The 143,127-nt window shown below is 44.1% G+C and overlaps 4 protein-coding genes across 15 annotated transcripts in view; 3 read left to right on the top strand and 1 right to left on the bottom strand.

Moving 5' to 3' along the window:
- Positions 1–23,243, top strand: part of LOC117777881 (supervillin-like) — a 35,713-nt gene extending 12,470 nt beyond the window's left edge. For 3 of the 9 annotated variants that reach the window (XM_034612948.1, XM_034612942.1, XM_034612941.1), the window contains exons 7-40: positions 747–2,087; positions 2,508–2,678; positions 2,853–2,890; positions 2,989–3,050; positions 3,144–3,280; positions 3,496–3,591; positions 4,630–4,915; positions 5,457–5,522; positions 6,762–7,473; positions 8,888–9,413; positions 10,439–10,577; positions 11,191–11,247; positions 12,061–12,138; positions 12,663–12,810; positions 13,088–13,183; positions 13,337–13,417; positions 13,640–13,817; positions 14,338–14,510; positions 14,833–14,988; positions 15,174–15,310; positions 15,715–15,862; positions 15,967–16,112; positions 16,811–16,986; positions 17,176–17,323; positions 17,632–17,911; positions 18,050–18,201; positions 18,326–18,431; positions 18,868–19,075; positions 19,162–19,295; positions 19,443–19,598; positions 19,756–19,899; positions 19,998–20,119; positions 20,215–20,370; positions 22,378–23,243. In XM_034612948.1, the coding sequence (XP_034468839.1) occupies positions 747–2,087; positions 2,508–2,678; positions 2,853–2,890; positions 2,989–3,050; positions 3,144–3,280; positions 3,496–3,591; positions 4,630–4,915; positions 5,457–5,522; positions 6,762–7,473; positions 8,888–9,413; positions 10,439–10,577; positions 11,191–11,247; positions 12,061–12,138; positions 12,663–12,810; positions 13,088–13,183; positions 13,337–13,417; positions 13,640–13,817; positions 14,338–14,510; positions 14,833–14,988; positions 15,174–15,310; positions 15,715–15,862; positions 15,967–16,112; positions 16,811–16,986; positions 17,176–17,323; positions 17,632–17,911; positions 18,050–18,201; positions 18,326–18,431; positions 18,868–19,075; positions 19,162–19,295; positions 19,443–19,598; positions 19,756–19,899; positions 19,998–20,119; positions 20,215–20,370; positions 22,378–22,464 (6,841 nt within the window). In that variant the 3' untranslated portion in view covers positions 22,465–23,243. Of the gene's footprint in view, positions 1–746; positions 2,088–2,507; positions 2,679–2,852; positions 2,891–2,988; positions 3,051–3,143; positions 3,281–3,495; positions 3,592–4,629; positions 4,916–5,456; positions 5,523–6,761; positions 7,474–8,887; positions 9,414–10,438; positions 10,578–11,190; positions 11,248–12,060; positions 12,139–12,662; positions 12,811–13,087; positions 13,184–13,336; positions 13,418–13,639; positions 13,818–14,337; positions 14,511–14,832; positions 14,989–15,173; positions 15,311–15,714; positions 15,863–15,966; positions 16,113–16,810; positions 16,987–17,175; positions 17,324–17,631; positions 17,912–18,049; positions 18,202–18,325; positions 18,432–18,867; positions 19,076–19,161; positions 19,296–19,442; positions 19,599–19,755; positions 19,900–19,997; positions 20,120–20,214; positions 20,371–20,763; positions 20,786–22,377 lie in introns of all 9 variants that reach the window. The other 6 variants (XR_004616693.1, XM_034612944.1, XM_034612945.1 and 3 more) reach the window with 6 other exon arrangements.
- LOC117777896 (acyl-coenzyme A thioesterase 1-like) lies at positions 15,476–27,787 on the top strand. Of its 3 annotated transcripts, XM_034612987.1 has the most exons (5): positions 23,811–23,875; positions 24,211–24,218; positions 24,547–25,026; positions 25,210–25,412; positions 25,560–27,787. In XM_034612987.1, the coding sequence occupies exons 3-5, from the start codon at positions 24,558–24,560 to the stop codon at positions 26,169–26,171; spliced, it is 1,284 nt and encodes a 427-aa protein (XP_034468878.1). In that variant the 5' UTR covers positions 23,811–23,875; positions 24,211–24,218; positions 24,547–24,557; the 3' UTR covers positions 26,172–27,787. The 3 variants fall into 3 exon arrangements, with proteins under 3 accessions (XP_034468879.1, XP_034468878.1, XP_034468877.1); XM_034612988.1 differs by lacking the exons at positions 23,811–23,875; positions 24,211–24,218 and adding an exon at positions 15,476–15,485; XM_034612986.1 differs by lacking the exon at positions 24,211–24,218 and having other exon boundaries at positions 23,817–23,875; positions 24,552–25,026.
- Positions 27,788–52,235: 24,448 nt separating this feature from the next.
- Positions 52,236–104,662, top strand: LOC117777885 (zinc finger E-box-binding homeobox 1-like). Of its 2 annotated transcripts, none has more exons than XM_034612954.1 (8): positions 52,236–52,548; positions 87,229–87,423; positions 94,407–94,562; positions 95,587–95,789; positions 96,338–96,455; positions 99,659–101,430; positions 101,714–101,888; positions 102,494–104,662. In XM_034612954.1, the coding sequence occupies exons 1-8, from the start codon at positions 52,491–52,493 to the stop codon at positions 103,204–103,206; spliced, it is 3,390 nt and encodes a 1,129-aa protein (XP_034468845.1). In that variant the 5' UTR covers positions 52,236–52,490; the 3' UTR covers positions 103,207–104,662. The 2 variants fall into 2 exon arrangements, with proteins under 2 accessions (XP_034468845.1, XP_034468847.1); XM_034612956.1 differs by lacking the exon at positions 52,236–52,548 and adding an exon at positions 54,668–54,959.
- Positions 104,663–121,835: 17,173 nt separating this feature from the next.
- Positions 121,836–143,127, bottom strand: part of LOC117777883 (contactin-associated protein-like 4) — a 62,054-nt gene continuing 40,762 nt past the window's right edge. The window contains exons 11-24 of the mRNA XM_034612951.1: positions 141,603–141,709; positions 140,279–140,398; positions 139,754–139,954; positions 138,119–138,281; positions 136,980–137,107; positions 136,681–136,851; positions 134,537–134,755; positions 130,285–130,524; positions 129,563–129,787; positions 128,000–128,133; positions 126,604–126,691; positions 124,125–124,343; positions 123,423–123,491; positions 121,836–122,226 (exon numbers count right to left, since the gene is read on the bottom strand). Of these exons, the coding sequence (XP_034468842.1) occupies positions 122,030–122,226; positions 123,423–123,491; positions 124,125–124,343; positions 126,604–126,691; positions 128,000–128,133; positions 129,563–129,787; positions 130,285–130,524; positions 134,537–134,755; positions 136,681–136,851; positions 136,980–137,107; positions 138,119–138,281; positions 139,754–139,954; positions 140,279–140,398; positions 141,603–141,709 (2,281 nt within the window). The 3' untranslated portion in view covers positions 121,836–122,029. The remainder of the gene's footprint in view (positions 122,227–123,422; positions 123,492–124,124; positions 124,344–126,603; positions 126,692–127,999; positions 128,134–129,562; positions 129,788–130,284; positions 130,525–134,536; positions 134,756–136,680; positions 136,852–136,979; positions 137,108–138,118; positions 138,282–139,753; positions 139,955–140,278; positions 140,399–141,602; positions 141,710–143,127) is intronic.

Below are 143,127 nucleotides of genomic sequence, written 5' to 3' on the forward strand. Positions count from 1 at the left end.
ATTTTATCTCAAATTAGGATATTCAGATTACACTTTTTTTCAAGTCTATTGTATTCCACTGGCACAGACTGCCTTTGTGACCTTATCAGCTGCTTATGCTAGCTAGTATTAGTGTGTACTTGTGTAGCACAAGCACAGTTTAAGTCCTTCATGCCATGTCAGATAAACCAGAGGCTCCTCAATTATGTCTGGCTTAGTGGTCTACAATGAGATTAGAGCAACCTTTGGCTACCAGAGGTCAGAAGGTTATAGATGAAAATAGTTTGGCTTACTTTTTGCCACAGAGACATTAGAGCGAGAGAGAGAGAGTGAGAGAGAGAGAGAGCGAGAGAGTTGTTTGAACTAAGTCTAAAATCTAAACCCAGAGCATGCTGCTTCTTGACCTTGTTGCAAAGCTATTGTAGGATTTGGAAGATCAAGTTGGTCTCATGATAGTCTCAGGTCATAAACTTTTATTTCACAAGAACACATCACAGATGAGATTTGTGTAATTCCAGAAAATTAAAATCAGTCAAATATTTAAAAATGTTAACCTTTTTTCATTGTCTGTCCTACCAGAATTTAAGGCACCTACTCAGTTATAATTAGATAAGATTATTAATTAAATTACTTGCCCTTGTATCCCAAGGAGGAAAATAACATTTGGCATATGTCTTTTAGATCACCTCTTGTTTGAGTTTGGAGAGTTTCATAGCTTTTTACTTGAGCTGGAATCTCAGTGTCCCTTATCCATTCCTTTCCCCAAGAATCCGAGCAAGGGAACGATTGTCCAGAGATGAAACTGCCCAGAGGCCCCCTGACTGGAGTCCAGACATGAATCAGGTTAACAGACACCGTACTCAAAGGACCACTGCTCAGTATACGCCACAGCACGCAGAATCCACCCAGCAAAGGACTGTTCACCAGCCTCAGCCCAGCCCTGGCCACCATCCTTCTCATGGGCAAACAGCCTACCCTTCCACTCCTCCGGAGTACCGACATTCTGCTCCTGCTGTGGATTCACAGCCCTATTTGGGTATGCCTGCCCCAGTGGCTACTGCCAAACTTCCTGTACCTCCTGAGGTACTACCACGAAGGAGAGTGAGTGCCGACCAAATCCATGCCGCTCACAAGGAGGCAAGATTAGAGGCCAGGCAGGCCCTGAAGGAAGAGGCCCAAACAGAGGGCCTGCTTAAGAGTAGGAAAGCTGTGCTGCCTTCAGAGATCCGCCGGAGAGAAAAGAGTGTGGATGATCCTCACAGAGGCCGGCATGAAGATATGGACTGGCAAAACTACAGCCCAGAACAGAGGAGGATGAATCAAGGCGAGGAAGACTGGGATTGGGACAAAACGAGGGAGAGGGGGAGAGAGAGAAATGTTGAGAGGATGAGGGAAAGGGGGAGACAGAATGTTGACAGCCAAGAGGAGAGAATATTTAAATCTTTGCAGCCATCCCACTCATCTGTACGGCAGCAGCCCAGGCAGCATCAATCCTCAGAGACTATGTTCCATCAAGAGCCCCAAATTCCGTATCAAGAGCCACCAATGCAACAACAGTATGAACCCAGTAAGAGGCAACATGTTGCTCAAATTCAGCAGCCAGACCCACAAAGGCAGCACCAGTATGACCAGTCGAGACAGCCGCAAGAGCCTCAAAGACAACAACCCTTTCAAATAAGGCAGGAGTACAAGCTCCAACAACAAGAACCTCCAAGTCAGCAACATGACCTTGAGAAAAGAACAGATCCACAACTAGACAAAGAGTTTGAGCCTCGGAGGGAGCAGCAGCAGGATCGTTCAGAGCAACAGAGGTTTGACTCGGCTGTCTACCTCCAGAAGGTATCTTCTTTGCCTCAGGTCAAAAGCAGAAGCATGGAGCTCGGCGGAGGGCCCAAACCCAAGACTCGAACACGCTCCATGTCAGATATAGGTATTAGCGAGCATTCTGCTATGTATCGTATGGAGAGGGCAGCAGCCAGCCGGGACGCATCCAGAGCCATTCCATCTGCAGGGGTGGCTAACGGGGATTTGGGCACCCTGGACACCAGGGTGTCGGTAGCACAGCTGCGACACTCCTATCTGGAAAATGCCAACCGGAAACCTGAGTTGTACGTCCAATAGCATGGGCACTGTGTGGCATTGCTGAATAACTCTCTAACTCTGCATTATTGAGCTGTTGCAGACAAATAATCCAATGGTGATTCAGGAAAATAATGCAGATAGAACATGAGGCATGAAATCTTAGGCTCAATTTAGCTTAACTTACTTGCGCAAGTTCGCATCAGGTCTTGCAAGTTATCCTTTGGCAGTTTTCTGCATGTTAACCTCGGGTCATGGCTGTTCACAGTTGAGTTGCAGTTACGTGTGTGTAGCTATATAAGTGTGTGAGGCCCTGTTCTTCTAATTCGAGTGGAGTTTCTGGTGCACTGTTAATCCACTAAAACAAAATCAAAACCAACCATTAGTAACATATTTTTGTCCCTTTTTTGTTGTCTTTGTCCGTCCTCATTGACCCACGACTCCAAAAGTGAGGCCACTAAAGTAGATCTGTCAGCAACGGAGATAGATCCAGCTAGTGGCAGTGATCGAGACAGGCCTGCTCGGAGGCCTCGTCGCTACATCACTCCAGGAGAGAGTCGCATGTCGGAGAGGTTTAGGACCCAGCCCATCACCTCTGCAGAGCGTTTGGAGTCTGATAGGTACAGGAGAAGCTCTCTGATCTGCAGGAGCTCTTCAGAATCCTTTTACAATGAACAAAACACTACATGGAGTGGCAGGGCATGGTTCAAGTGTGGCATGCAGATCACGATCATATCCAGTGGTTCCTGAAATCACTCAGTCTAAATACTGACACATACATTTGTTCTCTGCAGGTCACGTCTCAGCCCATCACAGCTACAGGATCCTGACGGTAAGTTCAGTGTACTGCACACATAACAGTATGTGTGTTTGTGTATGGATGTGATTTTCAGTACAGTACATGACACGTAACATAATTTCTTTCGGTAGATGAAGAGAAGCTTGACGACAGAGCCAAGATGAGCGTGGCTGCCAAGAGGTCTCTCTTCAGGGTACAACTCCTTTTAATGAATTATCTTTAATTATATATCCTCAACCTCAGCTGGACCAAACAGTCCTCATGTTTTCTTGACATCTTCCTTCAGGACTTGGAGAGGATATCAGATGGGAGCGTTCCCAAACCACGTTCCCGAAATGCTGCTGTCGAAAGACGTCTAAGAAGAGTTCAAGACCGATCACAAACGCAACCTGTCACCAACAGGGAGGTGGTCAATGCTTCAAGGTAGCTCCTATATATTGCTTATATGGCTGTAGTTTGTATCATATAATTGAAAATTTACCATGAACAGTATGTTCTGTTCCCTTTCCCGTCTTTTCAATCGTATGCCTTTTTGCTGACTCTTCAAAAAACCCTGTCAACTTGTTTCAAGGCTTTCACAGATTAAGTGATGTATATCTAACTCTTTCCACTTCTACCACCCTTTCTTCACTTTGAAGTGACGCTGCCACATTGCCGCAAACTGGGGACACTCACACGGCTGTAGCTTGCATTCCCAGCTCCACTGTCGTCAACACAAGTGTGACAAACAAGAGGTACAGTTGCACTGAGCTGCTTTGTATCTGTGTGTGTTTGCCAGTGTTGTCTACTTACTTAAATAACATGTGTGCTCTTTGTAACTATATATTTAATGAGCTTGAATCTAGTATTTATTCATTTTAATGAATCCAAATAATTTCTATGGACATAAGTTAGCCTTTTAAATCTTACAAACTTAATTTTTGACTTGTACTGATTCTGAACAATGTGCTATACAGATGCATTTTACTCTCCATCTCCCTCTCCTGGTTGCAGTGGAGATCTGTTCATCCAGTTCTCTCTACCTTGTTATTTCTGCCCCCTTTAATGTGCTGCTCCTGAGCTGGGTGCACCTTATACAGGAAGGAAACCAGTGTTTACACAATAACTCGTTCAATATTTTCCATGCACGGTTTCCATGCATTCCTCTTGCAGTGATTCCCACTTGCACTTCACACATGTCAGTGAAGAGATAGGTTCCAAAGGTCAGAGGTGGAGCCTGTTAAAGCCCTTTGCAAGTCAGGGGTTCACGTGTCCTGCGGTTTGTTTACCAACCCCAGGTTTAACTTAGCACACTGCGGGGAGATCATCATAACCCCCTGCAAACATATGAGTGCATTATATGATTATCTGGCATATGTGCGCTGAGCTACTTATGTCTTTGTTGCTGTGATTATAATCTGACACGCCTCTCAAGACTTATTTACCTGCCTGGTATCTGCATGCATGTTCATCTGTTTAATATTTAGGGGAGGAACACATGAGCTTATAAAACCTTAAGACAATACCTTTAGTAAAAACTTGTGTTTGTTTGAAGAGAGACAGGTTATAGTTTTATAAATAAAACGATTTTGATTAAATAATTCATAAAGAGTCTATCCTCCTATTTTAATGGATAGATGAGATCTTTTATTACTTGCAAAAATAATATTTTCACTACTCATTTATTGCTCTTTCTTATGATATTTAAACACGTGTCTGTCTAGAGGTGGACTTAGGGGTGAGTTTTTACATAAAGTGGCTATTTGAAGACTGACACCCTGTGACTCCCTCAGCATGCAGGCCTCCTCCCAGCTGGACTCAGCGGTGAAGGAGAAGGATGTGGAGGAGCACCAGAAACCAGCTCAAGCTCCTCGTGTCGGGGCGGAAGGCGATGGCCAGGAACTTGTCTCAAATGAGCCTGACCTGTCCAGCCTCACCCTGGCGGAGAAGATGGCCCTCTTCAACCGCCTTGCTCTGATTACAGACAAGCCCAGTGAAGGGGCCCATGGGGACACCCGCCAGCGCAGGGCCAATGCCCGCTTTCAGACCCAGCCTATCACTCAAGGAGAAGTGCAGCAGGTACACACATTTTACTCAAAGAAATTAAGAAAATGCTGAAAATCAAGGATGATATTAAATGCTGTATTTGTACATTTGTGGGGATTTATTTCTGTGAGTTATATTGACCACCTCTTGGAAAGATCTGTTCAGCCATCAAAAATGAAATCAATAACAGTGCATCTCAGCATTACTTATATTTAAGATCCTCTCATCAGCCCAGAAGCTACCGACAACTTCCAGGTCATTTACTCTGAGTCAGTGTTTTGCAGTGTTCCAGTTTCCCTTTGACGCTTTGTGGATGGATGACACGAGTCTCTGTGCTCTAGATATGATGAGATGAACAGAGGACACAGATTCTATATATATATATATATTGTTTCCATCTACATGGTTAAAACATCACTCGATATGTCACCGCTCCAGCCCATTGTCCTTAAATTGTCCTCACATTGTCCTTTAGACACAGTATCAGATACTGCAGAGTGGGTGGATCTCACCTCCACCATATTCTCAGCATAATCATGGTCAGAGACATAGTCAATCACTGGTGTCCACACAGGAAGCTGAGCGACCTGTCACCTCTGCAGCGGGTAACGACGACTTAAAGGCCGTGAAGAGAGTCCATGTAAGACGCCTGCTGCCCGTTCAGCTTCTGATTGGTTTCATTGATTGATTGTGTTAATGATCGATCGAATTGGTAGAACCAGACCGATTTTGGGGGTAAAACTTTTCTGATCTCGTTTAATCTGTAAAAATAAAAGTTATTATACCCTCAAGCATAAACGCTAATACTGACTGAATGTCTGTGAAAGTCTCTTAACGGCTGATTGTTTGTAAAATCAGCACACCAATAAATTGGTCAGACTCTACCAACTCTCTCCAGGCATCGGTCTTGGTTTGGCAGTGGATGCTTAAGTAGCTTTTAATGTTTAGTTCAAGTGTGTACATTAAGGCTGAAATTGAGTTTTTGACGTAGACGTAATTTGGCATTGATTTAAAGTTGCTTTGCTTATCTGCTGCTGCTTACTTTTCTGTGACATGCTTGTTTGTTGTATAACAAGCATGGGATATTCGAAGGCAAATGGTGCAGGCTACTTTATTCAGGCCTCCTCACAACCTGAATAGACTAGCAAAGAAAATGCTTATCCAGGGAATGAGTGTGGGTGGATCTGGCCTAGAACTGCAACCAAAAGATCAGTTGATATTTTGGTGTGGAGTTTGAGCATCGTACAAACGGCTGCGTTTTGCAAACCTTTTGGTTGATGCACTGAACAATGAGGAAAACTACCACTCTTTGCTGCGTAGAGTAACTACAGGAGAAGAGAAATATGGGTCACATTTCATTATGCAGTAAAATAATATGAAAGCTTATAGTGATGCAGCTTTAACGTTGCATGTTCTGCGCTTCAAGGCTGAATTACTGGTAAGTAATTCAATATTGTGAACAAACAGACATTACTGCTGTCTGTCTTTGTCTTAGAGATCTGATTATTAATCATACTTATTGAATATTGTCTGAAAGTGGCAAAAGTAACGTTTTCTGTCACTTTATCAGTGCAATAGTAATTTATTGTGTGATACCACACAGCTCCAGTTTAAATTTAGCTACTGTTCCTTGCACAGGGAAACAGCAACAGTATATGTTCATGTGACTGTTACTTATTTATTCATTTTATTAACTTACTTCATTCAGGCATTCCTGCTTTTGTGATTAAAATAGTTTATGAATGATATAGCTTACATATTTACAAGTGTCTGTGTGTCTTGCTGCCATTTTGTGAATGACAGAGTTGCTATAGAGACGCTCCTCGTTGTGATTCGATCCATCCTGACTTCTCTGACATGTCTCCTGCTGCTCCTACAGCTGAAGAACGGAGGCGAGATCAAAGTGGAGCCTTTGTCAGCGTCCCTGGTTCGATCGGTGGCAGCAGTCACCTCCCAAGCGGCTGTCGCCACGGTAACCATTAAGCCAGGCAGCAGCAGTGTTTGTGACGATGACGGCCTCCGTCCAGGGAAGTCCACCGCCATCCCCTACATCCCTGCCCAACAACAGGCTTCCAGCAACACCAGCAGCCACCAGGAGAGAGCGCTAAGGTATTTCTCCATGACCCAGAGCGGGGACCCCGGCCACCCTGAGCCTGAGCTCACCTCCTCCCCTCTCCTCCCTGAGAGCCAGGAGAGAGTGGGGGCTCCTCCTGCTCCCATCTCCACTGCTGGTCACAGGCAGCAGCGGGAGGCTGTGGAGGAGGGCTGGAGGGAGTATCAAGAGGAGGAGGTTAGGGGTAGACGGCAGGGAGGAGCTACAGAAGACAGCCAAGGCGGCAACATTAAGGAGAGGCTGCACTCCCCCGACAAGGACTGGGACGGCAGGCAGCATCAGCATCCCCAGCATCAGCACCCTGCCGAGCCCTCTTTGTGGAGGGCCGAGTCAGAGCCTCTGTCCAGCTGGAGAGCTGCAGACAGAGATCCAGAGGGAGGAGGAAGAGGAGGCTACCTGAGAGAGGCTGCAGCCGTGCACAGCTCCTCCACACGGGAGCAGGAGAGGAGCAGTGGCCGGAGCCAGGCAGGCGTCTCAGGTAAGAGGCTGCACTGATAACTTAGACAGACAAGGGATGGAGAGATGGAGAAAAGATAATGAAATGAAAGCTACAGCTGAGGCTACAAAGAGATGTGTGATGATTAAAAGAGAGAGGACAAAAAAGAAGAGAGAGAAAGGGAGTGTCAAAAAAGAGGAAGCAATGTCTAGGGAAGAGGCTGCTTTCATTATCCTCATTGTCTTATGCAGCCGGCTCCCACGCATGATTGCAGACTACACACACACACACACATATACACACACACACACACTTTTCCCAGCTGGGGGTATTTGATTTGGCTCACACAGTGGGAGAGGGTGTGTGTGTATAAAGGAGAGAGAGACGTCTCAGCCTGCATCTAATTAGCATATTTTTCCATGCATTTGCCTCGTGGCTCCCTTTGTCTGGAGGAAGCTCCAGGAAGCTGTTTCCTGACGTGCTGATGGTCAGTGAACACACAGCAAAGATCTCTCCATTGAACTGTGACTGTCGTGGCAGAAAGGAGGGATGCGGTCCCCTTGCACCAGATCACGCTCGTGCTCATAGTACAGTATAATGGGCCTGACCTGTTTTTATGTGCTAATGCAGAATGTGTCCAGGGGTGGTCTTTTCCCATGCATGCACACAAATAGTACACAGAGATGAGAGCACTCAGCGAGAGAGTCCAGAACAATTGGCCGGCACTTATATGAAGCAGGTAGAGGACAGAAAGGACACAATGGAAGCCTTGTCTGCAGGCTGTTCTCTTATTTACTTCTGCATGGGTAGATTTTAACCAAAGTTTAGTCCATTATACTATGAGGTTGGGAGGACTTGCACTGATTTACACAGATTCCCTGGCACTCGTCACTTCAGGCCTGACGTCAGCGAAAGACTTCCAACTTAGATGATGATGAAAAGGTTTTGACTTTTTCCAAATAGAAGAGTCCTCATGTCCATATGCACAGTGTAATTAATGTACACAGACACCTTAGCAGCAGGCATGGCTTTAATTACAGTTTTCCAAACAAACCTACTGCACATGTGTATGCATGTGTTTAAGGGATGAGTACTGGTTGCACAGGGGATGTCAGTAATCTGATATCGATCTGTGTACATTGGTAAATGTGCACATGTAAGTTAATGTCTCCAGACATCTATACTATATAATCACGGACATGATGGACTTGCCTTTGTCCGCATGTTTGGATCCAAAATGATCATATCAAAGGTTTTGCATATTTTTATTTATATAATACATAAAAACAACTGTTTCTGTCGTAATGTGTTTCTAATTTTTCCTTTTGATCCGTTAAAGATATTGCAACAGAAACGTGTCGGTCAAAAGTTTAAAATGGATGCGATCACAATGCTATGCTCAATCAAAATCAATGCTGTGTTTTAATTTTGACCATATTGCATCCTTTTCTTTCAGATCATTCTGCACCACTGAGGCCACTGGTAGCTAAAGTGTCCTCCAGGACAGTGTCTCACGTGTCCAGCAGCCAGCAGCAGCAGCAGCAGCAGCAAACTGTAAACCTGCCTCCTCAAACTCTTCCGAAACCCTTCACACAGCCGCCTCTTGCGTCCCAGCCCAAACCACTGTCCATCATCCAGCCCCAGCCGTACTCCCAGCACTCCCAGCCCCCACCAACATATCCGAAACCTTTCACCCAGTCCCCTCAAACTCAGCCCAAACCTCAGGGATTCGTCCAGCCTCTTCCTAAGCCTTACCCACAGACCGTCCCCCAGCCTCCGCCCAAACCTCAGGTGCCTCCACAGACACCACCCAAGCCCCAGTCCTTCCCCAAGGCCCTGGTCAAGTCCCAGTCCCTGCCCCTGGACAACAGTGAGGACTTCAGCAGGGACAGTATCCAGTCTGGAGATCTGCTGTCCCCCACAGACTCTGGAGATCTACTGTGTGACGGCATGTCCAGCAAACAGATGTCCATCCGGGAGAGGTGAGTGGTGACTGAAGCTTAGTTACTGTCCGTGTACTGTGGGATTCTCAAGTAAAATCTGGTGCTTCAACAGCAACTGTTATATATCCAGGATCCCTCCGGAGCTCGTCCTCCTACAAGGTGGAAACAGAGATTTCCTCAAAGATCAGAAACCAACAGATTTGTTTTGTTGGCTGAGTCAAATTTACACAGTTTGACAGAATCAGGCAGCAGTAACTGCCTGCTCTCCTTTACAGTAGCTTCATGTGGGTTTGTCCCACGCTTCCTTTTCTGGAGGTGAGAGAGATTCATTTTTAGCATCACTGCCGGAACAGACCTGTACAGACCGGAGAAATCCTCTGTGATTTAGTGGAAGCGTCTTAATGTCCTCATTTCTGCTCAGTCCACAGTCTCCACACTGAAGCAGCAGAGATGATGACATACTTTATTTTTACCCCTCAGCCATCAGTTCTCTTCGTGCTGTCTGGACTCCTCTCTTTAATGCAGAGCAGAAATCTGACCTGGTTTTTAACCCCTCAAGGATGTTTTTCTTTTGACCTTGATGGAAATAATGGAAATGTAAACGGCCTGGTGACCAAAGTCAGATTCAGCCATTTTTATTTGAAATTGGAAATAACAGACAAATTAAAACAAATATCACTGGGCCTGTCTGTGGTTTTCAAACCCAGTAAACGCTGTTGTGGCACAATAAACAATTTATTTTTCATTACAAATATCTTTCTTTTCATATATTACTAGTTACAAACATTGTGAAATAGATTTGACAGTTTGAACCTGACTTCACCAGAGACATTTACATTGTAAGAAATTATCTTTAAATAAAGGAATGATCTGATTGACCTGATTGTTCTTCATACCTTGAGTTCTCTCTAGATTTACATGGCTGTAATATAAGCTGAGCAAAGTGTTTATGGAGAAGAATAAATCTCCACCTTGAAAACAAAAGCATGATCAGGGTGCAGAAATTAAAACAATCAAATCAAGATTACAGGGATTGTAATAGGCTTCTTTTCGTCTTGTGTCAGAGTGGCGCTGCTGAAGAAGAGTGGTGAGGAGGACTGGAAGAACCGGATCAACAAGAAGCAGGAAGTGGTGAAGGTAGCGTCCGCTGAGCAGCCGGCTCCGGTGTGGGAGCCGGAGCCGGAGCCGACCTGCCATGAGAAGGTCAGTCTCCACACACTGCATCGGCAACAACCACAATAACCACAATAACCACAAGCTTATACAGTAACACACATACATTTTGTATTGTACATCCCTGAATAAAAGTGCCCTAAACACCACCTGGGCCACCTTTCATCCCCCATCCTCCACGTTTGCCATGCCAGCTCCGGTCCTACGCTCTTTTAGCTAACTGCTCCTTTCATCCCCCCCCTTTAGTCCAAGTGTGGTTTGATCCCAGTCCAGCCCCGACAGACTGTAAACACCAAAACATAAGAAACAGTTGACTTTGGGAATAAATTGATAAATTATCTTTTACATGAACTTCAGGAGGTAATAACTTTTTGAAAGCATATTTCACCGAGAGAAATTGTTCCAGGAAACCTGTATTTATATACATCAGTTTTAGTTTTGAGTGAAATGTATAAACTTGGTGAACCTTTGATTTTAGGATTTTGGTGTCTTTGTTTCCCGCAGCTCATTTACCTCACATTAGTATTCTGGATAGTAATCCTCCAGGCACTCTCACTCCTAAACCCATTAGAGCAACAATGGCGACCTCCCCCCCCCCCCTTCTCCCTCTGACTGAGTACTTCCCCTGTTTTTAACCCCTCAGGAGGAAGAGGTGGTCGTTCAGGACTACTCTGCTGTGTCTGTGTCCGAGCAGCTCTGGGTAAGAAATGTCGGCAGCCGAGCGCCGACCCCTAAACCAATCAGCTTCACGTGTGTTGTCCAATCACACTTCTGTTTGGATGCCATGTGACGCTGTTTGCTTCCTGTGAATCTTTACTTCCAAGTCTGTGATGCTGCTCTCTGGAGCCGGGGGAGTTGTTTGGTTTTGCTGATTCAGTCTTAAAGGGGCATTAAATAATATTTTTTTGCCTCTCAGAAAACAATCTAGACAAATGTTCTCATTCAGAATAAGTTGGCATTTCTTTGTATAAGGAGGTCCTATAACATCAGCAGTTTCTTAATTATTATCCTGTTGTAGCCATTTTCATATCATAAGAGAAAAATACAGTTTCATAAAAGAACAAACTCATAATTTTTAATCAAACTTTCTTTGATTTGAGAACAAAAAGTCTTCAAGTTTAAAAAGAGCAGTTTCCAGATGCACAGACGACTTAGTACATTTCTGAAAGCACTTTATTATCTAATATAGTGTAGATCTGAGGTGGCATGAAATAATTACTAACAGTTTGCACCTTAGTGGCCATTAACACTTTTTATGGCTCTTTGATTCCAGCTGGTATTTCTTTATCTTGAAAAGCTTTGTGACTTCTTAAAGATACAGTAACACATATATGAACTTAAATGATAAACCTTTAGAAGTACAGCGAGTTCCCAGATTCTAGCCTCAGACTTTTCACCTTTGCATCCAATCCCTTTTCTTCCATCAACTGCATGTTCATGTTTTCTTTCTTCCATTTCCCCCCTTTTTTACTTTCCTGTCTTCCACTTATCCGCCCACCTCTGCATCCTCCAGGAACCTGTCTTCTCCTCCACCTATTCTCCTCCTATCTCACTTGGCCAAAAGTGTCAGTATATTGAGCATCCCGGTCAGGTAAGGACGTGCGCCTGACACGCTCCAATGGGCTGCATGTGCTGGCGTTTTTATTTTTCCTGCTTGGTTTGCGGCCGCCCCCCGGATGAAGGGCGCTATCTGAGTTGTTGAGATTGATTCGATTTCCAAAGCATGAGTAGAGTTCAGCGTTCATCCATCACTTTTACCGTGGAGTAGTCAGGATTATGGAAGGACATGTACCCAGCACGCTTCGATGCATCGAATCATTTTATATCTGCTCGGTTTGATGCTATTACTACATGAATAATTGCTTCAGAGTGAACGGAGGAGTCACATGAAGTTATAGTGACGGTGTCAGAAGCGATGCACTTCTCTTAGTGTTGTAGAGTCGATGCTGTGCTGTTGGGAAGCTTCTCATTTGGCTCCATGATTTACTTTTAGGTTTTTAAACCTATCGAATGACTCCAACCGAGAGTTTTGCATGCAGCTGAACCTGCAGGCACTTCAACTTCATAAATCGCTGATGGTCTGATCATTTGTCTGATCTCCTCTCGTCCATGCAGAAGGTGGGAGAGGACATTGACGCTCAGATGACCATTGAGGAGAGGAAACTGATGATTTCCACTCGTGAGGATGCCTGGAGGACGAAGGGCAGAGGAGCAGCCAACGACTCCACCCAGTACACGGTGGCTGCACGGATGGTGAAGAAAGGTCAGTGCACGAACGCTAATGTGTGTAATGCTGCTTCAAAAGAGACCTAAACCTTTATTTCTGAGAGTTTAAGGAGCTTATTTTTCAAAAATAGTAGGTGAACAAATTATGATTTGGTTTGAGATGTAACAACATCACTAAAAACTGAAATATAAAATGTTAAGTGCATTAATTTATTCTTTATTTATTAATGTAGCACCTATTTGATGTAAAAATCTCTCAGATATTGTCGTAGCTTGTCGTATCTCTTGTGAATTTCTGTCCTTCGCGTCCTCAGGCCTTGCAGCCTCCTCCTCGGTTATCAGTCCCATCCTGTCACCAGTGTCCACCAAACTCAAGAGCAACATGCCGGCTGTCAGCAAACCACAAGAGGGTGAGAATGATCAGCTTGTCCGCTGAAGAAATCCCTGTCATTCAAGCTTTGAACTTGCACAATACTTATACAGATGTAGTTAAAGTCAAAAAAACATTTCACAGATAACTTAACAACCTTAAATGTCACTAAATTGAATTATTTCATCTCCAGAAATTGAGGCTCGGCCCGAAATGGAATCGGATAAGAAGCTTGACAAGTTGGAGAGTTTCTTGGGACGTCTCAATAGCAAAGGTTGGTCTTTCAATATCATATTTCTATTAAAAAACATTTTCTGTCATCTTCACCTGTTGTAGACATGTACAGAGTCTGTAAAGTTGTAATTTATTTATTCAATGAGGTTTTTACTGAGCATTAATTAATCTCATTCTCTGGCCTGTTTCCTTTGTGCGTATTGATTTTCTTATCGCATTAGAGTCTAATCTAGTTTCTCTCTTGTTTCTCTCTGTTGATCAGTGGCAGGTCTGCAGGAAACAACACTAACAGTGACTGAGAAGGCCGTGAAGGAGGTGATGAAGCTGGACGACGAAATCTTCTCCAAGTTCTACCGACGCGTTGCTGAGTTTCCACGCCTGCCCACCAGGATCGAGATCAGTGAGGACTTCGATAGCATCTTCGGCTGTCAGGGACCCAAGTAAGAAAACTGAAAAATCCTCTAATGACGGCTGCAGTGGAAGACTGCGTATGTCACATTATGACTATTTGTATTAGAAAGATGTGGGGCAGAAAAGTTTTAACTTGATCGTGACTGATATCAATACCAATATTGGGGGGGTAAAACATTTCTGATACAATTATTCCCAAGAGGTTTTTATCAAACCCTTATGACAGAGAAATGTAATTGATGGTGGATATTTTATAGGTTAACCATAAGCGTTATTTTATATATAACTATAAATAAAACTAAAATACAAATAGAACCAAAAATATAGAACTTGAATTAAGAAAATATGAATAAACATAAATATTATTAAATCTGCAAAAATCGAAATAATCTGTCGGATTCCAGAATAAACTAAGCGATCAATTAGTTGAGGTTAGCTTAGCAAGCGAGCAGACATCCTATCCTTGTACAGTATTTGCAAGATGTTCAATAATACAAGGACTTTGCATTATCCTCATCCATCTGCTCTGCCCCCCCCCCCCCCCACCAGGTTAACTTCAGCCATGGTGCAGCACAAGCGGTCGGTGCGTCCGTCCAGGAACGTGCAGTCGTCCAGAAACCCTCTGAAGAAGCTGGCAGCCCGAGAGGACATCAGACACGAGTACACTGAGCAGAGGCTCAACGTGGCTCAGCTGGAGAGCAAGAGGATGAAGGCTGAGAAGAGTGAGTGCAAGGACGACACTGTGTGTTTATGTGTGTGTGTGTGTGTGTGTGTGTCTGGGGGGGAGCCAGAAACACTCGGTGATGCACGATATTAAAAACACTGCTAGAATCGTTTGTTTCTAATAAAAACTCTCAGTGGTCTATTTGAAACAGGTTTTTTTTACAAGATAGTAACCATCAGTTTGATTGATATATACATAAACTCATACTGTAGCAGTGTTTACAGTAGGAATCTTATTACATTTATTTTATTCTTCTTGTTTTTTCTTTCTTCCCGATGCAGAACTGTGTTTTTGTAAAACCCTGTCCTCTCTCGTTGCAGTGACTAAAACCTCCGAGTACTCTGAAGCTGCTCTGGCAGGTCTGGCCAGTAAAGAGAACTTCAGCAGCGTGAGTCTCCGCAGCGTCAACATCTCGGAGCAGATGTCCAACAACAGCGCCGTGCCGTACAAGAACCTAATGCTGATGCAGGTTAAAGGTAAACACACAACCTCTGTTGATTGTGCTGAGCTGCAGTCGATTGTTGGGATGCGTTCATAGAACCCGCTGGAGGCTCCTTTCACTGCTAATATATCCACATGTGGGATACGACTAATAGCTGATAAGTAGACGGTGGATTTTTTGCCAGATGTTGCATAATTTATGAGGAAATTTGTTTCCCAGGTCGTCGTCACGTTCAGACCAGATTAGTGGAGCCGAGAGCGTCATCGCTGAACAGCGGAGACTGTTTCCTGCTGGTGACTCCGGAGCACTGCTTCGTCTGGATAGGAGAGTTCTCAAATGTGATCGAGAGGGCAAAGGTGAGCGCCGCACCGGTACTATGACAAACTGTGACAGATAAGATAGGAATCCTTTCTTTGTGTCTGTGAAGGACACTGCCGCAATATTTGAATTTGAACGAAGATGATTCATTCATGATTCCCTGCACACACACACAAACACAGGCTGGCACATATGCCCAGGAGTGATCTTCCCTCCTAGTCCACAGCTCTTCCATTTCCCCAAAGGAGGTTTTTACACCCACTCTACAATAAATATTTATTTGTCTACGCTGTCTGCTCGTTCAGAGACGATTGCAAATATAGTTTTTTCTCTTGACAGCAGCATTTTTTTGTCTCCAGGACTTTTCTCTGTCAGTTCACTGTTAATCAGGAAAAATCTAATTTCAGCTTCCCCTCTCTGCATCTCTGTTTCTCGTCCGTAGGCGATAGATTTGGCCACTTTCCTCCAAACCAAGAAGGACATGGGCTGCAGGGCGAACGAGGTGCAGACTGTGGAGGAGGGAGTGAACCCACAGGGTCCAGACCACCAGCACTTCTGGACCATCTTAGGAGGACAGTCGACTTATCAACGTAAGAACACAAGTTTGAAGCCTTTGCTCCATAGCCATTTTTTAATGGTCCTCCTGTTTTTCTGATAGTTGCTTCATGGCTTTTAATTTCTCGTTGTTCCACAGCTGCGGGTCCACCGGAGGAAGATGAGCAGTTTGAAAACGCCATCGTGGAAACCAACTGTATCTTCAGGCTGCTGGACGACAAACTGGTCCCTGATGATGAAGAGTGGGGGAAGGTCCCTCACAACTCGCTGCTGGCTTCCAAAGAGGTCTGTGGGAAAGCATCTTTTCTTTCTTGGTCACAAATTTCAGCAGAAAAGAGCTTTTAAAGTCTGATGGATTTTATTATTCCATTTTTATGAAGTGGCACATTTCATCTTTTCTATCACTCACATCTGGAGTCGCTCCTCTGTATTTCTATTTTTCTCTATCGCCACTAGAGCCAAATAAAATTGAGCATGATTCAAACAGTGCTATTCCCTCAAAGAGTCTAATAAGACTACGTGATGATGGATGTCATCTTTCAGGTGACAGCCTCTGATCATGAGAATATTTCCGAGGAGCTCTGTGCTTGGTTCAGGTTTTAATTTGTTGACGAGCGCCTCCTACATCCATCTGTGCACGGCTTCTGCTGAAAAATATTATAAGGGGCTGAGACCAGGGAATCCACTGCTGTCACAGTGTCTGCTCTGCATATACTGTAAATGCCGGACTATCACAGGCCTTCTGTGATACTCAATGTGCAGCTGAACGGCTGAATATTGTGATTTAGTTTTTCTTATTTAGAATCCTGCTAATTTGAATCATGTACTCATGTACTTGCGTGTAGTATAGATGAGTGTGTTGCTTAGAAGTTGAGAAGAAATCTGTGTTGTTTTTTAGCTCATGTAGCTCATGTGACCTTCCTGAAAACTAGAACGGCCGTACAGTGTTTGTTGATTGTTTCCCGTTGTGGTTGCGGCTGCAGGTGCTGGTGTTTGACTTTGGCAGCGAGGTGTACGTGTGGCATGGTAAGGAGGTGACTCTGGCCCAGAGGAAAGTCGCCTTCCAGCTCGCCAAACACCTCTGGAACGGTACGTTTGATTACACCTGCTGTGACGTCAACCCGCTGGACCCCGGCGGCTGCAACAAACTCATACCCAGGTGAGAATACACACACGTGCTTTTAACATGTTTGAGGACACTGTGTGTCTTATAGAATTACAACAATTCTCTTCCTTAACTAACTAAACCAAGTGCCCACACTTTGATTTAACACATCATCCGCTGGAGGAAAGTCAAATCATGCTTTCTCTTCTTCTCTGCGTCTGTTTTTTGTGTAACTCCCCACAGAAAGGGCCAGGGCCGTCCTGATTGGGCGATATTTGGCAGGCTGACAGAGCACAACGAGACAATCCTGTTCAAGGAGAAGTTCATGGACTGGACCGAAGCGAAGGCGGTGACACCAAAGGAAGGCGGCGAGCTGGTACCTGAGCAGAAGGTGCAGATCCAGCGCTTGTATCACAAGAATAATACATTTAATTACACAGAGTCACAGACATCACAGACCCATCTGCTTATTTATTAAACTGTGGCTCACAGTCAGTTTATGTGGCCAGGACAGTTTGTTTCATACTGGAACTGAAAACAGAATAAGAGAGCACATGTCTTTGTGTGAGTGCTGGACAAAGCTTCATAGAGAAACATGAATCTCCCTGATTCTGCCTGTTGTCTCTGGCTCACAGTTCTACTACCTCTTGATATTCATAATGTAATAAATCCTATCTGTGATCTGGCCGTATTTCCCAGGAGGCACCGGGGCGAGAGTGCCAGCCCTACGACGCCACCCTGATGCTTCCCTTCCTCCAGTCGTCCATTTCCACCATCTTGGACGGAGTAAACGTGGGCCGCGGTTACGGCCCGGTGGAGACTGAGGACCACATGAGGATCCAGGAGCTCAGCACGGTGTCGGTGGACGTCTGGCACATCCTGGAGTTCGACTACAGCCGCCTCCCACGCCAGAGCATTGGTCAGTTCCACGAGGGAGACGCCTACGTGGTCAAGTGGAAGCACATGGTCAGCACCTCAGGTTCGTGACAAAGTATTTACGCTGCACCTCTGATTCATAATGTGATGCTGCATTCAAATATCAAAACAAAGTCATTCTTAACATAGAAATATGTAATAAGTGCACATATCTTATATCTGTTGTGCTCGTGTGTCCCAGTTGGTCGCCGGCAGAACCCTGAGGCAAGGAGCACCGGACCGGGGAAAGAGAAATGCTGCTATTTCTTCTGGCAGGGCCGACACTCCACCGTCAGCGAGAAGGGGACGTCAGCCCTGATGACGGTGGAGCTGGATGAGGAGAGGGGAGCGCAGGTAAGATAGACGAGAAAACTAATCATCAGTCAATCAGGAAGCATTATGAGCTCACACCAACATTCAATGAGTATAAGAAACCCCCCCCTAACCCCGTTCATGATCCATGTTGTGTGTGTTGCAGGTTCAGGTGCAGCAGGGGAAGGAGCCTCCATGTTTCCTTCAGTGCTTCAACGGAGGGATGATCATCCATGCTGGCAAAAGGGAGGAGGAGGAGGAGAACACTCAGAGTAATTGTTTCAACTCTTGTTTCCTCACGTTATAAATTATTTACAAGTTTTGATTGGCAAGGGAGGCGACAGGGCAGAAGGGTTATTCAGTCCGTAAAATACACAGATTCATTATTTTTGAACCAGTTTAGTCATTTTCCCTTTAAGACACCAGTTAAAACAGAATAGAATCTAAAAAATGGTAATATATATATAAATATTAAAATATATCAGGTGTTCCTGTAAGCTAGAGAGACAAGAGGATTTAGGTCATTATAGTTTGAATAAAATGTATATTTTTAAAGAATATGGATCAGACAATCCTGCAGCAGTTGAAAGACAATTAAATAAAACACAGTAGAAATCCAGCCCATATGAAACAGCAGAGTCAGACGATGTGTATTTAAGTTGTGATACCAAGTGACTCCACTGATCATATTCACTGATCTGTGTTCAGGTGATTGGCGTCTGTACTGTGTCCGGGGCGAGGCGCCGGTAGAAGGCCACCTGCTGGAGGTGGCGTGCCACTGCAGCAGCCTGCGCTCCAGGGCCTCCATGATCCTGCTGAACATCAACAAGGCCATCATCTACCTTTGGCACGGCTGCAAGACGCAGCTTCACACTCGCGGCGTGGGAAACACGGCTGCGCTCAAAATCAAAGAACAGTGAGTTTCACAAGCAAGGGACGTTTTGGCCTCTGATCGCCACTGGGCTGCATGAGACCTCATGTTCTCCATCCTGTTCCTCTCAGGTGCCCCCTGGAAGCAGGTCTCCACAGCAGCAGTAAGGTGACCATCCATGAGTGTGATGAGGGGGTGGAGCCTCCAGGCTTCTGGGAGGCTCTGGGCAGAAAGGACAGGAAGGCGTACGACTGTATGCTGCAAGGTGCAGGAAACTGTTTCTTGAAGTTAACTCTCTACATAAACTGTAGAATACTGTACAAAAACATCCAAACTGATCATTAAGATCAGACAATACGTTTTGGAGGGCCGATGTATCTCGTTACATGTTGGTTTCTGATTTTCTTTTCAGATCCCGGTAAATTCAACTTCACCCCGCGACTCTTCCAGCTGAGCAGCACATCTGGAGAATTTGTGGCGACCGAGTTCTTCCACCTGTCCAGAGCTCCGGACCTGGTCAGCTCGCTGCCTTTCCTGCAGGAAGACCTGTACAACGCACCCCAACCTGGTGAGACTCAAATAGAGTTTATAACCTCACTTTCATGCTCTCACTTTGTGGATCATGTGGGGACAATTAAACTTGTGAATTGATGCATGTTCTGCACATTCTGCAATTTACAAGGAAAGAGTAAAATTCATTCCTTCATTCCTCCCTCCGATCACAGCGTTGTTCCTGGTGGATAACTTCCATGAAGTTTACCTGTGGCAGGGCTGGTGGCCTCAGGACAGTGAGAACACCGGCTCGGCTCGTATCCGCTGGGACTCGGACAGGAAGTGTGCAATGGAGACGGTGCTGCAGTACTGCAAAGGTACGGAAACGGAAAGTAGCTGCATGAATGTTTCTAATATGCTGTAAAAATGTTAAATCTGAGGTCAGAAATATTGATTTAGCTGATTTTTCCTTCAGAGAGAAACGAGAAGAAACCTCAGAAGTCGTATCTGATACACGCCGGTCTGGAGCCGCTCACCTTCACCAACATGTTTCCCAGCTGGGAGCACAGGGAGGACGTGGCTGAGATCACAGAGCGGGTCAGCAACACACACACACACACACAGATTTAATATGTACACGTGTCGTCTCACTTGTAGTCGGCTTCATGCGTGTTGTCGTCTTGTGGCTGCAGGAGGCAGAGGTGTGTCACCAGATCATCCTGGTGGAGGACGTGTTGGCCCGGCTCAGTCAGAACACCTTCCCTCTGGATCAGCTCCAGGCCCGGCCACTCCCCGAGGGAGTCGACCCCCTCCGTCTGGAGCTCTACCTGTCCGACCAGGACTTTCAGGTCAGTACTGAAACCAGATTGCTCCAATGATCCGGAAATGTTCCTGCTGACTTGTTACTTGAGCTCCCCTGGACATTCTCCACACAGTTTACTAGTGGTTGGAAAAGTTCTGGATATTGTCTGAACATTTACATTCTCATATACAATTTGAGTAAATTATCGACTCTTACCCACAGTATGCTGCTGTAAAAATACTTGATGTGTTGAAGCAGAGACACAGATGATCCGATGTAAAGCAAACATTTCAAACACAAGTAAACAGCATCAGTCATTCACATAATAGGTTAATTTAGGTTTATGTCAAACAAGTAGTTTGTATTCTAAGGTGTTTTCTAAATCTTCTCATCTCATTCATATCATCCATGCTAACTCCATTTAACTCTCACTTTTCAGACCAAGTTGTAGGTGGATTCAGGTAAGAGGAGCCACTCGTGTGATTTTATCAACCTCAGCGACCTGTTCTTCTTCTTTCCAGCATGTCAGCACTGTGTCTCTCTCCCTGGCGTGATTTAAAAAACTCTGATTCACCGTGCAACACTCCCGTCTCTGAAGTGTGGTGCTGGTTGTGGAGGGAGCGTTTTGTGCTCGACTGAACGGTCACGTCTGAAAACATCACCGTGATTAGTCTGAGGGACGTGACGAGTCCTTTACGTCGGCTGCTGCCACAGGAAGTTACCAACAGCAGATAGAATAAAGAAAAGGACTCACACGTAGATAACATTCCTGCTAGAAGAAAAAAATACATTAAACATAAAAATGAAATAAGATTATTTGCACAACACATAAATAAAATGTACAATTTGTTTTTAGTCACACAAAATGCTCACAACAACGTTATTTTAAATTCTCGAAATTTTTGTCAGAGCTGGAATAATAAGTTGATTATTTGTTTTGTAACTAGACAGCAAATTTACTCTAAAGTGGCAGAAATTAAGTTGTTAAATATGTTAAAAAAGAAAGTCAGTTGTTTTCACAGGTTGTTGCACAGGATTTATCTGACCAGGCCATTTATTCAAGAGGATCTCTTCAGTCACTTTGGGCTCTGGGAGGTTTATATTGAGGATTTTTACTATTTCATTTAATGGCCAAAACAAATCAGTGACTATTTATGGAAATAATTGAAACATTAGGTGATTTTCTTTTGCAGGAGTTATAAGAGATACTGTTATTTAATCAGCTCAGAGATCAGCTGTTTCTCACATGAAACACTGAGGCTGTAAATTAGACAAATTAAAAGACGTGAGTTACGATACAGTCACGATAACTAAGATGGTTTATTGTGCAGCCTTAGTTCCTATGTTCTCCTCGAGGTGTCTGCACTCAACACCTTCCACTACACCACCTTCATGTACCTGCACTTCTCTGCTGCTGCTGCTCTTCTCTCTTCACTCACACACACATCACCTTCCACCCAGTACTGTAAATAAAAGCACTTGTGATTCACCGTCACCTCAGACTGACTCACTCTGTCTGTGCAGCACAAAATGGAGGCATGAGACCATAACACTGTCACACAGAGGTTTACTGACCGTTCACTCTGACATCACACGCTTTGTGTATTAGTACTGAGACAAAAATATGTACCAGACATGTTAAAGTTCTCATTAAATCCCAAACGATTTAATTTAAATCTTCTCTTCGAACATGTCCTCTTAGTTTAATCTCTATGTTTTTAATTATCCTGGTAAGAATGCAAGAGTTTGTAATTTAAAGGTTTAAAATAATCTTATTACTGGTAATGATAATTTTTTGCATTCTGGACCTTTTGTCAGCAGTAAACAAATTTAAAAAAAGGAATAAAATCGAATGCCTCCAGAAGCTGATTAGGTTCGATTAGCTGGAAAACACTGATTGAAATTGTACAACTAACTGTTTTTACCACAGTATTCAGTCAAACACTCAAACACCTTCAATCGACATGTTTAAACTTCACCCAACAAGGTGTTGAGTTCCCTGCGTCATTTTTTCATTCATGAACTCTTTTGTCTCTTTTCTGTTCCGTCACAGAAAGCTTTGGAGATGAAGAGAGAGGAATACGAAGGTCTGCCAGGGTGGAAGCAAGTGAACCTAAAGAAAGCCAAAGGACTGTTTTAAGTTTGAACCGAAGATGGCGTGTGAGGAGTGGAACAGCACAGATGGAGAAACAGGAAGTGTCACATTAACCTTTAAACTTTTAGTGTTACCTCGTGAGGACGCCGGTGACAGAAGAAGTCACAGAGTCTCGAAGAAGGAACCGGAACCTGAGGAGAAACCTACACGAGCCCCGGAGACGCACTCGCCTTGCTTATAGTCACGTTTTACTTCTCAACTTTGTTATTAAGTAACAAAACTAAACTCAAGTGGTTTGACCGAAGGTACAAACAAACTGCACCTTGCTCTGGTTCATACATGGTGTGTCTTTGGAGTCTCCTCCGAACACTTAACGTCACCTCTCGTGGACGCTCGGTGTCAGAGTGCCATGCTATGATTGTGTACGTATGCGTGTGTGCGACTGTATATAATGTTTGTAAGTGTGCGTACTGTTCATTTGTGTAAATGTGTGTTTAGATGCGTTTGTATTTATGTAAAGAAAAAAAAAAAACAATCCTGTCATGTCAGGTGTTGTGTTTTATTTTGTCTACAGTGTCCGGATGCTGTCAGGCCGTGTAGGAAACTCGTGTCGCTCGACCGTGACGTGGCTCTGACTCAGCGAGAGCAGAGTTGTAACTGAACGGTTTGACTTTGACAAGAGGAGACGCAGCAGCTCGGTGAATCAGAATGTATAGTGCCTTGCTTTTTGTGTACAGTTTATATACAGAAAATTCTAGTCTGCATTTTTAAAGACTTTCTTTGTGATATAAGACATAGTGAAATAAATCACATTAAGGCTCAAATCAAGGACTCTGGGTTTTCTGTGTCTCTTCCTACATTCACTGCATTACAACTGTCCATTCGTCGTGGCACAGCGATAAAGCTGTGGGTTCGAATCCTGCACCACAGGTCAGCTCCCCTCACTCAGGAGGATGGTGTTACTCACCGAGGCCACTTGATGGCGATACAGGCTTTTATTCTGTGAGCACAGCTGCTCTGGAGTATCTTGGTCTATTGAATGTACACAGTCAACTAATTATACACATATACATTATTGCAATTTAATATTTAACACATACTCGGAGATCATTCGTATAAAAAGGAGGAAGTATTACTTTGATTTTTCAGGGACTGACACACAAACCAGAAACATGTTAGAAGTATCCAAATAATCTAATATATATATATTTTGAAATATGAATTAAAAACCTTTAGACATTTATACAACATGAACAGCTGCAGATGAATTATACTTAAAATAAAATACAAAATAAAGGTTTTCTGCAGATCAGACACTGAGACTTTTATTGTGAAGAGGCGGAAGCTTCTTGTTAGCACGGTGACGCTGTTAGCATGTAGCCTCCTTTACCCCGGAAGTGAACAGAAGTCAAGTATCAGCTGTTCGTGCAGGAGCCGTGTTTGTGTTCGTGTGAAGGTAAGTCACGTGTTTGATGAAAAGTAAAATGAAATAACTCATAAATAAGAAGCGTTTAGTTTCGGTCTGTGTCTCTGTGCTAATGCTAATGCTAATGCTAAGCTCGAGGTTTGCTTCGCGTGCAGCAGGTGCTGTGATCGAGTCACGAGAAGATGTTGAACTTTAACTTTTATGTTATTTAACTTTATATCAAACTCAAACCACAAGATTACAGATCGTCATTAGAGCCGCGTTAGCATCTCTGCTCCTCAAAGCTAAACGTTAGCTCAAAGCTAAACAAGCAGCTGACTCAATGTAGTTATTATAAAAACTTAATAAATAGTTTATACAGATAAATCTCCACAGAACAAACTACAAACTAGTCTGTTTGCTAATAACAAGTAAAAGAGAGAAAGTATCAGACAGTTGTAGAAACATAAATACAGTAAATCATTTCTTAACAGATGAACTGTGAACTTTGTACACACTGAATGTCCCCGGTGTGTGGATCAATAAAGTTTTATCTTAACAAGATGTGAGTGAGCAAACTCAATAACCTTGAAACACAAAATGCTTTGAACACGTCACCATCCAGTCAGAGCAAGAAACTTATTATACTAATACTTAAGAGTTCAAAAGTGTAACTTGTGAAAAGTTAAAAACACACATGCATGGTTTCTCTTTTGCCTCATTTCAGAGTAAGATGTCCTCCCAGGTCAGGCTGCGGCTGCTGCCCCGCGCCAGGTGTCTGTTCGACGAGCCGCTCCAGGTGACGGTGGCCGGCCTCAGGTCCCAGCAGGTGGTCGCCCTGAGGGCCAGGGCCACGGACGAGAAGGGGGTGGTGTTCAGCTCCTCGGCCACCTACAGGGCCGACGGGAGCGGGGAGGTCGACCTGGGCAGGGACCCCTCGCTCGGCGGCAGCTACGTCGGGGTGGAGCCCATGGGTCTGCTGCGGGCGATGAGGGCGGACGCCGTGCACAAAAGGTTTCAGAAAACAAATTCGCTGAACCCCCACGTGGTGAAGTTCTCTGTGCATGAGGTGGAGGTGGAGGTGGAGGGGGAGGGCAGGATGCTGGCAGAAGTGGCCAATGAGAGGCTTCTGATGGCGGACGGCGTCAGCAGGCGTCCTGTCAAAGAGGGGAACATTCGCGGAGTCCTGTTTACTCCACCTGGTTGGTCCAGTTGTTTGTTTGTGTGTTTCCTCTTTCTGTCAGCTTCTCATCTCTGGATGTTTGGTGCTTTTCTCCTACACGATAAAGATATTGAGCTGAAATCTGATTATGATTATGAAAAAACACACGTTCTCTCTTCATGGACCAAAATGTGTTGAAACCATGTGATGTGTGTTTCTCCAGGGGAAGGTCCGTTCCCCGCGGTGTTGGACCTGTACACGTTCGGCGGAGGTTTATCTGAGAAGAGAACGTCTCTGCTGGCCAGCCGGGGCTTCGTGGTTCTGACTGTGGCGCTGTACGGACATGACGACATGCCGAGGAACATTAAAGAGGTTCATCTGGATTATTTTGAAGAAGCAATTGAGGTTTTAAAAAAGCAAGATAAGGTGAGTTCTGTAGATCTTTTTCAGGCTGTGTTTTTTGGTGTTTGTGTGTTCGACCGTGTGTTCGGCTGCTGATGATGCTGCTCTCAAAGCCCTGCAGCTAAAAGCAGTTTCATTTCATTGCTTTACGTTCTTTATGTTTTCCCACAGGTGGGCAGTGGAGGAGTTGGTGTAATATCCCTTTCCAAAAGTGGAGATCTTGCTCTCTCCATCGCCTCGTACCTGCCGCACGTTGACGCCACAGTGTGGATCAACGGCTGCAGCGCCAACACAGCGTTACCCCTCTACTATAAGAAAAAACTCATCCTCCCTCCGTTGATGGTTGACTTCAAGAAGGTCGTTGTCACCGAGTCGGGCGCCTGCATCACCAAGGACGCCATGCACAGCCCCTGGGCGGAGGAGAACAAGGCCACCATCGTCCCCATTGAACGGGCGAAGGGACGCTTCCTGTTTGTAGCTGCGGAGGACGACCTGAACTGGGACAGCAAGGCGTACCTGGACCAGATGGTGGAGAGGCTGACGCGTCACGGGAAGCAGAACTTTGAAAGTGTTAGTTACCCCGAAGCAGGGCACTACTTGGAGCCCCCTTATGGGCCCTACTGCCCCTCCAGCTTTCACGGGCTTATGGGTAAACCGGTGGCGTGGGGGGGCGAGCCCAGGGCCCACGCGGCCGCTGAGGTTCACCTGTGGAAGAAGATCCAGGAGTTCTTCAGAACCCAGCTGAGCTGTGATGGGAGCACACAGAATAAAGCCAAGTTATAGATCGTGGAACAAACATCAAGTGCCTGATTGTGCTTTGATAGTTGATGCACTTACTTCCTGTTGTTTTATCACCTCGTCGTTGGCCAGAGACATTCTGTTTCCTGGTTGTCATCCATCCGTCCCACTCTTGTGAACACGATATCTCAAGAACGCCTCAAGATCATTTCTTCACCTTTGCCACAGATGTTAAGTTGGACTCAAAGATGAATTTAGATTTTGGTGGTGAGAGGTGAAGGCAGCTGTGACCTCAAAAAACACATTTCTGCCTTGTGATACCTCAGGAACAGCTCCAGAGAATCCTTTTAGAATGTGGTTCAACTTTCACTTGGACTCACAGATGAATTTAGACCTCACAGGATTCTGGGATAAAAGATGTCAGTAGACTGAAACTGCACCAGTTGGCGGACGCGTACGACCACAGGGCCGGAAATCTATTTGTTTGTCTTTAACATTGTTAGATAGTGCAAGAGAAATAATAATTTGAAAAATCAGGCATATTGAAGGCACTGATATTTAGGAGTGTGTATAATTTGGTGCAGCTTGACTGAATTGTAGGTTCCTGTTGTGCCTTGACCGATTGTGTTACCCTGTGTGTGTGTGTTACACTGAGTGTGTGTTACACTGAGTGTGAGCTACAGAACAAACCAGACTGACATTCTTGTATCATCGAACATATTTGTGCAACAACACCATCTGCACTGAATCGTTAAATGCAAGCGTCTCATTCGTCAGCAGAGATGAGCAGCGACAGCTACAACTCACCGTGTGACTCCGGCAGAAGATGTGAACGCTGATAAATCGTCTCTCTTCTACGCCCACGTGTGAACTTTTGAACCTTCACTTCTTTAACTCGCGTCTCTTTCATCCTCATCGCGTTGGTTAATTGCATCTTTTACCAAAGGAGAAGATCAAAGGAGGCTTAGAGAAGCCCAGTGTTCTGGATGTGCCTAAAATTATACACATCTGCATCGTGATGTCTGCAGCAGCAGAAACAAACATACCATCACCACACGGCTGTTTTCTGACTGAACTGCAGTCCACCTTTTGACAGGAAGTCCATCAAGATGCTGTGTTAAACTGTGATTGTAGCTGCAGGCTCCTCGTGCACACTGCGCTGAAACGGCTGTATTTCTAATGAGGAAAAGGAAACAGGAAGTGGAAACAAATAGAGCAAACATCCTGACACTCGAACATGTGTTTTAACGTGACGTGAATATATTTGAGGGTTGATAAACATTTACTGCCACGTGGGTTCAAACGGGAGTTTCAGACTTTCAGTTTTCTAACACGCGTTGTGGTCGAGTCTGGTTTTTCTCTAATCATCCGTGTTTTTGTGTCACGGAGCAAAGATTCAAAGAAGAAGTATTGTGTCGTAGCGAGAGAAACTTGAATCAAGTTTGTATGATTATGTTAAAACATTGAACAAATTTAAAATGGATATGTGGGTTTTCTTTTTCGTATCCCAAACTTTTTGTATCCTGATCTCCTTCCTACAACTGGACTGAAGAAGAAGGATGTCACTGAATTTGGATTTTGTTCCTCAATAAATGTTGATATTGTATTTAATAAAAGTCATTTCTAGGGGATATGAAATAAAACATTGATTTTACAAGACACCGCTCACTGCTCATGGTTTTTGAGAATCTATCTCTGTAGACTCGGCTTGTCTGAGGTGAAAACTTCGTACATCTACTGCCTCTGTCTGGAGTTTGAGAGATAAAATGATGTTTCCTGGGTTATTTTCTGCTCGGCTACTTCACCTTATCTTCACTTATGTGGCATTGGAAGTTTCAAGGACTCTGGTTTTCCCTCATCTCTGTCGTACTTAGACCTAGATTTAAAATGTCATTCATTAGGGTGTGAAAAAGTTTTAAATTGAACTTGTTAAAAGCTGCAGAAACTCTGCTGCTGAACCTGCACAGCTCAACACGGTGTGATGGTTCAGATGTGTGTATTTATTATGACAGTATTGTGCATGTAGATCTGACTCGTCTGTGAACCAGCACATCCTGACTGTACTGTGTCGTTATAGCATCAGAAGACGAGACACATTAGTGACATGTAAAGACCCTGCAGTGCTTTAACTTCAGGCTTTAACTCTCGAAAGCTTCAGCTCTTTTATATTTGAAACTTGAGAAGCGTCTCTCGCACTTTGCTCAATAATGCATCACACACGTCAGCCTCCTTTTCTTCAGCATCTCTTCAGCTGCTTTGGAAAGAAGAAGGTTTCCAGCATCTGTTTCCTTGAAGAGAAACTCAGGAGAGATTCCCACGGATAAAACCATTATTTCATTTTAAATGGGCGTCAGGATTATTTAACAGGGTTTATTGTATTTTGCATTTGGCTCATAAAACTTTCCCTGCTTCAAAACATGTGTATTTTTTGGGTCACTTCAAAAACATGAAAATCCTCCAGTCAAACACTTGAAGCATCATTTTGACTTGATGACACATAATACTACATTTATTTATACTTAATGTACTTACTAATTTATACGTTATTTATTAATACAACATTTATGAGTGATGTTTTGACTGTAGACTGTAAATAAAGATCGATGATGCGGATTGGGTCGGAGAGGTGGGGTTTATAAACTGTTCTGCAGCCAGCCACCAGGGGGCAATTGAGACCATTTGGCTTCACTTTTGGAGAACAGTCATTTCTGCCCTCAGGGCCTCCATCACTTTAATTCTTCACCATTGTGTTTTTTTCCAATTGACTTTAAAGTATTCACGTTTTAATCTAGTGAGTTTAGCCGATAAAATATTAAAATCCCCCAAAATAGTAGTGCATGACCTTCGTGTCCTAAATAGCAACTTTTGTTCTCTCCTCTTATTTTGTAAATAAAGGTGCATGAGTGGAGAAAGTGGAACGTTCACTTCAGATCCTTTGTTTTCATCCAGCAACATTAATTCCCTCTTTTCTTACTATTTACAGAATCAGGAGTGATTGTAAAACTTTTCTATTTTTAATCCTTGTTTCTTTTCCTGCCTCATTCGTCCAAAACAAACCCTTCTTTTTTCTCCTTCTCGTTTGACAGGGACAGCAGAAAGCAGCCATTCCAGAAACATGTCTTCCAGCGGCTCAGCGTTGTGCCTGGCAGCTCTCTCTCCGGCCTCCGCCAGGGCCCAGACGAGGAGCCAGGCTTTGAGCAAACACACCATCAAAGACGTCTGGGCCTCTGGTAAAAGCATCGGATTTGCTGGGTTCGTCCCACAGGTTCGGTCGTTTCAACTGATCCCAGAGAGACGTGCAGAGGTTCACTGAGGCAACATGGGCGTCCTCCTCCTGCACACGTCTCCATGTGTGAGAGCTGCATGCCACTGGGCTTATTTATAGAGCTGTGAGTCATGTCTGCTAAGACCCTGCAGATTTATGCATTTATGCAGAAATACACTAGAGGACGATAATGAGAAAATTCAAGATTATGCACCTGTGTGTTTTCTCTGTCTCTGATTGGTCCATTAGTGTAGATGTGATCAGCTTTACATGAGAGCTTCTGTGTTTCAGCAAGTGTAAAGTTAACCTGCTTATATATCAAAGCCTGGACTCAGAAACTGACTAGTTCATGTGATGGTTGAGTGAAATTCTGTCTCCTCATCACGCAGTGCCTCACTCGGCCTCATGGTGGAACTGCAGCTAAACATTTAAAGCTTTACAGGAAACACTGGTCCAGGTTCACATGGGCATTAAAAAGATTCCTAAATAACTAGATAACTAATATTAATAACTAAATAAATAAGACTCAAGCTAAACTTGATGAAGATTTCCTGAAATCCAAACTGTGTCTCATAGCTGCCTGGTCCAGGAAAACTCTCTTCTGTGCCTGCTGCGAAGAATAAAGTTTTAAGACCAGATCTCAGTAGATAAAAATGTGTTTTCCCAAATTAAATAAGCATTAACTTCATAGTGGAAACTAACAGAACTGGGATGGAAGTCAGTAGAGCTCACAGCTCCACCGAGGCCCAACAGTCACCTCATGAAACCACATCTAGAATCACTAGATCTGGATTTTTATTGGGATCTGCACCAAATTCCTCACAAATATCAGTCCTCTAAACACGTCTGATGTGTTTCACCAAGATCCAGAATTTACTCTCTGAGAAATCAATGAAAATGTGAAAAATGTTTCATGGAAATCGTGTAGTTTTAAGTATAAGCTGTGTTTTAATTACATGGATGAAGAACAAGAACTTCGATACGTCCGTAATTCTTTGCTTTTAAAATCGAGGTTGAGTCCAGTTTCTGAACGTATTATTCACCCTGTGCAGTTACAGCCAAAGCAGATGTGATTAAACTCTACTGGAGGTGATCTGTCAAATGTCTTTGTATTAAAATACATTACTGTGAGAATTAGAGGGAAATCAGGACGCGTGTCTGCTTGAATGATGCCACTGAGCTGCTGAAATGTAGATATCAGATCAGACATGTGGGTTATACAGTGTGGGTGGAGCCTGACCTTTAACGCACATTATCCTCTTTTCTGTCTCGATCTAAAGTTCCACAAATGTGACTTTTAAAGGGAATAGATGGAAGCAGAGTGCGGCTCCGTCTCATAACACAGCATGAGTTCTGTGGCAGAGACAGATCCGTACTGAGAGTAGAGGTGGAAGGTGTTTGTGAAACCTCACGTGAACCCCTGGCCTCATTTGAAGATCTTGCGATATAGCTCGGAGACACGAGTTCAGACGGCAGAGGGAGCACAGCGGTTATATAATGAATCCTATAAGAATAAAGGGAACGAGGAGGCGTCAGGAGGAAAAACATTTCATTATATAAAAGGAGCACGAGGACGACACTTTGAAAAAGCTGCTCCGACACCTTGAAGAAGTTGTCTGCCACCTGTGGGATTGTGGGAACACTCGAGGTGAAGGACTTACAGTAACCGAGCACAGAAAAAAATGCATTTCCTTCCCACCTCATATTGCAGCTGTTGTGCCCTTGAGCAAGGCACGTACTGCCCAGCTCCACTGGAGCGGGAGGAGTCAGCTTGTTGGAGGATGAACCTAGAGAGAGTGAGTTTAGGTGAGTTGAGCTGTGTGATTAGTTCCTGCTCCAAAATGATTTGTTCCCAACTGTTTTATCTCTTTTATTTAATGGTTCAACCCCCCCCCCCCCCCCCCCTTACCTCTCTGTGTTCACAATCACTCGTACGTTCGGTTACTGCAGCAGAAACAAACCAATTAATTGAACGTGTTTGACGTTTACAGTGTTTCAGCTAATTAGCCGAATGAAGAGATGAATTATTGATGGATATTCTTTGCCGTGAGGGAATTTGTCTGGATGTGACACATGTAAGCAGGAGAGATAATAAGCCCGCAGTGTTCAAACATTTCCACTTCAACCTCTTTATTTTCTCATTTTGTTTCTATCAAACCTCCATTTTGTGTATTTCCTCTGTGTCGTTTTGTTATTTGCTGCTGCAGCTAAAAGCCAATTTCCCCACAGTGACATCATTAAACTTTCATCTCATGTTATTGCTCCGCATTAAAGACCCGCGGAGTGAGAGCGGCTGATGGCGGCCGTTCAGGTGCATTTTATCATTTAGGAAATCAACAGGTACGAGCAGACAATCACAGGATATTGTGCTCCTGAGTGAGGACGCCTGCTGCTGGAAGCCACTTCGCTTAGAGCCTGATGTTCTGGTTACTGGCAGACGTGAGGTTCTGGAGCCGGCGGCCGTCAGAGCTCAGCGTCTGAAACGTTGTGTGTGTGGTCGTGATGGAGCGTTTCCCTGGGTGCTGCACGAGGGTGGGGCTGCTCTCTGAGGGGGGGGGGGGGGGGGCCGAAGGATGCACATAATCTAATCATTACCAACACACACACAGGACCATCACCCTGCAGCCACACACACACACACACACACACACACTCACACTTTTTTCATTTTTGCTTGAATGCTGACAAACTTCAAATCACAGCTACACATGAACCTAAACCTTAACCTAACCTAAACTTAACCTAAACTTAACCTAAACTTAACCTAAACTTAACCTAACCTAGACCTTAAACATGTCTTCAACCTCACATTCAATAATTTACATTATGTAGATATGTCTTTTTGTCCCCATAAGGAAGATAAGGCCCAATAGTGTGACTTTGTAAACAGATGTCCCCACAACACACACGCACACACACACACACACACTTCACTGAAACTACATATTTCAAACTGTCTCCAAATATATTACTGCTGCACTGAAACTCGTTTCCAAAAGGATTCCTGCAGACGTTCTGTGTTTGGTGTCTTTGGAAACTCTGGGATTTCCACTTGAGTCTAAAATAAAACTGTGTTGGCTCTCGTAAAGTTTGGCTGCAGAGACCGAGTTTCAAATGGAACTCGATCATATCAAAGGTTCCGTTTGATTCAGCTGCGTTTTAACAAAAAGGAAAGTAAAAGCCTTTTGGCTCTGTCGGGACACAAGTCTGATAAACTCCCACAGAGGATTGTGATGACGGAGCGAAGCCAAAACACTCAGGCAGAGAAATTATAATAATCAATAATCTATAAAATATAACATTTACCTGGAGTCTCCTTATCAGAGGAAGTTCTGTGAGAGAGAAAATGGCTCAAACTGTCGACGTGCTGTGAACGTGCACACACGTAAACAAAGACTGTGTCCAAGTGCATGAGGTCACAGAAATGAGCACATAAACACACACACACACACACACACACACACACACACACACACACACACACACACACACACACACACACACACACACAGCTGATAAAATACCAGTGTTGTGTTTACAGGCATTCCTGCTGATGTTAAAGTCAGGCAAGGATGTGTGTGTGTGTGTGTGTGTGTGTGTGAGTGTGTGTGTGTGTGTGTGTGTGTGTGTGTGTGTGTGTGTGTGTCTGTGTGTGACGTCTGGAAATAATTAAGATAAGGGCTAGAGGGGAGGTGAGTGGGGGAGGGGAGGGGAGGCTGACGACGGACATGCATCTCCTGGCTATATTTAGCTGAGTGAGGTTTTCTCAGGCAGGTCAGCTCCTCTGTCCCTGCAGAGCGGCGGCCTGGGTTTTTCTTCTTCTGTGGTTTTTAACCCGAGACTCTTTCGTTCTCCTGAGAACAAATTGTGAGGAACACGAACGACGAAGACACTCAACGTGCCGACGCCACTTTGATGACATCACACGTTCGGAGATTATTTTGCATTCGTACTTGTACTGGTGACGACTGTAGTAACCATAGCACTGGAGGACATAATACTTCATGGAATATCAGTATTGATCATAGTGGAAGTAGGAACAGCAGAAAACTGTAGTATTGACGAGGGAGTTTCTACCGTGGACTGTAAATAAAGATGGTCGACACATCTCCACTTCCTCTCATAATACGGGCGTGTCAGTTATTGACCAAGTTTTTACCTTTTGCTTTGGTGTTCTTGGGAAACCTTTGCAGGATTTGACTTCCTGCTCGTGCACCAAACACGTGAGTCTAATTAAAGACGGTTTTCTGGAACTTCCTTCGTAGCACAAAAACAAATAATAACCAAACTTCCTGGAAGAATGAGCTTCTATCTCAGAGATAAGATCTAACCAGAATGACAAATGTATGCACTTTTAGTTTGGTCCATGTCCCATCCATGAACACGGAGGAGGCAGGGTTTCTACCACCTATCCTGCAGCCAGCCACCAGGGGGCGATCAAGATGGTTTGGCTTCATTTTCAGGAAGCGGCTCCATCTTTATATACAGTCTATGTTTGCTAATAGTATCATTAATAATGCATCACTCTTTGTAGACAGAACAGCAACAGAAGCAGATAAAATGTTGGTAGAACTAACTTTACTTTACAGTTGTGTACATCAGGCTGTTTGTTTAATACTTGTGTTGTGAACGATTAATCATAATTTAGGGCTTAATAATCTCACTTCCGTTAATAAAAAAATGTAACTGCACCAGTCTTTTCTTATACCTTTAAACTTTAGAAGAAGTCAACAGAGCTTTTAAAGAAGAATAAAACCGTTAAGCTGCTGAATTTCCAGCTCATATCTTCTGAGTATTTCTGCTGCAGGCATCGAACAGTCGCTGTATGTACGTGCGCGTCCCTTTCTACTGTAGCACTCTTTACTTGCAGCATGATTCTGCACACTGGTGTGATTTGAACCAAATTGCCGTCACTGTAACGCAGCTCGTCGGTCGCAGCTCGTGCTCATCAAAGCGGATCTGCGTCTGTTTTGAGAAGCGGATCAACGCGGCCCCGAGGCGTCGAGAGCAGCACGTCGTAAAGACAGACAGCTCCACCTCAGCAGCATCAAACCCACAGAGAGGCCTGAGCTGCAGAAAGAGGAGGAGGAGGAGGAGAGGAGAGGAGGAGGAGAGGAGGAGGAGAGGAGGAACACAGCTCAGGAGGCAGAAAGTTTCTTCTGTGGAAGTTTCTGCAGCTTCAGGCCTGAATCCATATACACAGAAAACATTTAGTCTGATGGTTCACGAGGGTTTTTTCCGACCTATTAAGCAGATTTTCCATTTCAGTACGAAAATCAATACACATAAACTCAGCGTGCACGTTTATCTGTAGCACGGTGGTGTTACTGTGCACTTCAGAGATAATGTATCTTAACGAACGCATAAAGACGTGATGTTGTGTTGAGGGATCGTCTGCAGCAGCGACCAGGGGACGAGGGACAGCGGAGGGTCACGGGGGGATGAACTGGAAAATAATAAGAACAATAAACTTCATCTATACACACACACACAAAATGCCTCACACGATTTGTGTATTTGTGTCTGATGCTTAAATTTGTTCATCTTTGTTATTGTCGTCCTGTTGTTTTATTACGCAGTTAAATAAATCAAACCAAATTAGGAATTGAAAGCAAACTGTAGAAAACCATTTAAAAGCTAATTCCTGTTTCATAAAGTTAAGCTTATTTATTTTTAACTTCATTTCATAAATCTTCTGGGATCTGATAATTAAAGTAAATAAACTTGTTTAATTGGTTGCAACCAGCAATTATGCAACTGGTAACTACAGCTTTGAAAAAGTTGAGAATCTGAACTAAATGTTGATAGTTCTGCACATTTTTAATAATGAGACATATTTCCTAACACTATGTTATTATCGATTTGTCATCATAGTAAATCATAATAAAAGGAAAATGGTGTTAAACTAGGCCAGCACAGAAATCCCTCTGTATCCGTATCTGTGTTGGAACATACATAACAGCCATAAACCTGTTTCTGTGCGTGTGTCAGAGAAAACCTCCTGAGCAGAGAAACTGAAGGAGATTGTGAAAGTCGGAGATTTCTGATTTCCCAGTAACAACACAACACACTCACCTGGGAGCTGCAGGAAACTGGGAACGTTTCACATCAAGACATCAGCCAACAGCCTGGGGAATAGAGCGCAGGAAATATGAAACCCAACCCCTTCCTGTCCAACACTGAGTGTGTGTGTGAGTGAGTGTGTGTGTGTGTGTGTGTGTGTGTGTAGCTGTGTAGTGTATGTGCAGATGTAAAGCAGGGTGGGGCTGATAAAGACTAAACTTACCTTGATAAAAGAGTGAAAAATAAACGCGTACGAGCATAAACAAGCGCATGTTAACCTATTTGATTTTATTGTGTCTGTTTACATCTCTTTACATGGCCCCTTTAAACCAGTACAGCTTCATTATCCCTGTGAGGGGCTTTGTTAGAAAGACAATACGATAATATAAGAAATAAAAAATGAATAATTTGAATACACATTCAGGACAAAGACGTCAAAGAATGAAACTGTACAAACTGTTCTTGTGCTTTCTCCATTCAGACCCACACGATATGTGATCCCACGTCAGGACTCATGGATTCTGGTTTGCATTTCTCACAGTTCTGTTGTGAGTGAAACGCTTCATGAACTTCAAGTAGAAACGTTCATACGACCTTGAATCACTTCCCTTTTTCCTCCTGTGCAGCTGTGTCTGACTGTCCACGACCTCTGAGTGACACAGTGACGCAACTACAGTTTGGGGGTTTTTTTTTTTATCATAAACTAACTGCTTAAAATCAAACTTACTAAAAAGATGAAGATGTGAACAGACATTAAAAAAAAAACTACTTCCAATGTCAGAAACCATCTTTGAGAAAAATGTATTTCAGGTCAACTTTGACTAGTTTTGTTCACGTCCCATTCGATAACATGGTGGAGGCGAGGTTTATGAGCTACGCTGCAGCCAGCCACTAGGGGGCAACTGAGAGCTGTCATGTCGTCTAATCGATGTAAATGTGAACGGTTGCGATAAACTTGCAGAAAATTACAAGCTGTGTGTTTTAGCTCCTTTCAGCTCGTTGTTTTTGCCAAGTGAATGAGGAAGTTGCTCTGTATCTGCTGAATGTGCAAATATGCTTTGCTAACAAGTGACCTGTGTGTTTCTGCTGCCCCCAAGTGGCCAAAAGTCAGTTAACATAGCCTGATTATAGAGGAAATACGTCTTAAACGTGTCTTCAGGAGCTTTACATTTTTCCCTTTCAGCGAAAATGATTTTATTGGCACCAGTGGTGATTTTTGTCATTTTGTTTCATGTGGAGTTTCCCTTTTGAAATGACATGAGATTAAATAAAATGAAAAACGTACATCCAGTCATTTTTTCCGACCATCAGCTCCTGGTTACCTCAACGTTCCTCTGAGTCATCACACACGTTTCAGTCTATAAATGTTCCTAAAACCTCCGTGAACCAATTAATCTTTCATTTTGAGTCAAATCTCTCCAGCGGGTTTGGAGCCGGGAGGTTCGTCACCTTCACGACGGCGGCGGCGGCGGCGCTCGTGTGTCGGCCGGCGAGCTGCAGGTACGACCTGCCTGTAGGAAAGAAAAACAGAGACATGTGGCTTTAATGTGGGATCGGGGCCTGGAGCTGGGACCTCCGTGCAGCCTGGAGACCGTGAAAACACACCTCAGGATGAAAAGCAGCTCGGCACACATACATTCCTGCAGCCAGAGATCTCAAGTATGTGCTGCGGTTCGACTTCGGCTCTCACCTGAAAGACGCCGAGCAGTATAGAAGAAAACATAAAGGTCTGGTAATCATTTCAATGTGGGTTTAGTCTCTCTCTCTCTGAGTAGTTTAGAGCTGGATTAAATCAAGCTGGAGAGATAGATCTTGCACGTGCTGGCACTCCTCTTTTTATATATATTCTTTTAATTCCTTTTCTTTTAAATGTCATTTTGACATGTTTTCATTTTTATCTATATTGTATGTAAAGCACTTCGAGCTGCATTCCTTGTTTTAAAGGTGCCATACAAATAAAGTTTATTAATATTATTCTTACATTATAGACAATGGAGTTCATTTCCATCTGATATTTGATGTGTTTGTTGTTTATCTCAGTTTTTCTTGTCAGATCAAAGCTCCGGATGCGACAGAGCAGAGAGGATGAAACGTGCAAACGACAGGATCACAAGAGGAAGTTCCTGCTTGAGAAGAAATATATATTTAAAGAAAAGGAATTGATAATGTTTCACTTCAGGTCAGATGAGTTCAGTATCGTTTTTGGAACGGAAGCAAAATCTTTTTCTACAGAAAGAAAATGATTCTTCTACTTTCCATACTTCGATTTGAATTATCAACATGGTGCAGAGTTTAAAACACATATTTTTGTGAAGTAATAACGTTAAAGCAGAAGCTGAATGGAAACAATTAGGAAACAATTAGCAGATGAAGCCTCAGTTTGATGAGTATAAGTCTCATGTCTCCTCCACAGCGAACTACCTGCTCCCAGTCGGAGCAGTTACCAGTTTGCTGTAATGTCCCTGTGACCTCAGCTGAGTGTGGATTAAACTGCTCCTCGTATAAAACTAACAACCGACAGTCAGATTTTACAACCTGCTCTCAATCCAACTGCTTCCGTCTTCTTCTCTCCTCTCACTGCAAAGTCTTTACAGGAAACTAAAATGTCCTTAAAACCGTTTCCGTTTCCTGAAAATGTCTGAAATAAAAATCTATATTTTTTTATTATATGTAAACTAAACCGAGAAGCGACTTCAGTCTTCTCTACATTTAAAGTAGTAAAAGTATTTCAAGTTTGCAGTTTTGAGTGTAAATCTCAAGTGAGAATAGAAACGATGGATAAAACACAAATCTCTCTGTTAGAGAGATTTCTTGATCGCCCCCTGGTGGCTGGCTGCAGTGTAGGTAGCTTAAACTTAGCCTCCCCCTGGTTAGTGGACGGGACATGGAAGTGAAATTGCATGTCCAAAACATTTTTTCGTTCAGCTTTAATAAGTTATTTGATGCTACATGGGGGGGGGAAACGTCCTGATTGACAGCCGGGACTGACTCATGGTTGAGACTCTGGCTCCTAAAGATGGCGGCGTCCGTATCCGGGTTATTTTGGCTTTGTTTCTGGCGAGTGGGAGGAAGTGGTGACGCGTCGACCATCTTTATTTACAGTCTGTGGTTGAAATGAATATTTTTTTTTCTCTCCATTGTGGGAACTGTTGAGTTTCTCTCTAATATTTCAAGGCATCAACCTCACCGGTGCCTTTTGTTTCCAGAAACTCTGCTGGTTTCATATCTGTGGTCGTACGATTCAACTTCTCCATGACGGGAGCACAGAGTGTTGCTTCTACGATTTGTGATACAGCTGCAAAGTCTCCAGGTCACGTGACAGAGCGATGCCGAACCTCCACGGTGTCGTCTGCCCGAGCGAAGGAAAATAAATTCTCCGCTCGTGTGAGAGAGCAGCGTTCGTTAAAATCACCGTTGGTTCGATCCTCAGACTCGAACAGTCAAAAATCTTCCGTTCGCTGGGAAAGTCCCACATCAGGTGAACACAGAAATTCACATGTGTTTAAGTCATCCTCTGACCTCACGTAGGTGTAAAGTTTCCTGCTGTTAGAGGCACACACACTCGCACACACACACACACACACACACACGCACGCACACACACACACACACACACACACACACACACACACACACACACACACACACACACACACACACACACACACACACACACACACACGGTGAAGATCTCTCTGTCCAGCTGGAGACTATTAGTGTTTCTCCGGCCCACAGGAAGTCAGCCATCATTTCAGGCTGACAGGTACATGGAAGGATCTCACCGGCGCTGCGCTCGGCTCCTCTGTTCAGACGTCAGCTCGGTAATTCTTCACAGCATCCTGGCGTTGGTTCTGATCAGCTGAAGGGAAACAGCTCGGTTTATGGACTCGTTTGACAACATGAGACGAGTCCAACTGAGACGCAACACACATTTCTTTCTCCTGCTCTCTCTTTTTTTGTTTTTTTTTACCTGTATTTGTTCTGGCAGTTTGCTGACAATCATCCCACATTCATCCACATCCTAGAATGTCAGTAAAACATAATGTTCTCTCCTCCAGTCGCCGGAGCTGTTGGGGTTGAGTGTGGTGGAGGGAAGGAGACACAAGTCAGAGGAGTCCCTGAGCTGAGCGTCCTGAAGCTGAGCCTCAGTTTAACACTTTACTTTCTATCTCTGCCAAGGAGCTTCATGGTTTTCTCCTGTGTTTATGTATCTGTTGTTGGTGTCGGTGAACTAGAGACTCTAAATGGACGAAGGTGTGAGTGTGAGCTGGTTGTTTGTCTCTTTGTGTCGTGCCTGCTCACAAGTGTCCGTCTTCATTACATTAACGATGATACTATGTTTTTATTGGTTGTGTTCTATGGTCATTAATTTTGTTTCCCTCTGCTGTGGCAGCGATGCAATTTCATGCCAAGAGAGAACCGACTGAACCGAGCTGAGTAAAACGAGACTGAGCCGAACTGACTGACTGAGATAGATAATGTATATATATATATATATGTGTGTGTGTGTGTGTGTGTGTGTGTGTGTGTGTGTGTGTGTGTGTGTGTGTGTGTGTGTGTGTGTGTGTACGCATGTTACATCATGCTCAAAATGTGCACTTGTGTTCATCAAACTTCCAGCATCCTTATAAACATCTGACACCACAGATGGCTGGCACACACACACACACACACACACACACACACACACACACACACACACACACACACACACACACACACACACACACACACACACACACTTCAGGAGGTCACGGCTGTCTCTTTGTATTAATTTGCCTGTAAATGTCAGTGTGGCTCACCGGTGCTGAGGCAGGGGAAGAAAAAAAAAAAGGGCAGCTCCATTCATTACAATATGCTAATGAGAAACAATCCATTTACCTCAATTACCTCATTAATCTGCTAAATAACAATCTCCAACTTCAGTTCATTTAAACGCTCGTGAGGCGTCGAGCGTGTGCGTTTGTTCCTGAGACGCAGGTTTGAACCACGTCTGTGCTCAGCTGACCGGCAGCGAGAGGAGATTACAGATGTCTGCGTGTTGGGTTTCCTCCCTGAGTGAGGTCTTACAGGAATATTGTGTTACGATCTATTTTCAGGACCCACTGTGCTGTTCATCCGTGAACCAATTACCAAGTGTGGATGATATTTTATACAGAATCTACTGAAAATAATAAACCACATCTCTCATGACGCTGAAGCTCTCGTGCAACAAAGACCTGGTTTCTCCTGAATCATTAAAATGGCTGACTCAGTCCATTCAGTCACTTTCTTTTCTTTCAGGTTTTTCCTCCTTTTTAAAAAATCGACCTCGAGTTTCTTTAGTGTCGGGAAGGTGACAACAGCCATGATGTGTCCATTTCATTAAAAATGCCAGTGTGAGACGAGCCCCTTAAAAGCCCCCGAAGTGCAATTATCTGCAAATTAAATATGCTGTCATGCTATTATCACAACCGTTTCCTTCTGCCCCGCTGGATCTCCATTTATAATTCAATTTTTTTATGCACTTCCCGTGTCGGAAGGTGTTGCCAGCGCTCCTGGTGAAGGTGGGCAGGAGGAGGGAGGCAGGAGGAGGGAGGCAGGAGGCGTCCTGCAGGCGGAGAGACGAGCAGCTGGCCTCTCCGTGGGTCAATGATCAGCTAAAGTGGTGGTGCGTCTATAGTGCTGTTTACACGAGGGTCAAGACTGAGGGCGGAGGAGACGAGTCTGAGAGAGCGAGAGGAGGGAAGAGGGAAGTGGGAGTTTCCTGAACACGTCTAAGTGCTGCGGTTGATTCACGAGTTTAAAAATGTGTTTTTACGATAGTTTAAATTCAATGAGTTCGCATCATCACTTTGAGTGCTTTGGTTTTATCATCAGAATCAAACAGACTGTGTCAAATCTGTGTTAAGATCAGGAAGAAAACGAGTGAATGTAACATCCATCCATCTGTTATCTGTACCGCTGATCTTTAAAGGTGCAGAGGGGGGGGGGGGGCTGACATCATGTAAGAGGCGGGTTCATCCTGGACAGGTCACCAGCGAATTAGAGGACTGACATAAGTCGTCCTCTGACATGGACTCCGGAGGTTATCCGCAGATTTGGCTCCGGACGGTGTTTTGTGTTTGTGTTGACAACACGTCCGTATCTCTCCTCACCTTCACCTGCGTCTTCTTGTGGCTCCGCTTTTTCATCCTGAGATATTTATAATCTTTTTGTTTTTATTTCATTTTTGTGTTTGAAGCCGGGAAAAGCTCCTGGTACGGTCGATTTAGAGTCTCAGTCAACCCAACACCACTCTGCATGTTGTAAGCCTGCAGGAGGAAGCTGGAGCACCTGAAGAGAACTCATGTGCAGCCCCCCCCCCCCCGCCCCCGCCTCCCTCCACACTCTTGTTTTTCCAAAGCACATCAGAGAAAGCAAGGAGATGTGTTGTTCTCCACCTGCAGGATCTACATGCATTATCAAACACAGGCCTGTGTTCACAATGAGCTCGTTTGGCAGAACAACACTTGACTGGAAACACACGAACCCAGAGGAGCTCCTGACGGGAGACACGTCGCTCTCCACTGAAAAAGATCATCAGAGGATTTTTTGTAAATTGATGCAAATGATCGCAATCCGTCGGTGGAATGAAATGATGAACTGTGTACGCTTTACCACAGCCGCGTACACAGATTTGATTTGAGGACAACTTTTCGTGAAATTCTTTGCTTAAAAAATTCCCCCCCCTTTTTTCTAAATTGACAAACCGGTTCCTCTTCTTTTTGTCTGTGAAGAGAAAATCTCCCTCGGTTATCACACACAACAACAGAGTCGATAACTTTCCCAGCCGGCGGATTAAAGTGTCACTGAAGTTCAGAGGAGCAGAGCCAGGAGGAAGGTGGCAGGTTGAAGGGAGGGAGAAAAAAGAGCGTTTGAATATTAAATCAGGCTTTTATCATATCATCACGCTCGATACCTGTCTCGTGTGTGAGATGTGAAGCCTCAGTGACTGTCGAGTGTCAGAGCGAATTTTGGGGCGAGCGGAGAAAAACACTGCGAGGCTGTTTGATCTCGACTAAGTGCAATTAGTGTCAAAACAGTGAGGGGGGGGGGGGGGAGGATGGATTCTGCTGATGGGAGGACGGGGACGGGCTGAGGCCGGGGGGGGGAAATGTTACCTGTGTGATGATGAACGGGGCTCAGAAGACGGAGCAGGTTCATCTGTGTGCAGGTACATATCAGGAGCTACTGGCTGGAGGATGAGGGCGATGGTGGGTCGTCCTGGAGCCAGCTGACGTCAGGTGGGAGATTCATCCTGGACAGTTCGCCGGTGCATCACAGATCCGACAGATGCAGAAACAAACTCCATGTGCATGCTCACTTCTTCCACTCTGTGATTATTATAAAGCACATCAGAGAAGGCAGCAGATCTGAGGAGCTCATCCTGCAGGATCTACATGCACTATGAAGCATGAGCCTCACTGCGTGGATTCATGAGAAGCACAGTGTGCAGCACAAAACCTGAAACTCTGCAAACGCAGATGAGACATGCATCACAAATAACGAGCAGTCGGTTAAATGTTTACTTTGTCCGAGCACTTGAAGACACATTTTACTGCATTTACTTTGCTTCTGGACAAATGTTTTTTGTATATTTCCTTGAATGTGTACAAAAGACACACTTTGATTTTAGGAGGACAAAAAAGTTCTTGAAGCATGAATTGTTTTCTTGAGACAAAAATACATATTTTGATACTGGACTTGGTCACAAACTTAATAATCAACAATTATAAATCTCTTGAATCCAGCGTAATTGTAAGATTTGCTTGAAACGATAAATGTCAAAACTTTTACTCTGGTTCCTTTTATTCTTTAAGTTGACAAACTGGTTCCTCCTCTTGTTTTGAAGAGGAAATCTCCATCAGTTATCACACACACTTGATTTCTCCTGTCATCAGAATCTCTATAGATGTGCTTGTGCAGAATAAAACATGTGACATTCACTCCTCCTGTAATTCTATGAACTCTCAGAGCATTAATAAAACAGCACAAGCCTTTTCTTTGAACTCATTTCCCTTTTTTTTTCTCCAGTTGTTATCAGGAAAAGAACTCGACCGACTTTCATCTTGAATAATGTCACCGGGATGAGTCACGGGGACGACACCGCGGTGACTTTACCCCTCGACTCACACACGGAGCGCCATCCCATCATACACTGGGGCTGAGGCAAGGGTGATTTCATCTCTGATGGGATGTGAGACTACAGGGAGTGCGTCGAACGCGATATCAGATTATGCAGCTCAATCCTGCGATTAAAAGAGGAGTGGGATTTAAGATCAGTGGCTTACAAACAGATACAGAAGGTAGAATGGTGCGTGTACCACCAGGTCCTCTTAGAGCTGCATCACAGTAAATATGCCTGATTTGTTTTTCTTCATGGAAAACCAGTAAAAATGTCTCATAATGTTGAAGAAAGTGGAAGAAAAACAAAAATCCTGGATGCATTAACAACCCACTAACACCAACTGACATCTGGCTGCTGTCTGCAATGGGAGTAGAGACAATCTGCACCCGTGACTCTGCAGCAGACACAGGTTCGTATCAGCACGGATGGAAACACTCGGGTGTCTTCTTTTAATTTGGCAGTAAATCACCAGGAACGTTAGTATTCTTCTTGTTTGTTTTTCATCTCGGGAACAATGTGTGATTCCCTTCATACGGTGCAGGATTCGACACTTAGCTTCTCAGTCTGTTACTCACAGACGGTTTAACCACATTTAAAAACAGTGCATGTGCACGTTCATTTTAGATTTAAAAGAAGCTGTAGAGATCAGTGTTGAAGAAAGAAAGTAAGAAGATATTTGTATCTGCCCATTTGTCTGGATCCTCGCTCGCTTAATGAATTCTTTCTCCGCCCAGGTTCCATCCTTCCATCACGTTTTGTTGAAATCCTGCCGACACACACACAGAAACCAACAAGACATTAACTCCCTGGCAGAGGGTGGACTCACCAACACTCTTTACACAGAAATATGACTTTAAACACTTTGTATTATTCATAGCAGTTGGTTTAATTCAATATATTTGACCTGCCCGTGTGTGAGCAGCATTTCATCTTCCCACTCATGTGCCCACGGGGAGCCGATCCTCAAAGGAAACACACACTAACTGGATGTGTAATCACAGGCTGGCCCTGGTGTCTGCGTGTGCTCTGCGGGATGAAGAGTTTACAACTTGATTTAGAATTATGAGTCTGTGTGTCACACGGCCAAACACTGACATCCTGTGGGAATAACAGCAGAGCAGCACCGACAACACACACTCTCTCCTTGAGGTTGTGTGTTGCACGCTGGGAGCTGGAGGTCAGATTATAGACTTAAAGACCGTGTAGACGTAAGTGCAGATAAACAGTCATCAATCTTAAAAAACAGGTGTATTTTTGTTAAATACAAATTATTTAAGACTTATTTGAAGATGTTTTAATCTCTAAGCAACTACACAGTAAAGAAATAGACAGGACAATATTAAAGTCCTATAATATGTCCTAGTGTCCTTTTATTTCATTGGCAGAGAGTGATGATTATGAATTTGTGAAAATAATCTGAATTCAAATGTATTTAAAGGCTATGTAAATTCTGTAAAGGTATTTCTTGTATGGAAATGGATAATAAGGGGTAAACTTAAATATAAACTTAAATAAAATCGCTTACCTGTGTCAATGCACCTTTTTTTGACTTGTTGTGGCAGGATAAGCAAACACCTTACTATATTGTATGAATATTATTGTCTACTATTTTATTCAATATATATCTTTTATTATTCCACTTTGTTGTGACACTTAAAAGTCGAAAAAGTGACACAACGAAAAGTGAAAAATGTCCAAAATACCTTAAGATTAATAGAAAGAAATTATTTGACAAGACAAATGTGAAGGGCTCTAAGTTTATTCACAGGATGGAAACAAAATCCTCCACTTTGTTTTCAAAAATCATCCTAATCTTTGCCTTTTTCTAGTCTCAAAGCAGATTCAATATTTTACATCTAAATTTAAATCTGTGTTTGTCTCACCTCTGTCAGGGGGGGGGGGGGGGTCACAGGTCTGAACAGCTGAATTTTAAAGGGTCAGAGGAAGTTCAGAGCAGTTTCTGAGCGTGAAGCTCAAAATGGCTGCTGTGGGAATAAGGTCAGCGGGTGTGTGGCAGGAGGCCTTTGTTCCATATGGAGTGAGGACGCCTCCGTCATGTGACTTCCATGTGTCCGGCGCTGCAGCGCTGCAACAAATGAGGTCAGCCTTCAGGTATGGTCTTGAACAGCAGGCAGCGCCTCGGGGCGAGCGCGGCGTTATACACACACAGGCACGCAATAAAAAACACACACCCGCCGTGTAGAAGGCCTTGCACTGTGGTACCGCACACACACAAACACACACAAACACACACACAAACACACGCACAAACACTCTGTCTGGTCCCAGCGGAGATGAAGTGATGCACAATGACATCAGTCGCTCCTGCTCCTGCATGTGACTCATTACGCTGGCCACTACGGCGCTGACCATTATCACTGCTGAGCGAACAGGCCTGGTTATCACTGCACACATCACCTGAACTGGGTCTCACCATTGTGATGGGAGCACGATGATAATCACTGCACAGGAAATGAATGTCCTGCAGGAGAGAAGAGGGGCTGAGGCTTTCATCCAGAGGTGTGGATTCATTTTGAGGCTGAACAGTGGACGTGTGGCCGCAGCTGTGTTGGGGAGTTCATGTGATTCTGTTTGTTTAAAGCTGCCGTCATATATCTTGGCCACTAGGGGAGCTACATTTGTTGGTCTCTAAATGATTTTTAGCAACTAAAATAAGATGGAACTGTATAAAAATTAAAGAAATGTCTCTACTTCTTCCAACTGCACACAAATGAAGCCAAAAGATCTCACATGGCTGCAGCCATCAAGGACACGTGAACATACATCACTAGCTTTCGGAAAGTGACCATTCACCGATGGAGAGAAACCACAAAAATGTGGCACCGTTGAAAACGCGATTGTGTCTTTTCAGGAATCATGACACAGATTTCTTGTTCACACCAAATGAGAGATGATTCCATTTGCTCCTCAGACATTAAGGACGTCTCAGAATTACACAAATAGAAGAGAAATATAGAAAAATAGACCAAGGTTGATAAAAATTAGCCACACAGCTCATGTGTCGGCTGTCAAAACAAACCACTGAATGAAAAGAGGTGTAAAAGCTGCAGAGGTGTGTGTGTGTGTGTGTGTGTGTGTGTGTGTGTGTGTGTGTGTGTGTGTGTGTGTGTGTGTGTGTGTGTGTGTGTCTCTGCTTGTCCATGTGATAACAGTCTGAACACAACAGGAAAGCAGGTAATAGGTAAAGTGACACACACACACACACACACACACACACACACACACACACACACACACACACACACGTGCACACACACACACCTGTGTGAGTGGTCAGCCAACTGACCCTTGGTTTACCTGTTAGAGCCAAAAACACGGCTCCAGACTTTGTCCTGTCAAACACACGAGCTCTTATCTCAGGTGACAGGATGCAACTGAAACTGTCTCAGTCGATGTGTGATCAATAAAAAAAGTGCTTCACCTGATTAGAAACCCAATAGTCAGGTTTTAGAAATGAGGAATGAATTATAACAGACACGTGAATGAGTCCCTTCAGAGGACGATCTGATCTCTGTGCACAGACATGTTACAGGTAGAAACTGAGCTGAGGCATCAAAACCGACCACCGTTAATTAACCTCGTCGTAAAGTAAACATTTCCCAGCAGAGAGTTTCCTTCCCTCCAGGTTCGTGTCCTTCTCTTGGCTCCTAATGTCACGCAGCTTCACAGACTTCACTGTATTTCATTAACGGAGAGAGAGAGAGAGAGAGAGAGAGAGAGAGAGAGAGAGAGAGAGAGAGGGAGAGGATGGAGTCGCTCCCTCTCTCCCCTTCCGGCCTTATAAAGCCAACCTGAGGACTCGCCACTGCCAGTTCCCCAGCCTCTCATCCAGACAAGTGATTTGTACCCTCATTACTCATCCTGACACAAAATGACATTATTCACCTCTCGGCCCCGGAGCTCCTTTGTGGCGATGAAGCAGTCGAGCTGGAGTTAATTGATTTGTTCGGCTGAAATCGTACATGTTTGGGATGATTTCACATTTCAGAGCGTGGCTCCGTTTCTTTCTTGTCACTGTTCACTCCAAAGCTTCAGCTCACCAGCGTAGAACCGAGACAAAAAGACGTTCAGCCCGAGAGGACGTCTCTGCTCCGAAGTCCAGATCCATTAGAACTTATACAGCAACGTTAGAATGAAAAGAAGTTTCACAGGAGAGAAGAGAAGGTCTAAAGGCACCAAGACACATTTATCACAGCGGTTTGGTTTGTTTTTTAACATTTAACAACCGTGACATTAAGGGAGGGAAAGGTTTAAAACATTTAAGCTCTAAAAATGATCGTTAAAAGTTTTATAATGTTATCAGAATGGTAATGAATTATAATATATGTCCTCTACAACGTCGGAGACATTGCAGTGATAACAGGAGCCTTTGGTTTTGACTTTAAATCGTCTGTATTTATTTAGCAGCTTTTCTAGATGGACACTCAAAGCACTTCACATTCCAGTTTCACCCGTTCACACCGAATGGAGGAGGAGGAGGAGGAGGAGGAGGAGGAGGAGCCGGGGATCAAACCACCAACATTCTGGTTAGTGGACGACCCGCTCTGTCTCCTTAGCCACATCTTTAAATGTACTTGTGTCATTAATAGTTTAACACTAACAGGTTCAGGGGTTAAATTCCCTGTTGTCAGATCCAGCTTCGCTTTTAAAGGTAGAACCCCTGCTTCACGCATGACAAAGGAAACTGCTGATGAAGGAATAAAAAAGGAATTCAGCCCGAGGGTGAAGCTGCTCTTCAAAGAACAATACTCACTCAGTCCGTTGGCCGAGTCTCGTCAGAGAGATTTCCAGCAGGAAAATACAACTGAAAAGAGGAGTGAAAGCCCAGGAGCCCCCTGAGCCTCAATATTCATGTCAATACCAAATTAGCATTGAATAACGGCGTCCATTTCCTCTTTCACTGACGATCACCTGTAGAGACGTTGTCATGTAGCACAGCACTAAAGCCCCCGAGAGGAGAGGACCCTGTGGCCCTTCATATCCTGTCAGTAGGAGATTCAATTAAAGCATTACTGTTGTGTCGCGGGGGGGGGGGCATTGTCACTGTTCTCTCCATCAGTCACAACTTTCATTTGAGCTAATTCCACAACATTTTAAAACACAGATGTATGAACATCAACAACCAGGAAAACATTTTTTAATATTTGTGACATCACCCTCACAGTCTCCCTCAGTGTACTTGAAAAGTTTGACCATGTTTATTATAATGGATCTTTGTGTATTCTGGGGGTGACTGGATAAATAATATATAACTTGTATTGTACTAAGAGCAGTGATGGAAGAGGCATCATAATAGATCATTTACTTCAATAAGAAAACATAAATACCATAATATAATATATAACTGCACCTTGGGCCTTGTCTGCTGTAGAATCCAGCCTCTGTGGATCTTGTGCTTCCATGATTAGAACCTCTGAGCTGGTGGATGTCTTGATATGAGCCACTTCCTCTATTTGTCAGAGTCACAAACTTGTCTATAAATATTTCTGCCCCTTCACGGCCATGTGCAAAGTTTTTATATTGTACAAATATAGCAGTTATTTCAGAGGATGTAGAGAACCAACACTCCAGAGCCCGACCGGATTCGAGACTTTTATTTTTACAAAATAAACAAAATATGTGCATTTATTTTTACTTTTTATGTCAAACAAAATTCTAAATTGAAGTTCTGTATTTGGCTGTATTTGTAAATTGCCACCATAGTGGGACTAATAAAGGTTTATCTTATCTTATCTTATCTTATTCTATCTTATCTTATTATTTATAAATGTGTTTAATCTGTAACATATCAAGCCACAATTACATTTCCTTTTTAAAAGGGTTTGATAAAAACATCTTAGGAATCGTTTGTTACATCGTCTGAAATATCAGGATCACAGATTTTTTTACTGTTTTATAATAATCGGCCCCCAACAAATCCCTATAGGATTTATATCTTTCCAAATAACTAGTAAAAATGGCGAATTCTGGTAAAATTTTTTTGAAAGTTTCACATATTTCCATCTGAATTGCAAGGGAAATACTTTATGTTTAGAAACTACTTGCACTTCATCAGAAAATCCCCCCCCGGTTTTAGATATTTGACTGCATACGCACATTGTGCTGATCTCAAACATCCGAGGAGCGACCAGATTACCGGCGTGCGATCAACAATGAAACATTTCTCTCCGCGTCTCCCTCCTGCATAAAAAACCTACATAATCCAATCCATGCTCATTTCTGTTCCCACTGTTGTGTCAGGCGTGTGAAAGCAGCGCGGCAACAATGAAACACCTTTGAACAATGCACATAATCTCAGGCTTTCGTTCCCCCCTGTTAATCCTGCAGTCTAATTTCAACATCAGCAGCCCCCCCCCTCTCTTCCAGTGTCAGAATATGCAGAGGAGGCTTGTTGGTTGCTTGTTGTTGCACCTGGTGCGTCTGAGCTGGAAACCCGATCGTCGGCAGGTACAAGAATAGCTCGACGGGACCGTGGAGGCCGCTCCCCTGACCTGCGGCGAACTGTCATTGAACTTCTGTCCCCGCCAAGGACACAACAACAGCGCTGTGTGTTTGTACGAGCGTGTATTTCTGGACTCGAGTTTCTCGGAACTCGCTGCTCACAAGGTCTTGACATTCTGACAACTGGTGGTTTCTTTTCTTTTAAAGGTGTCACGAGTTGCATTTTAACGCCGATAAATCATCAGCGTAGATCGAATAACTTAACGGCAAACGAGGCCGTCCGTCTTGATTTCTGTCTCGGCAACGTTTATCGGCCTCGTGGCGTATATGTCATACTCCACCTGTCCAACAGATGTCCCCGGACGTTCGACCTGCGGATCCATCTGCTCACCTGGTTTCCTGTTCCACTCACTGGAATGTCCACACCCTCCTGCACACCTGCTCCTGCTTCCTTCATCTGCCTCCCCTGTATTTACAGTTCACCCATTAGATCGTTTGCCGAATTTCTTTGTTTCTCTTTGTGCTGCTCACGCACAGAGTTCATGTTACACGTAGTTCCTGCACCCCTCTGCCGACCTGTGGGCTGACCTCATCACTGAAACGAGCCTTCATGTGGCTACGTCCTCATTGATGTGTGTAATTTTGTAATTTCACTGAACCCGCTGCAGGACTCAACCCTGTGCCCTGCGCCAACAGGTGCTCCACTAAGACTGAGACTTTTGGGAAGGCTGCTCATCACGTTTTAGTTTTAAAAGTCTAAATTACTGGAGTCGCTTCTTTTAGAGGCTGCATGTAGTGACCGATGGCGTCACAGGCCCGTGACCAGGCTCAAAGGCTCTCCCCTTTAAATCCGTCCTTCCATTCCCGAGCAGCAAAGGATGCAACTGGTAAATCCCTGTCGGATCTATTCCAGGAGTGATTGCATGCTGGTGACGAAGCTAACGAGCTAGCTATGCAGGCTGCCAAGCTGTAGTAAGTGCAGACGCTCAAAGTAGCCAACGTTGCAATGGTGACAAAAAGCTAGTGACACAAATAGGAAAGTCTCAGGAGACCAGACTGTGATTGGGTTCAGCCGACATGGACTAGTCGACTTTTTAGATTAAGACTTATTATAACACAAAAGTCTTATTTCATTTATATAACTCTTTGTATAACTTATAATTATATAACTCTTTATATACCTCTGCGTTTTTACAAACAAATACAGGATGAAGTAGTTGTATCTCTAGCAGCTAAAACAATTACCTGTTGTATCAGTATTAAAAAACAAATATGCAGTGGTGAGGGAAGTACTCAAATGTTTTTATTTAAAAGTACAAATATATAGACAAAAATGTACTCAAGTAAGAATAAAAGCACCACATCAACTTTCCTACTTTAGTATAAGTAATGAAATGCTTGCTGTTAACTATACTAAGTATATTTATTGAAGTATTAAAAGTACAAATACTCACATCTGTAGCCTTTTCCCAGACATGTTTTCTGCTGATTTAACACTTTGGATATTTTTTTGAGAATATTTCTATAGGCTTCTTTCAAAGTACCTAAAAATAAATGAACTGAAGAACAGTAATGCATCAAATGTAGTATTTTTTTTTTGTTGCTGATTGAATTATTTTGATATTTTGTTCAGAATATTTATATGGGCAACTTTGAAAAATACCCCAAAATCAATACCAGTTCCAATTCAATTATTTATTAATTTGACTCATATAACTATATAATATTGAAGAATGTTGTGGAGTATAAAGTACAGATATTTGCTGACATATATATATGTAAGTAAAAGTAAAAGTAAAAAGTATTCGGTAAAGTACAGATACATGAAAATTGCACTGAAGTACAGTAACACCGTCTATGTACTATTTCCCATTCCTCACTGAAATAAAATAAAAAAGATTTACTAAACATTTTTCTGCTGATTAAGCACTTTTGATATTTTCCAAGCAATACTTCTATAAACTTCTATTTTTCAGACTTTTGTTTTTAATGTAGATGTTTTTTAACATTAATGAAACTGGTTCTTTCTCTTGATGGAGACTCTGAACTCCTCCTCTGCTCCCGGACACGTGTCTCTTCTCTCCTTTATCCCTTCACGTCCACCTGCAGACGAACACTTGGCCGCGGAGCACCTCCTTATTTCGGGCAGCGGAGGAGGAGGCTGCTCGTGCAACATGCGCGAGCACCACAAACAAACCCATGTGCGGCCGGTAGGAGGGGCCACGTGCTGAGGTGTTCCCAGAAGGTGATGCCGTAAAGGCGGCCAGTGTGTCGCGAACCAGGTGTTTCCTGCGCGAGGGGGAAGGTGATGTCGTAAAGCGGACGGGGTGAGGAGGGGGTGAGGAAGAGGAGGAGGAGGAGGAGGGAGGGAGGGAGGGAGGAGGTGACGAGCGAGCGGCTGCGTTTCAGACTCAGCGAGAGGATCATGGCGGATGGCCCCAGGTGTAAGCGCAGAAAACAGGCGAACCCGAAGAGGAGCAGCGGTAAGTCCCAACTCCTCCGCCGCCGCTTCTGAGAGCTCCGGGCCGGCCGCCGGAGCCGACCCTCCCCGGTGAACTCCTCCCGGAGAGTTTGCGGGAGTGAGTTGGGGACGTTTCGGGGAGTTTGCGTGGACTCTCCGCGTCCCGGGGTTGGTGGTGGACCGTTATACCTGGCTGGCTCCTCCGCCTAGCGGTGCATGGGGGCCGCCCGGAGGAGTGAACCGTTATCCGCCCGCTATAATAACCCGAGGAGCGCGTCCCCCTTCTCCTCCGCGGTTCTTCTTCAACACTTTTTCTCTCCATCTTTGTTTCCCCACTTTTCTGCCACTTTCCCACGCAGAGCAACTCTTGGCGGCAGGTTGCGGGGCTTTCTCATAACAACGTGGCCCGTTCAGCGCAGTTTGTAGTTCTTTTAAGTGGATGAATTTTTTTTTTTTTTTTTTTTCAGGGCGAGGTTTTTTTTGTTGCGGGATTAGTTTTCCCCACTCGGCCCCGGATGCCTCAGCTTCTCTCTCCCGGTCAGAATAATGCAACTTTAGCTGCCCGTGCTCCGCACCGGACGGGGGAACGGGCTGTGGCCGCTTATCGCAGTGGATTTGCTGCGTTGGGGGGGTTTGGTTTTAATGTGGGTGCACCGCTGCTCCGGTGATGGTCTAAAAGAGATGGGATGTTTGTTTTATCTCCACTTCACCCCTCCCTGCTGCGACTGCCACACCACATGTTCCCTTTAGTGAAGGTAAGAGTGTTGCTCCTCGGAAAGAACCGTTATTTTCCACCTTTTGTGCGCGTTTCCTTATCATCTGCACCCCAGTTTGGCTCCTTAAATGCAGCGTTTTCTGCTCGATTCCCATGCAAACTGCGCACAGTGCACATGTTCGAGGGGCTGCTTGTTGCACATGTGTGAAATGCTGCAAACGAAGGATGTTTTTGGCATCGCTGCGGAGGCTACAAGGAGATTTATGGCTTCTGTTATCTCGCTCGGTGTTTGTTTTGTCGCGTTTAATGTGTTATAATCCTCTAATAAGGAGTTTATCTTCGTGATTCCATTAGAAACATGTCAGAGGTGGTGCGTGTGGGCTGAGGCTACATGTGTTATAGATACAGATTATAAAAATAATACTTGGTTGGTGCAATAACTTTTAATTAGGACAATGTATTTTCACGTTTGCACCAGTTTGGCTTCGTAATTTCTTCGTATTTTCTTTCTCATCGTGTTTCTTTCCTCTTGAACATCATCTAAATCGCTTCTATTGCAAATGTTCGTCTTCTGCTCTGTGCTTCTGTAAAATCGGGTTTGAAATGTTGTTGGTTTTTTTTGGGGGGGGGTCATTACGAGGAGACACGTGGGCTGGCATTTCTCTGCTATCTTGCTCGCTGTTTGTTTGTTTTGTCGTGTTAAATGTGTGATAATCCTCTTGATACGTGGAGTTTATCTTCATGATGCCTTTACAAACATGATGTTTGAGTAAAGGTGCGTGTGGGCTGAGGCTCATCCTGGGTCCATTTGTTACAGATAAAGATTATAAGAATATAACTTGGTCGGTGCAATAACTTTAAACTATAGGACAAACCCTCTGGAGGATGTGTTTTTTCCACGTTTGCACCAGTTTAGCTTCGTAAATCCTGCATTTTTCCCGTCTCATCGTGGTTCTCCCTCTTGACCGTCGTGCAAACTGCGCACCGTGCACATGTTCGACTGCTGCTCCGTGCACGTGTGAAATCGGGTGGGATGTGTTGTCTTTTTGGGGTTGCTTCATCATGCTACTTGGTGGTGGTTTGTTTCCCTGGTGCTTTGGGTGTAATAACCCTTTAACAACGGGAGCTCATCTCCATCACACCTCTATAAACACGGTCCTGTAACAGCTGCACGTGGTCCGGGTCTATTTTGAATATGGAAAAATATCACTTTAAACGCAGGGTCGGTGCAGTAACTTTAAATTTAGCCGAAGCTTTGCAGGGAGACTCCCTCATTGGACGCGTTCTTACCTGTGCTCCCCCCCCTCGTACGTGGCATCAGCCTATTAAAAACCAGTAAATCTGCACAGATCTACCGCGATGAGGTGTGTTGCTTGAGCCGAGGGGCTGGAAAGCACCTTACCCCCCCCTTCTCTCTCCTCCTGCTGATGACGACACGACGGTGACTCTGTGCGTCCGTGCAGGAGCCATCATCATCATCATCATCATCATCCTCCTCCTCACCGCCACCATCATCATCCTCATCATCATCATGTTTACCTGCACGCACGGATAACGGGAGGGGGGGCTGACAAATGGCCTGGACATAAAAAAAAGAAAAAGAAACGCATAATAACACCTGCGGCTCTCGACCGTGACCGGAACCGCATCCGCCTCCCGAAGCCTCGGTGTCTGCGGAGGAGCAGAGACGCAGCCGCTCCAGATGTCAACTTGTGCAGGTAGAGATGATGATTGTGTAGTTTTTTTTTTCTCCGCATGGACGCTCGCCTCCCTTCTTCATTCTCGCGGGATTTATCTCATCGACACGCATTTTCTGACCCACTTGTGCATGTTTCATCTCTTCCCCCCCCCCCCCCTTCTATGTGCGGGGGGTTTTATTTATTTGTGCGTGGAGCCGTTTTGGTCGAGTGCGTCCTGCAGCTGTGTGTGTGTGTGTGGGTCTGTGCGTGTGTGTGTGTGCGGGGAAACGCGCGGTGCACAAGGTGGCTATTCCTCTTTATGCCTCCATCGTGCCGCGAGTCAAAGCCTCTCCATCTATTGTGTTGCGGTAATTCCGGAGACAAACGCACGCTGTGTGCTGGGGGGGGGGGGGGGGGGGAATGGCGGTCAGTACCATTACTGCAGTGAAGGCGGGGTTGCTGCTTTTTTTCTGGACCGGAGACAGCCAGGTATACGCAAGGTGATGCAACACCTATGAAGGTGCATTTTACACCGGCTTCCTCGTGATTTCCTCTCTGCTCGGGGCGGAGATACACGAGGGGAACCATCCTGAGAGTCCAATCTGCTGTGACTTCTACTAAATATGATTTTTAAAATGAGATTATCTGGCGGGGAAGGTGCGCATCTTGGTCCGTGTGATCAGCTGCAAGGGGGGGAAAAAACTCGCCTGCGTGTTCTTTTCATTTTCTTCACAGCCTCGCTCACCTTCTGTGTTTTTTCTTCCTGATAGTGATCAGTTTTCAGCCTCGTGACACAAACTGCTCCTCCACAGACACACTTCACCTCTTTGGGATTTCAAAAAGAGCTGATCAGTGCCAAACATTAGCCCGAGCTAATGCACCATGACCAGCAGGCTGCCGTCACCACGATGGGGCTGCTGGGTCACAGGAAGCTCTGATGTGCTCTGATCAATTCATATGATTTGATATTTATAATATGCTCTTATTACGACACAGACTAGAAAGTGAGAAAACCTGCTATTTATGGACATTTCTTAAATTACGTCCCATAACACTAATGGGACCATAGCTTCATTTCACTTTAGAGATTTTAATGCTTTTGGTCATTTCTGAGCCTACTAACAACATTTACATTTACATTTATCACTTATCAATGTCCAAATAAAGCAATCATAATTACCTTGTCTACAAATAATCCTTATTGATATTGCACCTTTCAAAACACAGTAACAAGGGGCTTTACAAATTCAAGGTAAACAATAGGACACAGCTATAAAGCAAACAATAAGAAACCATTTAAAAGCAATTTGAAGATAACACAGCAAAGATACAGAAATGAAAAATGTTACAGAGATAGCACAAAGATACAAATTTAGATTTAAAAGAGGACAAGGAGTTTGCATGACGGCTCTACTCAACTTGATTGGTCTAAATAGTGAGAGACCTTCTGACATTTCCCAGAGACTTGTGTCCTGTCTGTTAACATGCATTTCCCCTCTACTCTGTACTTTACGGTAGAGAGAGTTTCCCCTTTGACCCTATGCTTGGACCACGGGTCACACATGAGGTGTGTGTGGGGGGGGGGGATCTTGTGTTGGCGGAAATGTAATGGCGGATGCCGTGGTGTTTCAGTTGATGAGTTCAATTAAATAAACCGTTAAAAGTAAATAAACGTCGTGTTTATTACGTGTAACACTGTCCTGGCTTGAGAGTTTTCTTATTTGTCATGGATTAGAGCCTAAAGTAGGGATTGTTTTTATTATGGATCAATCTGACGATCATTTGTACAAGTAATCGATTTATTTCTTTAAATCTCCGTCACATGGATGATGTAATCCGTCATCCTTTCTCTGTTGGAGGCAGAGTTTGAGGACAAATCTACTTCCTCTCTATGTAATTTAAGATAAACATCATCTTTGTAACTTCTCCTGTGATTGAAACTAGTGAGAAACAGCTCAGACTTTGATTTGTCCTTGAATATCTTTTCTCCTTGAGCATCCCTGGCAGTCAGCTGTTGACTTCCATCTCCTTAAAGCCATGACACCTTGTGCGTTCCCGTAGTTTGATCTCATCCGTAATGAGCCCCATTGGAGTTTTGTCTGAAACTGGCTGGAGACTCGTTTTCTCACGTTCCCCCGCGCTGTTACGTTGTGCTTCCCCAATTCAAATGTTTTTGCTCTCGCCTGTCTCAACAAACAAAACCCCAACCTGCCTGGTATTAATGCTAGTTGACAGTCAGTTGCCCTTGCTCTACTTCTTCACGGAGATGATTTCCCTCCAGGCAGCAGCTGTAAACATGTCAGTGTGTAAAAGCCCAGCGAACGAGTGTCATCTTACTATCGGCCTGAAGAGACGCCCCAAAACTTTCCCTTCTCCCTCACTGCACTCGCCTAAACGAAGAGTCTGCCATGCATTTAGGATTAAAGCGAGCGGTGGCAGCGTGCAGGGTTCATGACATTGTTCTTCCTGCGTTTTTATATGATGTGTGATAGCTGTAGAGTAGAGTAGAAATATGAAGTCATCTTTGTTTTCGCATGAATCCGACCGCTGCCTTAATGATCTCATCCCCAGCGCCGCCACATGCCAGGCGTCTGCAGCTCCACTGTAAATGGCAGGTGTTGGCCCTCCGTGCAGACGGCCTGTTGCTGCTGCTGCTGCTGCTGCTGCTTCAGCCTCGCTCACGGTTTTGTCATCCAACGCCTTTCCTATCGCGTTTAAGTGCTCCATGTTTGTGTGTGTGTGTGTCAGCGTGTGAGTGTGTGTGCGTGCCCTCCGCTGGGCTGTAATCTAACACAGCAATTTAGGAACTCCAGGATTGCGGCCTGGTGTTAACATACCTCCGACAGGATAAACACAGCGGCCTGCTCTCCGGCTCGGAGGTAGAAGCTAGCCAGGGCTCGGCCTTTAGCAGCGTCGGTCCTGTGGAGGTTTGAGGAGAAATGGAACGTGTGGTGCAACCTTCAATCGGAGACGTTCTGATACCGACTCAAATACATGGACTTCACATGTCGGCCTGTACACAGTTCCCCTCCGATACCCGTGCATTTTGAGAAACAACAACTTGTCTAATGTATTTTAGCAGCTGTATGCTACTCACCCTGTATGCAGTGATGGTTGCTATGGCCTGGCTCGGGATAAACCATTTGAAACACAAATACATGCAGAGAATGAACGTCATAGAACTTCTTGTATCATCTACTCCAGTTTGACAGTCATGACTCAAAAAGAACCCACGTAAATCGAGGAATTCAAACCAATTACTTCTTTAAATAGCTGAAGCCTTGCATCTCTCTAAAAATAGTATTTGTCAGTGGTAGTGCAGCGCCACTGCTGTTTTGGAGCAACGCTGAAGAAGTGATTTCCGGAAAAAAAGATAATAGCTTTTTTTATCCAAGTGAAACTAATATTCTAATTGATTCTATTGGATCAGTAGATTTAAGCACTCGCTCATTCCCCCGACCCGTCATCTTCGACAGTGTCTGAGGCTTCTCCGATGCCGGTATCGTGAAACATCTGTACTTATTAAATCAGCTGATATATAATAGACATTTGTTGATATGAAGTTGCTTTGAATTATATTTTAAATGAACCCTCTCTCTGTGGAGCGATAGGCCCTTTGATCTACTTGCTGTTGTCTGATGCTCGGATGTCAAGCGTTTGTCTTTGTGTCTCTGTTTTAAAGACTGAGATTCCTCTGATCTTACTTCTTCAGATCAGTGTAGCGTCCCGGTTTAAGACCATATTCTGTGTTGTGTCTGTGGCAGAGCTCAACAGCCTCGCACCCGGCCTCGTACAGGGCGCTCTCTGGAAGGAAAAAAGGGGATTTGTGTGAGAGCTGCAGTGTGTTTCGTAGCCGTCTTCATGTCTCGGTGTCTGAATGAAGCATTTTTACTTGAGGTCACAGGGAGGTGCTCCAGTTACGCTTGTCTACAGAGCAGAGGAGTCATGTGAGTGTCCTCCTTCCCCTGAGTTAATACTGAGCTTGTATGTGTCGCGAATGTGCTTCACCACAGGCTGGATTCATGCTGCTGAGCTCACATAATCAAACTTATGCAGAATAATAGACGTTATGATATTGTTTATCACGGCAGTCGCGGAATATGAAGCCGCACCCTGATTTTATCTGCACGTTCCTGTCTCTCAAGCCATTGTGATATATTGTTTAAATAATGTATTTATAACTTCTAACTTCAGTCATGTACGACCTGAGTGTAATGTGAATATTAATGCACATGTCCAAGGGTCAGAGGAAAGTAGTCCTGAGTGCTGTTAGACGTGGTCCTGGTCAACAGTAGCTGTTAAGTGATCCATGACCACTGGTCATTCATGTTGCTGTGTGTGTGTGTGTGTGTGTGTGTGTGTGTGTGTGTGTGTGTGTGTGTGTGTGTGTGTGTGTGTGTGTGTGGGTGTGTGTGCGTGTGTGTGTGTGTGTGTGTGTGTGTTGTTTCCTTTGCCCAAATGGGCCTGTGGCATGACAAAGCACTACAGGATGTCTTTAGCGAGTCAGCGTTAACCCCTCCCATTGCCTTTTATGGTCCAGAGGGGGAGGTGCGTCAGGGCTACTGATGCTGCTGCTGTGACTAATTGAGTAATGTGTGTGTGTGTGTGTGTGTGTGTTTGTGTGTGTGTGTGTGTGTGTGGGTGTTAGTGTGTGTGTGTGTGTGTGTGCTAGCATCAAGGTGGGAAACAGCTACTTTCCTCCAGGCTTTGCATAACAACACAGTCCTTCTTGTTTGGATTTGCATGCATTAGCACGATGCCTGTGAGGGAAAATATCTTCCTGCTGATGCTGCTGCGTTTCAATTAGGTGACGTCAGCTGATGAAGGAACCTTGACAGATCAGACATGGACGGTTAAGGCAGGTCGGGTGGGTACTAATGTTTTTACACTCATAGCAAGTTAACTCAGATGATGTATTCAGAGCCTGATGATGACGACATGGAAGTTGTGCATCCTCAGAGCGAGATGCAAGAAACCAGCCCAGCATGGTGGGTATAAATAGTAACGTGTCACTTACACCTCATTTCAGTAAAAACCTCAAAACCATCAAGTAGGGTATTTCTGTTTGAAGGTTTGCTGAGGTGAAGCGTTTGAATCCTAGGTGTCTGATACCGATATAAGGGAGAAGAGAAATGTCCAATACTGATAATTTGGCGGATATACTCAAATATTTCCAAACTGGGAAATGATAATATAATTCCGTCTTGATATTTTTCTGTTTAATCCATAATCTAAACCCCAAAACAATCAAATATATAGAACGTCTTTTCTGATTCTCGATTATTCTGTAAAATAAAAGTTTTCATATCAGCAAATATAAACGCAGATCCTGATGTTTAATGCTCATATCAGCCAATATTTATCAGCTCAATAATAAAGCAGTCGGGCTCTAGTCAGTATAGAAACTTAATGATACGTGTTTTTTTACATGGCAGCAGTTCACTGTGCATTAACACATGTTTGTGGTGTGTTGTTAAAAGTTGTAATCTAAACTACATATTCATGAAGTGGGTTCAAATGTCCAAAACACATGAACCAGCACAGACGTGTCTGTTGTGTTGAGGGTGTGATCGGCCTCAGCGGCTCATGAACACTGAACATGAGAACTATTAGTGGAGGTGGAGGGGAAGCGATGCCCTCAAAACTGAAAGCAGCTAATCGCGTCATTCAGGCTGGACTGTGAAGGGATGTTTAGAAAAATCTGAAACTTGGTGAACAGTGTGGTCAGCAGATTTGAACCCCCCCCCCCCCCAGTCACCCACCCAGTTGTCCACATAGAGGTCAGAGGTCAGTGGAGCAGCCCTGGAGCTGTGATCCTCCACAAAACACAAGAGCCACATGTGCTACGAGGCTCTGTGGCAGTGAACAGTGTGTGGATGCTGACGGTCAGTGAGGAACCACGTTATGATCTGGATCTGGATCAGGAGGCGGACAATAGTGATGTTGTGAGATAGGGCGATTTCCCAGGGAATAATAAATGGATGTAGATTAAAAAAAATCTGGCATATTTAGGAGACTGGAATCTATGAGTGTGTGGAATTTGGTGCAGCTCAATTGAATTTAAGGGGACTGTTGGGCCTTGGTGGGGTTGTGCGCTCCTCTGAGTACTATTCGAGTTATGTGTGCAACAAGAGAGCTGCAGTAAAAAGGTACAGGACGGATGGATCCTGAAGAAAATATTAAGAAAAAAATAATTTGCTGTAGCTGGCTTTATAATCCATAAACTTCCTCTGTATCTAGGACACGTAAATGGGTGTTATCACACATTCAAAACCAAAACATTAATAACCATGTCACAGCACAGAAGGGAGCTGTGTTTAGGTGGTTCTGAAGTTCGTCAGTATAATTAATGTCCTCGAGAGAAATCAAGGATTTCGTGTTTTTTCTTTCTGGTTAATTAGAAAACACACCTCTGCCCATTTGAAGCTGTAATTTGAATCAAAGATATTCAAAGTTTGAAGCTGCTCTGCTGGTATAAAAATGCGAGACCGATGCCATGTTGAGAAAAAGAGGAAAAAGATACATTTCCAGTGCAGTCTGCCGTGTTAAATCATTTTATTGTGAAGCCAAATCCTGTTTTAAACTTACAACGGTTCTTAAAATTTGTGTTGTGAAGTTTGCTCGCTGCCGCCTACGCTAAAAAACAAAGCCAAATGTGAAACCAGAACTGAAATTTACCTCCAGCGCCACCGGTGCATAAAATCTCAGAGGAACTGCCAAACTTCTTTTCTTTTAAGGTGGTCTAACCCATTTCCACAAGTAACCTGCTCTGCTGATGCCTTTCATCGTCCTCATTCAGCCACCTGAATATTCATGTATTCAAGAGGCTTCCCAGCAGGGAACAGCTCACATTTTAATCTACACTCCTCTGTGAACCAGAGCTGAGCTGGGACACGGTTCATTCTGCTGCTGCTGCCGCTGCTGACCAGCACCCACCTCTAATGATGTGCCTGACAACTTCAATACGAGTGCATCCCAGCAGCAGTTCATGCACATGTTCGTCCGTTTGTGAGTTTGTGTGATTGTGGGGGTTCTGCGCTCATGCAGGCCAGTGTGTGGCAAAAGAAAGAGCCTCATTCAAAGTCCTGTGTGTGTGTGGAAGAGAAGGGGGGGGGGGGGGGGGGGGGTCACTCTTTTCACACTCAGCTGGTGGGAAACTCCTTCTCCTTCTCCTTTGGTGGTGCTACAATTTGCATATTCTTCCATCCTCCACTCTCAGTTGTGTTCTTCCCCGTGCTACACCTGAGAGCAGGGCCGAGGCTGGCGGCTCCTGGAGCTCAGAGGAAATCAGTGAGAACGCAGCCCCGGGCTGGTGCTCGCCTTCGGGCACAACACCGAGCCACAGCTGAGGGCGCTGCGCTGCCGAGACTCGGTCCAGGCGTAATCCTGTGAATGTTAGTAATTGAAGAGGAGCGCCGCTTGCCAGTGACGGGCTCCTCACTTTGATTCGCTTCCATTTCAAATTGGGACACATCTCGAAGGTAAACCAATGGGAAACAGGTGCAGAACATTTAAAAAAAAAAAGAAGAACGTGGGGCTGAGAGGAGAGAAGGAACGGGAATAATGAAAAGGGAAAATAAAAGAAGATAGGGAAACAGAACAAAGATGAAGATCTGAATTATGACCTCTGAGAATATTGTTCTTCACCGCAGTCACAAGCTGTTAGTGACTAGTTTTTAGAGCATCAGTCAAACAGTTTTTCTCACATTTCTTCCACTAATTAATCAATTGACTGATAGATGAATTGATGTTGGACATAATCAACAAGTAAATTCCTCTTTTTGGACAATAGATCTTTTTTAATGTTATTGTATATATCAATAGATAATTACGTAATCAATGCAATAATTTAACCAGCGTTTTTGTTTGTCCCGATACTGCTTCAGGCGCATTGTTGTTGAACAATAGGGGGCGTTCTGTATATGCAACGGAATTATAGACAAAACTGTATGAAAACCGCGCAAATGCCTTTTTCACAGGATCCAGATTATTTTCATAGGGACATTATTTATTACAATAATTCTAAGAACCACAGACAGTCATTTATTCTGATAACATATTTTATTTCAAGCGATATGAAGCTACTAGCCATACCAGAACATTCTTTGAAGATTCCCAAATCCCTGTGATTGAATAGGGCTTTTTAAAAAAAGATAATTGGGGGAGGCCACCTCCCAGCAGCCCCAGTGGTCTCAGGAGACATAAATCAGGAGCGGTGGACAGGTGGGTTATGAGGGGCCTGGACTCACTAAAGACACCCCAGAGACCTCGGGGGGGCCAGCAGCAGCAGGACAGGTGGGAGCTGAATGGAGAATTAGATTAGAAGCACAGTGCAGAGATTTATTTCTCCTCTTTAATGCTGTTGCCGTCCATGTGAGCCCTTTGTGTTTTCACGTGTGTTTCACACGGGAGGAGTCACACAGAGATGAAAAAAGTTCGATGACATTTTTTAAGAATTTGTTTCTATACTCGCTTGGGGCAGAAAGTCAAAGTGTGAACTGCAACTGTGACATGTTGCACTGAATGAAGAAGAGGGGGTAGTTTGTTACAGATACAGATCTGTCTCATTCATTTAAATGGGGTGGAAACAAATTATATAACCTTCTTTGTCCGAGTTTCAACAAAAACAGAACTTTTCACAAAGAGAATATTTATTGACTGTTGGATCAGACTATTAAATGAAGTGAGGCGTTCCTAATAAACTGACAGCTGAGTGTAAAGGAAGCCGGCTGAAGGAAAGTGTGGGTTCCTATACACGTGTACTTTCATGTGGTCGAGCTGTTTTTATCCCACACGTATTTAAAAAACAGGTGTTAACATGGTAACTAAATATGACTGTACACCGTGGTTGTGTGTTTGCGTCCTGCCGACAGCTTTCTCTTCATGTAGTTTGATGTCATATTTGTTTTAAAGCAGGATGGATGTGGAGCTGCCGTCTCTCAGTCTCCCTCTCCCACCACGCAGGATGGATGGAGAGCCCACACGTTGAAATGGATCAGAGGATTTGATTAGACGCCGAGTGGAGTTGAAGTGCAGAAATGTGGATTCTCCCTTTGTGTCTGTCCTCCACCCTGTGTCCTGTGGGCTTGATTTGTAGCGCGTGGACCCGGCGATATGATAAATGGCGCTTGTAAAAAAAATGAACACCGGGAGGAAGAAGAGACAGAGGCGATGGGAGACACCTCTTGCTTGCAGACAAAGTATGCAGATCTATTCAAACCCCTTCATAACCCGTCAGAGTGGATTTAGATTTGTTTGTTGACGCAGGAGAACATTAGGAGTCATCCTTTTGAAATCATGCAGGCAAATTCACGGTCGAGTGAAAAAAGAGAGAGAGAGAGCTGGAGAGGCTGAGAGAAAGGGAGCGTTGTTATTGAATTACAGGTGATGGTTGCTAATTGGGCCCTCCAGAGGTTGTGTGTTTGTGTGTGTGTGTGTGTGTGTGTCTGTGTGTGTGTGTGTGTGGCTGGCTCAAGGGATGCAGAGTTGATGAAGCTGTTAGGGTAAAGTGCGGGGGCCCCAGTGCGCTCCCTGAGTGCTGCAGAGGCTGTCCTGTCCCCGCGGAGCAGCGCTAATGGAGGCCACCCCAGCCCTGATGAATTACACCCAGTCTGGATGGATGGAGGGATGACGGAGCCGGGGGTGATGCTGCCGTAATTGAGGCGGCTGCCAGGAGAGAAGAGAGACGTTTTTTTTTTGACGAGCCGTAGGCACGAAGCAACACGTTCATACCAGATACTTGACAATAAGTGCATCACCGCCCCACTGCTTCTTGGCAGGGTGGCGTCGGGGGCCCGGACGTCACACTGCATCAGCTTTTTTATCTGAATACATGTTGTTCCTATCTCTTGATTCACGTGACACAATGGTGACTCAGCCTGTAGCCGCTCCATGAAATTGTAAAAATGTGATGTCAGGGTCCAGGGGGAAACATCCCTTTGTTGCTCAGGAAGCAACGTTTTATGTTTCCTGACGCAGCGGTTGTGCTGAAACGATTTGTCACCTGACAGATTCATTTATACAAATCTAATTTGTTATGATTTTAAATAATCTATCAAGCAAAAATAACAGATATTTAAAGATTGAAACAAATGGACAAGGGTGAAAACATAACCTCCTGGTTCGAGGTGATTAGGTCAACGTGCCTCCAGCTCCTCAGTTTTCTCAGGATTTGCTGTTTTTCATTTTTGTCTTTTTCTTGCTCAATCTTAAATTGAACATTTTGTTTGTTTTAAAAATCCAACAAATTAAAGACGTCATTTTGAGCTTTGTGGAATTGTCATTTTCACTCTTTTCTTCATTTTTATAGATCAAACAATTCACAGAAAACAGGAAATCAAGAATGAAAATCATGAAGTCTCGGGTCGTTCCTGCCACATACACTGAGCATATTGCTCTATATTGTTTTGAACATATTATCACTTCTAATTTACCTCCCCTTTGTAATTGTTGCTCTACTTTCCGCTGAGCGTTCAGGATGTAGGACACCGTCTCGTGCTTCTCCACTTTGGTAGATTTGTGTTGATCAAAGCAGTTCTGGCATCAGTGTTGTCGCTGCAGGACGACTGCGGAGGTGTCAGCTGTTCGGTCTGAGAGAAGAGCGACGACACTGCAGGCTCGTTTCTCGGTTTCTGCATTTCCCTTTTACAGAGAGATTCCCCTGTAGTGTCGTTAAGAGGACGTCTCGTTAGGCCGAAGTTACTGAACTAAACAAGTGTGTGATGATTGTTGCCCACTCTACTGTCACTGACTAAAACCACTGGGTGAACTTTAACTTACTATCTGTCAAATAATTTGCATCAACCCACTCGGTGAAAGCTGCGGTGCTTCTCTGTGAAAAGGTTACGGAACTCAAGTTATCAACCACAAACCATTATGTGATGGTGTGGCCTGTTTACTTAGTGAGTGACGGGGTCTCCTCTGTACTGGTGTTGCAGCAGTGGTGGCTGGGATCACTGTAACTCTATTGTGTTTGCTAAATGTTGAAACCATATTTAATACAAAATTCTTTAACTGTACGCGTGTCCCGTCTGCTCACATGGAGGCTGGGTTTTTAACCTATACTGCAGCCGGCCACTAGGGGAGAATTCAAACGATTTGGCTTCACTTTTAGGGATCTGTCATTTCGTCATTTTTGTGCTATCGTCATGAAAAACTTATCTTATCTTATCAAAGTCTGAAACCTCAAGCAGAGCTGGAGCTGAGCTGCAGTTTTTTCCTTTTTGGGTTATCGTCGGAGGAGCATTGGCACGTGTGCAGCTTCCCAGGCTGCAGCGTCTTGACTGGGTTTCATCAACACTGTTTGTTTTCCCCTTTCTGTTCTCATGCATCTTAATACGAGTTCAGAGATAGTCAGAGTTAATCTCAGCAGCTTGTAGTGTGTAGACGTGTGGAGGCTCATTAGTCACCAGTTGCTTTGGCCCACAGCGCCTCACAGAAAAGACAGAGGGCTCAACAGCAGGAGCATTTATACACAGCAAAATAAAATCTGTGAGCGAACAGATACTTCGGTTCCAAGTCGGGCTGCGATTCCTGTTGATTCTGATTTCAAGCCAGAAAAATAATCAATTTTATCAACCGAGCAATTCTTTTTTTCAGGATAAATGTCTGGTTCTACCTTGTAGGGGTTTTCTTTTTCCTTTCATGGGAGCAAAGTCAAGGCAAGAAAGTTATATACATCAACTTGTAAGATTCATTGAGAAAATAACTGTTGGATATAATCGATAATGGATATAACCATTAGCTGTGGTGCTAATTTCATAACGGCTGTGCTCTTGAAGTAAACACCATGCTTCTCTGGAAAATAATCAAACAGGCTTATAAAAGTAATTAAAGCCGAAATGTGATGGAAATGTGGAAAATGTTCATGGGATGTGACCTAAAACCGTCTCGACTTTCCTGGAAAATCTGCCCAAGCTTTGCTCTTGCCAGGTTCCCCCCCCCCCCCCCCGTGACTCAATCCAGTGTATTTACAAAGTGTATCCCGAGTATTTATGTACATAGTGTCATAATCAGATTTGTCTGGCAACACAGCTCTTAAAATAGAGCCTAAACAAGCAGCTGAAAATGAGTAGAAACAAGCAAAATCCAGTATTTGCTCTAAGTATGTGTTGGGTGTGTGTGTGTGTGTGTGTTGAATCTGTTGGTGTGTGTGTGTGTGTGTGTGTGTATCATACCTTGCCCAGCGTAGCAGGTGTGCCCGGGTTTCAGCCCCATTACAGGTCTCATAAATACCATCTGACACTGTTACAGCAGGCAGGCTTCAATATAAACCTCTTCTCCTGTGGCGTGAGCATGCAGCCCTTCAGCACAATTATATTATACCACACTTCGGGGGAGGAAAGCTACACCCCTGCCCAGGCCGAGCTGCTCCGAGCGCACATAGTTCCTCTCAAGCTGAGTCTTATGACTGTGAATATGAGCTGCTTTTATTTCTGTTTAAATCACTCTGTGTCAAAGCTGTTTTCTTAAAACCGCAGCATGAATTAATTTGACTCAACCTCAACCTCATTTGACTTCTTTTCTTTAGTTATTTCCAAACGTGGAACCTTCTCCAAGGGCTGTAGCGTGTAATATCCACCAGGTCACGTGTTTATTTGAGACGTGAACTTCATCCAAAACGCACACCATCATCTTTTACAGGTGAAAAAAACACATAGAGCAGACTTAAAGTGTTTAATCCATTTATATCCTGTAACTATAACGGAACATTCGTGACCAGAAGGTGTCACAATAATAAGTATTTGTCTGGGACTCACTTTGTGCCGATGCAGCTCTGCAGCGCTTCTCTCTCTGCTGCCTCGTGTGGTTAACATTTCAGTCAACCGGCGAACTGAACGTGCTTGACATTCTGCTAAACTGTGTTCGGAAGGTCCTGCCTGTCCCTGTGTTTTCCTTCCCCCTCCTCCCTGCATTGTGTGGCCGGGTAAACAGGCGCACACAAACACAAAAACACACACACACACACACACACACACACACAATTGTCTTTATCCTCATAGGCTGCCTGCACATCCAGGGAGTTTGCTTTGTGCGCCGGCAGGCTTAGGTTTATGCCTTTGTCTTTTACTGCCTACCACACACAGAACAGCCTTGACTTGTTTATTTTTGACGTTTTCCCTAAACACACCTGTAAAAGGAAAGTAGGCCTGCATCTCATTATGCTCTCAAAATAGGCCGCGGCATTTTCACCGGCTGCTCGTGGAGGGTTTGCACCGCTCCATCCTTCCTGTGCTCAGACACAAAGTAGGAGGAACAAGCGTTTCAGTGCATCAAGTATCACAGTTTGATCTGCCCGTGTGCAAGTTAATAGACTGAAGATCCTCTTGGATTCTTTCTGAAATGTTCCCAGGTTGCGTTTTGGGACCCAGACCATTTGAATTTAAACCAAACACGCTGTTGTTGTGTCGCGAGGTAAAGTTCTTTGAAAACGAGCTTGTAGCTGTGGCCCCTTGCAATCGTCCCAGAGGTTCAGCCGAACTTTGAATCCAACGGCTCCAAGCATATGGTGACGGTCCTCCCGCTCTGTGCCACTCCCTCTGCACCGCCAGCTCTCTGGTACCCGGGCACAGTCTCATCTCCCAGCTTGACGCTCGCCTCGCTGACAGACGTTCAAAGCGAGCTAGCTAGCCGCCCCGGCCTCCAGACGGCAGCGGCATGGTCTTCATTTAGCGAGGACAGAACTGCTGTGCCAACCGAGGCTTGGTGCCAGAGAGCTCCCTGCAGAGCGCGCCGCGGCAGCTGCCAACTTCTGACATACAGTAGATGGGTGATTTTTTGCGCTGGCGGTGCCAAAATTACAGTGGTCTGATTAAGTGATATGATGTAAGATGGTGGGAGTTTGAAGTGACCGGCTGGGTTTGGAAGATGGAGATATCGGGGGGGTGGTAAAGGGGGAGGGGGGGGGGGAGTGCAGCTCTTTGCTGTGATTAAGAAATTAGGCTTCAGACTGGACACACAGACCCATTCATAAAGACTCAATGTTGTAGGATACTGAGACTTTGCAATATTACAATCACTGATATTTCGATTTTGCTTTTCAAGTAGTTTTAGATTAGTTAGAAGTCTTTATCCAACTTTTATTTAAACTGCCAATTTTCCCTTTTCAGGATTTCTCTTTTATTAGCAGAGACACCTTGATATGGTTTGTTTTGTCCCAAACCCAAAGTTATTCTACTAATTTAAGAAAACACTCTGGAGCTGGAATGTGACTTAATTACATGACAGTTGTTGATTCCTTTTTTATAAATATTGATATTGAAGTAAACTACAACTTTAAGACACAGACTCTTCCTTTGCTTCTCAAATGAGTCGTATTTCTGAGATATAACAGAAATGTTTGCGTGTAATTATGAGACAGATTCGAACAAATCTTTCCGAGATTAGATTTGATTCCCCTAAAAGTGTGTGACTTTCCAGGAGTGGAGTTTCTGGAGAGCGACAGTGAGCAGATAAAACCCACACCCTCCTCATCTGTGTTGTTAGATCAGGAGGCGAAACCGGAGATAAAGAGGAAGATTAATAAGACAGAACTAAACAGTTCCATTAAGTTTTTGTCAGCTGATATTCAAAATGCACCAGAACAGCTGAAGGGACACAGAAGTTCTTCTTCCCACTCTGCACTTGTAATCCCGTTGACAAACTGGCATCAAGTGTGTATCTCCTCTTTTTTCTCAGCCGCTCACATTGGGCCACAAGTGCAAATAACTGACGTTACCTTCCAGCCGACCTCAGTTGGTCCAGTCAGCCAAGGTCAGCTGTGTTAATCCAGTATCCATTTTTGATGTGGCAGCCGCACTGAGTCGCTCAGGCGTGTTTACCCAAAAGCTCAAGGCGGACCCACGCGATCCTCGCCTGGTCCGGTGTTAAGCTTAGTTCAGCGTAACATAGCGCTGATACAGAAATTGCTCGGGGCGATACACCCTTTCCCCACAGGCTAGTCTGTGTAGCGGCGGCTGCTCCGTCTCACACAGACACAGCTAGACATACAAATACCATGTTTTACACATCACAAAACTCAGATTCAACTGATTCTAAACGGCTCTTTGTAATCAGGGAAAGTCTACAGTTCTGCGACCTATTTCCCAAGGAGTTTTCTGGCAGGGAGAGAGCGTGTGTGATATGAATACTGAGCAGGTGAGAGGAGGAGGAGGAGGAGGAGGGAGATGCAGGAGAGCTGGTGGTGAGCAGGAGATCATGACCACATCAGTGCAGCACTACCCGCCAGGGGCATAAAACAGGCGGACAGAGATTATTATTGATAAGCTGGAAGAGTTTGATCCTGTTGATACGCACAGTGCACAGCCTTCAGACCAATTTAAGGAAGAGGACAGATTAACTCTGCAGCATGAGAATGAGAACCACAATTAAAATAAAATGCTGTTTTCTGGCTTAACATTAAAATCACAAATTTCATTTTGATTATTAAGATAGATGTCGAAGCTTGGTTGGATACTTGACAGTTTAACCACAACTTAATTATAAATAACTATAAAAGAAAATCACAAAAACCTGAATTAGAAAATAACCATATTTCTGTTTGAATAAAAAGATGATTGCAGATCCTCTCTGGGTTTGTTTTGTAAAACAGAAGTTTTCAGAGACCGTTATGTCTGTGAAAGCCTCACATCAGCTGATTTGTGTCTGTAATCTCTAATGTGATCATCTCGCCAGAAGACGTTTTGTGACCTGAGCACTTGTGTTGCAGAATTACGTTCTTCAGTTTATTGATCCTGATCTTTGATTAGCTGAAAGCCTCCACGATTACCTGCTTGCCTGTAGGATATTCTTTGTTTAGCTCCAGTGAATCACGAAGCCTAATGGATATGAAATCAGTGCAAACACATTATGAGTTGCAATGAAAGCTTGTATGAAAGATCCAGGGTGTAGATTGAGACACAAGAAGTGTCGGAGGTAACTGAGTCCTCTACTCTGCAGACGAGCTTTCATCCGAGTGGCTCTGAAGCTCCATCTCCCATTATATTTTTACGATAATCGTTATATTATAAATGGTTTTTAAGGCTGTGACAGGCAGAGGGTGAAGCTCAGGGAGTGGAGACACTGGTCTGTGTAATTAAAGACTTAATAGGTGAACCTGAGCGACACAGCCAGTGTGATAACCGCAGCTGTGTGGCAGTGAAGGTCAGTGGAGACGGTGTTTACACACTGAGCAGAAAACGAAAGTGTTTCTCTGAACTTTGAGTTTTCACTTTCACAGACGACGCCGAATCGCCTCTGCAGCTCTGTGATCTCTCTGTAATCTGAGTCAACAGTTTGATGGAGGGCTTATTAACCTTGTTTCACCAAGAAGACTATGACCCCCCCCCCCACTCAGAGTGGAGGGTGACAGGGAAGATGGAGGACACGGAGGAAGGGGGGGGGGCTGGGCCGCGTGTTAAAGGTCACAAGGACTCGCAGGACTAAAGCGATAATGTGGAACATGCATCAGTCCACTGAGCAGCCCGGACAGATCCTTTCTGTCACTTTGTTTTCTAATATTTCCCCAATCTAATACCTGAACGATTTCTCCTCCTGCACGTGGAGGTCAGAGGTCAAGATCAGCCGCGTTACAGCCCCTCTGGAACAAGAAGGGATTTCCTGTGAAGGACACCGAAGCGTGTAGGCGTCACTCCACCGTCCACCAGAACACCGCTGGTCTGGAGAAGTCACCCTGAAGACAAAGGCTGCATTATCGCCTCCAACAATGATCTACATTATGAATACATCTTTATAATTAGCATATTGCATGTTTATTACATCTATCAGGGACATTTAGCAACTTTCCAAACAGGCTTTAGCTGCTTCCCATTGAAAGTACAGTTCTTAACAGTGGCTCCACAACAGTAATCAGCAGCGTCTCACATTGACCGTCTGTCATATGTGTTTCATCCAGCTTGGTTACATGTTATAAATGAGAGTGTGAGTGGATGTTTGTCGCTGTACACCAGCCCTGATTCGCTGGTGACCTGTGTGTGACCTGGGTGTAGGTAGAGGATGCATGTATCCCGCCATTCGCCCATTGTCAGCTGGGATTGGTTCCACCCCCATCTGGGACCCTAAAGGGATGTGATACAGATAATGGATGGATGTGTAGTCGTCTGCAGATAGACTGTGGGTGTGTTTTTCAATGCTGTGGGATTGTCTTTTCATGTTTTCCTTCAGTTTGCTGATTTATTATCACCAGACTGAGAAACTTGCCCGTCCTCTTCCGTCATAAACTTTCTGAATGTTCAGTTTTTGGATGTTAAATATGAAATCTCGCTGGGGGGGGAAGCAGGAGGCAGTAAAATGTGATAACCTGTCGACAGCCCCGATACTGAAAAGTATCGGATGAGACTCAGACACCGCACCACACTTGGAAAACCACCGTGCAGGGAAAGCAGTGGGTGAAATTCTGATGCTGGGCACAGCGATGACCTAGATTTGCTCCCACCAGTATCTGTCACTCCGGCAAAAACAACACAGGATCCTAAGGGGCTGCAAATACAAACAGCAAATCCCCAGCACCTCCGAAAGCTTTACAAAAGTGTCATCCGCTGCATGTCTGTCTGTTTGTTGTTTGTTTTGCTGATCACAAGGTGCACAGTGCTGTGTCTGTGCACGGCAGGGAGAGTGTGGCGTAGGCACATTTCACAGGAATCTGGGGCTGGATAACAAGCTGGTTGGAGGAGCCCCGCTCCAGATGTGCACCAGGGCTGAGAGACGACAGAAACCCAGCAGCTGTTTACGATGGTGTTTTTTATATGATGGCATTTGGAGTGTTTAGCTAACATATATATATCCTGATTGATTTGAGTTATGTTGAAAGAAAATAAATCTGTGTTCATGTATCAACACAAACAGAAATCAGGCTGGTTTGGTACAATCTGGAAAAACTGGTAAAAAGGACATGTATTTCTCTTTGTGCTGTGCCGAACATTCCAGGAGCAATAAATAGAATAAATGGTTTAGTGAATTAATAACTATTTGGTACATTTCAGAAGCAGAAACTTCTTAAATGTTCTTTGTCGTATATGAGGGTTCAAAATAAACATCTTTGGAATTTGTAATATTGCTTGGTTAAAAAAAACAAAACATTTGAAGATGTTATCCTGAGTTCTTTTTTGTAGATTTTATAGATCAAGATAAAATGTATTACGATTATTAGCAACCACTTTAACACAAGGTGACCTACTCAATAATTTTTATCACATTGACAGAGGATCTATATCAGAACTGTAGATTAAATGGTCGCGGCTGTTTCTAGATTATTCTCATGAATAAATGGAAAAACAAAAGAGATATTTGGTATGAAACCAAAGACCTTCGGCTCATTGATATTTCATAGTCTACCTTATAGCAATAAGATGAAGGCATGTGAGCAAACAGGCTCATATATTGATCGTTGACAGAATACGAGGGGCTTCCTGATGGTTTCCAGTACAGATCGTTGTGTTGTGTCGAGTGAATAATCGGTTGATATTTCATCAAAGGTTGTGATTGATTATCAGTGGTGCTGTTCATCCTCGTACAGTGCTCCAGTGGAGAGATGGTCCTTGTGCGAGGAAAATAGAAAATTGTTAAGGTTTAAAAAATTTGTTGGATACACACAGATCAACTTTTTGTGACCGTGTGGAGTCAAATGAATCTGCTGCTCGAGCCTGAATAACAACCGTCATGTGATGCTTCTGTGTAGCTTGTGCCGATGTCACCGGGGAAGATTCGCCTGCTTCCGCTGCTGGACAAACTGATTTACATTCAATTGATTGGCTTCAGGAGCGGCTCCGGCTCCCGCCATTGTTGCATTTCAACCACAAGCTGGCTGCCCTGCTTTCTTCTGTCCCCCAGTGAGTCATGTGGTCAAAGACCATGTGCTCACAGATCTCCTCAGAAACCACCTCCCCCTCCCCCACCCTGAGGTGGCCTCTCCATGCTTTGTCGCTGCTCCTTCCCAGTCAATGTGCGCCGGCAGCCGGGCAGCGACCTTTCCGACCTCTTTAGCACTGATTGGCGTAGCGTGGCTCTTGGCTTGGCTGCACTCTCTCCTCCCTGGCCCCTGGTCTTACACTGACTGAAACGTGGCTGCTCATTGGGGGGGGGGAAGCAGAGGCCGTGGGCAGCCATCAGGACGGTGGTCACCAGCTGCACTTCATGTTCATCTTCTCTGAACAGCATTTAATATCAAGGCACATTTTAGGGGGGGGGGGGGGGGGGATTCCCAACAGGCAGAGCGTGATTTGTAGGCTGAATTTCTTTGGCGTGTGAAGGTCGCCTGCCCCAGGTGAGAAAGACTAGTGGGCTACTAGCCACGAACTGCACTGTCATTAATAACAAGTTATAGAAGTTCTGAGTTGTGTCTTTTAATCGTCAATTTGTGAAAATACAAAGTAACGCTCCACACTAGAGCCACACGGGCCTGGAAGGTGCCGACTGTAGTGAGGCGGCTTTCTGAAAGGAACCTGTTTACTGAAGGTCGTGCTGCGCATGCACTGCAGTCTATTTGTGCCCGTAATAAAATCAAAGAGTCACATCCATGTGATTTATGGATAATATATAGCCTGTCATGAGCCCAGGCACCATGAAAGAGCACGCGCACACACACACACGCACACACACACACATTTAGCCATCCAACAAGATTTAATGTCTTAGTCTGGAATCTCATGTCCGTCAAAGTGGAGACCTACATAAAAAGGGAATTACAAAAAGAAAGAGGGAAGAATGGAAAAGTGCTAGTGTAGTAGTTTCTTTTGGCTCTCTCTCTCTCTTTCTCTCTTGCACACCCACACACACACACACACACACACACACACACACACACAGTAACAGCTGGGCTTCTTAGGTAAATTGAATCAGCCGCTCCCTGGTCAGCCGGGCTCTTGTGTGGCCCCTGGCGTGGAAACTCAAGCCATCGGATTGATTTTCGCCCCCTCTCTCCATCCACCTCCCCCTTATTCCGCTCGGTGTCTCACAGCTGCTCCGACTACTCGTCTGGATCCAGCAGAGTTTGGAGCCCGGGAGGCGGGGGGGGGAACTGGCCGCGGCCTGCTGGACCCACCGGGGGTCACCGCAGCTCATCACCAGGTTCTCCTCCTCGTGCGTCTGTGCAGTCGCTCTCTTGTGTGACGCGCTGTATATGTTAGTGTCTTCTGGGAGAAAAGCTTATGTAACGTTCCTCGTCTTTTATCCCCACCGGTCTGATTCAGAGACATAAAAAAAAAAAAACAGGGTCAGTCCAGCTCGGGTTAATCTCTTATTCCTGGCGTGGCAGCCTGGAGACGACACACACACACACACACACACACACACACACACACACACACACACACACACACACACACACACACACACACACACACACACACACACACACACACACACACACACACACACACACACACACACACACACACACACACACACACACACACACACACACACACACACACACACACACAACACACACACACACACACACACACACACACACACACACACACACACACACACACATACGCAAGCACGTATCTCTTTGAGCTATTTTCTGCCTGACTTCAGGTCCTGCCCTCAAACCTGTCCTCCATCTAAGCCTTCAGACTCGGAAGGCTATTAAAGAGATATTTCACCAAAACCCAGCCTCTTGTTCCGGGGGCTGTTGGTCCGGCCGCAGGGAGGCGGGTCAGGCAGGCGTCACTGTGATTAGCCTGCTGGCCTCTCTCTCCTGCAGGTGACTGATGTTTCACCAGCACATCGGCTGCAGTGTTTGTCCTAAATCGTATTTTGAAGAGGTCCTGGGATTTAAATACATTAGTGGTAGGCCCACAGTAAGTGGGCGGCCCACAGTAATATTCTGCTTCTCTGACTCAGTGTGTCTGTCATCAGAGCCGCTTGTCTGTGTCCATGCTGCTGCCGATCAATCAATCAAATTGTATTTGTAAAGCCCAGATTCACAAATCCCAGTTTGTCTCTTTGGGTTTAAGAAGGTGTGGCTTCTTCTGTTCTTCACCCTCAAGAAGAGGAAGGAAAATCTACCAAAACAAAACCTTTAACAGGGAAACGTGGAAACCCCCGATGAGCCACACGTGAGGATCCCTCTCTCAAGAACCTCAATAAAATCACAATATTTACAACATTGATTAGAAGAAACAGTTTTTAACATAATGGAAAGCTGAGTCAAGGATTAAAGTATTTATATATCAGAAAATGTTTAATGAAGGGAGCAGCACTGACAAATGAATTGAGGAGTTATTGCCAGTAATGGTAGAAATCCTCCACCTTTTCAGTGTATTTTGGTTTTTGCTGTGTGCATGTGGCTGAAAGTAAAGTATATTGAATTTACAATAATAATTATTCAAGGTATTTTAAAGCAAAACATAGACGATCCTCAGACGTGAATAGTAGATAGCATTGTATTTGTTCTCTGTATATTATGTTTCTTAGTGTTCCCTCTCTAGGTTACAAAGCACGTGCTACACTTTACAGTATAAAGTTCCACCTCAGACCAAATCTAAACATTTTCTAGCTGCTCTTTGTTTGTGTTTTAAAAAAAATACCATATCAGGGTTGTTCCATGAAAACAGAAAGCAGTTTCTTTCTGCTGTCAAACCTGTCAAATTAACTCTCCACTCTTAGAAGCTTCATTTCTTGATGGTTCCAGCTTCTTTCTTGACGTTTTCTTTCCTAATGAATCATGAAACAGGATCAAAATAACCCGGCGATCATGACAGACTTATGCTACGTGTAACTTGTTTGTTAATACGCGCCGTCTCGTTAATTCTGACCTTGTGAGTGTTTGCCCGCCGCTCCACTCTGATCACGGACTTAATTGACGAGCAGGAGATAAGACCCAGTGAGTCGAGTGTACAAACAGTAACTGTACACAATAAATCATGCACGATAGATTACTGTATAAAAGCCTTTAATCCAGAGGTAGAGCTGGTATGGATGGTCTTTTGGCAGAGAAGATAAGTGATAAGATGTGTGTGTGTGTGTGTATGTGTGTGTGTGTGTGTGTGTGTACACCTGATGCGGCAGATTAATGCATGTACTGTAGTATTAAATTAAACGTAAGATAGAGCATGAGCTCTCCTCTGCAGCAGCTGCGGTGAGGGAAACGCCCCTGCCACACAGGTTGCATGAGTGCGGACGTGTGTGTGTGTGTGTGTGTTTGAGTGTGTGTGTGTGTGTGTTTTAGAGAGCTGGAGTGTGTGAGAATGAAGAGTGGGAGAGTGTGTGTGTTTGTGTGTGTTTGTGTGTGTGAGAGAGAGAGAGTGGGAGGCAGTTTATGAGTGAGTATGACAGTGCAGGTTATGTGATCGACTGTCTGCCTCGCTCATCTCTCACACACCTCTCATGCACTCTTACCCACGTTGCACAAACACACACACACACACACACACACACACACACACACACACACACACACACACACACACACACACACACACACACACACACAGAGTGACGGGCTGCGGGCTGTTGAGTGCTCGTTCTGAAGTGAGCACTTCTGTTTGCATTTAAAAGAACTGGACTGGCAGCAGGGAGTTTCCAGCTGCTGATATTACTAATGTTCCTCTCGTTTCCTCGACGTGAATCAGAAGTGAGCAGGTGACGAACGAGAAAGGAATCAGTCCATTAGACCTGAAAACACTTACAGACCTGCAGCCTCAGTTGTACTTTTCACGTGTCAGGTGGTTTTTCTGCCAATATGAGCTGATGGAAAAAGTAAAACACCTTTTATTGACACTAAAAGGTGTTGATTTTTGGGTACCAGGGCTACTCACTACTACTATCACTACTTTACTGCTACAAATAAAACCACCATTGTTTTCATTCGGAGACAACAACAAATGTCCTTACGAGAAATATACCGAAAAGATGTGGTCAGAAAATAAGTAAATAAGGTTTAGATGTGACCGGACGGCCAAATATTTGTTTTATAAATGAATTCTTCTCTTCAGATTTTGCTTTCTTGTCTGTTTGTCTGTTTGTTATGGAAGTTCTCGACCTCATGTGAGAGCTGGTGTGAAGTGAGATGTTGGCTCAGGTTCTGGAGCAGGCACCAGTGTGATGTGGTGGAGGAATTTGTGTCGGAGCTGATACTGACCTCATTATGCAAATTAAATATATCGGACTTGAATCTGAATCTAATTCCAAATGAGCAGATCAACTCTCCATTTTAGTTCAGTAAGTTGTACTGTTGTGTACGTCTCATATATTCTCTTTATAATCCAGTCAAACCTACTTAAATGCTGCTGCTGCTCAAAGTCACAACTTGCATCCAGTCGTTGCTCACGGTGTCAAAATGAAATCCTCACGTCGGGCCTGTCACTTCCTTCTGGTGCCACGAGAACGTGTAGAAGTCGTAGAAAGCAGCAGAAGAGCTGAGCGGACGCGGTTGAGAGGGGAAGACAGGAGGAGGGACGGTGCAAAGGTAAACAGGAAGTGACCACCGCCCCCGACCCCCACGCACCCACTTCCCCATATGTCATTTCCTGTATGTGGACGTCTGCTCAATCGTTCAATTCGTTCATGTTACAGTTTTCACCGAGATGTAGAATACCTCCCTCCTGTGTGTGTGTGTGTGTGTGTGTGTGTGTGTGTGTGTGTGTGTGTGTGTGTGTGTGTGTGAGTGTGTGTGTGTGTGTGTGTGTGTGTGTGTGTGTGTGTGTGTGTGTGTGTGTGTGTGTGTGTGTGAGGAGAGAGAGAGGGATGTGACATGTTACATTGCACATGACCGACTGTGATGCATTGATATGTAGGTCAAAGCTGTGTTTATACTTCATGTATGTGTGTGTGTGTGTGTGTGATTGTGTGTATATGTGTGGGAGGAAATTCCTAATAGCACAGTGTTAGCGTGTGACCCATTTGTTGCCAGAGAGAGTTAAATCCTGCTGATCATGCAGTTGTCACACACACAAACAGTGGATTGAGTAAATGTGTGTGTGTGTGTGTGTGTGTGTGTGTGTGTGTGTGTGTGTGTGTGTTTTGTCAGGTTTAAGCCAGTGTGGCAGGGCGACGTTAAAGACGCATCAGTTTTTACAAACACAGGCTCAGTGGGACTCCTTTTTTTTTATGGAACTCTTTTCACGGCTTCCTTTGTCTTGCGTCCCCCCCCCCCCTCCTGCGGGGTCAGAGGTCAGAGTGCAGGTTGCCTGCAGAGAAATGCCCTGGAACTGGCAGCAGCAATAACTTAAGACTGTTCAGTTGAAAACATTAAACAATTAAGGCTTTGTAAAGATGTTCCGACACCATTTACCGACACCAGATTATCTGTTTACACCATCTACACCGACGTCAGCTCTTATCATCAAAAGCTCTCTTGACAAGCTCTCACCTCCCTCCCTTCACGGTGAACCCTGCGTAGGATCTCCTGCTGTGTTCGCACATTGACTCATTGGGAAGTTCTGCAGAGTTTTTACAAGGGGACTGGCCCAACATGAACATCTCTGGAGCCTCTCACTCAGATCTCACACGCAGCCCCTCCAGAGAAGGTCTGGAGATCCTCCGGAGTTCAGTGCATGTGTGAAAGCAGCTCAAGGCTCCGTCCGCATTATTTTTAAATTAGAAATGACAGCAGAATTTATCTTATGGAAAAAAGAAAAAAAAAAGAATATATCAATTAGAGTTACATCTTGAGACCCGACTTTAAGGAGACCAATGAGACAGGAGGATTTTTATAGAAAGCGCTCGCCCTCCAGCAGCTTCGGTGCAAACCTCCTCACCCATTACAGTTTATATGAGTCACTGAAGAACTCCAGTTGATTAGACGTCTGATTTGATTGCAGAGGTGCAGCAGTTTTTCCAGGCAGCTATAACAGGCCTGAGATCAGAGCTGAGAATATTATGTAATCCCCCTGTGTGCTGCCACCCCATGTTGAAATGAATCATCACACACACACACACACACACACACACACACACACACACATACAGCATGTACCCGTGTGTACATCATAAACCTGATGCGTGTTATCAGTCACACACACTGTGCTGCTGCTTTAGTTAACACACATCAATCACACCTCACTTCTCACTCACACTTATGCGCAGTAGTTTCTCAGGTGGTCGTCCTGTGAGTCACGGCCACACGCGGCAGATATAGGAGCGTTTGGGGAAATGACATCAGCCACAGTGTTGTTCCGTCACCTGTGAGTCTGTAACGTCTCTGCAAAGTTTGAGAATGATGTGAAAGTCCCTTAAGGTCTGTGACCGGCTTTGAACAGCAGCTTTTGCTCAAATAGGTCAAACTGTAGATGTAATATCCGCAATTGGGAAACATTAAAATTAACACTGAGTAAAAAGATTATTGCTGGAATTATGGTAAAGCATGATAGTGACTATTAAAGATATGACTCGTGTTAAATGTCTCCTGTGCTACTGGAATATATCCCTCGTTGTTTCTCTCTTCCCCCTGCATGTTTCATGTAGACATGAAAATTAGATTTTGTCAGTGGTTGAGTTCAAAGCTGCTGTTTTTTCCAAATATGATAACCTCCCCTCTCTGTTTGGTTGTTTGTTTGTTAGTTGCTTAGATTGTTGTCAGCAGGATTACGCAAAAACTGCTGAAGGGATTTCCACGAAGCTTAGAGGAAGGACGGGACACGGTCCAAGACAGAAACCAATACATTTTGGGGCGGATCCGGACAAAGAGGCAGATCCAGGAATCACTTTTTGACATATTCACCAATTTCCTCTTGAACTACTAGAGTGCAAACCACCACCAGGGCCCATCTGTCCCCTTCAATGAATAGGCCGAATTTTCCCCATCAAGATCTATGAGCTATTCCCTCAGAATTTGATGAAAATTTCAAAAAAACCCATCTGCCAGTTTCTCTATCTCTAGTTTCTACTTGCATTTTAAACCACATCCTCTAGTTTGAGGGCAGAGGCCGATGCGGCGGACTGATAACAGCCCAGCGCAGTTTCACCTGAGCGGTAAGAGAATCTCCCTGGTTTCCAACACGACATATTAGACCCTGTGCTGTCTCTCGAATTACTGAAGGAGCTGTATCCTCAGATGAATGTGATTAGTTTTATCGAGAGGCTGATGAGTGTACGCTCTCATCAAGAGTCTCATAATCAGGTAACACAGCCACATTAAGTTCAATTTCAAAGTCCCGCTCTTATCTCCGAGGGTCGCAGTTCCCAGTGCGGGTCTCACTGGCCTTCCGGTGATTCTGTTGTTCCCACTGTTCTCTGCTGAGAGGTCAACCAAAGAAAAGAGAGGGAGGGAGGGAGAGAGAGAGAGGGAGGGACAGAGAGAGAGAGAGAGAGAGAGAGAGAGAGAGAGAGAGAGAGAGGTCTGATGGGGTCTGATTGAGCACCTGAGCAGGAAGCAGCTGGAAGGCCTTGATTACTCTGGACACACACACACACAAACACACACACACACCTTCGACCTCATTGACTTCCCATGTTGAATTATAAGATATTATATATAGAGATTGTTGTTGCCATAGTATTGAAGCGAGGTGGGAATGGAAACACGGCGCGTTGTGCCAGGGAACAGAGCGACCACACCTCTGCTCTCCTGTCTGGGAGGATGACGCAGCCGCAGTCTTACCTCATGATGTCGACTTTTAACAGACACCTCAGGAGCATGACTCAGTGCTGAATACTTAACATCTTCCAGTCCTGCGACGAGGCTGCGTCTTCTCTGTCGTGGGTGTTTTTCACCTGGATTTCAAAGGTGAAAGGTCGTTTAGTGTGACCTTAAACAAGAAAACACAAAGTTCAGCAAACAATCGCTGAGTTTTTTGGGGTCAGCGGCTTAAATTGGCTTGTTCGGTGCTGTTTCGGGTTAAAAACCTGCTGAAAACAAATCAGCAGACCTGGTTACCCTCACCAGGAAAGGGAGAGAGGTGTCAACAGTCCCTTTGCAACAGGAAGCAGAAGAATTTATGGGAAGTGTCTGTTTTTCATTTGTGTTTTTGCTGCTAAATGTCTATCGCTTTGTCAATAAAATGCAAAAAGAAAAAGAGTAAAACATTCCTTAAAATTCCCCACAGCCAAAGATAATCTATAACTTTATTCATTTTTTGCAGTAAACTAATACATTTATCGAAAAATTGTTGCATCTCTAAACTTTTGCACAAACAGCAACGTTTTATTTCAACTGTGACTTCAGTTGTTTAATGATAAAAGTGTCAAATAGATGTTGATGTCATTGTTTCTTGATTGATTCTTAAGTTATCAAGGAGACATTTAAAAAAAAAAAGTTTGTCGGTGGCAAGAAGAAAAATAGATGAATTATTAATGAAGATAATCTTCATTTTCTCAAAAAGACGACTTCATTTCTATAGAATTTGTTCCACAACATGAGCTTGTTGTAGAAAATGTGTGACTGTCCCTTTAAGTGGGCCGACTGTGTGCAGCTGCTCAGCATGTTAAAGTCTGGTCACATCGAGTAGCAGACAGACAGCTATAGTGATGTACACACACACACACACACACACACACACACACACGCACGCATACACACACGCACACACACCCACCCACACACACACACACAGTGGGGTAATTGTCTGTTAGGGGCTTGGCAGAGGTCCCATCCTGCACAGCTGCCCTGGGCCACTACACGCACACACACACACACACACACACACACACACACGCACACACAGACAGACACACAAACAGACTCATGGCCATGTCGAACACTCTGATGTTTCACTCACACATCTTTCTTTAGGACTTTTCAATAGCGGCTCATAAAGAAAAGGAGTTGACTCATTTTCATTCAGGTTCAGTTTGATGAGCTTTGTTCAGCTGCCTGACTTCATCATCACGTCTCTAATTAACGACCGATCGTGATGAGCTGCTCACTTTTTATTGGTTATTTTATGACATGATTGATGTTTCTGATAGCGCCCGACCAATATGGATTTTTGGGGCAGATCTCAATACCAATACTAGGTAGTAAAAATAACCGATGTCGTTATATCGGCCGATATACAAATCAAAATAACATTTGATTCCTGAGATGTCGTTATTCAATCTTTATGACAAACAAATGAACAAAACATTCTACAGTGTTACCACAAACTTTATTATACATAACTATAAATACAAAGAAAACAACAATACAACCAAATATATAGAACTTAAATGAAGTGCTCATATCGGAGCACTGACCTTTCATCTAGCGCCACCATGAGGTCGGCATTATGTTGTTATATTGATATTGAGGCCCGAAAACCCATCTGTGCTCTACAGGCCAATACTTCATTTATGACCCAGTACCTGTACATTTTATATAATCTCCCATCACTGTGTGTTAAGTCCTCAGCAGCTGTTTGCCTGCAGCTAACCTGGAAAACACTGAACCTGCCCAGCATCGGCGTGTTAGCGTCTTCATCATGAGCTCATCTGTTAGCATTTAGCTCATTCAGCTGTGCGCCGCCTCACAGAGCGTGTAGACTGATGAAGTCGTGGGATGAAGGCCATCGTGATCCTGATGTATATTGTATTCTATCTGCAGACGGTCTATTTTTAACCAGCGCACACTCACGCTTCCTGCGCCTCTTCCCGCTGCAGAGCAGGTGACCTTTGACCCAGATCCGCGGCCGTGTGGTCCAGTCAGGGTCGCGTTGTGGTGCGTCAGACGCACATGATGTGATGCGGGTCTGGCTCACTGATGCTAACACTGAAGAAGTCAGACGCTCTGCTGCTCGCTCGGTGAACTGCCGCTGTAACTGTTGGTGGAAATTATTTATTTCCTCCTCTTTCGGTCGTTGGATGTTAAATGGGACGACGCTGGGATCAGTGGAGATGACACAGCTGTTTACAGGGCAGATGTTCGCAGGGGCAAAGCATGAATGAGGAGGAACTCTTTTATTTTCCGCGTTTATTGTGGAGGCTTTGACACTCATCGCTTTTTGCTGTGTTATTACAATTAGTTTTTAATTTCCTCAATAGATGATTGTTAGATCCACTCCGGTCAGGATGTGATGAATCAACCCTGTGACTCATTGCTCTCCGCCCTCACGTCTCCTCGTTCCGTGTGATTCACTCAGTAATGAAGTAAATAAAAGCCGGTGTAGAGGTTCAGGCCACAGTTTGTTGTTTGTCATTACTCATTGGCTCTTTTCTAAACCAGCTCGGTGTTGAGAGGATACATGACATTCATCTCCAGTGATTTCTGCTCAGAGTTAAGTTGGTGTAAGTAACATTTGAAGACTCGGAGTAATAACGAAGGAGGCTGTTATGAAACGGATTGTTAATCAGAGCGATGGATGGCAGGAAGGGAGGAATGCCACGGTCTAGACTTCCCTCTTCCTCTCCTCTGTGCAGACCTCCAGACGGAGGATTAACAGTTCACTTGACGCTTCGTCTTCACGATGTGGACGGGTCTCTCACTCGCTCTCTTTACTCTCTCTGTAACCTAAACAAACACACACACACACAAACACACACACACACACAAGAGAAAAGTTGTTGTGAGACTGTTACGTCTCATGTGATGGGAAGCAGTTGTCTGCCTTTTCTACCACGCCCCCTGTCTCCTGTTGTGGTAACTGCACTCTGACAATAAGAGGACAGCGTCGCAGGAATGATGGATTTCCGGATTAGTTGTCTTCGAGACGTTCTGCCTTCAACCTGTTTGTCATTAAGATGTTTTTTCCTGAGCATTTTGATTCCGCTCATCCACTGAAGAGGGTACAGACTGTATCAGCTCAAGCTTTCACTCTGTGTCTCCTCCAGTGTTCTGTGTTATCTGGTGCTCAGCTGATTGTTGTTCCCCCTCCAGCCGACACTGTTAAGAATAACTCACCAGTTTGCAGCCGGCGGCCTCCGTGGTGTCGAGCAGACACGAGCTGTTTATCTGAAATTATAGACTTTTTATTATTAGAGCTGCAAGGAGAACGGTCTGGTCGTTTTGTGTAAGTGAAGAGAGACACTGTCTGCACGCTGGGGCTGATTGTCTGGCAGTTTCCTCATTTCAAAAAACAAAAGTTGTGGCTCATGGATATACTCATGGTTATCTAGCTTTATATTTTGATTGTCTGTAAAGATGAAACGATAATTTGTCTTCTCCTGAAAACCGTTTGGGATATTTGGTCGAAGAAAACAAGATGTGATGGACGTTTTTTCATGATTACACTTTTTCTTTAGACCAGACGTTTGATCTGTAAATCTAGAACATGATTAGAAGCTTAATCCAGAATTAGAATGTGATTAAGTGCAATACTGTCACTGTTAACACTTGTAGGATCGGATTTTGTTCTCCTGCTTTCACTAACAGTGTTACTGTACTATTGATGTTATACCACGTGTAAATGTTGCTGTACTGAGCTGGAAAATGGGCCATGGTCACACACATAAACACACAACCCCCCCCCCCCCACACACACACACACTCACACACACACACACACACACACACACACTCACACACACACACACACACAGAGCCAAGGATGGGAAGTGGCGACCAACAAAAGTCGTGTCAACATCATATTTTAATCCAATGGCCAAATATGAAATGACAGCACAGAGCAGCTCCTGCATGTATTCACCTCCTACTCCTGTGTCTCGCTCCACTCTGTGACTCTCCCAGCCTCTTACATCGATCCAGGCTCGCATCGACGCCCCCACCGCACACACACACACACACACACACACACACACACACACACACACACACACACACACACACACACACACACACACACACACATTTTTATATTCTGAGCCCCACTCATCAGTCTGGAGAATTGACAAGACTCGTCTCCAGATCGAACCACATTTTGTCTGAGTGGTGACACAGGATGTGTGTGTGTGTGTGTGTGTGTGTGTGTGTGTGTGTGTGTGTGTGTGTGTGGGGGGGGGGGGGTTGTGTGCATGCTCTGGGTGTGTCTTAGACCTAGGTGGGTTACAAAAGGTGTGCATCACATGGTCTGCAACATGTGCATGCAAGGGGTGTGTGAGTGGTTAACGGCGCTACCTGACACAGCTTCCCGTTTCATACAGACACACACAGCTTGTTATGTGGTTTGGAACCTCTCTGTGTGTGTGTGTGTGTGTGTGTGTGTGTGTGTGTGTGTGTGTGTGTGTGTGTGTGTGTGTGTGTGTGTGTGTGTGTGTGTGTGTGTGTGTGTGTGTGTGTGTGTGTGTGTGTGTGTGTGTGTGTGTGTGTGTGTGTGTGTGTGTGTGTGTGTGTGTGTGTGTGTGTGTGTGTGTGTGTGTGTGTGTGTGTGTGTGTGTGTGCACCTGTGAACAAACAGCCCGGGCTCTCCTGCTCATTAGGCCTCTTCAGCACCTCTGCCAAGACGTACAGCTTCCCTGCAGAGAGCGTACACACGCACACAGACACACACATGCAGACACACACGTGTTCACTCACATACTCATTTAAGATAACAGACACGAGTACACACATGCTGACTGTGAAAAGGCAATTATCCTACCTACAGCATAGTGCTCATCATCACTTACATCCACATACGCCTTCCTGTCTCCAACATCTACAGCTTTTCTGCTACACACACACACACACACAGACACACACAGACACACACAGAGACACACCTCTTCCTCCGGGCTCATTCACACCAGTCCAGTTGGTCCATTATTCATCCTGAGCTCACATTGAGGCGCACTAACCCACAGACAAACTCACTGACTGCAGCACAGTGTAAAATAGATTTGCTTTCTGAGGCTGATAAACAAGTGATTATTTCCCCCCGTGGCTGTGCTGGGCTCATTTTTATGTCGTCTCCGTGCACATGAGGGGAGAAAAAACTGTGCGTAGCTCAGGTCACGTTGATGGATATGAGGCGGTGGAGATGATCTCCTGCACAGTGAGCAAGTACCAGCCGTGGGTCTGGATTGGAATCCTCACTGCGGCTGGATCACAGGCAGGAGTCGGGATGGGAAAACATGCAATTCAATATTGAAATATTACACGAGAGGAGCTTTTTTCTGTAGAGTTGAATTGATTCAGAGGTTTTGTGGTTTTTTTGTCAACACATTTGCCTTTGTTGCATCTTCGCTGAAAACTCGAGTAGAGCACCTACCTCCTTCAAGGCCTGATAGTCCCCTTCAAATTCAGGGACAGGAGAATAAGCTCACGGTGTATTTGAATGGATTGTTGAAGTGGACTTGATCGCCACCTACTGGCCCGACTCACTTGTTTTTACCGACTGTCGTTGCTTTGGTTTTCTTGGCTGGATGGAGATATTTTGTAAAATGAGTTTAAAAACATATAGTCCTTGATATTGTAGATTTTCTTTGTGGAAATCTGTCCTGCAGTTTTGCATAATCCTGCTATGTTGGTTATGTGACACATTTAATCATCTCTCACTTGTGTTTCTCCTCATTGCAGTGACAGACTTCAACAATGGCTTGGAGGCCAGTTCGGACTCGGACGACGAGGACAAGCTACACATTGTGGAGGAGGACAGCCTGCAGGAGCCTGAGGTCGCCGCCCCCGCCGCCGCCGCCGCCGAGGGGACCACGCCACAGGACAGCCATGACGCCGCCGCAACAGTATTACCCCACAACGGCTCCTGGAATGGAGGTGAGAGGCCACCACAGAAACACGAGGATCGCTGTTCGTCAGTGTGTTGATTATTCCAGAAAGACAAACACAACTTCCACGGCGGAGCTAATAACTCATAGTACTCATCTTTGTTTGGTGATGTGAGGGATCTTCTGTTTCAGTAGACGATGCTACTGTCGAGAATAATTACCCACTCAGCTTGTATCCAGTGCAGCCGATTCCGGACAGATGCAGACTCATGTTCGCTGTGTTAGCTGTGCATTATTCTGCATTATTGTGCAACAGTCGTACACGAACTCCCTCCCTCTTAATTAAATAATGTGCCACGACACCAACACACACACACTGAGCGATCTGCTGCCAGTGTGGTTTTTGTAGAAAAAGCTCGAGTCAGCCGAACACAATCACAGCTCGGTGCGGGCGTGACACTTTTCAGATCGACGGAGAAGCAAAGAGCGATGAACAGCCAGAGAAGCTGAGCAATAAGAGGATGTGAAAGAGTGAAAGCGTGAGGTAGGCAGATGGAGAAAAAGAAGGAGGGAAAGTAAACATGTCTGAGGAATAGACACGCATCAATAATTCTTTAAATAATGTATAATCCCGCCTGCAGTCGTGCAGACGTTTGCCTGCATAATCTCCAGCTCTCACATCCAGTAAACCTGGATAAATCCCTTACATTCTCTATAAGGTTACGCTTTTAATAATACAGCGCTCTGCCCCGGGGTCAGTTCTTTATAGGCTTCATGTGTGTCTGAAATCTGTGTCAACACCGTGGACTGAAAACAAAGAAAGACGACGCACCTCCACATCGACCCTGTATTCAGAGATGAAGACAAAATATCCCAGATAAGAAAGTGCATCTTTGTCCGGACTGAGGCACATTGATTTTCTTTTATTCATTATTGCTTTTATTACACAAGTCGGCAATATCCCAGTTTTCACACAGCACATAGGGGCTTTGGTGATAATGGGTTGGTCTATAAAATGTCAGAAATAGTAAAAAATGGTCATCAATAATATCCTTAAGCCCTGATCTATATCTTCTGATGAGTCGTTCTATCTTTTCACCAGTGAAGAATCTGAAAGGTGTTAGTTTCCAGTCACATTAGACAACAAAATGCAGGAAATCGTCACTATTGAGAAGCTGGAAACATTTTATATTTTCTACATATATTCTTTGAAAATGTCACTAAACAAATAGTCAGTTACTGAAGTTTTTGAAATCTCCTTATCAACTCTACATTTTCTTTCCTCGTCCGTTCCCTCTTTGAGACGGTGTGTTAGCTGAGATACCAGTGAAACCAGGTTGTAATGGGTTCCCTCATTAGCTCTGCTGGGAGTGTGTGTGTGTGACCGTGGGGAGTCGACTCAGCTCAAACTGCATCTCGTTTGTCAGACGGGTTTTATTCTGCTCCGTGTGTCCACTTGTAGATTCACACGGAGCAGGTTTGGTCTTGCAGGATTCTTCGCACCTGTTGGACCTTGTGTTGCTTATCAATCACTCCCGCGCTGTCCTTCCTCTTGTTCTGCCCATTTATGGTTTCAGAAGTTTCAGCAGCTGCAGGAAGTTCAGACAGAAACAGATGTTTTTGGGAAGCGTTACGTCTTTATGTTGTGTTTTCTTTTCACTTCCTGACAGCTTGCAAAAGCTCTTTGAGACTCCCACATTTAAAACCTGCACAGCCTCTCCGGTAAGTAAGTTTGCAGGATTAGCTTCTTACCCAGAAACCATGACACACCTTCGCGTATACGCCAAACTGCAAAAGTAGCACGAGATTTAATAAGAAGAGGCAAAGCCAAGTTTGCATTCAGCCCCAGAGGTTGATTGGCCTGTGTTTACACCGCTTTACAATGCCCCCGTAATCCTCGGTTCCCCACAAACAGCTCAGCCCACGCAAACATCTGCCTTCATCTCAGCAGCCGTTAGTTACAGCCAAGCAGGAAATACTAAAACCATGGAGACGGCGAGAATGTGACACTCGGAGATATTGCTCTGAAGGCTTGTTCCATTGTTGCCGTATAAAGCCTTACATGGTGTGAGCCAGCGCTCACGAGTGGCGCTCGCTCTCCTCCACTTTGTTTTCCTCCCTCTCTCGGCTCTCTCCCCTTTCTCCTCCGTGTACCTGCTGCTTTCCTACACTCGCTGATCCCTTTTCATCTCCGTGTTCTTTTACCTCACTTGCCTTTTTTTGCACGTGCCTCCCTTCTTTTCCTGTTTTCCTCCAGCCGCTAAGTATCCCTCTTCAGATATTACGTGAAAGCCTCTCCTCTGTGTTTGAAGTGATAGCTGCTGCTCCGCTCGCTGCGGATATTATTAGCTGTTAATTATGCACAAAAGGTTTGCTGAGCTTGTTGTTGTTCGGTAAACATTAGCGTCACTTATTCAACTTTTCCTCTTTTGGTGGAGAAACTTTCTTCCGTAACTTTTGCAGGCGTCGTTCTGGCGGTGCAGGTCATTCAGCCGCAGCAGGTTAGAGCCTGATATCAGCGTGATTGGCAGACAGGACAATGCAGAACAGAAATGCAGAGGAGATATGGATAATGGATTGATAGATGGTGTTTGGTTGTATCCACCAGAAGATGCTACCGGAGCTGGTGCATACGATTTTAAAGAAAACAGCTTTGTTGTCGCTGCACAGACTTTTGACTCCTTCTGGACTTAGTTACCTAGTTTTGAGGTCGTAGTAAAAATCTGCCACGTAGAGCAGGGAAAAGAAAGTTTATTTATCATCTGTATATTGTGTTTTTGGCAAACTTGTGTGTGCTCTAGTGCAAACTGAGTGTTGGTACAGGAGTGTAACGTAATGCATTTAGCTCGAGTCGCGTGCTGTGACATCACCTGCTGTGTTTCACCTGCAGCAGAAACCAGCCTGTTCCCTCCTTTAGAAAAACATTAACGAAACCAGGAAGGAGAAAACGGGGTTTTTTTTAGAGCGAGGAGGAAGAACTCAAGACCGTGTTGGAGGGAAGTCATGGAAAAGTCACGAAACGCGGTGGAGCCTCTCTGGGACCCCTTCAAAGAGTTTGCGTGATATTTTTGGATTGTCTGCCTCTCACTCCTTTATTTCCTCCTGGTCTGAGGCGAGAGGAGAGCCGGTTGTTCTGGGGAGAGAGATTAAAGTCTGCTACTCCCCCTGCAGTCTGGGCCGCACTGCAGCTCCAATCCATCCTGCCTAATAAATTCACCACGGACTCTCAGTGACAGGTTCTGGCAAGGTACAGGAGTGCAGTGTGTGCTGAGTGTGTGTGTGTGTGTTTGTGTGTGTCTGCACAAATGTGTTCTATTAAGTGTGTGTGTATGTACCAGATGATTTCCTGTTTTCATTCCCTTCTGATATTCCACATGTGGAGTGTGTGTGTGTGTGTGTGTGTTGCGTGGACCTGGTCGTCATTATTGTGCAGCTCTTTGCGAGGCATTAAGTGTAATTGTAGAGTGTGGTGGGAAAATATGCAGAGGTGTATCAGAGGAGGGGAGGGAGGAGGAGTGATGGAGGGAAGCAAGTGAAGGAGAGAGGGGGAGGGGCCCGAAAAACAAAGAGGGGCACGAGACAGATTTGGGGGAATTTATAGAGAAATGAGAGAAATCGTGAAATAGTCATGGAGGAGAAGGAGCGATGATGAAGAAAGGAGAAGAGAGTGATTTTGTTTATGTGTCAGAGTGATCATCTGTATAAATGTGTTACCTGCACCATGCACTTTATCACTTTATACCTTATAATAGATATAATCTTTGGTCATATCGCAAAACGACCACTTACGTCAGCAGACATTTTTATATTGGTATAAAATATAGAGATTAGGCTTATTAAGCTGCAGAAAAAACGAGAAGTAGAAGATTTTTTTTTTTTAAACTGCCATCCGGAAACTACCTGAATAAAATGATGAGGTGCTTCAGTTGACTGATAACATCATATTTTTGCATTGCAGTAATAAATCTGCACGGCAAACTTTATGAAAAAGGCAAATCGTCTCTGCATTTACATATTTCTCAGGTTATGTTGCTCCATAAATGAGCAGTGATTTGATTTGCACGTTATATAAGCTACCTGTTACCTCGCGAGCAGCTCCTGCACCGTTCTACTGAGATGTCATTTATATCACTTGCTTTGTGATCGCAGAGGCTTCTGACAAATGTACGTGTGTAGTGTTGTCAGCGGCTCTGACATTTAAAAGCAGTGATCAAAGTACACATAGTCTTCATTCTACTGCCACACGTGCAACTGACTGAACACAACTTTCAGTTTACTGACGTTTTCGACTGTTTCCTCACTATTCGGTTTTCAGACACAGCAGCCGAGTGTTTGCCGTGTAGAGAAAAAGAGGAATGAATGTGGACATACCCCCGAGAAAGAATTCAGAGAGACAGAGAAAGAGAACGAGCGAGACGTGAGTGAGACAAAAGGAAATGTAGAGCTGAGGAGGATATGTGGGTAGAGAGGAGGAGGAGGAGGAGGAGGAGGTGCTGCGAGAGGAAAAAGAGGAGTGAGTAAAGAGGTGGAGAAAGAAGCATGAAAGGTAGACGAGTGGGTCTCTGAGGGGAAAGAGATATTTGGACAGCTTTTAGATGAGATCATGGGAAGCACAGATCTGTGCGTTAAATGTGAGGCTTAACGGGGCTTGGCCTGGTCCCGCCACTTTACGAGGACACACACACGCACACACACACACACACACACACACACACACACACACACACACACACACACAGCTGCACCTGTCCCTGACAAGGCTCAGCAGGAGGAGGCGTGGCCTTTGGCACCGGGTCCGGGCAGATCTCCATGGAGACACAGTTTTTACCTCATGGCTTTTTTCCTCATCACTTCTTTTCACACACAGAAAGTGACGTTGATGATCAATTTATCACACGCACACACACACACACACACACACACACACACACACACACACACACACACACACACACACACACACACACACACACACACACACACACACACACACACACACACACACACAAACAGTTTGGATTATGGGTAATGCAGGATCATAATAGGGACGTGAGTCTGTTGCTTCATATTCTTTAAATCTTTCTTCTGTAAGTTTTCAAACTTTACTGTCCTGCCTTTTTTAACATGCAAACCAACTAACTTTGTTGTATTTATACACATGTGTGCTGTTTTTCTTTGTAACCGTCCTGTAAGCGTCTGGATGTCTACATTTCCCGCAGGATCAATAAAGTATTTATCTGTTAAATAAAGAAAACAGCTTGAGAATGCATCAGTCTTTAGTTACGCAACACAAACACGCATCTTATTTCCCAAAACAAGGGCTGCGAACTTAAGTTGACATTTAATATATTAAAGATTAATGGTTTTGACCTTTTTTTTGTCGTTATTTGTTTGTAACGGGGATTTAAGGTCTTTCATAAATCTTGATATAGTCAAACGAAACCCACTGATTGTATAAAATGAAAATGCTGCAGAGCCTTCTATCAAAGCCTGGTGTTAAACTCCTCTCCTTTAGATAAGCACAAATTCTACTGTGGTCGAATTCTCTCTAAGTGCATTTAAAATGTCATATAGTACCTTAAATATTCAGCCTGTGGTGGGTGCATTTCTAAACATATACATTCCTCTGTGTCTCGCACCTGAGGTTAATCTGAACAGAGGAGTGTGTTTGGTTTTAATGAGAGGAAGTGTTGTGGAGGACAGACTGTGTCAGTGTTGTACCACTGTCACGTCCCGGGGCCATTTTCCTCTGACGTGCCTCATTAAAATCAAGCCCGTTGGTTTAATTATTCCTGGTAAGGTTCAGTTTGGTTACAGGGAACCACGTCGTGTCCCGTTCACAGCAAACCAGCTGTTCGAGGTGAAGTCAAACAGCGTCAACACGGTTTTATCAGGACATGTCAGCTGCTGCTGCGGTTTCAGATCAGCTGGATGTGTACGAGAGTTAAACGTTATGAATTAAGATGGTTTTATTCCTGCAGAGCTCGGTGTTGCTTTTATCACAATTTCGCTCTTGTAAATTGGATCGAAACAAGGTCTTTATTTCAGTGGAATAGTTTCTGGTGTCATTCTGAAACTTGAGCTGCTTTCAGACTTACTCTGAACTCCGGACATTTCCCTGGAATTTTCCGATGTGGTTGTATGTGAGAACGCAAAAGTCAAAATGAGAGGCTCTGGACATTTTGTGGAACTTTTCCTGCCAGCCCCCTTTTAAAATGTTCAGCGTAGATGATGTTACTAACTGAAAAACACAAAAGAAAACAAACATCTCAGGATGAAGAAGAGGTGCAATACGTGTAGAAGAGGCTTTGGTTTCATACAGAACGAGCCCAGGTGGAGTCATACAGCTGAATAATTTAAGGGCTTTTTAGCTGATGTTCCTTCCACTTTTCTCATCTTTGAATTTGAGAAAAATCTTAAATTAAAAACACCTAAATCCAAGTTTGGAGATTTTCCTCTTTTGACTCTGTCACCTTGACTACAAGTGTTGAAATGAATCCTACAAACATCCACATGAACATTCAGACTGTTGTAAGAGCTTCCAGGATTATCAACAAAATCAAGTGAACCTTCAAGAAAGAGACATAAAATCATAACAATATGATTTTTGATTTCTTTCTCTCCATTATTTGATTTTGGAAATATATATTGCAGACATTTCTCAGAAGTGGAAGTGGGCTGTTTAAGAGGAGCATGACAAGGGATCATTAAGAAGCCCTGCAGCGCTCTCTAGTGGTGATCCTGCAAATCAGAATCACAGTTAAGAAGTGAAATTCTTCAGAGGGTGAAAATCCAGAATCATCTCTTCACTCAGAAGGAGGAAAAGTCTTTTTCATTATATCTTTGTTATAATCTGGTGTTAGAGTTTTATAACAGCCAAAGTAAATTAAATAGCGTTTATAAAATGTGTTGCCCCAGAAAAGCAAATGAGTCCTTTTTAAAATCCGACTCAACCTGTGGTCCTGCTGCTCCGTCTACCTCCGCTCTTCATCCGCTGAAATGATCCTGACCTCTGCTCATGTGTGTTTTCAGTGAAGGAGGAGTATGTGTCCGAGGAGGAGGAAGAGGAGGCAGCGAAGGATGCACTAGTGGAGGAGATTCTCCAGCAGGGAGACACAGCCATCATCTACCCTGAAGCCCCTGACGACGAGCAGAGTCCGGTGGAGACAGGAGGCGCCGATGAAAACGGTAAAGCTGACACACATCACGTCATCGCTGCGTAAATATTTCAATATAACAACCGTATTGATCACAGTAGGAACAGTATCAGGGTTTTATTGTTTCACGGTGCACGTGTTTTGTTTTGAGGTTGAGGAGACAAGATTTTAAATGTGAAAATAACATTTTATATCAGTCTCAGATGTTATAGAGAGAAAATTGGACTCATCAAGACGTTTTATAGTTGAATGGAATAAAATAAGAATAATGATTGAATAAAATCTTACAGCAGTAAAATGTTCTTGTTGTTTTAACATAATGAGGCATTTGTGTTGCTCAAGATTTCTTTATTGTTTCATACTTGAACATTAATTCCTACTAAAATTAAACATTGTCTGGTCACTGGAGATAAAAACAGAAAGGAAGTGAATGTTTTGTAGAAATTATTATATTCATATAAGTCACAATAAATTAAATTGATGGTCATTATTTGTGGCAGCCAGTCTCTACAAAAAAGATTGCCGGTAAATACACAAATTTAGTTTTGAAGTGCAACTCTTCTATCGCGTCCAGCCTCTGCTCTGTAGTAGGAGCTACTGGAAACAAAATAGAGATTTGAAAAAGGATTTAAACGATGAAAGCACTGAGCCACATCCCAAGTTCACACTGCACGACTTGCTGTCTTGTAATCAGGAGTCTTGCAGTCATTGTAAGGTCATACTACCCGACTGACTGACAAGAGGGGGACACACACACAACACAATCTTTCACCAGCATGTGTGGTCGACTCTGATTGGCTGTATTAGCTAGAAATCTAGTCGAAGGAGGTGACACAAAGCAATTGGTGACGGCAAAATCAAATCTGGAGCCAAATCAAATACAGATTTGGTTCTAGTCTGGGTTTTGGTCTGCGACTTCGTTCGCAAGTGCAAAAAGTTGTGTGGTGTGAACTAAAGGCATTAAGGGTCCAACACAAAGCTCACAGAGGTTGTATGTACGTCATGTGAAGGTCAGAGGTCTTAACCCTTCACTCCTCATCTACCACGTCTTCCAGGCACCCCGGACTCCTTCTCCCAGTTGCACACTTGCCCCTACTGCTCCCGGGGCTACAAGCGCAACGCCTCGCTGAAGGAGCACATCAAGTATCGCCACGAGACCAGCGAGGACAACTACAGCTGCTCCCACTGCAGCTACACCTTCACCTACCGCTCGCAGCTGGAGAGGCACATGAGCCACCACCGAGGCTCCAGGGATCAGGTAACATCAGAGGCCCATCGTGTTTCAATAACTTATTGGAAGTCTTGAATAAAGCCGGTTATTGTATTTTCACGTAGATATCTATAAACCAAGGTTATTTTTTTCTCTGTGTGAACTATGAACATTTATCTAAACATTTATCTAAGGTGTCACGCTCCCTAGCAAAACATTTCATCAGGCCATAGTAACTTTAATCAACTAGAAATATCCTTTCTTTTCAGCATCTTTGTTTTTCTGTTTTGTTTTTCTCTTTAATGGACATTGATTTATTTTTCCTCCCGATTCAAAATTGAGCTTCAGTCTAGAAATATAAAGGAAAAACAAATGTGTCATGAATAATCAATTTTCCTTAAAAACCCTTGACCTGTTTTTTAAAAAGACCAAACCTTTTACTCACTGTTGTGTTCATTGATTTGATTCCACTCTGCCCTTTGTGTTGTATTATTTTAAAACTTTCCCTCATGAATACTGAACTACTCAGGCTCACAACAGAAGCATAGAAACACATCTGGACACTTGTCTTCATTTACTTTCTCTTCTTGTCTCAGCGTCACGTTTCCCAGTCGACAGGAGGAACAGGTGGAACCCGCAAGTTCAAGTGCACCGAATGTTCCAAGGCCTTCAAATACAAGCACCACCTGAAGGAGCATCTGCGCATTCACAGCGGTGAGCTACTGTGATGGCAACCAACACACACACACACACACACACACACACACACACACACAGACAGACAGACACACAATCCACTATTCTCCTGTTTTAAGAGTTTAAGACTCATTTATGAGCTTTGATCACTCCAGAGAGAGTGAATATGTGTTTCTGATATAAGGAAAACTTCCATCCAGAAATGAAGCCAAAATTTGAACGCGTCTGTGCAGAAGACCTCCTGCTGTGTTGAGCATGTGTGAAAAGACAAACTCTGGGTAAACTCGGTGTCCAATTCTCCAGGTTTTACCCGGGAGGTCGTGTCTGAATACGGCCGTTTTGTTTCAGCCTGTTTCAAAGCTCAAAGTGTTTTATTGTCGTGGATACTGTCCTGTACGATGAGACTCTTACTTTGCCTTCTGCTACAATGGACAGTAGAACATGGTCTTGTTGTGCACTTTAGTTGTGGTATTGGATAAGTGTGTGTGTGTGTTTGTTTGTGTGTGTGCATAAGGGGGGGGGGGGGTCCGAGTGATGGCTCTGTTTGTTGAGATAGTCCAGGGTGGTGTCAGGGCCGTTGAGTATTCAACAGCCTAATGGCAGTTGGTTAAAAGCTGTTCCTCAGTCTGGACCTTCAGAGGGCCGAGGTGTGAACGGCCCTCGTCGAGGTGTGGTCCTGGACAATGGAGCGGGCTGTTCTGTGGAGAATGTGGTGATCGATGTCCTGCAGAGAGGCCAGTGAAGTCCTGACGACCCTCTCAGCGCTCGTCACCTCGCTCTGCAGGCGCTTGCTCCCTCACCACACGGTGATGGTCGAGATGCTCTCCATGATGCAGCTGTAGAAGTCGCTGAGGATCTTTGGTGACGTGGCGAATTTCCTCAGCTTCCTCAGGAAGTACAGTTGTGCTTCCTTGACCAGCTGGGTGGTGTTTAGTGTCCAGGTGAGGTCATCACTGACGTAGACGCCCAGGAATGTAAAGCTGCTCACCTCCTCCACCTCACGCCCTCGGATGAACAGTGGCCGATGAGTTCTCCTCTCCTTTCTCACATCCACGATCATCTCCTTGGTCTTGTCCGTGTTGAGGGAGAGATGGTTCTCCTCACACCACGTCACCAGACTTTCCACCTTACGTCTTGATGCTGTTTCCACGCTGCCAGTAATAAGTCCAGTGACTCTGGTGTCGTCAGCAAGTTGGTTTGCAAACCATCAAATAACTAATTAGAACCAAACTTACCACAAAAATAAGTAACAAGTGAACAAACATCAGTTTTAATGAACCACCAAAACAATGTTTGAGAGAGAAAGATTTGCACTTTCTACTTGTGTATCCCATCAACTAACAAGGTGGAGGCAGGGTTTATAACCTACACTGCAGCCAACCACCAGGCGGCCATCCTACTATTGTTACCTAGGTTACACACACCCCCCCCTGCACAAACTTCCGGTTTGTGCAGGGGGGGGTGTAACCTCTGCAGGTATAAAACGAAGAGCTGTTTGAACTCAATGTGTCCCACGTTAACCCGCGTTGTGCACGTGCAAGTAAAGACAAAATGGTGCAATGCGTGTTTTCCCAGTGGCCGAGCGCACTGAGCGCTTCTCTCGGGTCACGTCCTGGTAAGTTCACGGTGCAATGGCGCCGTCTATGTGCTGGACTGTTGATGTTTTTTGTGGGTCCGTGGAGACACGAGGTCGTTGTTTTAGTTGGAGATGAACAAAAGCTGCGTGTTGTTGTTGTTGTTGTTGTTGTTGTTTGCTCAGCTGATGCAGATCTTTGTGTTTAGTTCTGAGGCCAAAGCCAATTTACTTTGAGCTTTTATTGTGTTAATAAGTGGATGTGGAGCTGAGGAGTGTGTGTGTGTGTGTGTGTGTGTGTGTGTGTGTGTGTGTGTGTGTGTGTTACAGTCAGTGATCGGTTAATGCAACAGTGTGCGTGTGATTGTGTGATTTACTGTGTGTTGTGCACGCCGGTCAGTTTGTTTACGAACTGACTTTTCCCCGCGGCCGGGGCTGCGTGGCTGCGGCGTGACGTAATCGGACCGCGTCACGCAAGATGGCTGCGCCCCGCTGCACAGCACCTCACGCACGGGTCCGGGCAGCGTGAGCCCCCCCGGGAGAACACGCTGCGGCCGGGCTCTGGTTTGCGGGAGGCGGAGGCACCGGAGCTTTTTGTCGGGACGTCACCGAGACACCACCGAGATATCACCGTTACTTACCTGACCACGCGTGGGAAGCTCCTGTGTCAGTTGCTCATCTTCTGTCTGCGTCTGATCGTCAGCAGTGAGTTTTATGAGAGAATGAAGTCCAGGTGTTGTTGTTGCACAACTCGACCGAGTAGCAATCCGGTCTGTGCATTTAACAACCACGGACACACACTAACACTTAACACTATATTGAGAGTAAACCGTGCAGGTGTAACTTTGAAATCAGTGAGGTGGCATTTTGTTGTAGATGGTTTTGTTCTACTGTTGCACACAAGGTGCTGATCAGAGTAAACATGAAGAGTCAATGTGCAGTTGGAGTTGTGTTTTATGTAACAACAACTTTTGCAGAGAAATGTGTGTTTCTATTGATTCCGGGACCATTTTCCCACACAGCAGCCACCTGTAATATCCCTGCAGTGTAGTTTGACAGTTTTTGTAGATGCATATACAAGTTTTTTCTTAACTTGTGTCTTTATATAAAGAATCTAAGTGAAAATCAAGAATCAAAAGATGGTAAAAAAAAAAACTATCAAACAGCCATAGAAAGTAGAAAGTTAAACTAGGCTATTGAACATATGAACAATAATTCGGATACCTCACTTTTAGTTGATGAACCAGCCAACACACATTCCTGCACACCCTGCCAGCGCAGCCACAAGACACGATGCCGGAGGACACATCCGCTCTACCCCCTGAGCCACAGCCGTCTATCAACTTAAATTATTCACGTATTTAAAACCAGAAACTATTCAAAGATTAAGTAATGACGATTAAAATCGGATCAATTTGCCAATGCCAACTTTTGCAACTCCACTATCTTGTCACTATTTTAGCACTTGTTGCTAGGGACACATGTTGGTGTTATGGTTGGATACTGTAAATAACAAAAAATGACCTACTCGAGATGGGCATGTTAATACAAATATTTAATGTTCCCTTCTCTTTCAAAACAAAAAAACCTGCAGCATTTAAAATGAACTTGTTTTTAACACTTTGTATTTTCTCCGTCTCTCTTTTAGGTGAGAAACCCTATGAATGCTCAAACTGCAAGAAGCGCTTCTCCCACTCAGGCTCCTACAGCTCCCACATCAGCAGTAAGAAGTGTGTGGGTGCTGCACCCCCCAATGGCGTCACCCGGACGTCGATCAAACCCCCCCCACCCACCGCCCAGACCACACCTGTCGTAATCGCCCCGGCCCGCATCATCCTTAAAGAGAAGACTGAGAGTAAACCCCTCCAGGAGCAGCTCCCCATCACCCAGATCAAGTCTGAACCCGTGGAATACGCGTGCAAGCCCGTGATGGCGGCGCCGGCGACTTCCGCTGGTACCAACGGCGTGGTGAACGGAGGGATCTCTGCGACGGCCGCGGCCCCAGCTACAACCATTCCTCAGGGTCTGGCTATGGTCGTGCCAACTGTGGGCCTGATGTCGCCCATCAGCATCAACCTGAACGATTTGCAGAACGTGCTCAAGGTTGCGCTGGACGGAAACGTGCTCAGGCAGGTGCTGGGCACGGCCAACGGGGTGGTGACTCAGGGGAAGCAGGGAATTGTACTCCAGCAGTCACAGCAGCAGATCATCAGCCTGCCGGCGTTTGTGGATCACGACGGCAACACGAAGATCATCATAAACTACAGCATCAGCCCTGCAGTCGGCGCCACTGCCACTACCCAACCGTTTGTAATCAAAAACAATCCCCCTCTCACTGTGACTAGCATTGCTGCGGCCCCTTCCCCCTCCATCACCGATAAGGCCTCCACCCCGGAGGCGGCTGATCTCTCAATCGTCAAGACGGAGCCAGAGGATTCAGTGCCCGTCTCAGACGAGGCGGCCTCACGGACAGAAATGGACAATTTTGAAACTTCAGACTTTGCTCAGTTGCCAAAAGCCAACAGCACCAGTACATGTTTACTATGTGAGGACTGTCCTGACAACCTGGAGGCGCTGCACCTCCTCCAGCATCGCAAGGCAGCCAACGGGGAGGCAGTCGACTCTGCCGCCCTGGACCCCTCGTTTGCTGCTCTGCTCAACGAGGCAGGGGTGACGCTGGAGGAGCCGCCCGTGGAAGACATCGTCTCACTCCTCAAGACCTACTTCGCCTCAAACGCCAACCCCAACGTCAAAGAGCTGACAAAGATCTCAGAGGATGTAGATATTCCCCTGGATGTGGTCAGGAAGTGGTTTGCCAAAATGAAAAAATTGGGCAAAAGCTGCAGTAACACTAGAGCAGCGGTTTCCAAAAGGACTCGGACCAGAAGCTCCCTCTCAGCAGACACTATGAACCAGAATGGAGAGGGAGAAGAGGACGACAAGGCCCAGACACATTCTAGAAGCACTTCTCCTTCAGACTCCACATTACAAAGCCTCAACAACGGGGGCCTGGTCATCGTTAAAAGCGAGCCAGAAGACCCCGATTACCCGGACTCTCAGGCACAGCCCCTGGACCTGTCGCTTCCCAAACACGTCGCGGCAGCAGGGAAAATCACAATCATCAAGCCTCCGGCGAAACAGCAGGAGCAGCCCCTGAACCTGACCTGCCTGAGGAAGGAGCAGCTCGCCGGCCGAACCATCTACGTCACCACGGCTCAGGGCGGAAACCCGGTGAACATCGTCTCTGCCGCACAGCTGCCCACGTTGGTGGCCATTGCTGGTCAGAGCACGGTTCGTTGCATCAGTGCCATCAACACGACGACGAAGAGAACCATCCTCATCCCCCAGCTCACCTACACCTACGCCACTACGCCCGGCAACGCCTCCGGAGCAAAGACCGTCGTGCTCAACGGCCACATGGTTTGTTTGTCTTCCTGACGATATTTCCTCTGTGAGAGTTTAGGCCGTTACATTTGAGTTCTTCTCATCAAGCTCGATTTTTCATTTTACTAGTGACCCGGTCAGTGGAAACATTGAAAGCTATGGATTAATTTTAAAATGCTTTAGCTTCTGTGACAATAACAAAAATCTGTCTTTGTTGACTTCTCTCTGTGCAGAAGATTCTCTGATCACTTCTCAGGTCATTGACTCCACTTGACGTGCGTTACTAAATGATTTAATTCATGTTCTTGTCGTCTCACAGGAGGAGAAACGTTTTGACAGCAGCTCAGACGGCTTGTCCACGGTGGAGGAGCCGAACGACTTGGAGTCAGCGGCGAAGAAGCGGCGGCTGGAGAACGGCGTCTACCCCTGTGATCTCTGCTCCAAGGTCTTCCAGAAGGGCAGCTCCCTGCTCAGGCACAAGTACGAACACACAGGTAGGTTCACCGACACGTCTCAAATGACTACACAACAACAAGCCATGGATCCTTTTCAGAGGTAGTTAAATGAATCCAGTTTTTTGAGTTGCCGATTTCCAGAGAGTGATTCTACACGTGACATCATATCTCATTAAATGTGCGATTCCCAGTTTTACGGGACACCTGGCTTGTAAATGCAGGAGCATAGAAACCGTTGACATCACTATTTACACAGAGGTGAATTCACACGATACTTTCCCTGAAGCTCCATCGAGCGTCGCACTGGAATGTGGTTTCATTAAAATCTGTTAGCAGTTAGCTGTCATCTGCACTAGTGTGTGTGTGTGTGTGTGTGTGTGTGTGTGTGTGTGTGTGTGTGTGTGTGTGTGTGTGTGTGTGTGTGTGTGTGTGTGTGTGTGTGTGTGTGTGTGTGTGTGTGTGTGTGAGTTCAGCCATGACATCATCCACCTGGCTACACACCATACACACTTAATGTATAAGTACACACACTGATAAATACCTTGAGGTGGAGCCACTGCACTCACACACAGTATTTCTGGAATGTCCCTGTACTTGTTCTCCTGGCAGATTCCTCCTCTGACTGTTTCTTCTTTCATCTGCAGGAAAACGGCCTCATGAGTGCACCATCTGCAAGAAGGCCTTCAAACACAAGCACCACCTGATCGAACACACGAGGCTGCACTCGGGGGAGAAACCCTACCAGTGTGACAAGTGCGGCAAGCGTTTCTCCCACTCCGGCTCCTACTCCCAGCACATGAACCACCGCTACTCCTACTGCAAGAAGGACGGGCCGACCCCCGGCTCTGACTCGATGCTGGGCAAGGGCCACTCGGAGCTCGGCAGCCCCGGCACTGGGCCGCAATCGGACAGCCGGACCACGACCCCGCCCTCCCAACTGGACTCAGATGAGCGGGAGAGCGAGGAGGACGACGACGAAGACGACGAGGCCATGTGCATGGACGACATCAGGGTCGTGCAGGTGGACGACGGCGAGTGCGAGATCTACGAGGGTAACTTCGATGATGATGACGAGGAGGACGGGGATGAGATGGCAGACGAAGAGACTCTGAGGGAGGAGGAGGCGCTGAGACAAAAGGAGAAGGAGTTTGTGTGTGACGTGGTGGAGGTCGAGCTGGGGGACGAAGACATGGAGGACGAAGAGATGGAGGAAGGAGCCGAGGAGGAACAGGAAGCTGCTGGCGTGGAAACGGAGGAGATGGAAGACTGTGAAGCAAATACGGACAAAAGCATCAGGGAGGGGTCTGACGGCATCGAACCCACGGAGGAAGGAGAGGTGGTGACAAACGCCAAATAAAAAAAGGAAGCGAATTCTCTTTGGGACAGTTGGAATGTGTCGATCATAGAAGACGAGTTAAGACAAAGCCGCACCTTGCCATCAGAAGGACAGACTTGGCGGTTGCCTGATTTTAACGGTCCACCACTGTGTACAAAAACCCAGGTGTGCCTGAACTTGAAAGAAAAACAGAAAAAAATAACAAAACAGTGACTTTTTTTTCTTTCTTTTCTTGTGAAAATTAACTATCAGTGTTAAAAAATTGTTTATAGAAGTACAGATTTTAAAGCGCGAAACTCACCCATCAACTTGTTAGACTTGTTACTGAGACATCCCAGGTTGTTTTGTCCGTCTGTTTTGTTTTTATTTGGTCAGTGTTACTAATCTTGTTCTTGTTTTGAAACGTTTTAACCTGTAAAGATGAGAAAGATTTCTATACCTTTTTATTGCCAATGAAGTTTCCTAAATCAGTATTTTATTGAGTTCTACGAACAAAAACCTGCACTACAGTATTCCTGGTTTACCTATGGATACATGCCTCATGCATTGTATGCCCTTCAGTGTTATATATGTTCACTAGCTAGCGAGATGTCGATCGTGTTAGTGTTAGTCTTTGCTAGCTAGCGTTACTTTTTGTTTTCAGTTTGACTGTTAGCCTTAAGGAAAACAAAGTATTCTTGGGGAGGGGCGTGGGCGGGGGATGGGGAGTCCGGGATGAGAACGTGGCTTCTGAACGCCATAACCAAATTAGTCCTATCAGGGAAGGTAGAGTCACAACCTCAAAAGCCAGCATCGGGCACCTGTGTTTCACAACCCGGCGCGGCCCAGGCGAGTGGAGTCCAGGTGGAGACCCCACCCGCTCGGCTTCACCCGTGGTTCCAAAACGCACGAACCCGAGCTTCTCCTTATTTTTGGGCTTAAGTTGTCAGTCAGTGTTTGTGTGTTGTTGATGTGTCCGTCATACTGTACGTGAAGGATCAGGGCTCTTTCCTGCTCCACCCCAATGCCTCCAGCCTTATGCAAGACCTGTGTGCTGTTAAAAGTGCCATTGAACAGTGTTATCGTTTCTTCTTCTCACATGTAGCCAGTATTAAGTCCCTTTGTTACTTCAGCAAGACCCATATTAACTAATGTTTGTTGACCTCGCACAGAACAACACATCTAGGTCACTGTCCTTTAAGAAAATAGTTCCTGTGAAAGTGATGCAAGTAACGTTTGGAGGCCTTGAACACTATTTGAACCGCACCTGAAGGGCGGGGAGAAGTTTTATGGTGGCAAGTAATTTTTTTTTGTTTTTGTTGTTGCTTTATTATCGGTGTAGTATCGGTATTATTTTGCTTATTAACAATTAATAGTTTTGTTTGAAAATGTGAGAAAATAGTGGAAAAGTGCACGTTATTAAAATCCAAAGATATAAACTTTATAATGATATAAAACAGAGAAACGTGGAATAGGTGGAGGTTTAAATGAATCAGTTTAACAAAAAAAAAAAAGACTAATCAATTCATTATTAGAACTAGTTTTTCCAATGTGAGTAAAAACCGAAGCAACTGTTTCACTCGGTAGAAAACATGCAACACACATTCCCCTAAATATGCGATAGAATAAATCCTGAGTCAGATTTTGTTTTTTTTATTAAGCTCCATGAATTAAAGTGAAAACAATTCCTTAATTGACAATAACCCAAAATGTGATGGGTTCTTCTTTTGGTCCATGTCCCATCCTTCCAAGTTTCAAGAAGAAAGTTTCAGTAGTTCAGTCGCCAATTAATCAATTATCAAAACAGCCGTGGATTTAAACTGCAGATTCCATCTGAAAGTGATTCGTGTGTTTTCTCTCTACAAAGTTTAATCTACGTCAAATGATACTTAGGCTCCTTAAACCCATTAATGCAAAATCTGTTAGACTTGATAATGTGTTCAAACCAGTTTTAGTTTTATTGTCGTTGTTGCCAAACAGAATCAAAAATCTTCTAATTAGTTTAAACTAAAGGATTTTGAAGCAGAAATAACAAGTGGTAACTGTTGGAATTCAGAAATCAGAAACAGACCCTGATAATCTGATGTTAACAAGTTTTTAATAATGCAATTTAATGTGTTGCGAAGTGCTTAATAAACAGACAGTGCTGTTGTTGCAGATTGAAGCGTTTGCCTGATCGTGCAGGAAGTTCACTCCACCACGTCGACTCAGACTTTAAAGTTTGAAGTTTAGTTTTTCTCGTGAGACGTGCACTTGTTTTTCAGCAGAGTTTAAGAAAAAGTTGTTTCCGAGCTGCCCCCCCCCCCCCACACTTCAGGTGACAAACGTTAGCGAATGTGGCGTCAAAGTGTTTTCACCTGGTTTTACTGAACAGTATTATTTTTGAGTCTGTTTTTCATTTTTGGTTCATGTTTCTGTCCATTCCCCCCCCCTCACCCCCCCACCCAACAATGGCAGTATTAGAACCCTTTTCACAGAAATATACCTGTTTAGTTTCTAGCAGACTTTTTTATATTTATGTCTCTTATTTTTATATTTTCTTTTATGGTTATTTATTACACATTGTAGTGTACATTACTGTAGTTTGAATTGATACAATAATATATTTTAGTATGAAAAATAATCTCACGACAAACTAAAAATTCCCAAAAAAATGTGGTTCTGGGAGCTGAAGTTTGTTTTAACAAAAACGTTTAAAAAAAAATTAATAAATAAAAAATAACATGTATTCTGTAAACATCTGTTTTAAGCTGAAAATGAAAAAAGACAGGAATGAGAAATAGAATCTGTTACATGTGCATCCGCTCTCTGCGTCGTTATGAAGCTACTGAATTCTTAACCTCTGTGATTTTAAAAGCATGAGTCGTCGCTGTTTTAATGAAGGATCTTGCTATGAAGACGTTGCTCCTCACTTTTTTTTTTTTTATTATTTGGAAGCCAAACTTAGACTCATCCCGCCGCCCTGTTTTCTGTTCTGTGCCAACTCGCTCCATCGTACTGTCGAAGGCTGCATATTGTTTGTCCTCTACACGCCCTTTGTAAATCCACTGTCTCTTTTTTGTATTGTTTTTACTTTAGTTTTGCTCCATTTTTATGACTCCCCATCACAATAAAATATAAGAAAGCAGCTCAGACTCACTGGTTTTACTTCCTGATTCTTCTGTGGAACTTGTGTTTCAATCGAGCTGCAGCAACTCGCACACACTCTTATTTCAGTTCCTCTTATTGTTCTTTATTTCTACATAACATGTCTGAGTAGGTCTGCTGCAGCTTGTAATAGAGCATACCACCAGGGGGCGCTAGAAGAGCACACATCAAACCTCTGCACTGTGAAAAGAGGAAGACATCCTGCAGACCACAGTGAGCAATGGGAGCAGCTCTAATTATTAATATAAAGAGATGTGATAATCGATTTTAAGTCGCTGTCTCCTGAAAGAATCTGCATCATCTAAAGATTAAACCGTGAAATCAAACCCTCACTTGTTTCTTTCTCTCCCAGCGGCAAATTACAGATTATGTGCACGACTGATTTCAGCACGAGAAGTTTTTATGTGCAGTTAGCGGAGAAATCAATGATGGTGAGGTGCAAATGAATTTATTGCCAAAAGCAAACAGCCACACAGTAAAAGCAGGGTTTTGTGTGAGTGAGTGGGTTTAATGGATTTAACAGAATCTTGATGAATATTCACGTTGCACCAGGATGTTTTTCTTTTGTTGTGGAGGAATGTGTGTGTGTGTACTCTCACCTTTTAGATCTTAAACACTCACCTTGTCAGGACCAGACCTCCTCATGGGGACCGAAGCCTGGTCCTAACCATTGTCTGTATATAACCAGGCTTCTGTGTAGTTTCTTTAGGAGAGGATTGACATTTCGTGCGATAGAGAAAACAAAATATGTACCACTGGGATGTCCAGGCCCAACATTCCCCTTAAATCTAATCTAACTGCACCAAATTACTCTGATTGATATCAGTCCCTTGAATAAACCTGATCAAAGAAGATCCATGAATTATTCTTTCTGGAAAACAGTGGGAAAACGATCCTGGATCCTTTTTGCTTGGATCCACACCAACATTTAATCCAGTTCAGTAATTGTTGCGTAATCCTGCTGACAAACAACCATTTGTGTACATAACTGTTACATAAAACTTTGTAATTATGGAATCAAACATTACGGCTCAATAGAAAACCCTTCATGTCCTTGTAGCTCTGAAGATGTCAAACACAATCAGGGATTTTTCAGGATGTTCTTTGTTTGTTAGTTTATTTTACCTGAGAATGAGTGCTGGTCCTAATACAACCAGTAGGTGGCAGTAGAAGACCACACTGCATGTTTGTGTTGAGTCTGGAGTGAGAACCCAAAAAACACTTCAGAGCTTTTTACATGAAGATCAGTGCAGATGTGCTGATACTTTATCACTTTATATATTATCACCATTTGTTAATCATCAAAGACCAATAATATTTACACACTGATACAACTTAAATGTCATGTTTTTAAATACACATCCTTATTCTAACAGTTAATCTCTCATGTGTGGAGAAGAACATTGAAATCTGCGGAGAGTAGATTCTCTTGATCGCCGACGTCCCCTCCTTCCTCCTCGAGTCTGGACATTGAGTGTGTGTTTGTGTTTTTCTCCTCCTCCTCCTCCTATTCCTCCTCTTCCTCTCTCCTCTTCTTCTTCTCTCAGGTGCATGTGATGAGCCTGATGACGTGGAGGGTGATTTAAGGGGAGGAGCCGTCTCTCTCTCTCCATCAACATGGCTCACTTCTTATTGTCGGTATTTAAGTTGTGGATTTGTTTTTTGTTGTGTGGTTTTTATCCAGATGTTCCCTTGTGTTGTTCTTTTCTCACCAGGCCTCCACACTCCCACACTTTAACTCAACCACATTTCTTTATGTGTGTTGATGAAACATTTCCCCCCAACTCTGGTTGAGCCAAGTGAACTTTTGTGGCTGTGGCCGTATCAAGAACACAAACAAGTTTCAGCTCAGCGACTTTTTTCAAACAGAAAGACACAGAATCGAAAGGCAGAGTCACGCAGGTCGGTTCCTCGTCCAAACGGCGGCGGCTTTAAATCGATTCCTCCGTCTTCTTGAAGCCTGTGAACACCTGTAGCTCGCCCACACAGGAGCGTCCTCGTGGCGTCTGATCAGACGCCGTCTCAGGCCTGAACGTGTAGGAGGCTGCAGACGTGCCACCTCTCCTCCCACACGCCATATGCAGCACAGTGTGTAGTAGTTAGTCACACACAGGGCTTTGTGTTCTGCAGCCTCCGCGTTAACTTCGTTCAACACAATTTCCCGACGTGCTTTATGTGAGGGACTCGTTGCAACAGGGGCCCTGAGCTGAGAGGAGGGGCAGCTCCCCAAAGTGAAGCCAAAGTGTCCTGATCGCCCCCTGGTGGTCGGCTGCAGTGTAGGTAACAAACCCGGCCTCCTCCATGTAAGTGGATGGGACATGAACCAAAATGTCGAATAATATTTGTTCAAATGTTCATTTTCTGTTAAGTTTGGTTTTCATTAGTAATTTGAAGCTTTAAAAATGGCTCCATGCAAATAATGATCTGCCAAAAGCGTGATAATTTCAGAGGTTTGGTTAAAGACTAGAACGTTTAAATGTGTGATGGGTTTGTGACGAAGGTGGAAGTTTGCACTAAAACTTTATGGCTTTACTGTTGTTGATATGGATGGATGTAATTACAGTGAATTACTGGACTAAAAGCTTTTAAATGTGAAATTACAGTAGATTTTCATGTCTCTCACAGAAACGTGTTAAATCAAAAGACTGATCAGCCTGCGTTGTGTCAGAATGATGGAGCGGACGTCTTTAGATTCCTGGAATCAGTCGGTGGAAGATGCAGACGCAAACAGCTGTCAGACAGACGTGAGTGAAAAGTGTCAAACTCACACATTTGTCTTCATCAGTCAGACTCAGACACAAAGATCCTCTGTGCATCGACGTTTCTCAATCTGACACAAGAAGAAGAAAACAAAGCTGTAAACTTTGACAGTACAAACTGTTTGTGTGAAGCAGAGTCGTCTGCCAACATCTGCTCAACACACTGACACTGTCTGAGACTGTGTTAATTATTCAGTTTTACACTGTAGCTCAAACCTGTGAATCTTCTGTGTTAATAAACAGAACAAGGTATTTATTCATGATATTTACCAGGATTATTTATATATACGTTTTCTTTCTCCTGTTAAAAGATTCACCTGCCAAAGTTGTGAAATTCAACAAAAACACACGATACATATTCTGTGTGTGAGTTGTTAGGATCAGTTTCTGTAAAGCATGTTTGAATGACTCATAGTTTTAGATCTGTTTCCTACCGCTTGTCCTTTGAGAGTCGCAGAGAGGCTGGAGCCAATCCCAGCGAGCGGTTGAGGCAATGTCATAGATGGACGATGTGTCTCCACTTCCTCTCACTATCTAGAAGTGAAGCCAAAATATTTCCAACGCTGCCATTTTGTGCCATGGACATCATTTGGTGTACTTTAACCTTTTAGTTTTGTCCAAATCCCATCTGCTAACACGGAGGAGGTGGGGTTTATGAGCAATACTGCAGCCAGCCACCAGGGGGCAAGTGAAATGCTTTGGCTTCATATATATATATATACATTATATAGTTCAGGTTTTAAACCCACAACGTCCAACTCTGAGCTTCATCATCTCTCACTCACTGGAATTAGCTCACGTGAGTTTGTCTAATTATTAATGCTACGTTACCGGCGGCTGATTCTCTGTCAGTTTCTGAAAGGCAGAATGTGCAGATGTGAACGAGTGCAGGATGTTAATGTCGCGTAACCTCAGGACCGACTGTCTCCATCGCTCCTGCCGCGGAGCATCATTTCCATTTGTTGGTGAGAAACTCATCGAGTCCAATAAACCATGAAAAGCGAATTTCATCCCTGAGCGAGAGGTGGATGGACTGGATGGACATTAGAGAGCACATTGGGCCAATGCAGCATATTCCCCTGTGTGTGTGTGTGTGTGTGTGTGTGTGTGTGTGTGTGTGTGTGTGTGTGTGTGTGTGTGTGTGTGTGTGTGTGTGTGTGTGTGTGTGTGTGTGTGTGTGTGTGTGTGTGTGTGAGAGTGAGATACCTATATCGTCTCTTCATATGCTTTTATTATGACCTCTCACATCTCGGAGGCATTTTTTGTATCATTTTCTTTCGTTTTGATTCTGTATGGGTTCAGTTTTCTTCCAATTCAATGACCCCAGCGCAGGTATAGATTTTCCAGTGCGGAGCAGTGTGTGTGTGTGTGTGTGTGTCTGTCTGTGTCTGTGTGCCTGTGTGTGTGTGTAAGGTTAGTCCCAGTGATTTGTTTGTGCTGCTGAATGAGTTTGCTGGCTGTCATTAAAGCAGCCATGCAGGGAGCAGCAGCCCGTCTGTCACCGAGCGTCCGCCCTGAGTTCAGCTCTTCATCTCTCTCTCTGTCTGTCGGACTGAATCTTTCTCTCCCCCGGACACCAGCCCCACATTTAACTGGAGGTGTCTAATCAATGTTCTTATGCAAAACAACTCACTCGAGCGGGAAAGATAAAACAAAGATATTAAATAAATCTCACAGAAACAAGCAGGCAGGCGGCCATTAGCGCAGAGGAGAGTTTCAATCTGATGTGTTATCTTCTTCTTTATGCCTCACACACACAGAGGCTCAGAGGCAGGATGTGAAGAATGTTACGTCTTATTAATTCACGGACCAAATGTATCTCTCAGCAAGACTGTGAGTGTAAGTCACAGTAAATGTAAGAAACTGTTAATTTATCTTTTCATAAGCTTGTGAACACAGATTCTCCAGGTTGAGAGGAACAGCTGAGGATTTAAACAAAGCTGTGGTAAAATAAAATACAAATCAAATAGACAGAGACAGTGGAAAAGCTGTATCGGCTTTTCTCAGAAATATAGAGACATTTTTATATTTTTCTCGACTGTGCAACAGTAGATGCATTTTTGGAAAAAAAAAGTCAATACTTGGTTTCTGATATCAAACAACATTACATGAATATTTCTGCTGTTTTTGGCAGGTCGCACAAATGTTAATGCACCGAAAACATATTACGTCCACCGAGAGGTTATGTTTTCACCTCCATTTGTTTGTATGTGAGCAAGATTACACAAAAACCAACGGAGAGATTTCCATGAAACTTGGCGGGAGGCTGCGGTGTTGGTCGGCAAAGAACCCATTTCATTTTGGTGTGGATCAGGGGTCAGGATCCAGAAGTTTATTTCACTTACGGTGAAACTCTGCATGGACAAAATACGAGTGATGTTGATATGTGTATATATTAGTATATATAAGCAATGTAAGTCTTCATTATGGTTGTTTAAAATATGTACAGAGAGGGAAAACATTCAAATCTGGGTGAAGTGAGATCTCAGTGTTGAATTAAGAAGATACCAAGAGGATCTATAATGTTTTACTGGACTGAATCTAACTCTGCAACATTAATATACTCACTGTATCTACATGTGTGTTCAGTAGAGACATTATTCAAACAGGAGGACGGAGGAGAAGCTGTGTGTGTGTGTGTGTGTGTGTGTGTGTGTGTGTGTGTGTGTGTGTGTGTGTGTGTGTGTGTGTGTGTGTGTGTGTGTGTGTGTGTGTGTGTGTGTGTGTGTGTGTGTGAGCCTTTATCTGACCCTCCTCCTCTCCACACATTTCATTTACTGTGCATATGGATCATTGTGTGGCAGCTCAGTGTGTATTAAAGCTGCGTATCTCCATCCATCTCTGGGAATCATCCCCGCTCTGCTGTGGTGCGTCTCCTCTCTCGTACGTTTCAAATGTAATGATCCTTTTCCTTCTGTGGATGAGACGAGATCCAGGCGCCTGCTTTGGAATCCAGCATTTGTCTCCTTCAGATTAAAGCTCTAAATAATTATATCCTGATAACTGACCAAATGATTGTAATATGAAAGCGGTGGCGCTGTGTGATCACAGCTCTGCAGCTACAGCTCATTTTAAAGTTTCCTTTATCTCACTGCTTTGTGTTTGTAGCACATTTTACTGCCTGGTTGAGGCTCAGCTCTCTCATCAGCTCCGTCCCCAGCCACAGCAGGAGGCTGTTTACAGCAGGAAACCTCTGATAGATCCACTGCACACTACCTGCACAGCACCGACAGCAACCCCGTCTCCTGGAAACATCCCATCTCTGCACAAATACACTGCACCAAATACGTTTTGGTAGGAAGTGTAAATGGAAAGATATCACTGGATATAAGCATCTTTGAGAAGGTTTTCTTTTGAGGTGTGTTTTGACTCTTTAGCTGGATCCATGTCCCATCTACTAACAAGGAGGAGGCAGGATTTATGACCTATGCTGCAGCCAGCCACCAGGGGGTGCTTGAGATGCTTTGGCTTCTCTTTCAGGGGCCGTCTTGTCGTCCATCTTTATATTCAGATGATGTGAGGAGTTCATTATGACTTTTTCATGACATGTCATCATATCACAGGGAAATATTTTCCTGGTCAACACAGGCTTTAGATTTTCCAGTTGTCGTTTCTGGTGATATCTTAGAAAATTAGTTTTCAGCTCATATTTTTGTCGTCCTTTCACAGATCAGCTGCAAAAGTGAATCATCTCGAGATAAACTCTCAAGTAAATATCAAACCAAGTCTGGAGAGAATCCGTCCATGTATTGTTGAATTATTTTGCACAAATACACACACACACACCTGCTTCCAGCTACACCGGGGTTGGGTACGACATAAATATCAAGCGGACCAAAAGAACGAAGGTATGTCAGTAGTTCCTCGGTAGAAGTCGTTAACAAACATCGTTAAAAGAAATCAGTAAAAGTCAGTTGTTGAACTCCTGGTGAGTAAAAGTCTGAAAGTCCTTGAGAAGCATAAACAGGAACCTTCGTCAGAGTTACAGGGTTTAAAAACTTTCCATGTCGAAGGTATTAACAGAGCGAGTAGAACAAACAGCCTCCTGCTCTCCTGCTGCGATGCTCCAGCTCATTAGCTTCCTCTCTCCTCTTCCCTCACTCTCTCCTCTTCAAACCTCTTTCATCCTCCACCTTCCTTCATCTGACGCCCCATCGCTTCAACTCTCCATCCTCTCATCCCGCCTCCCCCCCCCCGTTTTCCCTCTACCTCCGTGATGAGTCTTGTCTTTTCTCCGGCAGAATCATGATGAGTTGGCTCCTCTCCATCTCATTTCATCGGCGGGGCAGTGATTCAGGCCTGTGAAGCAGGCGGGAGTCTCAGTGTTTACTGTCACAGTTTGTCTTCTAACTGAAGTCGAAATAAATTCAGGTGCCTCAGTTTGGTTTTTATTTTATCTGCAAAAATGTGTTTCATTTCCTTTTATTATCATTAATTGCTGCAAAATCCAATTAGAAGCTCTAGTGTCTTATTCTATTTATCTTTTGCTGGAGACAGATTAAAAAATCCACTTGATGGTCATTGATGGCGCTTCACCTTCCTCACAGCAGGAGACGCCCTTTCATCATCTTCATCAGCCCCTTTACACCTGTTTAACGATCTGCCACATCGATCAAGGCAAGAGGGTGAAAAGAAATCGAAAGGAGAAAAAACAACCAACAACGAGGGCATTGCTTATTTTATAAAACAATCTTGTTTTAAATTAGAAGGTGTTTAGATAAATTGAAATGACGACCTGCTGCTGGCGCCGGAGGAAAAGTAAAGAGGATTAAATGTCATAGTAATCCATCCATGGGTTTTATTTTGTTTCTGAGTGAAATTCATCTGTAGAACCCTGATAGGATTCTACCATCCATTAGTTTTATTTGGTTTCTGAGTGAAATTCATCTGTAGAACCCTGATGGGAAAAAGAAGAATTTACCAGTTCTCATGTAAAAGCTTCCCGCTGACGCCAGGATCACTTTCTCCTGGCGTCTGACCCTTGCTCTTCACACTGGGAGACCCTGTTTATTCACCGTCAACATGCTTCGGTTCACAGCGCCGACGTTCTGCGATCCTCTGACCCACGAGGAGCTGCTGGAGCTGCTGGAGCTGCCGGAGCTTGAAGACGAGCAGGAAGAGCTGACAGCGCTCAACACTTCAGACTCCTCCAGGAAGATGACAGGAAGTTGTTGGACGGGTCAAACGAGGAAGACGAGTGAGAGACTTCAGAGCAGCAGGAGGTCGTTGCAGCAGCTTGTTGAACGAGTTCCGTTAAGTGGATTCAAAGTTCTTCTCCGGCTCCAAACTGCTCTCAGCCTCTGGTAAAGTTTGTCTTCTGACCTTTTTTGTCCTGGTCCTGCACTTCGGTCTCTGTTCACTCATCAACGTCACTGAGTCTCGTCACCGACGTCGTCAAATTAACAGCCTGTGGTGCAAAATGACCTGGAGACATTATACAAAGCTCTGAGACACTCACGTATTACTGGAGGCATTCGTGCACAATTGGATATTTCACTCTTAACACACTTTTTAAAAAATGCAGTCGAATATATTTGTATGAGAAGTTGCACCCTGTGGGTCACAGTGATTTATGAGACGCTGTGACAGCAGCAATCTAGCAGTGACAAATGTTTCCCCAGAAAACAAACAAACGTGTGCGTCCTGCAGCTGAGAGCAAACTCAATTGAACTAACAAAACGGATTGTCACACACACAGTAAAACTACAAACCTACATAACAACTTGTTTGTAAGCCTCTCGTCTCTAGAAGTGATAAAAAAAAAATCGAATTAGAAAAAAGAGCTCAGTGTCGACCGGCACCTTTAAAGGTTCAGTCATTAATGTTACATATTGTTTGTTGTTTAATCAGCAAAATCTGTGAAACCACAAATTGTCATTTTTATGCTTTTGTTTTCTTCTTTCTTTGGTTAAAGGTCCAGTTTGTAGGATTTAGAGGGAATTGAACATAAATAACAGAATTCTGTGTCTGCAAATAAAAACAAAGAATTCCACTGTCGGTTCTCCTGCTCTCTTGTAAGAGGAAGATCTGTAACATCACCACTAGAGGCCACTAAATCCTACACGCATGCTTTGACTTCACTTTTGGGAGCCGTCATGTCGGCCATCTTGATTTAAAGTCTGTGAGAACAGCTCGTTAAGTTTCTTCTTAATTGTCCAAAGGGACACCGACTCCTCTCGATGACTGGAGCTCAGACACCAGAGTCGTGTGTGATCACTGACAGAATGAATCTTTTACCCAAACCTCTTCACGACGGTTTCAAACCAAAGCTCAGTCTCTACCCTCGGACCTCAGCCCCTCCCAGACGAACCTCTCCATCCCCCCAGGCCTCTGCATCAGTCTGAGCTGCGTCTCTTACCCCTGAACTGTCAATCGCCCTCTTTTCCACCACAGGCGGCAAAACCAATTAGTGTCTGTGACCCTCGGCCACAGAGCGGCCCCTCAAGTTTCCAAACTCGGTTTTTATTTTCTCATCCCTGTGACCACAAAACAATCTCGTCCAATGACCCGTGTCAGCGCAGGTCAGCCAGAGAGGAGAGGCTGCAGGAGATGGTTCGCCCTCGCTTGTGATTCCAGGACGGCTCCTATAAACATCTGTGACGTGGTTCATCTCCACCCAGACAACAGAGGAGGACGTAACAATCACATTGAAATTACCAGCAGCGTTTATGTGAGATGAGACCAGACACAAATGACCCCCGTGGAACTGTTCATTTCCTTCAGTCTGTTTGATTTGCATATGAAACGTGTTTCATTGTTCTCTGATGACTCCTTCAGCTCATTTAGAAAACACATTTCCACCGTTTATTCCATTTGGCAAACAGGAGCAGCAACGTAACGCTGGAAACCAGCAAGTTTGTCAGCATCCGTTATTTGAATCTTTCCATCAACACCTCTTTTTCCTGAGTGAGACAGTGATTAGGTTTAATCTCTGTCTGTGTTTTAATTAATCACAAAGTGTAAGAAAAGACCCTGGAGACATTTCTCATCTAGAGACTTTTACTTTATAATCAGATTTCTAGTGCTGATGCCTGATGTGCAAATTAAGTGTTCAGACAAACTTGTGATGCTTGAATCCGTCATATTCTTAATAGCTGGAAACAATCAACAGGTTTTCCACAAATTTAATTTAAGACTTTCTTAAAACCATAATGAATTAAATTTAAGACGCATGTCAAGTACGACAGATTTAAACGTTTTGAACCTGAAAATACATTTCTTTTTTTATTTTAATTTGCTCTGAATTTCATTATGGCTGCTTATTAAAATACTTCTTCTGTCCTCACATACATTTTCATGAACTGCTGGTTGGTTAAAGGACATATTGATGGACAGGTTCAACTTACTGTACAACCCACTTTAGAGAAGAATCAATATATTGCTGCTGGGAGGTTGTGACGAGGAACAACACAGACCTACACATGTTTTACTGACTTGCATCCAAACTGACCTATAAGCTTATAAATTGGGAAAAATGAACTATGAAAAAAAAATCATAATTGTATTTACCTGAGAGCAAATAGCAGAGAGTCAACTGGTTCACAGAGGAGAATGTTTTTCAAAACCCAGATTTCAAAAGGGCCTAATCTGCCCAGTGGGGAAATGAATGTGTGGCAGTCGGCTCCACCTCAGCGTGCTGCTCCCTGTGTGAACACACACACGCCACCTTCGGTTTAAATAGATCCATTTGCAAATACATTATTCATGTTCCCCCGGTTTGCACTAATATATTTTTACCTGCCGCTGTGTTTAATTCATTCCATGGAAACAGTGTTTTTTTGCGAAGTGAAATAAACGGTGAGATATGTTGTGTGATGTTTCTCAGCAGATGTTGTGTCCACTTGTACTCTATGTCCTCGGGTGGCACTAATGGTTCCTTTTACCCCCCCCCTCACACGCAGGATGTATTTATCAAAGTGGGACGTAATGGCAGCTGCTAAAAGTGTCAGTTTGTGGAAAAAGTGTAATTATCCCCCCCCGACAGCCCGAGAGATATCAGTGAACTACGCACATCTTACTGGATGTCGCCGAGTTATCCTTGAACATTAGGAGAAAAAAGAAATGCAGCCCACCATGTTTTCCACAGACGCAACAAACAAACAATCACAAGCACTGACTCAATCTTTTAATAAAAAAAAAAAAATCTATTATACAACACAGTTAATGTTACACCGCCATTAACTGTCACAGCCTGTGTTCGCCAGAGTGAGGTCTCCCTGCACTTTATCTCAGCCCAACAGCCAAGTTACAGACGGATCAATATTCAGGCTGCGGTAAATTATTCTGCCAGAATTTCCAGTTGAAAGCGAAGAGGAGGAAATGAGCATAAAAGGACGAGAAGCCGACGAGTCAGGTGGTAAAAGGAAAAGATATAAAAACCAACACAAAGACAAATGTCTAAAGATGCAAAAACCACCATCAGGAGACACAAGCTGTTGACAAACTGTGCAACCGTGTCTCTTTTTACCAAACTGGGCCACGTTTATTTTTCTTCTAATCTGCAGATGTAAAGATCCATCAACTGTTTGTACGTTTAACTTGTGTTGAGACTGTATTTATTCATCCTTATATTCTATAAACCTGGACATCGTATCAAAGAGGTTTGAAGCTGGCAGGTTTTCATGGGACAAAAGCTCTTAATTAATACTTGAGACTGCGGCCGAGACGAAGGCCTGCGTCCTCTTCCTCACAGCTTATCACCGCGCCGAGGAGAAACTGAAATGTTTTTCAGAAAATCTATTTATTGTTGGATAGCGAGGCTGCGAGGGGGGGGGGCTCGGCCGTGATAACAGATGCCTATCGAGACCAACACCGGCTCCTGTGTGGAGGCAGCCAGGGACAAGCTGGAGATATTTTGGAGAGAGAAGCTGATGGGGGTGCGAGAATGATCCTTTTTAAAAGTAAGTTTTTAAAACTGTCTCGTCCTCGGCTGCTGGTATTTCTGTTCCAGATTAGCAGCGTTTCTCCAGGGCCTGTTCTTTCTGCACTCGAGATTAGAGCAGTGTTATCTCCAGTGTAAGTCGAGGTGCTCTCACGCTGAGTGTGTGTTGACCAATTTGATAAAAATATCCTCTGTTGCATCAGGAATCTTTTCTCACCGTGTGTCTTCAGACATCAGGTGAAGTGTTGAGGCGTAAAATAATTCACCGGGAACAACAGGTTGAGATTTGACTCCAAACTCCCATCAGACATTTGTGTGAAGCATCTTAATAGAAACAGATGGAACCTGTTTTGTCGAACTTCACGATGAGGATAAATCATCACTTTTACTCAACCAGTGGAATATCTGTTGTAATTGGATGGATACAGCTTCATTTAAAAACCTCAGAGACCAAATTTTAAGTATTTAACCTTTAGTGGAAGTGAGTTTATCGCAACACGTTGATCTCACGTTGATATACGCTGCTTTATTAAATATATATATAAGATGAACTTTCCACACGTTGAGTAGCAAACTATATTTCTCGATCCTCGTATATAAATCCTCTCAAAGCCTAAAAACCTTTCTCCAACTTGCCTACGTCTGTTTACACCTTTTCCTCTGCGATGGATTTGGATTCGATAAGAGAAGTGAGAGGAAATTGCTTTTAGCCAGATTCATCTTATCATTGCACGTCCTGAAAGGACCAGGTCTCGCTGGTGTTTTCCACCTTCGCCTCGTGGCTCCTGGGAGGCGGTGAAGTTGACAGGTTCACAATGAGCAGTGGCTCTGAGGGAAGTTGTTAAATGTCACTTTAACCTTTTGGATGGTGCTGATGGATCCAGTCTGATGTGACACTGGAGGTCTGGGTGTTTTTTTTAGTGAGAATGCTTGACCAATAAATCACATTTCAAGCAACAGGCAGTAAAACAGTCTGTTGTGTTGATTTAAAATCTGTTTAAACCACCTTTTTACATGTTTTTAAAACAATCCCTTAAAAAATTACATTATTCATAAAGCTGGATTCCTGTCTTTCCCGGTGCAGCATTAAATTCTTTAAGTCATTATAGATTATGCAGCGTCTCCACCTGTAAATCTGAATATTTATAACCAATGATATTATGACACTGTATCTGCAGCAAATATCCTTTAATGGCAACGACTGTAGAACATTTAACTTTCCTTTTGTTACTGTCAACGTACCAACAAGTGGATTAAATCAAACTTTAAATTCAAAGAGAGACTTGAACCTGCTCCGTGAGATCATGAGTCGTATTCCAACAGCAGCTCGGGTTAAAAATCATTTACTCTGTTCATTTCCTCTCAAAGACATTAAAGGCTGATCATAATCTTTAAATTACTTTAAGAGGAAATACGTGATACAGCAAATTATTCAGCAGAATGGAGTCACTGCGACTTGTTATTCTGTGTTCATATAATTCACTGAGTTGTCTTCTTACGCCTCGACGTAGATCTTAATCTTTAAATTACCTTCAGTTCTACATCTGTAAGCTTCCACTGAAACCTGCGTGTTAACAGATTATCCACGAGGAATCAGGATCCTCTGGGTTATTCAAATTAAATGTCACCCAACAAAATAGAAAATCACACTCAAGTCTGTGGGAAAAAAAGTTTATTTTCATCAAACAGGATTTTGTTTGTAACGAAACAACCAGAAAAAGGTTCAAATCGGCGTTTCACTCACTGACATCACTGTTATTCACCAACACTAGGAACCATCACATTGTTAAAGCTACACTGACAAGAAACCGTGAGAAAACGAGACCTCCAGCAAAATCCTCATTCTGGATATTTGAAGTCAAACAGCGTTTAGATACTTGAACAGGTCAAATGATATTAAATACAATTTCTGTTTGATTATTATGGTTCAAATGACTCTTTGGGCTCAATTATTATCAACTGACAGTTTAAAAGTCTTTTTTTTTTTAACTGAATGCTACGTTTTTCATTTAGTTCGTTTTCATGATTCTGTTCACTGAGGCGCACATTTAGCTTCTCTGCCCCCGAGAGGAAACAACAGCAACGTTTCTCCAACAGCAAATAACCACACGACTCAACTTCTGCCTCGATTTCAATCAACTCCCCTCAGGCTACATAATGGCTCACATTTTTTTTTTTTGCAGTTTGGACTCTGAGAGCTGCCAAAACACGGTTACACTTAAGTTTATTACCGAACCAAGTTAGCATGCTAAATTAGCATTTGTTAATTAGCGAGTGGGAGTTCCTGTCTTCTTACCACATAGTCAAGATATTTCAGACTCACTGCTTTTACCCCAAAGATTCTTCACTTCTGTATCAACAGGCCTGTTTTGTGGGAGATGACAAATCTTATTATTTCTAAAGGTTATAAATATATTGGATATTCTCTTCAGCCCCAAACCAACACTTCCTCTGCTCCTCGCCCCCCCCCCCCGCCTTTCTTCAGCCACAACATCACCGCTGGTCTTGTTCTCCGCAGTTTCCCAAAGCCCGGTGAGAATGACCCCATCAACCCCATCATGCTCCGCGACGATACTTGTATAGGAAGCCAACTGCCAAGAGCAACATTTGCAGAAGAAATTCCTAACGTGGCTAAAAACAAGTTAAGTGACGTCCTCATGTCGACTCCAGCCAGGGACACCAGAGGAGCACATTCAGAGCCGAGCTGGAGAACTTCAACAACTCTGGTTTTATCTTTGATCTTAGATCTTTACATAGAGAATAGCTGTTGACTGTGGTTTGTGTGTAACCATTTGAAAATGCACTTTAAAGTTTTTAGCTACTTTTCTCATTAAAATCCCATCAGTGCTTCGGGGCCTGGCAGAGAGACGATGGTGTACATTTGTTTAACAGCTGCTGTCGATCCTCTTTCTGCTTCTCAGCTTCCCTCCATCAGCAGCTCCTCTTTACACGCGAGCTGAATTCACACACGCAGGCGTTTGCTTCCTTTCCAGTGCTAATATCACGACGTGTTTTTCATTACACGTCTGCCTGACGCCTCCTGGATTATCTCAGCGCCTCGTTCTGATCAGCTCGCTGCTTCTCCATCGAGTCTCAGTCCACCTGTCAGAGCAGAAGCAGATTAGTGTTTGAAACACACGTCTGTGCAGTGAACGAGGTGACAGACAGGCCCAGTGTTACAGAGCCCGTGCTGCCGTCAGTGTTAAAAGCTTTGCTGTTCAGCAGGCGGCCGGCAGCAGGGCGGAGGAGGGAAAAACAAAGAGAAAGAGAAGTGGATATAATGGCTTTTTGTGTTTGGCAAAGAAAGAGGGAAAAACCAAACTGAAAGCACATGTCAGTCCACGTCAGATAACTCAACCTGTCATGGCAGGAGACAGTCACAGTCATACACGTCTCCTAAATGAATGGGAATCTAGTTTGACTGGAGCAACATTGTCTGAACCATGGGAAGATAAGACGTCGCACAAGAGTGGTGAAGTCTCTGCAGGAAAAACAGCTGGAGTCCTTCAAATGGAGAGAAGCAACTTTGAAGTGGTTCTGTCAAACCGAGCTTCAGAAATCTGCAGTTCCTTCTGTAACTGGTGTAACTGGGGTAACAGTGGGATGGAAGGTGAAAAGAAAAATCTTGGCGACCTAAAATATCCCTGGAGTTTAGAAGGTAATCATGTAAATGAGTCTGAGAGTTTGTCTCGACCTATAATCATCTCTCCTCAAGAATAACCACATTTCCCGAACACCATAAAAATACTGACACCTCCACGATTTTTCAACGTTTCAATATGACAAAGTGACGTTAGCCAGAGATCGTTACAAAGACGTGAATTCAGCATTTACATGTCTGAATTATTTACAGATGAAACAAGGACGTCGACACCTTTTTTTTAAAAGTCCAACACTGTTGCATCGGTTTTCACAATGTACAGAAAAGCAACAGAAAGACAACACCGGGTGCAAATTGCTCTGTTTCTGCCTCCACATGCTGCAGAGCCACTTCTGTGAATGAAGTCTCCCAGTGGCTCCGAGTTCAGTGGGAGGTTCTGAGGCGTCTGCACCTCCAGTTCACCGGGGTCGTCTCCGGCTAAATGAAATACTCCTTTCGGTTTTCACTGCAGACGTTCTGGGAGTCAGTCTGGCTGTTGAAGGGAAAATCGGGGCTGTCCTCCCGCTTGACTCCCTTCACCTCCTGATTCCGATACGTCTCTTTCCTGCGGTAGAGGAATCTGCCCGTTATCGCCAGGACGGCCACGACCACGAAGATCACCACCGCTATCACACCTGCAAGAGGCAGAGCACGTTTAAAGATGTAGAAAGGCTGAGATATAATGAGTATGAATGTTATCTCTCCCTCTACAGTCACTTTATTCCCTTTAATGTTCGGACTATCGTGCTAATCTAACTTTCAAGTACATTCAACACCGGTTCAAACCTTTTCCATCTATTCAGCTGCTGCTCCATTGAGCACGTTTGAGAATATGATCTCAGGTTCAATTTAATTGGAAAATACCACTGAAATCAATGTAATAGCACATTATATATTTTAAAAAAGACCATTTTTTAAGATAACAGAGAAAGAGCTTTAACATCAGCAAGTCATTCCTGCTCAGGTTTAATTAGGTGAGCTGCCCTTTGCGAGTCAGCCCACTCTAATGGACACTTTTAAATGACTTTTCTCAGGGTCTCACCTTTTTCTATCTCCATTATAGATTGAACCTTTTGGGTCCTCACTTTAAATCAATCCGTGCTGGCAGAGCAACAAAGTTTTAAACGAGTTTTAAACGGAGTCTTGCACCGACACAGTTCTCGGTGCTCAACATCTGTTCCACAACTTTGTTCAACCAGGTGACGCGTCGGCTCTGTCGCTTTGTTCAAAATGCAACCAACACAAACAGGGAGATGGAGAGAATATATCTCAGACAAGGACAAACAATCCCACACGTTCGTCTGGCTCTTTATGAAGAAATGAAAAATGGTCTGATAATCTGCACTAGACTGAACAAACTCAAAGACCTCAGCACATGAATATGTCTGATTTTCTTTTTTAAATCAAGGAAGGATTATGCAGAAACTACAGAACGGATCTCTACAAAATTTGGTGGATCGATGGTTTGTGGGTCAAAAAGAAAATTTGGGTTGAATCCGGACAAAGGGGAGGATCCAGCATCCCCCCCCACACACACACACACACACACACACACTTTCTTTAATAGTGAGAGATGAAGCACTTTGTTAACATATTCAGCAATTTCCCAGCAAATAAGAGCTCTTGATGAAAAAAACAGGCATATTTACGGGCTGAATATATGATGAATTAGTTAAATATGATGTTTTAATAGATGATAATTGTTACAAAATTCGATATCTGCATGATCAACTTGATAAAATGATTTTTACAAAAGACGTCCTGGTGTTTCTACCATTGACACCAGATGAAATGAGTCCCTGTACGAGTGCAGAGGAAGATGGTTCAGTACCTCCAATCAGAGCCGAGTCAGTCCTGATGGCATTGACTAAAGGTTGACCTGAACCCACTGAACCAAGGTCTAGAGAGGGAAGGACAAGAGAGTTGGAAGAAAGGAGTAAGAGAAAAGGTGGAAATGGAAGGAAAGAGAAAGAGAGAGAGGGGGGGGTGCAGAGAAAAGATAAGAGCATCATCATTCAGAGCAGATGTTGAATATAGACATAATAGACATAATATTTGTGACGTGTTTCGCGGCAGCGATAAGCCGAGTGGCGTCTGGACGGGTTGAGCAGCTTGTCAGGCGACATAATAAGAGCGTCAGGGGGACACGAATTAAAAGACACTCAAAGAAACACTCGCTTGTCGCTGTCAGCTGCACCGACTGTGGCTTCTTAATTAATACTTTCAAAATATAGCTGACAACTGTGTGTATTTTTGTCAAGAGAGTGCATGACAAGATCAAAAACCAGCCTGTTTGTTGACTGTTTGTGCCAAATTAGAAATAGAAATTAGTTTATCGTGTCCCTTAGATTTATAATTCACAAGAATGACGGACGGATAACCTGCAGATCTGAATAAGGCTTCTGACGTAAGCTACCTCAGGTTTTAACTTTAAAAGGTTTTGGTCTCATCGTTGTGTTTTATAGAATCAGTCATTCAGTTATCTTCCTCACACAGTCCAGTCTTTTAATGTGACTCATAATCTGTATGTTACCTGTGGCGAGGTGGCGTTTGTTCTCTGCTGCGTAGGGATTGGCCGAAGCCGAGGAGCCGCAGCTGGACCGGAGTAGAGGTCCGCTGATGGAGACGGGGCTGGTGTCCGGGTGGAGCAGAGCGGCTTTCAGAGGACTGATGGAGTTGAAGCTGAGCACTGAGAGACAGCCGGAGAAACCCAGAGACGCCAACCTGGACACGTCTGGATCCAGCTCAGAGTCTGAGGACGAGGACATGAGGCAACTGGATTTAAATAGAACACAAATTACATTTTTATACTTGAAAGTTTAAAATAAAAGCTCATTTAAATTCTTCCCTGAACATTTGTCGTTTCATGACATGATGCTAGAAACTAGATGATCTACTAGTTTTCCTTTTTCTTTTTGTTGAATAAGACATAATTACTTTATTTGTCTTTCCCACTGACGCAGATTAAAACTAAATAACATGTTTTAGAATAAAGCCCATTTCTTTCTGGATCTAATTAACAATGATTTTATTGTGGAATCAGCGAAGGAGGATCTTGGTGTGTCCGTGAATATTGGCGTCATTATTCCATCAGACTTAATAAACGGATGAATAAACTGTTTGTTATGGACTTTTCATTTCATGGTGATCTGTCCAGTGATGGTGTCACTGCCGTCCTGTGACCCATGTGTTGTGTTTGTGCAGCAGGTGGTGACACTAACTTAATTTATTTTCTAGAATACAGTGAAATATCGACAAATGGCAGAAAACCGTGTAAAGTGAACGAGCTCCTGTGAAACATGTCATCCACTCATTATGTGGAGTAACGATCTTCTTTGTCTGCTGTTAATTCACATGTTTTTTCTCCTGAGAGCAGCAGCGGGACACAAACACACAGAGTCAGGGTCAATTATCCTCAGTCCCCAGCCGATCCTGCAGGACGTCGAACACACGGCGTCCCTCATTACAGTAGACACACCGTCAGTCCATCACTCCAGCAGACAGATGTGCAGCCTCGCTCTCTATCTGTTCATTTCGTTGACTTGAATCCCTCCATCGTTCACCTCCGCTCTTCCACAGCCGTGTAAACAGCAGCTGTGAGAGCCGACGGTAACCGGCCACATCCCTGTTTGTTCAGACGACCGGGGGTGGGGGGGGCGACTGTGACTTTCACCAGGACGTGTTCATGTTGATGAGCAGCAGGAAACATGACGGCAGCCTGTACTCTCAGCTCCTACCCTCCTCACTCCATCAGCCCTCTCCCTGTTCCATTAGTCCGGCTGATGGATGATCGGTTTGTCAGGAAACGACAGAAAATCCACTTTCCTGCTGCTTCTTGTTCTGAACCTGATCCGACTCTGTCGCTTCTGGTTTGACGGAGGAGACGAGCGGTCGCACGCCGACACGACGGGGTTCAAAAACTTGAATTTACTGAACATGCACAAAGATAAAAGGGTTTATTATTACTTACTCCATAAGATATGTGGTGTGATCTTGCCCGATCTTGAAATATGGATTAATTTATATTGATATTTTTGGGCTGAAGCCACCGATGACAACTTTGCATTTAATATTTTCCATATTGATCAATTTCATGCCTAGAAATGTGAGTAATTAAAGTTTTTGAGCAGCAGAAAAGCCTCTGAAACATCGATAACAGCCCGAGACACTCACAGTCTATATTTAATTGAATCTGAAGAAATAGAATAATATAAAGAAAATATTTCTTGTGTTGGATCCAGGTTTGTTGAGACGGGTTCAGGGCTTCACTTGGACAAGTTCAAAATAAACAAATTGAATCAAACCAATGAAAATCGAAATAATTGACTTTTTTAAAAGTTCAAACGGAGAAAAAAAAGATAGAGACCCAGACATTTCTGGAATGTTTGTATCTGAAAATGATTTGCTGCAAACTTATGATCCTGCATGGCACCAAGACACACTTATATAACAAGATATTCCTATGTAACATTAATTGCTGTCCTTCTTGGTATAGAGAACTGCTGATGGAAAAAGTCAGTTTAAAAAGCCGACTTTGGTTGTTATGACTCGTGCCCAGCGTGTTTCCTTCTCAACTGACGGCGTCTCAGATCCTCTATTGTGTTTTATTAATCGGCTGGAACGTTTATTTTCCATGTGGATCCAGATGCCAGAGAGAAAAATAACTGAAAATGTCCGAGACATGTTTCCTGCAGTGATGTTGCACGTGTCCGACCTCATACGCATCAAGTGGAGCCCTGCACACAACACGCTGTCACCGCTGTGAGCCGCAGTTCGAAGTTTAACACGACAGCTGAAGTATTTTTTCTGTTTACAGCTCTGCCGCACTTAACATTCAATACGATACAGTGATTTAATTTCCATCCTTAGTGCTAAAAGCTTCTCTGCATTCACTTCTGTGTGTTTTCTCATACGAAGACACAGAGGCCAAAGTTCTGAGAGCTGTTATTCAAATGAGCCTGAGTGCTGTGTTCGTAAAAATACTCTTTTGCTTTTACTGCGTCCTCACTTACCGAGCACTCTGCCCAACACCAGAGACTTGATGGCGTTGAATTCTCCGTCAGACGACAGGTTGAAGTCCTCTCTGCTGTTTTGGTTGATCTGGAACAAACACAAATCTCGTTGATTGTTGGGAAAAGGAATAATCATCTTTCATCTCAGCAGCTCAGGAGGAGAAGTGATGGACAGTGTCCGAACTCTCCGTGGAAAGAACCCATGAAAGTTTGGATCCGAATCGGGGGGGGGGGGGGGGGGGGGGGGGGGGGGGGGGGGGGGGGCGGTTCCAGGGATATTTTTTCAATTTCTTTAACATTGTAAGATGAGTTTTTTTTGACATTTTCAGCCATTTCCCAGAGAACAACTCATGGAACTTGATGAAAAAACACTTTTAAGGGACTGATATTTATGACTCTGTACAATTGGTCGGCCTGATTGAAGTTAATGAGACTATTGGGTCTTGGCAGAGCTACGTGCTTCTCTACTCTCTACTTTACCTTATATTATTTGATCTCTACTAACTAATATAGATTTTAGATGTCGCAAAGGTTAAATAAAGTACAGAAAATGGTTATAAGTCGATTATGCTGATATCAAACGGCTCCAGATAAAGTTTTCTTTGCCCTAAATCAACATGAGCTTCTGCAGCTGGAATCTTTCTCCTCCCGTGTTTGAGCTTGATCTTGAACGGGCTGCGAGCTTGAACATGGAACCCTCAGAGGAACACGCAGACTCTGGCCTCCCTGATAACAGGACGCAGCGTGTCGGCCGCCCACAGTGACTCATTTTTCAACGGGACACCTGCTCAGGGGAGAGGATGTGATTCTGTCCGTGTGGAGACCGGACGCTGCCGGCCGTCAGCAGCCAGCTCCATGGAACTGCTGAGGAGGTTCGCCCGATGTCCCCGGAGTATGTTGCTAACGACATAATGACTCAAGGTGATAGATGTCGACAAGATGAGATGCACCTCGTATGTCACTGGAGCCTCACAATACTCCGGGGGGGGGGGGCTGCACCCATGCAAGACGAGGTCACCTTGTATTTCATATCGCGTCTTGATAATTATACAGACGTTCAGTGCGCTGGGTTAGATGAAGTTCACATCATTTATCATGTGAGGTTAACAAGATAAGAGATTCACTGGATCCAGATATGATTAAGATGCTTCATATTTCATGTGGAGCTGCTTTAATGTGTAGTTTGTCCCTGCTGCCCTGCCGTAGCTCCGCCCACATCACTGGGGCTTAATTAAAGCTGAGAGGAACAAGACAGTGTCTGTTCCTGCAGAATCCTGATTCTGTGTCATGATCGCAAAATAGAATAAGTAGGATATATGGTGCACAACTATACTGTGTGTGTGTGTGTGTGTGTGTGTGTGTGTGTGTGTGTGTGTGTGTGTGTGTGTGTTGTTACCTGCACGGACACAGAGTCGCTCAGCCTCCTGACAGTAACTGTGTGTAATTGTCCGTTGGCCAAACTCTTCACTCTGCTCCTCAGCACCTCTGCTTCTCTGCTGCTGTCCAGCTTGTACCTCACCTCCAGCTTATCTTCACACACACACACACACACACACACACACACACACACACACACACACACACACACACACACACACACACACACACACACACACATACTTGTTTTAAATTGAATCTTTTTCTCTTGCTGAAAAACATTTTGACTAATCTCGTTGTTTTTTCATGAGTCTTAATGACGAGCATCTGACTCAATGAAGCTTTTTATATATCAAGAGCATCAGGGTTACATTTTTCTATCAATATGAAAACTCCAGCTCCAGACACATTTTCAGAACATTTCATGAAAAGCCAGTGAAGTCTGTGGATTTTTAACATTGAGAAAGATTATAAGAAATTAAAATTGTCCTCCAGGTGAATACAGAATAACATCTACATTTTTAAGTATAAATTAATAAATACCACAAAGAACATTACATTAATCTGTTCTCTGTATTACAAACACGTATTTACCAAGAACTAATAATCATTTGTGATTCAGTTGTAGCTGTTGTTCCTGATAACAGTGAAAATAGTGACAAAGAAAATTGCATTTGGTCTGAGGAGATGTAAAAGCCGCCGAGGGCAAAAGAAATAAACAATAAAAAGCTCTCTGGAATTTCGTTGAACTTGAGTTTAACACCATTTACCTGACAACTCCAGCGTCAACAGGAAACCTTAATGCACTGCTGTCCATCAGCTGTGAGTCATTAACAGCAGAGAAATCCATTTACAGCTAATCTAGCAGCAAAGTGCCTGTTTTATTAGACTTTATTAGACAGATTTTTAAATTCAAAGTGCCTCCTTCTCTTAAAAGCCAAACTCACTCACAACATCACCATCCGAGTCCAAAGTTTATAAAACACCTCAGCGAGTTTTCTGCTGTTTTATTCTGCAGCACACTGACCCGTCGGCCATTAAAAGCTGCAGAGAACCTTCCCTCCCTCAGCATCACCCATCAGCTCCCACTGATAAAACCACTGAACACTTTCTGTCCTTTCCCAGCCAGTCCACCCAGCTGGACAGATTAAAAGCCAGTAGAGGCTGACGGGTTGAATCCAGAGAAGAAGAAAGATCGGACAGATCCTGATGGATCTGGGAAAGCTGCGGAGCGAAGGATGAGGAGGAGGAAGGAAAAGGGGGAGGAAGATGTGAGGAGAGGAAAGTAATTGGAAAACGTTGAGAAAGGAAGAGAAGATTTGGAATGAGGGGGAAGATGAGGGGAGAGGGAATTAGATGTTCAAGGGGTGAAAGGGAGGCAGAATTTGGAGGAAGGAGGATTATAAGGACATTCAATCTCAAATCTGAACGACCTGGAGGAGAGACGACAAGAAAAAGAGGTGGAAAATGGAGGTTAACAGGCGGAGGGGTGTTTTTTACGATGTTGTAAAACCTACAGGAAAGAGAAGCCAGGGAGGAGAAGACCAAACGCACTCCTTCAAACTAAGAGCCTCCTCCTCACCGTGCTTGTTGATGAGCAGGGCCAGGTACTCTCTGTAGTACGAGGACACGTAGAGCAGCAGAGCCGGACTCTGATTGGTCCTGAAGCTCAGCGAGACGTTCTCTCCTCTCAGCGTCATGTCGGAGTAGATGGAGGACGGCAGGGCGCTGCTGTTCCTCAGCAGCTCGTACGGCTCCTTGAAGGTGTAGCTGACCGACGTGGTGGACTCGAAGGTGGCCGACACCTCTGCAGGAAGAGAGACACACTCACTCTTATAGCAACATCAGAAACGTAGATAGTATATATATGTATAGATGTGTGCCTCATCCTGTTGATGCAGATCTAATCGTCTGTGGGAGAAGTGCTGTTCTCCTGCAGTTGAACTTCAGGTTGTTTAACGCAGATACAAAGTTCAATGTGATGATGTTTTTTTTTTAATGCGATGAATGTAACAGCAAACAAATGGTTTGAATGGACTGAAATCACTCAGCCTCAGTTTGCATGAAAGCTTTGGTTCAATACTTGTTGAGTGTTTCACTGCAGTAAAAGGTTCACTGGATTTATAAAGGCTCTCAACCTTTAAACTGACAAACACCCACATGAGGATGTTCTGAATAACAGTCTCAAGTCTCCTCTTATTATCTTGTGTTTATTTCATCTTTAGTGTTTTTTAATACCTCATGAGAAAACTGTACATCGTGTATCTCTGTCCAGTTTGAAGCTCAGTAACACGTGGACGGTACCTGAGTGGCAGAAGACTCCGGTGAACGCCGACAGGCCACAGTCGCAGTGGAAGCCGGTGGCTCTCTCCACGCAGCGGCCCTGGTTCTGGCAGAGCGAGCCGTAGCTGCTGCAGTGGCCCGGGCAGCCGGGTCGAACCCCGGGTGTGATCCTCGCCCTCTCCTCCAGGTCCAGGGTGACGCCGTTCAGCTGCAGGGAGCGGATACAGCCCCGGAAGCCCTTCTGCCTGGACGCTGTTCCTCCTGACCACATCGACACAGAGGGGTTATACTTCACCTTTTCTTTACTTTCATGTGAATGGCATCAACAGTCGGCTTCAAATATAGAACAATTACTCCTGTGATTTCTGTTCCTCGACCTTTCTTTCATTTCTTTGTGTGTTGACAAGTCTGTGTGATTCTGTGTTTTTCTTTATTCTGCAGCTGTCAACACTCGTGAAATGACACGATGAAGAAAACACAGATGAGGCAACAACAACTGTCGGTGGAAAACTGATCCGGGGCAGAACTTTTATCAGCTGTCGTTATCTCTGCCTGAAAACCATCATTCTGAAGGGGGCGAACAGGCTGCCGGGCTGAATCACTGTCTGGTTGTGTGTCGGGATGTATATCTGTGTGTGTGTGTGTGTGTGTGTGTGTGTGTGTGTGTGTGTGTGTGTGTGTGTGTGTGTGTGTGTGTGTGTGTGTGTGTGTGTGTGTGTGTGTGTGTGTGTGTGTGTGTGTGTGTGTGTGTGTGTGTGGAGCAGGAAGCCAGATCTTCCCTCTTCCCCATCACGTCTCCTCCCACCATTCCCAGCACGTCACTTGCAATTTGTCCGATTCGTCCAAATAATGGGTTCCGACCGAAGGGCAGTGAAATAATATAATGAACACATGTCCACCTTCACAGACACACTGTGCTGTCACGTGTGACATGTGGCAGGAATTCAAATCTGACGTCCTGTCATTTCTGCACAGACGCTGGGGGTTGGAACTGGAGAAGAGTTTTCTGAGAGAGAGGTTTCCTTCGTGTGATGACTGGAGAACTTGAGCCTGTATAGTTCCTGGCGTCATATGTTGGACATGACAGCATCTTGCAGGGTAAGAATTAAGAAGAGAAACTATACAGAATCTCAAACTCATCATTACAACAGCAACTCACGGCGTCACATCTTCATTAAAACTTTGTGTCACTTCATTCCACGTTCTCACATATAGAGGAATCCTATAGGGAACCCTAGAGACGGGGAATCGCCCCAAAGCTTCCAGGAATCATTTCCGCGACACCGAGATCATTTATAAAAAGTGTAATGAGGGATTTGGAGGGGGGATATCAAAGCAAAGATCAAAAAAGTCCCAGAGCAGAAAACCTCTGACCAAAGCAGCAGGGCTATCGGCGAGACCTTCAAGATCAGTGGGAGTTTCACCCTCGTCTACAAGCTCAGCTCTAACAAGACAATTACAGCGATCTCTACATGAGATCAAGGCCGTGATCAAAGGCAAAGTTTGTGGCTGAAAATACAAAAGAGCATCAACCTCTAGCTTCAGAGAGAAAAGTCTGGAAAGAGAGAGTGGACTTCGTTAGAGGAAGAAAACTTCAACAGCACAGTTTCTGTAGCTGAGAGCAGAAAATCACAGGAAAGTGTACGATGCAATAAAGCACAAACAGAATAGATCCATCAGCTGCATATTTGACAGATATCGTTTGGTTTGTTCCTGAGCAGCATTACTTCAAATGTGAAGAATCAAACCCTCAATCAAAAGGGTTAGGGTTAGGGTATCGTGACTGGTTAAATGGTTAAATTTAAAAACATTTGAATGACTTTTCTGTTGATTTATGTTTGCAGGATATTGCCAAAACATAAAGCATCAGTTCATCGTTAACAAGCACGAATATATTAATAAATATAAAGGTAAATTGCTGATGGGATAAATTTGACTAATCCTCGAAATCCAATATCAACAACAGCTAAATGATGACACCGGGGTTTATGTCAAACTAATTGTAAATACTGAGTTCCCTCGACCACACACCAACACTGACGGAGCTCCAGCAAACTGCTTATCTCTCCAAACCAGACAATCCAGCAGATAATGACAAAACCCAACAAGTGAGATGTGCTGCGTGTGAATATTTCCCTGGGACAGAAACCAGGCCATAAAGAATCCGGAGAAGCAATCGTATGCGTTATAACTCCGGTCGAGGCAATAGCACGGGCCGTTAACTGAGACACTGTAATTTACCGCATTATAAATCTGTACCAGGAATAATTAAGCACGAATAAATACACTGTGTTTGTGGAGTTATGGTTAATGAATTCATACGGGACAATTACAACAAGACTTTAAACCTGAGTCTCATAAATCCACTGCACATGATAATTCGGCTTAGTTATTCAAAAATGCAAGAAAAGATTAAACTCCAAAGAAAAGTAAATATTTCTCCTGCAGTGTCAGAGGCTGGAGTTCACCTCGTAAAATAATCCGTGCACAATAATACAGCTTGTGCAGCAATGTTGGAGCTTGTGATTGCAAAAGAGCTGAGCTGATATTAATGCTAATGTAAAAGCGCTGTATATTGTTTACTTAGTATTTGTCTGTCAGGCACTAAGCCAGTGCTCCAAACAGATAACTCATGAACAGTTTAACAGAAAATATATTAAACTTGGTTCTTTTCTTGGCCTGAACACGGAGGGTGGAAATCAAATCACACATTCAGCACATCTGCATTTAGTCGTCAGTTTTCTGTCGTGTAATTCAGAGGTGAACATATGGATTTGAGACAGTGGCTATTCAGAGCGGATTATCGGCCGATCAATATTAACCTTTATTTTCCTGCCGCTGCCGTCGCCTTAGTTTGTTTCCCTCCACGCTGTGTTTACTGATATGAAGGGACACGTATAATATTTACAGAATGATAATAACTGATGCGTTTTCATTATTTCTTCCGGACTCGGAGGTTAAATCGAGAATCAGACTGTGCAGAGCGCCTGCTGATAAATAACTTACAGGTTCGTATTCATTAAAGATTATTTAAAGACCCTCGCTGCAACAAATCCCCTCACACACTATATTTATAAACACTGCTCCCCGCTGCACGTTTATTTATTGAACGAGATTATTTGCTCAGTGGTCAGAAACCATCGACTCGGCACTTTCATATCCAGCGAGCAGCGGGTGGCTCTCGGCCAATAGCGCTTCAGGACTGTGAATCACGAGATTTCTTTCTCATTTTCCAGACGCAGGACTGCAAGAGGAGGGCAGACGTTCTGTATCTCGGTCTGCAGGAGTTCGGAGTGGGGTGCAGCGGGTGAAGAGGGTTGTGGATTCCCAGTAGAATAGACTCAGCAGACTCAGCATCTTTCACATCCAATTCTGCTGAGCGCACAACGAGCTTCCGCCAATAGCACATTAACATATGTACAAAAAGAGACTATTTTTAGCCTTTTGCCGGATTTAAAGCGAGCTACACGGGGACGCACAGCGAACATCACATCCTGTTGGAGCTGCTGGACTTATCCAGTCTTCTCGGGCCAAACAGCAGAAACTGAACGAGGTAGAATCAGACGCAGTAGAGCAGACACCTCCGCCCAAAGCCAAGAGTTTCCCTAAATTCAACCAAACTGTAAAATTGCACAAAATCATAGATATCAGTGAATCTAGTTTGAAGTTCGTACTTTTTATTTCTTTCTGTCATTGTAAGTCAACTCTGCCTGTTCGCTTCATCAGCACCTTTTGATTATTGTGAGTAAATCTGACATTTTTCTCTCTCATTCCTTGAGAATGAACAATTTCACCTTTTCAGTTTTATAAGTGATTGTAATACACGTTCATGAGCGTTAGTTTGCTGCTCAGTGTCGTGTCCATTGTCAATCAAACGTCCCCATCAATGTTTTTGACCAGTAGTTGTTCTATGGAGCTTTTTACGACTTATTTTTGTTTGTTTGTATCTCGTACACAGAATACGTGATGTACAGTCCTAGCTTCATGCTATTCCAACGATCAGCATTGAAAAAGACTGCCAACAATGAAGGTTTAAAATTCTTATAAAAAACTGGCTCGGGAAATGTTTTATTTACGAGGAGCAAGCGAATGCATTCAACACATTTATTAGGCCTGGAGAATAAATAGCTTTAGTTGTGGTAACTTCAATTGTAACCGAGAAACAAAACAATAATTTGACTGAAATGTGAATAATGTGAAATTATAAGGATCTGTTTTATAACCATAGACAAAGAAACAGATTTAATATAATATGATGGCTGAGCCTCCTCACCTATGAACAGCTGGCTGTTGAGCTGCAGGTGGAAGTGTCCGTCAGCCGGAGCCTCCTGCGTGGCGGCGGGGAGCTCGTCCAGCCGAAGCGTCGCCTCCCTGACGTTCCGCTCGGCTCGGACCCGGTGCCACCTGCTGTCGTTCAGCGGGGCCGTCGCTTCCACGCGGACTTCCAGCGGCCCGTTACCGACATCGAAGGAGAAAAGCACCTGAGTGGAGGCTGATTGAGAGACGACAGAATAGAGGAGTGGAAAGAGGAAAAGAGAAGGAGGTAGAAAGGGATTAATATTCTGTAGATGATGGAGACAAAGAAGGAAGGGAAGAACCAGAAAGGTAGAAAGTTAAATAATATTCACCATCCTACAGTTTGATAAACCAGACAATGACTCTGTTGCCAGGAGAAGCAGATCTCATTGTGTAATAATATTGTTTTATTGTTTTTAAAATATGAACTATAAGATGTAAATATTCCTCCATCACTGCGCTCAGAAGAGGTTCAGCCTCATATTCAGGACCACGGCCAGAGCCTCAGCCCCATTGGCGCAGGCCTGACTCAGCACCATGGACAGCAGCTCGGAGCTAAACGTCTGTTGTTTCTTGCGGCGTCGACTCGGATTCACTCCAACGACAACAACAAGAGACTCAGACAAAGCAAACCATCGCTCTTCATGTTCTGCCGGTGGAGGGCCGAGGATGTATCACTACGGGAGCACAGAACAAAATGAAACAACGACCACGGATCCCACGGTAACTTCATTTAGAAGCTGTTTTCAAGGCCCCGGCCACAGTGTAACACAGCGATCAGAGGCCGGCGCAAACACAGCGGCAGGATTCAGAGCTGGAACAACAACAATGACAGTGATTTCCCAGAGGAGCCAGGCTGTTGCTGCAGCAGTGTCCCTGCATTAGTTTCTGTGTGTGTGTCCCTGTCAATCCAATTTCTGTAGTAGCCTCCTCCAAAATGCAACGAAACACAAGGAGAGCCACTGAAACGGAAAAGTAAAGTAAACTCAACCAAAGCTGCATCCATGCTACTACGTGTTCATTAAACAATCGGCATGAGCCTCGGCTACGAGTGTAGAACACAACAGGGATAAACAATTACAAGTGTGCCTGACCCTGATGACTTTACTAACAGCTGTTGTTAAATTCTGAAATGATACAACTGTTTACATGTTTAGGAGACGAGATATTATTTGTGCAATATGCAAAAATCCCTGTTTACACCAGCATGTGCAAGTGCAGTGTATATATTTTAAGGCGTATTGGTGTGGACGCGGTTTAAAACTGATAAAGAGCCAAAATGAGATTGTTTAAGTTTTAGTTTGAAATTAAAATGCCGTATTCTGGATGTAGCCTAAAAAGAGTAAAGTGAAATGAAAGATTCCAAACACGAACGACTCGAGTTACTGATTCATGGCGTCTACGCAGCTCTTTTTTAAATGACACACACCACTGCCGCCCATAAACCTGTAATTCATACCTCACTGCATTACTGCCACAGCCACGTAAGCACAAGGACACCTTGTTGGGTAATACAGCCATACTTCAAATAACACGATCTACGGCGGGCTATAAACGTACCTCTTCCACCCTGCCACATTTCCATGGCACCCATAAACCTCACAACACACAGTTATTACAGTCGGTTATTACTGCCGTAATCTAAACGACACATTGTGGCGCCCGTGTGTTTGTTACGCAGGAGACAGGAATCGAATCAGGGTCACGGTGAAAATTCCCCCGAGAGTTCATGAAACACCTGTAAAATTAATTGCTGTAAAAACAAGGTGGCCACAACAGTAATTACGAGTTGCTCTTTATGGGTTTAATCTTGTTCACACATTTATTGGATGGATGGTTAATGCAATGCCGTCCCGTGTGGGTGGGAATATGGTATCAATGAAGTCAGCGCCGGTCTGAGGGAGAGAATTGATTAAAAATCAACTAACAGTGAAACCTCAGAATCAAATGTTGGAAACGCACGAGCGACACGAGAAGAAAACAATAGAAAATGGAAAACTCCACAAAATCCAGAGTTAAGTTCCATATTGGACTCTAGCTAATGTAAAGAAAAGAACACCAAGATTTCATGTTATATTTAAAATGCACACATATTAAAAAGTTAAGTGTGTTTGGACTCACAGCTCAGCTCGATGCGGATGAAGTCTTTGATGCCCAGGTTTTCCAGGAACACCCCCGAGGAGGCCGTGGTTTTAAACAGGAAGGAGATGTCGGCGCTCAGCTCGCCGTGGAAGGTGGGGAAGTGGAGGTACGACGTCTCCTTGTCGAAAAACGCGGCGTTCCACAAGTTCTCTGATAGAAACACAAGAAACCCTCTCGCTGATTAGCTGAAAGCAAAGATGAGGAGTGATTCTTTCTCTGTCTTTTTAGATACGTTTTAAAAAAGAAGACATAAAGAACGGTTGCTGTCAGGGGCTTACTGTCTCCATGACAACGGAGCGGTCCCACCAGATAGGCGGCCTCCGACCCCGGCCTCTGGATGTCACCCAGCACCAGAGACCTGACGGGGAGGCTCTCCTTGTGGGTGAGCAGGCCCGAGTCCTCAGCCCTGGTGGAGACAGAAAAGAGGGAAGTGAAGGAAAATGATGATGAAGGTGCAGAAGTAAATAAACAGGAGGAGAATGAAAGAAAAGAGGAAGAAGATAGATAAAAGAAACGAAATGAAACGTTGAGGAGAGGAAGACGATGATGAAGGAAATACAGACGAAGCAGAAGATGATGAGAACATAGATTCAAATGTTAAACAAAAACAAGCATGAGGAGAATGAAGAAACTCCACCAATCACAAAACTATGCTGGTTTGTTTGCTTGGATTTTCTGGTGTTTTTAATGTTTCATCAGTCCTGTGGTGATTTTACATGATGTGACAAGCTGATGCTAAGACTGAAGTGTGTAGGTGCAGTCTCCTGAAATAAATATGAACATAAATAGAACAAAAAACAAATTATAACCATCCACAGCTCCTTCCAAAACCAATTATGTAGATAATGTGACTGTTGACAGTGTGTAAGTATAAAAGCTGACAGCAGAGCCACATCCTCCAACAGTGCCCTGATAAAACCACATTGAAACTAGATTCAGATTTTTATTTGGATCCGCAGGCAACAATCATAAATATTAGCCACTAAACATGAACATGAATTATTCACTGAGAAAGTAATGACAATGTCCCAAAATGCCCTTTCTTGTATTGGCAAAGGAAGGAAATTAACTGGATCCATCTCTTAAATCAAATAGTTGCCAAAGTTTAATGAGTGATTCTCTGACCCAGACATCCTCCACTGTGATCATCTGTCCAGGAGTTTCAGTGTAACGCTGCTTCCTGATGAAAACCATCTCCTGAGCGGAGGTAAAAATACATCCAGGCCTGGAAGAGCTGGTGCGCACAGCACTTTGTTAGTCTAATGAAATATTAAAGAGCGGCAGCGGCAGGTCTGGTTCGTAAAGGCAGGACGACACTGATATCAGGAAAGAATAGTTTTCAACATGAGGACAGAGAGAGACGACAAGAAGAAAACTAAAAAACTAACATATATTCATAGTTTATTAACGTCAGTACCACTCCATGCCGTCGGCGTCACAGTTGCAGTAGTGCTGCGGGTCCACGCAGTCGCCCTGCAGGCCGCAGGCGCACTGTCGGCTGCCCGGCTGAGCTCCGCCCCAGTACGTCTGCACACGACCGGAACCCGGACCACCGAGCCACCAGCTGAACGGAGATCCCTCTGAAACACACAGAGCACAGCTCATACACACGAGAACACAGTTTGTTGTTTCAGGTTGAGAGTCGTCCTTTAGCCTTTGGTTCCTTTTGATAATAACAATGTATGAATAATCTCAGTTACCAGAGAGACTGTTTCCATTTAAACGTGAGTTGTTGTAGACATAAGATCTGAAACCGCAGATACAAATCAAACTTTCAGAAATAGAAACATAAGACTTTTTCTTCAGAGGAGCTTTCACTTCATTTCTCCTTAGAAACGCTGCCAAGTATATCTCAGCTTTTAAAATAAAACTGTGCTGAGAAAAAACATTGTGGCCATGATTTAAAAATGAACTACTTTGTTTATTTCCATCAATTTCCTCTTCTGCATTATTTACTTTATTTCCCAGGGTCTCCTCTGCAGACGTGTTTTAAAAAAACTACTCAAAACTTTCTTTTATTTAATTCAACCACGTCTCTTCTTTACTTGTAATCTTAAAGTTGCTTGAACCCTGTTTTCACACGTTTGATTGTTTAAACAACTTTTACTTTGTGAACATCTTCTGTTTTTAAGCTTCTGCTTTTCTTTTATGAAAATAACTTTGAGCTGCATGTTGTGCTACGGAAATAAAGTTTATAATTCTTCTTACTATTATTATTACATATGTCAATAAATACGTCCTTTGTTGTTGTTCATGTTCTTCTCTTTACTTTGTGCTCATGTTCAGACTGAAACTTTATAAGCCACAAAAACAAAACACTCCCCCACTCATCCATCTGTCTCTTCCTCTATTCTTTCCTCAATCCATCTATTGTTTGCTGTTAAACTTCCATCTCTTTGTTTTCATGCTAAACGTCTTGAAAGTAGATTTATATCACGACGTTTTCCCTTTGCTCTTTAACGCCGTGCAAAAGTTATGTGTGTATAATGGTCGTCGTTACTATTCACTTTGTCACAGGGAAGAAAAATTTCTAAACACAGAGTCGCAGCGTTAATGTCGATTAATGACATGAAATAACTTTTAGGAAAACGAAACACAGACAAACTAATTGGAGTCGATGCTCAGTCTGAAATCAATCTAACACAATCTGTTTGTCTGACTCTAAAGAGGAAGAAGAAACAAAACCTCGGAGCCTGATTAAGTTTCCAGCAACGACCAAAACAATTATTTTTCTTTTGTCTGGTGGAGCGAGAAAAATGTGCCGACCCGACGGGATCGTTTTCTCCAGACCAATTAAACATATAATGTAACAACTGTTTTTAAATTAGATTCAGAGAAAACACAAGAAGTAAAACAAGTGGGATTTAGTGGTAACATCTTAAATGTAATGATTCTTCAATATAAAAAAGAAGTAGAATTACCACCGTGTAGTTTCATGCTTCCTCTACCCAGAGGTAGGAAAAGAATAAGTGAGATTGAAAGTGGATGTAACTTAAGGAGTTGAGATGCACTTTCTTTGCTGGATTAATTAAAAAAAAAAAACGGTCTTTACCTGGAGTGTTGAGGAGGCGGGACCTCCTGCAGTGGTAGGACACTTCCTGTTCACAGTGCTCTGATTGGCCGACAGCAGCCATCAGCTGCTCTTCTCCAGTGGAGTAGTCAAAGTGAATCAGGAGCTGGTTCTGACCCGGAGACGCTCGGACTCTGGTCAGGTCCGTGTTGTTGTGCTGGATCACCATCCACGTGTCGGCCGCTGCAATCATCAACAATCATCAGGTAAAGTCATAGAGAGGGAAAGATAAATATTAAAATAAAGACAATTAAGTTCTACATCATCCTGATATAAAGACATGTAGAGAGAGAGAGAGAGGAAGGAAGGAGAGAGATAGAAGCAACGATGCAAGAAGGAAAGATAAAACATGAAGTGGGTCTGAGATGATGAGAGGAGCGCCATCATTTACAATTATGTAAACGTTCATCATACAGAACATTGAGTGATGATGGGAGGATGAAGGAGAGAGAGAGAGAGAGAGAGAGAGAGAGAGAGAGAGAGAGAGAGAGAGAGAGAGAGAGACACCTGTCATGTTGCAGTAGACCAGCTGTGGTCTGATTGGTCCGCTGCCGTCCACGTCGATGTAGAAATGTCCCGACGTGTTGCCGTTGTGTTTGTACGCCTCGCACGACTGCTCGTACACGGCTGTGAGGAAAAGAACGAGACGCGTCACGTCGACATCGACACATCGAGGGGATGATCGCACTGTGGAGGATTATGGGAGTTTGTGTATGTGTCACAACTGAATCACAACCAGAGAGGAAATCATCAGGTTTTATTTTTCGTCACACAAAGATCAGTCCAGCTGAGGGGGGACAGCAAAGACTGATGGGAATACAAATACTCAATAAACCTTGATCTGTCCCCCCTCTTCCTCTAGCCACTTGTCTTCCTCCTCCTCCTCCTCCTCCTCCTCCTCCAGTCACATACACACATACCTCCAAGGTAGGTTATGTATGTATTTATGTATCAAGGTCGCATACTTGATTTTACCTTTGACTTTTTAATTTGCTCTCTGTCCCATTCAATAACTGGGAGGAGGTTTAGAACCTATACTGCAGGCAGCCATCAGGGGGCGATCAAGATGTTTTGGCTTCACTTTCGGGGGGAGCAGTCATGTCCTCGATCTTTATATAAAGTATATTATCTGTGTCGCAATTCAGGGGCCACTTCCTTTAAAGGCCAATCTGCAGCTCCCGCACCACAGAGGGAAACTCATATATAACTATAACTACTAAGCTGTGTTGCTGCTAAGTGCATCTGTGATTGACACTCGCAGAATTCAAGTTCAAGCTGTAAACAGTCGTTCTGCCAACTGACGTGTGCATGAAAGAAACACAGCACGTCAATCACATTCATTTTTTCGTCCCTGTGCTCTTTCACTGTTTTATTTTATACTGTAACTGTAAAGATTGTCTTTTCAGTTTGCCTCCCGGTGTGTAAAAGGAAATTCATTATCTGCCTTTACTGCACTTTCTCACATTTTATCTCTGAATTGATTCTAACTTTAATTCTACTGCTCTCTCTCTCTCTCTCTCTCTCTCTCTCTCTCTCTCTCTCTCTCTCTCTCTCTCTCTCTCTCTCTCTACCTTGTCTCCAATTTGCACCTCCATAAAAAAAGATTCTCGTCTCCGTCAAATATTGAAAACTTCAAAAGTGATTTAAAGCAACAGTTTCATTCATTCTCCAACATTTGAAGGAGACAAGTTTTTTCCAGTTTTTCTTCCCTTTGGTTTGTTCTGAAGGTTTTTTGTTTAAAAGCCCAGAGTCTGTGGTGTGGGAAGCTCCTCTCATCCTCTGAATCTGGCCTTAGTTTCCAATAACACGTGGTGGCAGCAGGGCGACTCACAGCTGTGGCAGGTCGCTCCGCTGTAGCCGCTGTCCGAGCAGTTGCAGTGGAAGATGGTCCAGGACTGACTGCAGCGGCCGCCATGTTCACAGCGACTGGGAGAACACCTGAGAGAGAGAAGTCTTGTTATTAAGATAATCAGGATGAGGTTGAAACAGATTAAGTGAAATGAATGAGTGTCCAGTGAAGACACGAAGCTGCAGAGGACGTTGTCACAGATATTGATGGACATTGACTGTCGCCTGTTGTGCTCCGTGTTCCTCCTGCTCCCGGAGAGCAGCTCAACATGGGAAGTCAGGAATGGAAGCAGGGCTCATTATCGTTCCATGCAGGAGTTGTGTTTACTCCCTTTTACTTCAAAACTTTGCAAAATATGAAAATGCCCAGAGGCGTTGAAACCTTTTAATAAAACTGTATTAAGATACTTCACTGATTGGATCTGACAACCAGTTTATCTCCAGGAAACCAAACAACAGAGTGACACAGACAGATCAGCAGTAAATTCCCAATTTATACAACAAACAGTCTCCTCCAAAGCACAAACCCACTGAAATGTCATTCACAGAAACACAGTGCTCTCTGCCTCGGGGCTGTTCGTACTCAGCCCCGAGGCAGAGAGCAGAGCTTTAAACAAAAAGTCATCATTCTCCTCCTGTGAGACAATTCAGCCTGAAACCCAAAATTTGACAATTAACTTCAGTCCACACAGAAAAAACCCTGAAGAAAACCCCCGTTCTCAAGAGTCTGATTGGGAGTGTGAGACAATTTATACATACAACACGAACATAGAAGTAAAAAAATACAAAAATCTTTTACTGATCATTCTTCTTAAATCAGCTGAGAGTAGCATCATCACCATCACTACCATCTGACATCACATCAGAGAGGTTTCGTGTAATGTGAGTTCAATAATTTAGTGTGGGCTGGGAAAGATGTTCCCCCCCCCCCCCCCCCCCCCCCCCCCCCCCGGTATAAAACAAGGTGTTGAACCGATGAAGAGGCACCTTGTGGGTTTGAGTTCCATTTGTGCCGTTAATGGAGTGTTAGCTCCCGATAATAATGCTCTTTGGCACCGGCAGCAATAATAACACACACACACACACACACACACACACACACACACACACACACACACACACACACACACACACACACACACACACACACACACAGAATCACCACACATTGATGGTGAGTCCATTTTCCACCTGACTTTACAGCACAATATATCCCAGGGGCCCGAAATTCAATCAGCAGAACTACAGTGAGAACATTTGGGGATTTTTTTTGTTGTTGTCTTTCCTGGAAATCAGATTTTCTTTTTTTTTTGTTTTTGTTTTATTTCCTGCGAACACTCAGATCTGTGCCTGAACGGTGTTGTAGTGAATAATAATCTAATGAATTCAGAATAAATGAGACATTTAATTAAAACCACTGGAGGGGATTCTCTATATCAAGTGGCTGGTTCAATAAGTCTGCTCGTATTTACCTACAATACAGTGTGTGTGTGTGTGTGTGTGTGTGT

This window comes from Hippoglossus hippoglossus, chromosome 17 (genome assembly GCF_009819705.1).
Source record: "Hippoglossus hippoglossus isolate fHipHip1 chromosome 17, fHipHip1.pri, whole genome shotgun sequence".
In the NCBI taxonomy this organism is placed as follows: Eukaryota; Metazoa; Chordata; class Actinopteri; order Pleuronectiformes; family Pleuronectidae; genus Hippoglossus; species Hippoglossus hippoglossus.

Coding starts and splice junctions, on each gene's coding strand:
- LOC117777896 (XM_034612988.1), top strand. CDS start 24,558: ATGTCCTCCCAGGTCAGGCTGCGGCTGCTGCCCCGCGCCAGGTGTCTG. Junction 25,027..25,209: donor AGTCCTGTTTACTCCACCTG/GTTGGTCCAGTT, acceptor GTGTTTCTCCAG/GGGAAGGTCCGTTCCCCGCG. Junction 25,413..25,559: donor TTTTAAAAAAGCAAGATAAG/GTGAGTTCTGTA, acceptor GTTTTCCCACAG/GTGGGCAGTGGAGGAGTTGG.
- LOC117777885 (XM_034612954.1), top strand. CDS start 52,491: ATGGCGGATGGCCCCAGGTGTAAGCGCAGAAAACAGGCGAACCCGAAG. Junction 52,549..87,228: donor GAACCCGAAGAGGAGCAGCG/GTAAGTCCCAAC, acceptor TCCTCATTGCAG/TGACAGACTTCAACAATGGC. Junction 94,563..95,586: donor AGGAGGCGCCGATGAAAACG/GTAAAGCTGACA, acceptor CACGTCTTCCAG/GCACCCCGGACTCCTTCTCC.